We start from the raw sequence: 144,179 nt of genomic DNA, 5'->3' as shown, positions 1-144,179 counted from the left end.
GTTTGAAGGCAATAATGACCATTTTCTGTACGTTTAAAACATAAGAAAGTAAGAAATAACACATACTATCTAGGAACAAATTTGTGTCAGATAGTGTTTTTGTTTTCTCATACTCGCAAAATAAAAGTTCTGAGAGATTTTTAAATCACCACATGTTCTACCATAGTTACATGTTTACTTTCAAGCTACTATTCTGTTCATAACGTATCGTTGAGAAATATAATATGTTCTTTCTTTTTTTTCTGTTTTACGTTTTCTTACTTTTTAAAAACGTACAACTTGGCATATGTATAAAACAAGACTACACAATTTGTTGTACTTTTCATTATAACTTAGTTACGTGAATCAGTGCTCATAGCCAGCTTTCAACAGTATTCTTGGATAACATTAAAATAACTTTTTCTAATGGTTATTTCTCAAGAAATTTTTATTTGGATTTCTAATTATGAATATCAAAGCTTACTTATAAAAGAAGTTAATTAAAAATACGTTTCAAATAAGTAGAATATTTGATAAATTTCTTTTAGCATACATGTTTAGAAATCTAAACCGAATGCTTTTGAAACAAACTAACAACGTAAAAAATAATATACCACTGTACTGCCCATACTTAAATCATGAGAATATGGATAAAATACATACTTGTAAATTGTATCATGATTTCAAAACTCCTTAATAGTTTTTCTTTAATAATGTATACTATTGAAGCTTTTAATGTTCAAATTACAAATAACTTGTAGCCAAACCGTCCTACTGTAGAGATTACATTTTCATCTATATACGACTTCAATATTCTCAGTTTGTTTACAGTTGCTTTCAGCAAGAATGGTTTTCATTATGTGTTAATATTATATCTCTGCAAAAACAAAAGAAACAATAATATCCATTGTGTGTTGAATGGTGAATTTTGTCACTGAATGTCGTATTAGTTTTCACCGTTCATTCTTAAAGGTGGATTCACATACATGGATCTTTTTATTGTTTTGTTTTTATTCTCAAGAGAAGATAATAAACTCAGTGGCAGTGATGTAACCTGTACGGATTACCCGTCGTGAAGTAATTACTGTAGAAAATTTAACATGTGATGACGTAACCCTAAAATACCGGGTCACTACCGTTCGAATGACCTTTCTTGTACCAAGGGTTGTGAGCTTGCTGAGTTATCATCACGATGATAGTTTCCATCGAATCCTGAAGGTTAGGAATGAGGGTCCTTAGGGGTAGTTATATGCATGTACGAAGCACGTGGCTCAGCTAGATTATACACGACAGCTGTCCATTAGAAACTGCGCAAACACTATGGGTATATTGGATGTTGAAATTCGCCACTGACCTGTGTAGGTGAAAATTAATGTTGCTCACAAGTGGATAAAAGAAATTTGCGATTTGCAGACCTTCAGCATAACTCCAGAACTTAGCGAACTTATAATGTTTCTGTCCTCCACTAGTACAGTGGTAAGTCTACGGATTTACAATGCTAAAATCAGGGGTTCAATTCCCCTCGATGGACTCAGCAGATAGCCCGATGTAGCTAATCAATAAGAGAAACACACACACATAATGTTCCTATCACTTGATAAAAAATAGAAATACAAAATTAAAATCAAACAACTCCTGAAATTAGATCAGTAACCAACAAATTTTCAAAGATAAAAATAGTGTTTTCTCACAAAAATTCTGTTTTTAATTTATTTTTCAAAAATAATTTGATATTAATATTTAAAAAAGTGTTTTTTTTAATTTCGCCCAAAGCTACACCAGGGCTATCTGCGCCAGCTGTTCCTAATTTAGCAGTGAAAGATTAGAAGGAAGGCAGCTAGTCAACACCACTCACCGTGAACTATTGATCTACTCTTTTACTAATGAATAGTGCGATTGACAGTCACATTATTACGTCCCCACAGCTGAAAGGGCGAGCATGTTTGTTGTGACGGAGATTCGAACCCGCAACTCTCGGATTACGAGTCGAACGCACTAACCACCTGGCCATGCGGGGCTGTTTAAAAAAGTAGCAACAAATATGTAGATTTTTATTGGTATGATTTATGTTCTGGCCCGGCATGGCCAGTAGGTTAGGGCGATTGACTCATAATCCGAGAGTCGGGTATCGAATCTCAGTTACACTAACCATGGTCGCTCTTTCAGCCGTGGAGGCGTTATAATGTTTCGGTCATTCTGACTATTCGTTGGTAAAAGAGTAACTCAAGAGGTGGAGGTGGGTGGTGAGGAATAGCTGCCTTCCCTCTAGTCTTACACTGCTAAATTAGAGACGGCTAGCGTGGATAGACCTCGCGTAGCTTTGCGCAAAATTAAAAAAAAAAAAACAAGCCAAATTTTAATACGCGGAACGTAATGTGACAATTAGTACTTGAAAGAACAAATGCAGAAAAAATGTCACTCTAAATTACCAAGTTTTGTACCTCTATATCAAACTAGTTGTCGCAAAACCAGCCTAAAATAGGAAAATATCACAGATAAACTGGATTCTTATGAATGGAAGTAAGGATAACTGAGCACTTAATTCAAAGTAAAATCAAAATTAACACTCCAACATGGCCAGAGTTCAAAAAATAAAGACGCAAAGAAAAAGAAAATTCAAATTAAGAGAGCCATTTTGACGCTCTGCTGGTCATTGTAACTGAAAATTGGAGTTAGAAAAAAATTGATTGAAGAAGTGACGTCGAATCTAGAAGTTGAGTCAATCATAAGCAGGCAAATAGGTCTGCAGCAGCTTTATCTTTCAATAACTTTGGTGTTAATCAAGAATTAACTCACTAATGAGATAACTTACACCAATTACAGTCAGAAAAGCAAGAAGCGTTTGTAATCATATTTGTGGTTCATGAGACTGAAACTAACGAAAATCCAAAAATTTAGTACCACTTCCGTTGTTTTTTTTCTTTTAGCTTTCCCTTCAGTTATATCAAACCTTACTGCTAAGTAGATATTTAACCATGTGTTTACCAAAGTTTCAATGAATATGATCCCAGACAAAAATAAGAAGACAAAACTAAATATTATCAAAACCATTTATAAAAAACAAAAACAGAATAATTATAATAAAATGTAAAAATATAATGCAGTATAAGAATCTAACATTATGAAATAACTATTCAAAATAACTTTTAAGCAATAGATAAATGGTTGGCCTTACTTAACCTCGCCACGTACATAGATATCATAAAATACAATGACTTGTTTGGAGAAAATAATACAATAGAGTAAAATAAAACCATAGTTACATACCAAAGAAATAATAACAGAAAACAGAAATAAAAAAATCAAATACTTCAAATTGACTAAAAAAATGTCAAAATTCAAACGAGGACTCTGTCTCATTGAGGTCTGTGTCACTAAAATATGTACACAATAAACAATAGCTAAAAAAATCTTAAATTAGTAGAGACATTGTGTGTGCGTTATAAGAGTAATGGTAAAAACCTCACTATTAAGTCAGACAAAAGTAACCCAAGATCTGGTTGTGATGATGTTGGCAGACAACTGTTGATTACCTTTCCACAGTTATTAGAAACAAATAAACATTCTATTCATGATGACGGGAAAAACTCTTGAAGTAAAACTGTAAGACGGCTGATATGGGTATTAAAACTTTAATTAAAATTAACTACAGAACTTAGCAACTGCTTGGTAAGCGGCCTTCTGTTAGTTAGCAAATAGTTTCTCTTCTCTACACCCACTATTCATCTTGGCAAGTTGCTTCATTGTGTTTTTAGTACCAAAGCTCCACTGTAAGCGCACCCACATCTCTTTTTATCAGTATCTACACACATTTTGTTTTTAGGGTGATGATTGCGTGGTGTTCTAGTTCTTGGAAAATAAATACTTGAAGGAGAACTTTTGGTTGATTGGCTGGTTTATAACACTGTTTCAATTCAATTGTCACTTTTTCTATTTCTTGATGCCTCAATCATCTTAATTTCTAGACAAGTCAGAATGACTTCTAGCAATAACCAGTCCTCCAAGTAGTACTGATTCTATATACTTTCTTTGTTTCATTACAAACAGACAGGGAAGTTCTAGTTGGTAGGCTGTGTCAATCATCCGATGGTGTTCCCATTTTTTCAACTTTTTAATTGCTAACTCCTGGTTCAGCCAGTGTTCTAGTAACCCTTCTGACAAGAAAAGGGCTTTTAGTTATCCAAGTGCTCATCATGCATCTGTGAGAAAAGGATCCTTCAAAGGTATATTTGTGGTTCTTAGGGAACAGTATTTTTAGGAATAACATGCAAGTTTTGTATGTAAGATACCATGTATTTTGATTTTTCTTTTCATATACTACTTTCTTGGGGCAAAGTTCGGTGGAATAATCTGTAAGTAGTGTACCTTTCGGAGAATAACGTATAAAACATGAGTTTAACAAAAAAACAATTCTTTCCGGTACGTCTTGTTAGCACAAGGAATACGTTATAACAATTTATTTAAGTTTGTATGTTTCACATCATATGTAAAGTTTTGAAAAAATAAAGCAATTATACGAATGATTCACAGCTAGTTTAATTTGGAATTGCTGCTTTTAATTGCCTTTTGTGACAAGTTAATGAACTTCCCCGTAAAGTTATTTATATTGTTCTACGTCATACTTTTACTAAAGCCAACAATTTTTGAGAAAGCAATATACAAGAACAGTTGTTAAATAGCATATTAATTTCCTTTCAGTATATTTGATTGGAGACTAAGTTCGTTGTATCTTTTGTTGCTTTCTTGCAACAAATGTTTTTGTGTTTTTATCGAAGAAGACCCACACAAATAAAAATTTGTATTTTTATCTGTTCATAATAAATGAAAACTTGGATTTCAAATTTTATTCTTTTATTACTTTTATAATGTTCAAATTATGTTGATGAAGCGCATTTTGAAGTTAGGTTTTCACTTTGGAGCTATCTCGCCGAATTTGTTTCATCTTCTACATAATATCTAATTTTTATGAAGAGTGAAAAAAATTTTTCATAAGTAAATTGAGAAAAACAGTCTCATTCTTATCATAAATAATTAAATTAATTCTAGCAAAATAGATTATATGGGTCTAGTTTTTGATAATGAATATAAAACAACATAATCCATGTAAAAATTATGCGAAATATGACTTGTGGAAGATCTACCACTTTGTTTGAAGTCGCATTCCTTTCGTTGCTATATTTTTGTACGTGTTTCTCTTCCATTTCTGCATTAGTTTAGGGCACAATAATCCGGACCACGTAGTTTAGTTACTTTAATCTAAGACTATTCATCAAAGCATATACTTACATGTGAACAGAAGTATAACAAGTATTTATGTACCATAAAACAGTTTTTATCTGACGTCAACAGAAGAGGACAGACCAACACCTATCTACCTAAGGAATCTGTTTCTGCTTCAAACGTTTCTCTTTCATGTAACAATTGTATCTTAAGAACACCAACATCCGCGCCACATCTTTGTATGCTTGTTCATGAAATTAAAAACTTGATATTTATCAGACACAATACACCCTCGATCATTTCAGTTGGCGGCCACACCCAAGTTATACCATTTTGCACGTGCATTGTTCATACCAACTATTTACGAGTCCACCTCAAAGCCCTGAGGAGCTTTTATTATCATTATTAAAGCTTTCTGCAAATGTAAGTTGAATATAAAGTCAATAACGCATGAGTACCAGTATAAGACTGGGTGTGACATTTTTGAGTCGACATCCAACAGGCACTTGTTGAGGGACCATCGTATAATAAACGTTTCAATTACTAAAATCGTAAGTATAGAACAAAGAATGTTACAGAAGCTAAAGCAATATAAATTAATCCACAAACAAACTATGATAATGATATAATCACTGTTACTTCTTTCGATAAGACTAGAATAAGACAACGTTTGTTATTTGAAACATTATTTGTACCAAACAATCTGCAAGCACTTGTATTCCCAGATAATGTTAATAATGTTGGTATTTAATGAGGTGTTACACATACTACATTACAATAATGCGTAAAGTTAGAGTCCATTTGTGTTTCATAAATAAGAATAAAAATAACATAAGAGCAAATTGCAAAATACAGGAATCCAATATTAATATAAACATTAATTTGCTACTAGTTTAAGAATATTTTTACGAGTACACGGATATTGTTTGAAGTTAAACAAAAAGATACATGATGAGCTATCTGTGCTCTGCCCACCACGGATATCGAAACCCAGTTTCTAGCAGTATGAGTCCACAGACATACCGCTGTGCCATTGGTAGTTAGTACATCAAGAATCCAGATAATTTTTTACTTTAAACCAGTCCGGTTATTTTTCTATTTTACTTCCCCATTTTCCTATTTTACTGTTTTCTAAACATATACTAAGTATGAGTGTGTTTTTCTTATAGCAAAGTAACATCGAACTATTTGCTGTGTTCACCGATAAGAATCAAACCCTTGATTTTAGCGTTGTAGGTCTGTAGACTTACCGTTGTCATAGAGGAAGACTATATAAGTATGAAACCAAATTCTACTCACTAATCCATGTAGAAATGATTGGGTTACTAAAGTGTATAGTTTTCTTAACAGATATGATGATCTTGAGAAACAAATATTTTTAATATGCTCATAACTGAGATAACCCAGCTTAATTTCAGAAACTATTAAAATAGGCAACTTCCATTAACTACTGAAAGATAATTACTGCAACAGTCTCTTATCTTCATAATTTATAACCTTGGACTTGAAGTCCATGCAAAAACTTGACTCTAAAACCGCGTTAATTAACAGGTTATCCAAGTGATGGTTGGGTGCTTTGTAACCACTCTACTGTTTACAGTTTTTAAAACGACATAATCTGTAAATTTACAACGTTAGAAACTGGGCTTAGAAATTCGAGATTGGTAGAACATAGATAACTAGCTCATCGCGTAGCTTAACTTCAAACAAACAATTTTTTCACGATATTTCTTGACACTACACTGTGTATTTTCATTTATTTACATGTTACTTTTGTTTAGTTCTTACAGTACTTATGAAAAGAAAATGGATGTCAGAAAAAAATATTTCTGTAGAACTGGCATTATAAGAATAGAGTGCAGGAGATGAAAGTATTGTGTTGATCTATATTGAATTGAATGTAATTTGCTACATTGTTAACTTACAGAAATGCCACACTGTTTGGTTTGAGTCTTGGTGAGCTGATCGGTGTGATTCAGTGCCACGAAACTGCTCCCCATTACTTTTAGCTGCATCTTGGTGAGCAGTTTGATGTGCTTCTACATTTCAGATGTGTTCCTGGCTTCTTTTCACTGGATTTTACCGCGTAACTTGGTGAGCCAACCTATCTCTTTTTTTTTCTTTGTTTCTGGAGCTTCTATTTTGATCTTTCATTTTCTTTTATAAGCTTTATTGGGAACATCCCATTATGATACTGAACATTCGTGCGAAGTTTCATCCAAATTGGAATGAAACTGTGATGGGAAATTTTGCGATCAGACGGACATTAACCTCTTATATATATGTGTGTGTGTGTTTGCGTGTAGATCAAAAAGTGACAAGATTTCGGGTACAAGATTGCTGTAAAGTACAAAGTACAGTATAAATACAATGCAAATATGAAGTAGCACAAAACTATTACGTGCAGTATAACTGTTAACTTGAAATACCATAAACGCAGACAAATAGGCTAATAAAGTACAAGTACTGCTACAATAGGTTAAGTTCAAGGCTAATTGTAGCTCAGGGGGCCTTCTATAAACACCTTTCTATTGCCTGACATATTTTACACTTGTTGATGTCTTTCAAACAACTTCTAATTTTTTTTCGTTGTAAAATTGACAAGTCCCTAGAATAGTCAGTTATGTACTTTAAAGTCGCTTCCTCATAGGGAGTAACTTGGTTCATCTTCCTAATCATTCTGTATAAGATCATATATTTCAAAATCATACCTGCGTATCACAAACATTTCTAGAACCACTAAGAAGTGCGTGCTACGTGATATTTTGTGACATATAAAATTGATGTTTCATGTAGTTTCCTGCTGATTTTATTTCATGTCACATGAACAGTCTCTTATATGCAGCTGTTGAACAGTAGGATTGTTAGTACAACTAAGTGCAAGATGGCAAAACAGCATTCTGAGTAATTCCTAGACAATGTAGTTTCCTGCTGATTTTATTTCATGTCGCATGAACAGTCTCTTATATGCAGCTGTTGAACAGTAGGATTGTTAGTACAACTAAGTGCAAGATGGCAAAACAGCATTCTGAGTAATTCCTAGACAATGTAGTTTCCTGCTGATTTTATTTCATGTCGCATGAACAGTCTCTTATATGCAGCTGTTGAACAGTAGGATTGTTAGTACAACTAAGTGCAAGATGGCAAAACAGCATTCTGAGTAATTCCTAGACAATGTAGTTTCCTGCTGATTTTATTTCATGTCGCATGAACAGTCTCTTATATGCAGCTGTTGAACAGTAGGATTGTTAGTACAACTAAGTGCAAGATGGCAAAACAGCATTCTGAGTGATTGTAACTTAATTTATATGTCAAAAGATAGTTCAAGGATAGTGAAAATGTTTTACGTCAAATTTCATATGTTCTTTACCCAATGATTTCTATTAAATAGAAAATAAAATTTTCTGTTTCTATGAGAAAAGGCTGTCAACATGATTTACTGGATTATTGTGATTTTTAGCCAATATGCTTCCAGAATTGAATTAATCAAAAAGTCTGTCTCTCAGATGTTCTTACACATTTATTTGGGGTTCACGGTTAAGGAAGTTTTTATTACAAAATTATATTAGCTTCCACACTTAAACTTTAAGTCTGCTCTGCATAGTTAACTTCCATTTCTTGCTTCTTTCATTAAATGTACATTGATTGTGAATTATTTCCCAGGTGTAAGTCTTCTTATTTTATGTAATTTGTGCAAGTCAATAATGAACTGTCGTTAAATATATTCACTATGTTTAATTTTTAATTTTTTCATTTGCAAAAGTGCTTCAAACGAGACTTATCATTCACCATATGTCAAGTACGACAGACGTTTTACATTTTTCTTTGTTGGAGTGAGAAAACGAAATCTGCAAATGTTTTGCAATATATTAGAACAAAACTCTTTCAATTTATATCGTTACAAAAAAGGATCATAGCAGTTCTCTCAACGTCTCACAGTTTTTATAGGCATATTCTAACCAAGTTTGCTCTTTCTTATTATTTCATACCATTAATATACAAGTAGTCAACATACGCCCTTCAGTAAAAGAGTAGCCCAAGAGTTGGCGGTGGAACGTGATGACCAGCTGCCTTCCTTCTAATACACTGCTAATTTAGGGACAGCTAATAAAGATAGACTTTTTGTAGCTTTCCGCGAAATTCAAAAAACAAACAAACAATATTTAGAACAGTGTACTCATAATAATCATATAACTTTTGTAAATGCTCAGGAAAAAATACAGTGGGAAAAGCATTATTTTTAGACGAACATTTGCTCTATCAGAACGTCTTCAAAAATGTTTAGAACACAACCTACGGTCTGTTGCTTGATACCTCTTGTGTCTCCAAATATTTACAATTCATTTTTTAATATTTCGGATTGTCTCCATGGAAAGCAGTACGAAGTGCATTAAATCGATTAAGTTGACAACTGCCATATCACAATAAAAGCAAAAGAGAAATCCGAACTTGTAATGAAAGTTATATGTGCTTATGGACTATTGTTACAACTTCATGCTTCACACGTTGATATTTTTACATTAGATACAGGCTACAACCTGAAACGTCTAGACGACATTACGGCTTAGCAAATAAAAGTACTTTATAACTTCTGGTGACTTCACATGGAACTGTCAATGCTTATTCCAATTCAGTATAAATATTAGTGGTTATGAAAGAAGAATGAATATTATAAGACGACAGCGTCGTCTAGAATTATTAATATCACATGTTCCTACCACCTGACTCAAAAGAAACATTTATAACAACTTTGGTGATTTCACATGAAAGTGTTAATGCTCATTTCAATTCAGTATAAAGATTAGTGATTGATAAATATCATAAGAATGCAGCGCCGTTTGTAATTATTAATATCACTTGTTCATTATACCTGACTCAAAACAAACACTTTCTTGTTTGTTTGTAATTAAGCACAAAACTACACAAAGGACTATGTGTGCTCTGTCCACCATGGGTTTGAAACCATGTTTTCGGTATTTTAACTTTGCAGACATACCGCTAAGCCACTGTGGGGCAAATTCTTTTTTGGAGCTTATTAAGCATACACACCAATCCAGTTACGAACAAGTAAATTAGAATTAATAATGGTTGACTTTTTCTTTGCACTCCCAAAATTTCTTTAGGAAATTACATGATTTCTTTACATTTTTTATTTACGGGTTATTCTACAAGATAAGAATAGCTCATCTAAGTTTATTTCTTTACAGTTAAATACAAAGCTTTACAGTAGGCTATCTATGCTGTATTCACAGGAAGGATCGAACTCCGAATTTTAGCATTGTTATTTCTTAAGCTTGTTGGTCGGTTACCAGGAAATTTTTTTATGTAGTAGCAACATTTCTAATAAAAAAACATATACACTGAAATCAACATGTCTAATTCTTTTTTACCATATCACACGTACTTTAAACATTTGACATTTTATGCTCTAAGTCATAAAACAATAATTACTACTTCCAGTTTAAAGTTCTAGAACAAATTACAGTCTTCAGGTTTATACAAATTTCGTAAATTTGTCATTGAACAAATAAAAACAAATAAAATTGTGCTAGCAAATTTCATTTGTTTTAATGAATTCCACCTTCACCCCCCATTGTCCTCTGAAGCTTTAGCCCAGAGTGCACGTGTTCCTGTCACCAGAGCTTGTGCTCATTAATCTTGAAAGGTGTGAGGGCAGCCTGTCTTTGTTTTTATACGTTGAGACCACCTGGCAGACGACAAGTTCGGTTTGATGGAGTTCCGTATTTTTTTTATTTCTTATCGCTATTTATGAATTATAACAAAAACAAATCAGCAGGAACAACTAGATATAGGCAAAAATGATAAAATATTCTATTCTTCAGTTAAAGGTCAAATGTAAATTAAGTGTCTTTTCCATATATTCCTTTTTAACACTGCACTATAACAATCACAGTCATTTTTCAAACTTCGAACTTTTTATTATTACCAACATTTTATACGGTATGACATTGACCTCATGACATTCATCTTTAAGGCTGTAGCTAAGAGCGAAGCTTGCTACGGGTTTTTTTGTGAGCTTTATATTAATATTTTGTGAACGAAGTATGTTCTTTTTCAAATATACTTTGTCAAATACAGTAATGACAAACTTTTGTCAGACAAAATAGTTCAGTTAGTGAAAGTGTTAAAAATGCTTAATGGAAAAGTATAATGAAGCTCTTGTGTACATTAAAATGATAAATTTGACTAATGTGTGCAAAGCATTTATAACAAAATTAGGAAGCGTGAAATATTTATATCACTCAATACAACCAACTTTTTGGTATAACTCCATAACATGTTTATTAGCTTTCACGCTCTTTTAAGAAATATTTATCAGGGGAGAGGCATCGTTAGCTTGTTAACTAATAATTGTCACTAAAGCCTAAAACCTGTTGAAATTAGTTTCCACTACATGTCAGATAATTGTTTCCCTTTAAGTTCCCAGGTGGCTTTTACATGAATTTTTGCATTTTGCATCATTCATAAACTTTAACTTATAATTAATAAAATTATGTTTTGAAAACTATTTTGTCTTGTGTAGAAACCAACCTAATGTAATAAGTATTGATTATTGGTAATACATACTGTAAATTCTATGTAAACTCATTATTGATAGAAATATCAATCAAATATATTCTTCACGCTCAAGCTTCTAGGAATCAATGAGTAGAATAGTGTTTATTACCCAAATATGGGGCCTGGCATGGCCTAGCGCGTTAGGACGTGCGCTTCTTAATCTGAGGGTCGCGGGTTCGCGCCCGAGTCGCGCCAAACATGCTCGCCCTCCCAGCCGTGGGGGCGTTATAATGTGACGGTCAATCCCACTATTCGTTGGTAAAAGAGTAGCCCAAGAGTTGGCGGTGGGTGGTGATGACTAGCTGCCTTCCCTCTCGTCTTACACTGCTAAATTAGGGACGGCTAGCACAGATAGCCCTCGAGTAGCTTTGTGCGAAATTCCAAAAAAAAAACAAACAAACATACCCAAATATGGAAACCTTTCCGAGCGATTTACACTTCAAACCAACGATTTCAGCTAGAATTAACTTGGAATCCAGTAACTTCTAAATACGTACTCGAATTATCCGTCAATGAACACTTTTAAGTACTTTTGTGATGATCAGATATCAACCGCTGTCATTCTCAGAACATAAAAATAATAACAATAATAGTCCAATGCAGACGAGGCCTTTCGCACAATACCAGGGCCCACCAGATCGGTTGGGATACAACAGACACACTAGAACAGTTGTTATGATGTGATCAAGGTAAGTAGATAAAGCGTAATACTTATCAGTTTATTTCATAACACATAAAAATTAGAATAGAGCGAATAACACAATAGTGTTTGTTTATTTATTTTAACATAAATTATTTGTAATTATTATTTCTGTACAAATATAGTTTACTTATCTTTTTGAAGAAATGGTGGACAGGCACTATCGTTTTATTCCCTGAATAAGTCACCGCGTCAAATTTAATTACACTATGTAACAAAAATTTCACTTTTTCTTGTTCCTGGGCAGAGAGTGTTATTTTCCAATTGCTTATGCCAAAAGTAAATGGAAAAGACCTATTTTTCTCTTCAAACTTTGCTTTTGTGATCTAGGTAATGAAATTTTCAAATTTACCCATTTTCCAGAACATTCCAGGTAGATTCAGTGCTCAGTAGCTGATAGAGAATTTTTTGAACTTACAAGAGTTTTCTAGGATGTTGTAGAACTTACGAAAATTTTCTTCAACTTTCCATAGTAATATATATATACAGGGGCTCACCACTCACCACTTCAGTTTAGTTCTAGCTGCCTAAGCGAATACATAGGCCTATCTGGCTTTTCAGAGGTGGCATCAAGAAGCTGCAAGCATTCTCCAGACGCATTCTGCTATGTAACTGTACTCTATGACAGCACCTGCTAAAATGTATGAAGCCTACAAGGCATATTTCAGCATGCCTGTCGGGGATCAAGACAAACCCTGGGCAACTCATTTTATATGCGAGCACCGCAAAAAATCTCTAAAAGGTAAGACAGACAATTTTTGCTTACTTGAATAGTAAGACTTTATCTTATACAAATTTTAGACCTTTAAAAATTTAAATATCTTTTAATTTCCAATAGTATAGAAAAATATCACATATAAAATATTTTGCATGAACCTCTTACACATTAGTTGTGGATGAAATAAATTTATTCTTCATAATAACAATTTTATTTTGCTCTTTTACAGAATGGTACAGAGGGGAAGAAGAGGGCCATGAATGTTACTATTCCAAAAATTTGTCGTGAACCCACTTACCACTCAAGCAATTGCTACTTCTGCATGGTGTACCCTTACAAACGTCGAGCTGGCAAGAATGCATTTGTTATCATGTATTTTCCGTCATCCATCTCTCCAGTGCCACACTTCCCTGAGCTCCCTGTACCCACTCTGCCAGAGAGAAAGCAGCCATCCTAAGAGGGGAGTAGCAAATCAGACTAAGAGGTAGACATTGAAAATCCAGATTACAATTTCAGAGGTGCAGCTAGTGAGAGAAACCCATTCTACCCAAACCAAAGAGACCTCAATGACTTGATCAGGAATTTTGGTTTAACAATGTCGAATGCCGAGCTTTTGACATCTAGATTCAAAGAGTAAGATTTATTAGATGAAAGTGTGCAAGTCGCAAGTCAGAAGAAGCGTCACCTACATTTTTCAAGCTTCTTCACTCGTCAAGATTGGCTCTACTTCTGCCACAATGTATCGGATCTGTGCGAGGCAATTGAAATTGTCTGTAACCAGAACGATAACCAGGCGCCTCTTCATTGATAGCTCATCCAGAAGCCTCAAAGCTGTGCTGCTCCATAACAAGAATAAGTATCCGTCTCTTCCCCAGGCTCATTCGGTGCACCTCAAAGAGGAATACAACAACATGAAGACCTTGCTAGAAGCCTTGAAGTATGATGAATATGGCTGGGAGGTTATCGGAGACTTCAAATGGTAGCATTTCTGATGGGTCTCCAAGGAAGCTTGGCCAAGTGTTCCTATTATCTATGCCTTTGAGACAGCAGAGACACGGGAGCGCACTACAACAGGAAGCTTGTTTGTTTGTTTTTGAATTTCGCACAAAGCTACTCGAGGGATATCTGTGCTAGCAGTCCCTAATTTAGTAGTGTAAGACTAGAAGGAAGGCAGCTAGTCATCACCACCCACCGCCAACTCTTGGGCTACTCTTTTACCAACGAATAGTGGGATTGATCGTAACATTATAACGCCCCCACGGCTAAAAGGACGAGCATGTTTGGCGCGACGGGGATGCGAACCCGCGACCTTAACACGCTTGGCCATGCCGGGCCCTACAACAGAAAGCACTGGCCGCAACGAAACGAGTTCTCTGTAGGGAGGCACAAAGTCAAGTGTGAGCCACTAGTGGATCTTCAGAAGGTGTTGTTCACACCATTGCACATAAAATTGGATCTTATGAAACAGTTTGTCACAGCTCTTGATAAGGAGTCTGTAGCCTTCAAGTACTTTCGAGACTTTCTCTCTAAGCTGTCTGAGGCAAAGGTCAAAGCTGGTGTCTTCGTTGGATCACAAATAAAGATTCTGGAGTGCACAGAATTCCACAAAAAGCTCAGTAAGAAGGGAAAAAAAAGCTTGGAGCAGCTTTTTCGCAATGGATCGGGGCTTCTTGGGCAATTACAAGGCCGAAAATTATGTGGAACTGGTTGAGGCTCTGGTAAAGAACTAGGCAAAAGGAGCTGCAGGATGTCTCTGAAAGTCCATTTTCTTAACGCTCATCTTGATAAATTCAAGGAGCACATGGAAACCTACTCAGAGGAGCAAGGCGAGCGCTTTCACCAAGAGATACTGAACTTTGAACTCCACTACCAAGGAGCGTATAAAAAAAACATGATGGGAGACTATATTTTGGGGCTGGTACGTGAAAGTGATTTAAATTACAGTCACAATCTCGAAAAGCTACTCACTTCTAAACATTTTTGTTCATTTTTGTATAACTTTAGTATAAATACGTTTAAATCTTGATTCATATGTTGTTTTATTCAGACATTATGTAAATAAAAATATGCAAATTTGCCCGTATTTACATAGAAAATAGGTTACTTTCTAAATTTCATTATCCAGGTCACAAAAGCAAAGTTTGAAGGGAATAATGGCCATTTTCCGTACTTTTACAACATAAGCAATCAAGAAATAACACCTACTATCCAGGAACATAGTTACATAGTGTTATTAATCAGTTACTGCTTGAAGTTTTCTTTTATCACTAATTAGTGTCTGTCGTAATTTTGGTTGTTATCATAATGTCTTTTTCAGGAGTATTTAGTTGCAGGAGCCGATATTCGACCCTTCGTTTTCTTATTGGCAAAGCTGGTTCACTATCTACTCTTTGAAGTCTTCCTCGAACCAGTTAACTATCTGAATTATTTCGAATAGGGGATATCCAAATTTTGGTGTTTTCTATGTTAGTTTGGCAGCGCGTGTCATCAGTTAGCTGGACGTAAAAAGAGTCTTTTGTTGTTCATTATTTAAATATTATTGAGTTTTATTATATGGTCTTCTTCAATGATATGAAATATTTTTACAATATCCTAGCAAGCAATAAACTCTTCAGGAGTGGATATCTGTAACTCTGATGTTGCTTTCTATTACACGATTGCTCTGAGTAGGAAAATTCGAAAATAACTTTCTTCCTTATAGTGTTTCACATTAGTTTATTTTTCATATAAGTATGTCGGAATATTCTTAAGACATAATGATCAGACAAGTTAGAATCTTGAATCTCCATTATGCTCCTGGATTCTGACTTTTGTTGGCCAATTTGTCTCCCCAGTATATTGGATTACACGTTTACAATGGATGTTTGAAGTGGCATTTTTGCTCTTCATTGGTTCTTGCTTCTTAATACTGTTCCAACTTTAAGCTGTTTGCATGTATTCTGTATGCTTTCGACAATAAGATAATACGTCTCTGTGTCTGTAATTGTGTTATTGCTTTTTCTTGGGGTTTATTTTATACCTTTATTAAATATACAGGCTATTATTTGTTAAAGAAGTGTATAGTAATGCATGTTTCTTCCTTCCTTCTGCTTAGCATCTTCCTTATTAGAAATTCTGTTAATTCCGGAGACTAGGCAGTTTATGACATCCGTTTAAAAACTAGTGAGGTAATCTGAACTTCACAAAGTATTTACCACTATAAGTAGGTTTCTTAGAAAGTCCTGCGTCTACAATTATTTATGTTCCTTATTTATTTCTTTAATGAGTTATCTTATTGGATGTTGTTCGTTTAGGTGGTTCATGTATTCTGTAACCTTCTATGTTACGTACTTGAACTAAACCCTTGGTCTTAATGTATCTGTTTTGATAGTGTTATCTTCAAAATGCTCCACACAGAGGTTATAATGTATTGTTCTTAAGCCTACTGATTAGACACTTTTGTTGTCGATAATATTTATCTTCATATTGAAAATATGCTGAGTTGATACGGAAATTTCTTAATTCTATCGTTATAAAGATAATCAAATGGATCCGTTCCTTGAAAGTTTTATGAAGCTATTGTCAAGGTATATATATATATATATAGTAGAAATCGATATATAAATTGAATTTTACCAGTACAAAAATATTCAGCTTCATTTATAAAAGCTTACAGTGTTACCAGGCATATTCATCCTTCTAAACCTGTGTAAACCACAATTCTTAAATTCAGGATAAAATCCCACTACTGGTCCTAAACATTTTGCTCAGCTAGTCTGCTTGCCCTTTCTTTACAATGATATCTTCTCAAATAACACAATTACTCTTGTAAGGTAGAGCTGTTCAAGCTTTCCTATTTTGTAACATTAAATGTTGTTTATAATATTCTTAGTTACCTTTTGGCCACAAAGTTTTTTATGTATGCCAATTTGTTTGAAGTCTATGACTTTGTAAGGCCATTAAAGTCCAATGAAACAAGTCCACCGTCCCTCGGTAGGACAGAAGTAAGTCTACGGATTCAAAACCCTAAAAAAACCAGGGGTTCGATTTCCTTCGATTAACACATTCAACAGTCTAATGTGACTTTGTTACGAAAAACACAATCAAATAATACTTTTGTAATATCTTAGCAAGCAATAAACTCTTCGGGATTGGATATCTGTAACTCTGACGATCATTTCTGTTAAAAGATTGTTTTGAGCAGAAAAAATTAGAAAATAACATTTTCGTTATAATATCACACAACGGTTTGTTTTTCCTATAAGTATGTCGGAATATTCCTTAGAGGTAATTATCAGACTAAACACAATTCACAGCACGGTCACAAAATCAAATGAAAACATTAAAAACATAAAAAGTAAATGTTTGTTTCTATTAGATTATTATTAACATGCAAAGAAAATATTAACGTTTCGGTTTTCAACATAAAGAAACGAAATACTACAGTCTGTGTAATTGTATTATCATACATAATATTTTAATTATAATTATTATTTTTAATAATTACTCTTAAACTAGTGAGATAATTAGTGTGTAATAACTTTTATAAACAAAATAATGAGAAAACTTCATGAACAATTATATACATATTTAGTAGCCAAAAACTAATTGAAACGTCAAGCTTTGAGGACAGAGAAATGTTTATTTGTTGTTACGCAATAGGCTTTCTTCGTTGTGCTCACAACGGGAATCGAAACTTAGCTGTTAGTGTAATAAGTCAAGAGAAAAACGAATACAGGTATCTATCACTCATTATAATTGAGTTTTTTGTAAGTGAGCGAAGATATGTTTGCTCTGATTGTAAGACTGAATCACTGATTTTGATACTGATCTAAATAGCTTATTTCTGTTCATTTTAAAGTTGGTAATTACACATGAGTAAGTTAAGACACGGTATAACTTTATCTCAATAAAACATTTGTGTAATTTTAACAACTTACGACATTAGTCTAACATAGCTTTTTCACCTAGTTTTCTCTGAAAACATGTCTGATCAACTTATACAATTATGTAGAAATAAACGATTATCTATATGCGCGAATTTTCGTTCCTCTATAACATCAAAGGTTTTCCTATTAAAAAATTAACTAGTGGATTAAAAATATTTATTAGTATGCAATATTCTTTTTCTTCAACAAGTTTATGACAAGTTTACTATTTATGGTCTAGAAAGTTCAAATTATTTAAGTATTTGAAGACCGGGTATCAAACAAAAACTTAGTCTCATTTTAATAAAAAATAAAATAAAAGAAAATTAGCTATGACTAACAACTTCCCAAAAGTCCCAAAAACTCAGACTAAGAAATCAGTTCTTACGTATTCAAAGAGTTTAAGTAACAACGTTTATTTATTTTGTACAGCCATGCTTACAGAATTAATAAACATTTACTGCAATATATCTCTATGATACTTCAAAAACATGACACTGAAGTGTATGGCACTAGATCACGGATACTGTAGCCAAATTGAATATCTATTTATATATAAACTTAAATTAACCTTCTAGTGCTTATACACACTTCACTTAACGTTTTATAACAAGAAAGACACACGTGGCTACATTTTTCATCTTCAAGAAAAACAATAGTAATTTCTAAATGAAAATGTATTTTAAACTCAGACTGTAATGAATTAAATATTTTACCAAAGTTATCCCTTATTGTTTCAAATGTAAATTAACACACAAGTATATATATATATATGTATACATACATACAAAAAACAACAACATTACTTTCAAATAACATGGCTCTTGAGTTAGCCAATGAAATAATGATGTCCTTGGAACATACTCAGAATAAAACAGACAGACAGTACTTGATCACATTTAAAATGTTGACAGTGTCTCTTGTTGGTCTATAGTTTTTAAACGTCGTTCCGAAAGTTTGGTTGTGGTCAGGTGTAACAGCATAACAGAAATGTTACCTTTTACCAGCAGCGTTAAAAAAGAAATGTTTGGTGCATTGTGTAAATACGTTTATTTTGTTTGTTTGGAAATTTCGCACAAAGCTACTCGAGGGATATCTGTGCTAGCCGTCCCTAATTTAGCAGTGTAAGACCACCACCCACCCCACCGCCAACTCTTGGGCTACTCTTTTACCAACGAATAGTGGAATTGATCGTCACATTATACACCCCCACGGCTGGGAGGGTGAGCATGTTTAGCGCGACACGGGCGCGAACCCGCGACCCTCGGATTAGGAGTCGCACGCCTTACGCGCACGCCGTTTATTCTGAATGAACTAGCAAAGTTACACAAAGGGCTATCTGTACTCTGTCTACTACTAGCCTTAAGTTCTACTGAGGGGGGGGAGATTTGGTCATGATGTTAAGGAAACGTATAGGTTTAAAAACCAATTAAAGACAAAAATAAAAACCCTGAAACTCGAGCACTTTCGAAAAATGAACCTGATGAAGAAACGCCACTTTTTGAAAAGCGCTCGAATTATACAGGATTTCGAATAATTTGATGGTACCATTAAGTTCTGATCAAAGTAAATGACGAAATTTTACGCACATATTGTTTTGGATGAGCGAATTATTTATGTAGAAAAAGAAAAGAAAATTAGCCGTGACTAACAACTTCCCAAAACTAGTGATAACTGTGTTTTCCTGTAATGACAACATTGCCTTTAATTAAAATGGCTCTTGAGTTGGTTTGTAAAATAAAGATGTCTTTGAAACATACTCAGGATAAAAGTAATTGATGAAATTTAAAAATTTTGATTTCTTTGTCCAATTTCATTAGTTCTCCACACTATTATGACTCAAAGATGATGGATTATTTCCAGTGCACGATAAAGCATTTTTTAGTTATAGTTATTTTCTATATTCATATAGAATTGTGCAAAGGGATATACTCTATGTAAAAACGGCCTTGTAGTTGTTAAGGTACTGAATAGTCTTAATAATATTAGTTCGCTCGAGGAAAGGCTTACGTACGTATGCCGACCAGGCTGACTAGATATTACTTTCTTCAATAGCAATTTCGTTCACTACTTCATGCATCGCTATTGTATTTCCGCTAGCAGAGAATTGCTAGCACTGTTTTTTAACAAATGTTCTATAGTATTGTATATATTTGTGATATGCATCCAAGTAACCAATACTCGTTTTAGTAATTACGCTCCATTCACAATAAATATGTTTATCAATACTGCTACATGTATATGTTCTATGGAAAATATTTTTTTTTCTGTAAGATATACCTTCTTGCATTCTCTGTTTTGTTCTGTATTAAAATAATTATATATCATATATATTCCATGAAATTGCCCCCCTCAGTGGCACAGCGGAATATCTGTGGACTCACAACGCTAAGAATCGGGTTTCGATACTTATGATGGGCAGAGCACAGATAGCCCATTGTGTAGCTTTGTGCTTAATTCTAATCAAGCAATCCACAATATTAGCAATCTTCCTTGTATTTAGTATAGTTAGCGTATAGCCATGCTTGTCACATTTACTATTCCTTTTCTTTCTTAAGTTGGATTTCATGAATCTGACTATAGTTATGCATCCTAAACTATAATTTCCAAACATATCCATTCTTTTGACAGTAAGAGTAAGACTTAAAGTAATATTGTTTAAAATGTTTCTTCTAATAACATACTACTATCGACTTTGGTATTTTTAATGTAACATCGAAGACTGCTCTTAAAATTAATCTATGTTCGAAATAATACGCTAGCTTAGGTAATACGAGTTAATTTGTTAATTTATCCTCAAAGAGCTATAAATGCACTTTTACCTGCGCTAAACTAAAAACTAATATGAGTCTTGGCAACATTACACAGAACATTCCTTGTCCGTTTATAAAAAAAATCCCGAAATCAAACGAGTTATAGTTGTTAAATGTTAGTTTTCTGGTTTATTTTCCTTTTTGCTTAGAGACAAACCTCAACGTGACGTTTAGGTCAACCGGATACTAGGGCAAGACCGGTCCCAAGGCCCCGCCCGCAGCCTGGACAAAGCGGCCAAGGAGCGGCGATGCCTGCAGCGCAAATCCCTGCTATCTTCCTTAGCAATCGGGCCCGTGAGTACCCAGCAGCAACACTAAATGACTTACGCAACTCTTGTTTCGACAGGCCCGTATAATCTAGTCACCTTTACCCATGCATGTGTTGGTAAAGGTATCAGCATGCAAGGTTGTGCTTTCACCCTCTGATGACCCATTCCTTGCTGGCGCGTGATCCCTCCGTCAGAAATAGGGGATGGGTGGGGAAAGGGATAAAAACGTTCTATCTAAACATTGTTTTTGTAACAAGTTCTGCAGAACTCTCTGTCTATTAAAAGATGATGGATTATTTCCAATGCATGATGAAGCATTTCCATAGCAACTAGGATTTTCTAGCTCGCGAAAGCTGTTTATTAATGCATTCCGTTTCACAAAAGACAACTAGCAATGAAACTGTGAAGGATGCAATAGAATAGTTATTAATGTATACATAACACAAGAGATACATACAAATACAAATATTTGAATACATATATATAAACATAAAAATTAAACTACATCAGAAAACTGATGTACAAAACGTACAAAGAAAGAGCCCAAACAGCAGCACTTTTTTTGCATCTCTAATCAGATGCAATAGTCCTGTCTTATGTCAAACAAACTCTACCTGAAAACATTAAATAATGAAAATTCTGATCGCAATTAGTAAATCTCTAGGTTTAGATTGATTCCACAAATTGTTGTAAAAACTTACAGTATTCGTAAAATAGACTTGTTGTTGTTTATAGTAACTGACTGATTTAATTTGTATCTGTTACTTAAATGGAAATATTTGCGAGCAACGAAATGAAGATAATTAATAAACATACGTACGTACACTACGATAAGTTTGAATTCGTTTTTCCAAAAGGGTTGTGTTGTTTGTTTTCCTTATATTTACATGCGGTTAACTGGAAATACCGATTTATTTTTTACCGTTAGTACAGATATGTAGAATGTCAAACCATGTGCAAAACCTAACGATATTACCTCGTTGAAAGCGTACTGGCTGTTTTTTTTGTTTGTTTTTTTTAATTAAACACAAAGCTACACAATGGGCTATTGGTGCTCTGCCCACCACGGATATCGAAACCCGGATTTTAGCGTTGTAAGTCCGCAAACATACTGGCACTTGTAAACATGATTCCTGTTTGTTTGTTTTTTTAGTTTCGCGCAAAGCTGCACGAGGGATATCTGCGTTATCCGTCCCTAATTTAACAGTGTACGACTAAAGAGAGGGCAGCTAGTCATCACCACCCACCGCCAACTCTTGGGATACTTTTTTAACCAACGAATAGTGTGATTGCCTGAAACATTATAATGTCCCCACGGCTGAAAGGATGAACATGTTTGGGGTGATGGGGATTCGAACCCTTGACCCTCTGGTTACGAGTTGAGCGCCCTAACCACCTGGTCATGCAGGGTCATGATTTGTGTTTGACAGATGTTCTTCTTAACTACGATACCATGAATACCCGGATTAAATATCATAGGCAATGAATACCTAGATTAAATATCATAAGTTCTTCTTACACCCTATCATGATAAATGACAAATTATACAGATTTACTTTATATATTCTTTATTCATTAACAAGAAACTGTCTAAGAATTTTTTTTTTTCAAATGTGAAAATCTAAGAAAACCTGTTTGGATTAATCAATAAACCTAGAATGAGTGCACAGGTTTTATTACCTCACGAATGGCCTCATTTTAGATTTATTTGTATAAAACTTGAAATTTTCGGAAGTTCTTTTAGTGTTGTTGTCCAAGACAATGAATATACTTGAAGATCATAGAGTCCAGTCGGTTACATTCTACGATGAAATTACTTCATAGTTGAAATTATACAAAATGTTATAAAACAATATCAAACGAGCACTTTGATAAGTCAAAAGCCTTGGTATTCATTTAACAGCTCAGAGCCTAATATAAGTGAAGCCATTATTCTTTCATAATTACCAGTGAAATATTTCGACGTAATAGCTGATGCTACGAAAACAGAGTCAGAATGAGAAGGAAACTAAATTTTTAATAAAGTTCTAGTTTTATAATCTGTCAGTATTGAAGCAATAAAAGTAATATCTTGTGACGTCATTTACTAGTGTTGAGGACACAATTCTACAACACTGCCTAGGGTGTTTACATTTTAAATATAAACGGTTTTTTATTTGCTTTCTAATTGACGGATGAACTGAATATGCTTATTAAGCAGAAAGAAATTAAAGAAATCTTTACGGTACAATAAATAATAGGAACATTTATTAGCTCCAAACACTACCTTAATCAATTCCTGTAAATATTACAATATGTTACGAAAAACCTTCAGCTCGATCAGTTGTGACGACAATATAATTGCAAAAAGTTTATCCTGCTATTCGGTTAAGAGTAGCGGCATGTTAAATGGAAGGTTAGTGCCAACTAGCTGGTCATGCTCTGCAGTTCCAAGTTAAATATGGACATGTTTGAACACTAGGGATCTTTTTCATCGCCATTTAGTCCCTGTACCACGTAAGTTCCATTTCAGCTTGAAAATTCCACTACAACATTTAGCCATGCTAGAAGACGATGCAGAAAAGTGAAAAATCCAGAATATGGAGAAACTATTTCAAATGGAATTTAATTATTTGGGATAGTAAGGCCAAGTGACACTAAGCTTAAAATAAAGACATATCTAGCGTGGCAATGTTGCGTCAACTATCTGCACTATGACTTTTAATTAGAAATAAAACGTAAATGGTCGGATGCATCAACATTAAATATTATTTCACATCTATAGAGGGAGGTAATGTTTGTAGAACTGTAATTGACTTTAGAGGCTCTAATACACAGAATGTCTCATTTTATTCATACAGACTTTGACTTATGATCACATAGAAACACAGCATAACATTAAGATGAAGCAAGAGAATGTGTGCAAAGTGAACTCTTTACGTCACTAAAACATAACCCAGATAGTAAAAACAAATTATATCCCTCGAAGCTTAAGACTGAAAATTACAAAAATAAACAGAATTTAAGATATTACCAACAACATTAAAGAATTTAATAATACGTGAATTTTGTTAATAACTGGGTTAATTTATTGATAATTTTAACTTCGTCATGCATGGAATATACGCAGATAATACAAGATTCAAAACCTAAAATACCCTTTCTTTGTGGAAACAATTGAGTAATTTCAAAAAGAGTAGAATTAGTTGGGAAAAAGCTATTCGCTGTGATACATGAATAACCCAATAGATGATCTCACCATGTTTGTTTGTTGTTTTTTTAGACTGCACACATGAGAGTCATTAGATTTTATTTTATTTGGATCTAAAGAAAAAAGAATTTATTTACCTGTTTTCTGCTACATGTATGACAGGTAAGTAATTCAGTGTCACAGTTAATAAAACTTAATATTTGTCCAACTTGTATCGTTTGATTATACCTAAAACTTGTAAATATTAAAATCAAAACTTACATTACTTTAAAAATATTAGAAATGAAATTTGTTTGTTTGTTTGTTTTTAAATAATGTCATACAATCTATAAAACAAGTTTCATTCACGAGAAAATAAAAGGTGGTTTTGATATACAAAATTATTTTAAACTGATGATTTATCGCTATTTACGTCGTATTTTTATTATCTTATAAATGACAGTGTGCAAGATATTTTATTAATAAATTAATGGAAATAAAATTATATGGACAAAATTAAGTAAAATAATGTGTGTGTGTGTTTTTAGCTTTTAGTTTCAGAACAGCGAACACGCTGTTTATTTCAAATTTGTTCGACAATTGAAAATTCAGAGTTTCTGAGGAATTACGTTAATGAGTTATATAAACCGCTGATATACTAGTGGCGTGAGAACAAATGATTAAGGAGTCGGTGAATCGATGACACATGTTAATACCAGCTTCCCTTATAGCATCTTATGAGAACCTATTAAATTTTATAAACTTTATTTTTACTGGTTTATAGATCATAAGAGTCGAAGTAAAGAAACTATTTATATATGTAGTATAGTAAAAAAAAAAAAAAAAAAAAAAAGGCATTTATTTTCAACAACGGAATATAGAAACTAAGTGAAGGTTTAATAGGAGAAATAAAATTTTCACAATAAACACTAATATTATATGCTTTTTCAGTACCAGACTGATTTTATACATTTGACTTGAATTATTAGAACAAAAACATTTTACAACACAAAAGAGCACTAGGATCAGTAGTGTGAAGTGTTTTATGCGTTGTGTTCACTATTATACTAAACAGATACATTTTATAATATTTCTACCACAGAGACATAATAACAACAAATACCATAAACAGAAAAGGCCTACATTTCATAATAATCAAAAAACCGTAGCAAAAGACAAATTTTAACATATTTTACAAATACACCAGCTTATATCAGGCTATATCTTAGAATATGCAGCGATAAATAATATCTATGGCAAATAAAGAACTCTACCTTTCTAGAAGATTGTAATATATGTAATAACACGCATCCTACGTACTAAAAAGCCTTAACAACTTTGTAGAAATCCCAGTATGGCACAAACGAGATCACGTACAGCAACTAAAACTCGCTGAACTCTATCTTTTAATAATTTTATAGTAATGTTAGTATTATTTTGGCCTAATGTTTTGAACAATGTTTATAATGAAAAGGAGTTCGAATAAGTCCATCAAAAATACGACACTGCTCAGCATATAATACTCTATTTTCAATAATTCACATTAAACAACTTTTTATATTTTCAAAAAAAATTTAAATTTTATATTCACAAGTAAAACAATGCCTTGTTTCTAACAGTCCTTTTCAAAATATATTATTTGATTGTAAGTTCTACGGAAAAATTTGATCAGTATTTCACGCCAGGAAGAGAGCAACTGAGAAAAGGAAACTGAAACGTCAAATGGTTGGGAGTTAAGAGAAATAACACTTTGTGATTAGAGACAAATGATATTTTGTGATTAATAGATTAAGAATTCACATAAACATTGTAATTGTACCATTTTCTCTTTTTTTCGAAGTCAACGAAGAATTATTTACCAATACCGAACAACTCTGAAGAATATGGCTCGTTTGGTCAAGATTTTCGTAAAATAGAGACGTAGCTTGTTCTGACAACAGAAAGACATATACTCAGACAGGAACTATTTGTGAAGGTGAAAAATATCATTGAAGCTTACACACGTGTATAAATAGTTCCTATACTGGTTATCATGGTAAATGATCGAAATAAATCCTGAGTTAAGGACCTTTTAGATAGCACCATTGAAATCATCCACAGTACCGATGGTTAAAAACTCTACAGTTTGTTATCGTTGGAAACATGAGACCCAATTGGAATTTCAAAGTATTACATTCATATTTAATTCAAACTTCAAACACTTGTTAAACTTCAAAGAGGGTAACGTAAACTTCAAAGAGGATAATGTTTTCGGACGAATAGGTACTCGCTAAACTGCTGGCCTTCTACTCCGCCTCCATTGGATGCCATCATCTTAAAGCCATTATTCAACAGACGTGTAATCGTTTGCAGTGAATTTAATTTACAGTAGCCATTTAATGGAAATCTGATGACATGTTTAGAATCTGCATTCCAGGCTACTCCACTACGAGCGTCCATTAACGTCTGACTAATTTCGGGAAAGACTTCCTCCACTACTGACCTTTCCCCACTGATTGTTATTCGTTCTCCGAGATCGGGACTAACCTTAAGGGCCAAGCACTGAAAACCTGTGTCATTGTTTTTATCGTCATTATTAGGTGTTCCGCGGTTCTCGTAGTGGTTATCATTGGAATTGGAGTGACAGTTATGATCCTGCTTTTTACGATGACGATCTTTCTTGAGGTTCTCCAACATTTTTACCAGCGGAGGTATGTCATAGAATTTCGCTTCCTCCAGTAAGAGATCCTGCTCCTTGAAGTCTTCTGAAACAGAAAGTTTGTTGGTTCGAAGAAAGTTCAAAACATGACGGAACATCTTTCCATCTCGGTCTATAAAGTAATGTTGTTTCAACGTGTCTAAGACGATAGGAATGCTTCCGTTAAACATTCGTGCAAGGCGAGAATCTGGATGTCTGAAAGTATCGTCAATAAGAAAATAAGTACTTAGATAATCAAATGCAAAAACAATCACAGCAGCCGCCATTAGCTATAAAACACTGTGTTTTTTAAAAACACAAATGTTTTTAAAGATACTTTTAACCACAGTTTGTAGATTTATTCCTTTTTACATCTACATTACGTGCAATGGTTTTAACAATTTAATGTGAAATGGCTAAAACGCCAAAAGTTTTATAATGATTACTTTCAAAAATATAACTAAAAGTAACTCATGGATTTGCTTTTATTGCTTTTGTTTGGCTTGCGCAAAAAACAACAACAAAAAACAACCTCTTGCTTACTTTTAAGGAAAACAGCCATTTTTATGTGATATATTACTTACCGTAACACGGTAAACATGATATTATATAACTAGAGAGACATTATTCAGTATAATGTGAAAGTCTCAGGAGTAAAAAAAAAAATGAATTAGTTCAAAAATATCAACTAAATTAAACGGTAAAAAAATTCAAATCCAACAGCTTTTGTCATCTTAAGAGTTAAGGTACAGATTGAACTGTTGACCGACTCTAAATTAAATTATTTTCCCTTTAACCTTTTAGCGTCTTCACGTTTATCACGTGTATAACTCAAAATAAAGTGTTAAAAAGACATCTAACCCTGAGCAGGTAAGACATTGTCAAAGAAATACAGCAATTACGTTCCCTCTTCATGGCACCCCAGTGTGCCCAGAATTATTATAGTTTCCTGAAGGATTGCGATAATGACCTCCCCTACTGATATCAAAGATATATGGCCAAGTTCGCTATGCAAACAGTAAATATTGCTTCACATTGGTCTTGTTAAAGATACCTAAATGATCACAAAATAAACGTTCTTGCAAGAACGTTTTATTTAACATGTTTTCTTTTTTATTAGAATAGTTAGATTGACTCAATTTTCCTAGTGATGTCCTAGTTAAAGCCAAAGCGCTCCACTTTCAAAATTCGCAGACCTTTACCTTCGTAAGGTGACTATCTTTATTCATTGATACAGGAATTTAATAAATTGTTTTTTAGAAATAACAAGATTACTAAAAAAAGTGTTAAAAGCAATGACATAACTTAGTACAATATGTTTTCCTTGCTTTGGGGCAACCTCTGAATAGGTTTAAGAAAATGTTTAAAAAGCTGTATGCCTCGATTTCAAGACAAAATGATCATTCGGCGAAATATAATTCTGGTATTTATTTAAATTTCCTTGAAGGAGTATCGTATAAATACTGGCTTTTCGTCAAATATTCTCTTAACTTGATAAGAATACAGTTTATTCATAACAATTCAATGCATATTAGATGCAATGTCCTCTCACTAAATATTAATAGTTAATTACACTTTAGGAATTACACTCTTCCCTCGTCTGTGGTTCTTAATAAGATGGCTGTATTTTCGCTTTGCTGTTCAACAACATAATCTTCGTCGTAACATGCTTCTGGAAAGGAAGAAGATTGGTTGGACCATATAACCTTGTCAATGTTTGTACATCTCCACCACTGCTGGTTGTCCGTCAGCTTCCAAGATCACATTTGAAATACAGGCCAAATAAAGAAAAGTTCCATTGAAGCCGAATAGTTTATTTCTTTTGTTTTGTTTTGAAGTTGAACACAAACTACATAATGGGCTTTCTGTTCCTCTGCCTATCACAGGCATCGAAACCCGGTTTCTAATGTTGTACGTCCGCAAACATACCGCTGAGCCACTGGAAAGCGAATTGTTTGTTCGTTTGTTTTTTTCAATTTTGCGCATGTTACACCAGCAGTATAACACTAGAGGGAAGGCAGCTAGTCATTACTACCTACCGCCAACTCTTAGACTTCTCTTTTACCAACAAATAGTGGGATTGACCGTAACATTATACGTTATAATGTGACGGTCTATCCCACTATTCGTTGGTATAAGAGTAGCTCAAGAGTTGGTTGTAGGTGATGATGACTAGTTGCCCTCCCTCTTGTCTTACACTACAAAATTAGGAACAGCTAGGACAGATAGCCGTCGTGTGTCTTTGCGTAAAAATTCAAAACAAAACCTATTAAACGTAGCGTTATCATCTAAGCGACTGATACAAGAAGGAATTTAACGAACTTTAATTTTACACCCTTGTGTTTTCAGAAAATATCAATATTTTTTATTCGAATTATTTCTGTAAAATTCCAATTAAAGAAAGAAATCTGTTGTAACTCAAACTTTGAGAGATGCTTGAGCTAATTATCAGACCGTTTGACTTTTATACAGTTTCTCCTTCAAAAACGGCCCAGTATGGCTAGATGGTTAAGACACTCGAGGGTCACGGGTTCGAATCCTGTCATACCAAGCATGCCCGCCCTTTCAGCCGTGGGTTCGTTATAATGTACGATCTATCCCACTATTCGTTGGTAAAAGAGTAACCCAGAGTTGGCGGTGAGTGGTGATGACTAGCTGCCTTCTCTCTAGTCTTACATTGCTAAGTTAGGGATAGCTAGCACAGGTAGCCCTTGTGTAGCTCTGTGCGAAATTCAAAATAAAACAAATCAAGACGCAATTAACTCCCTATCTTTCTCTGTGCGTGTATATATGTATGTTTTCTGGAGGGTTATTGGTTTTTTGAAATGACTTTTTTCTGTTATTAATTGCTACATAGGTTAGAACTCAAAGTAACGATATCTAAAACACTAGATAAATTGATAGCAGTTCTTTTAATCATAAACTTGTTGTAGCTTTAATAGAAAAACAAGCACGTCCTGCTGTAGTTGGTAGAAAGTTTATAAGAGAGATCTAATGCTCTTCCTGCAAGTTTCCATTCGTCTTCCTTGGAATAAAATTATTCTGATAAACGTTGGCCATGGCAGGGGAGGGTTGACAGACTTGTATCAGAAGGACATAGCCGCAAGGCACAGCTAAACATTCACTAGGCAATTGGCTGTTAGATCGGTATGAAACGGTTATTGTGAGTTCCATACACGAATTCGTGATGTACATTCACCAGGCGTTTCCTGAAACAATACAAAAAGTAAGCCGTTATGCAAGTCGATCAGCTTGTCTTGGTTTAGAACAAAGTGTTTCGATGAGGTTACTGTCCCCAATAAAGACGTATCTGACCTATTGTTGCCACTTTAAACAATGAACCATCTTCTATTTGAAAGGAATGTCACATCCCACCTACAAAATTTAATCTACGTAACATCTTCTTGCGATTCTCCACCCATCTAAAACACTAATAGAAAGTGATAATTTTTCTCTCGTCGTTGTTGTTTGATTTTATTGAGTACTATAGGATAATCAGCATTCGTCTGCTCTAAAGATTAGTTACTTGGTTTATTTACCTAAAACAGACTCAATATTGCGCTGAAAAAAATGAACACGTTACTGAATCATTTTCACAAAACAACATGAATTTTGTTATACATAGTAAATAATAAGTTATACCCGATTACCGCACATTTTCACTTGCTGTTATAACAGTCTTTGTATAAAATTATAGGGCTGTCCCGCTGCTAATTGTTTGTTTGTTTTTTTTAATTTCGCGCAAAGCTACAAGAGGTCTATCTGCGCTAGCCGTCCATAGTTTGGCAATGATAAACTACAGAGAAAAAAGCTAATCAACATCAACCACCTCCAACACTTGGGATACTCTGTTATGAACGAATAGTGGAATTGACAGTCACATTATAATGCTTACATGACTGAATGGATGGGCATATTCAGTGATGGGAATTCGAACCCGCGATCATAAGATTGCGAGTATAACGCTTTAATCACTAGGCCTTCCCTGTTAACAATTATATTTTATTGTACTGAACACTTTAGAAATCGAAACCAGTTTTTTTGTCTAAGATAATAATTTGGCTACTTCTACAGTAAGTAGGTTTCGTTCAAGTATAATAGCTCTCTGTGAATCAGCGGTAAGTCTGTGTGTGGGCTTATAACTCTAAAAATCGGGCTTCAATACTGCAATAGTAAGAGCACAGAGAGCCAGCACTTTGTCTAGCTTTTTGTTTATGAACAATCAAACAAATAATTCAAGTGTAAAACGATTCTGAAATACTTTTACTCTACATAACCTATTCTTTACTGATATGCTTGTGACAATGTCAAATACCATAACAAATACCTTTATCATCTGTTACAATTATATCATCTAAACGTTTGTCATTCTTTTGTCAAATGATTAAAACTGACTTTAAAAATCTACTCTTATCTCTTTCTTTAGAAGCAGTGCAGAATAATCAACTGCTGTTTGCGACTTATACTGTCTTTCATTAATATAATCAACTGTACCATAGTTCAGTCTCTAGGAAACCTAGAGTTAAAAAATTAGTATGGCGCTTAGTTACAGATCACCACAAACACTTTAAACTTAGTTACATAAATGCCACAATATCGATTAGTTTAAAACAGTAAGTAAAGTGTTCAATTAAAGATTGATAGTGATTAAAAGAAATATAATATTTAGAGACAAATAAAAGCGATCGATTTCTTGTATGAATGAAGACTGGGGACAATGTATTCACGAACAAAAAGTAAATACAGTTGTTAGTCCACTAGTTTGTTTGGGTACGTTCAAATTCTAAACTTGTTACTTCATATATAATATTATTAAGATATTCTAATTGGTGGGTTACTATCTGTTCCAGTGATTGGAATGAGTTATATCTCGCTGCGATTGGTTTAAGAAGGTGTTAAGAATTGCTTATGCAGAAATGTATTGTAATAGTCTGCGTCATCTCTGACAAAGTATTCCATTTGTTGACTGGCTATCATGTCTTTATTTTTGTTAATGTTTAAAATTTAACTGTATATCAGGGGAAATACTCGAGCTTCGCGCACGAAACATTTTCAGCTACAGCGCGTAGAACGGCTTTAAGTTTCTTTTTTTTCTTTTCTTTTTTCAAGTAGAAATGTTTAGCTAATGGCTCTTTCATCCCTTGACCCTTTTGAGATCTAATTGCAGTTTTAGGCCCAGGAGGTCAAATTTTTTTCGATTAATACATCATTCATACTTGAAATTAATTTAATCCTGCCTGAAAGAATTTCAATTTTAGGGTAGGCCGACAGAGATCATGATGAGTAATAAAATCGAATCGTGTATACGCGCGCTTCACATTTCATTTTACTGGTGCACAAAAATACAGCTAATAAAAAATCAAACAAAGGTCTTATAGATTAGTTTACCTTAATCCTATCTAAAATAATTCCAAGTGCCACGCTATTGGGGATTGTCTCTTGTTTTATTGTTGTGCTCTGTATTTGAAGTACAAAATTTATTTTAAAAAATAAAAGGCAGTGCTATGTACTTAGAGCAATTAAAACAGTTAAGTGTTTTTAATTACCTCATGTATGAGGCAAGGTAGTTACAGTTCAAAAGGAATCTGACAGCCGTCTAGGGCATATCACTTACTGCAAATAGGATAAACTTATTCCACAACACGTGATACACACAAAACTCTAGTACAAAAGATACCTTGAGTCTAATGGTGTCATCTCGATCGAATTATCTAATAAGATACACCAACGGCTCTTTGAAAACATTGGTATCTGGATCAAACATTAAAACACAACAGAGGGACAGTACGGTTACTCTTTATAATCAAACACAGACTCACACACGAAACCTTAACACAAACACTGTTGTTTGAGATGGAGCTCTGAGAGAGCAAATCAATTCCCCTAAATTCCCTTCCTTTCGAAATGCTTAGTAGTATTTATAACTATTCCTCCCTTACATGTATGGTGACGTCATTCATACTTCCATACTCACAATTTCTTGTTGCATGGTTTGATGAAATTTTAAGAGTTTTCCACGCACGCACACACTTTACACTTTGGGTTATACAGATTCATTATCACAACTCACTGTAAACCTTACATAGAAAGCATTCGATTCAGTGAGAGTTATTTTATATCTCGTTTGTGAAGTACAAGATCGAGGTTTAGATTCAACCGAATCCAGTAAAATCTGCTGCTTAGGCTTTTAAAAGTATATTGAAAAACACATAAAGTCGTTGTTCTATTTCCTTGTTAATTTGGATTCGTATAAAATTATCTACACTATTCATCCCTAATTTTAAAATGATACACAAGAAAAACAATGTCTATTCAAAACCACCTTAGACAGGTGGGTTAAGGCATGCGACTCGTAATCTGATGGTCGCGGATTTGCATCCCCATCACACCAAGTATGCTCGCCTTTTCAGCCGTGGGGGCGTTATAATGTTACAGTCAATCCCACTGTTCGTTGGTAAAAGAATAGCCCAAGAGTTGGTGGTGGGTGGTGATGACTAGCTACCTTCCCTCTAGTCTTACACTACTATATTAGGGACGGCTATCGCAGATAACCCTCAAGTAGCTTTGCGCGAAATTGAAAGAAACAAAACCACCTCCCATCAATTTTCGGATTATTACCCTTCTGAGACCAAACAGTAAAGTTTTAACCATCAAACTTATAACGCATCCACGGTCCTAAAGAATAGAACGATTTTCTCTCTGGCACCGCCTCCATTTCCCTCTCTTTTTTCTTCAGATAAGAAATGTAAACTACGGAAGCTAGGTTCCATGGTCATGCTTGCTTACCATTTAGCAGAGCATACATTCGTTGTACAAGTCTTCTAAAAGATGGCGCTGTTTACTAATTTAGATATTATGTGTGTGTATATTTTCTTATAGCAAAGCCACATCGGACTATCTGCTGAGTCCACCGAGGGGAATCGAACTCATGATTTTAGCGTTGTAAATCAGTAGACTTACTGCTGTATCAGCGGAGGACTAGAGATTGTGATATAAATTAACCTGCACAACAGATAATAAAATTTCCCCATATATGAAATAAACTTAGTACAAAACAAGAAAACTACAAACAATGGAATGAATTAAAGAAACAAACTTATGAGTAAACCTAATATACACTAGATACAAAGAAATATTTCCGTACATGCTCGCCCTTTCAGCCGTGGGAACGTTATATTGTTACGATCAATCCCACTATTCGTTGGTAAAAGAGTAGCCCAAGAGTTGGCGGTGGGTGGTGATGACTAGCCGCCTTCCCTCTAGTCTTACACTGCAAAATTAGGGACGGCTAGCACAGATAGCCATCGAGTAGTTTTATGCGTAATTCAAAACCAAACAAATACAAAGAAATTTAAGTAAAATAAAATCCTCTGTACTTGTGAGAGCAAAGTATATGACGTTAAGAAATAAATAAATGCAATAGAAAGTGCGCTAAATATATAAAACCAAACATACCAGATTACTTTTTTATGTGATTTAGAATAAACTTTCTTATAAATGTATACTTACTTTTTCGTTTAGACTACTTGTAGTTAAAAATGATGTAGCAGCATTATCAGAACGCTACGTAAAGGTAAAGAATCTCACTTTTATCTTTACAAACATATTTTGCAGCAACATAATTACATATAGCTTTACCTAATACTAAATTTATTAACTATGTTAAATTAGTGGCTTAAAATCTACAAACAAAGAATTAAAACTAAAAACCAGTTAAGAGGATGACATTTTAAACTGAGTAAACCATAATGTTCGTATCGCCTAAACGGTCAGGTCAGAGACTCAAAAGATTTACATTTAGCTGTACTAATAATGAATTATTAACCAGAGAAAAGGCAACTATTAAGCAGCGCCCCCTGCCACAAAAGATTTTCCCAATTTTCGTAATTAAATAATGGGATTGGCTTCCAGTCTTATAACGCATTCAAAGCTGAAAGTGTTGGGCGGTATTACGTCTTATGTTATAGATGGTTTAGGAAATATTGGAGTTTGTATAACCAAGGGAAAGAAAGCTGCCTACAAACAGTGGTGTGTAGCAGCTAAGCTCATATTCATAATGGCTTCTGTCGTATTTTATTTGTTATTTATGTTTAATTCACAAACATATTCTTGGTCAAGCGTTCGTCATTGCTTATTTTTACATATTCGGCTTTAATTGTGTGAATTTAACTTAAGGAACATGACTTTAGATGTTATAACACAAAACTTATGAACTAAAAATAACTTCGAATTTGTTAATGCTACCTAATTATGATAAATAACACAGTAAACGTTTTTATTTATATATAGTGTCAAAAGTATCTGATTATTTTTTATGTTGGAGTACTGGTTATAAACACGAGAAACTAGGTCACCTAGATTTCGAAATTCATATTACCGTAGATGACTCATAAAAAATTTTGGCAAATTCTTGCTAAAATACATATCAACATTGCGTTCCGATGTTACTAGTTACCCCATCCTATTCAACTAATCAACGTTTTTCTTAATTCATGTTGGTTTGATGTGATGAGAAAAAAGATCATATTGGAGACAGGCTCTTATTTATTAATTCATTCCACCTCTTTCAAGAACTAGAGCGATAAGTCCAACGACGATTGCATAAGATCACTAAAGCCACGTAAAGATATCATTTGTCCCGGCAGGACATCCGTTTTGGTGCGCTTTTAGGCCGTTTTTCTTCCTTTCCCTTGAAATATTACTGACACAGAGAGGGCGCTGCAGACAGTAAGAGCAAGGAAGTCGGCAATCCTCTAGGCTAACTTGACACCTGTGTCCTGGCCTAGTAAATATGTGAGATGGGGTCATACATTCTGTCATCGTCATTCCTCTGACCTGAACTAAGGACGGTAAAGTTAGGTTTCGAGAATGGGTTGTTGTACTAGAATCTCATTTTATTATTGACTGCAAGTACCATATATATATATATTAGTAAGCAGGGCGTGTATTCGTTGTGTATTTATGACAAAATGTTTCCAGTGTTGTATTTTTGCCTAGTCCATTTACCACAACGACTCATGATGATCAATTTTTGCGAAACCGTCAAGCATTAAAGAAATTTATCCATTAGAAACAGGTGTTTCACACGAAATACGTATAACAAAATAAACGACATTAGATTTGAAGAACCTACCTTAGATTAAGTCAAACCACTAAAATACCTAATTATAAAAAATATATTAGAGGAGATCAAGTCGCATGCAGGCCCTACTAATAAAATTATAGTTTATTATTTTATGTAACGTGCCACGTAATACATACAAGTTAAGTATGCATACTGCCGCTTTTTTGAGGTAATAGAACTCATAGCTAAATGCCAAAGTCGTGCTCTTACATAACAAAATAATTTTAAACTCATATATCATTAACCTCAAAGTTCGTTAAGAAAGAACTTAACTCGCTATGAATACAAAAGTATCTAATTAATTTTATCTTTGCGTATTTTAATGGTAGTAGATTAATATATTTCGATTCAAGTCTAATATATTAATCGAAAGATGCTTTCGAAAGTAATAATGTCAGTATAGCTTACATAAAAAAAAAACATCTTATACGTTGATAGCAAAATAATTCTAAAAACTTAGGATATGTAGAAACAAAAAATGTATGACTGTTCGAGATCTGATGGATAAGTTTTGAAAATAATTTTCTAATTTAACACAGACGTAAAATTAGGTCCTACTAAGATTTGAAATTTTTTCGTGTAAGAAATGTTCATTAATGTTAAATGATGCAGTGAAAAACGAATGGCAGTAAACTATAGTTTTTAGATAAAAGGTTATGAACGTAAAAAAGTTATTTATTTATTTAAAGAAAAATAATTTTTTTGAGAAATGAATTTCTCTAATTTCTTCAATTTGTAACATTAGTTCTAGCCTAATTCACATAATATTTCATCTTTCTATATTTTCATATCTTTCATTTATCTTTATACCTTTCATATTTCTATCTACACACACACACACACATATATATATATATATACACACACACACACACGAGCCGTGCATCTGTGATTTATTGTTTGTTTGTGATAATTACGTAAGGAGTATCTGTGCTCTATCCACCAAGAATATCGCAACCCGGTTTATAACGTTTAAGTCCTCAGACATGCCGCTGTGCCACTGTGGATCTGAGTGTTTGTGTCTGTAGCGTTCTGCATCTCCTGAACGGTTAACCATAGAATATATATCAAAATTACCTTACAGTAAATGCATTCATTACTTCCAATACCTAAAATTTCATATCGATATAAAATAAATCTGCCATTCATTGTATATTTTAAACAGTTATTCTTCGAAACAAATTAAAATATATATATATTTCTTTTTTTGTAAGGGAATTTCACGAGAAAATGGGACTTCTTTCAACTGACTGAAAGAAATATTTTGAAGATAGGAGAAAAACATGCATGCATAGAGGAAGAATTTTGAGTATATATTTACTGTTGTTCCATTTGTATACACACACGTACACTTTTTTTATATTTATAGTCATATTACAAAAACACATGATTTTTATCGTACCATGTTTAATTGCAACTATAAAAAAGTGTTCAGGTCAGTAACGATCTTTTCTTGCTCTCAAATATATATCAAGGAACGGTGGCATCCAGCGAAACAAAATCCCCACAGCTACCTAGCGAACCTGAGCGCTCTCTTCTGCTGGATGCATCCATTGCATCAAAGTCCAAACATTTTTTGCAACAATGTATTGCCGTCAGTTTCTTTTGCTTAACAACGAAATCAATGCAATCTTTCTTATTGTCATAACATATGGAATGACAAAACACAGTTTTAAAGACCTACTGGACAATATTATTACATATATTATGTGATACAAGCAACTGGTTTGACTGCACATTTTATATTTATTCATTACTATCTTCAGGAAAGTTACTGTTGCATTGTTTCAGTAGGTACCTGTCTAAAATAGGTGTTGTTATAAGATGTATTCTGTGCCTTCCTTGTGTTTTATGACCTAAATTCGAAAGTAAAAATTCCTTATTCTCTGATGAATAAAAATGAGTGATTACCTACAGAGATATTCAATTGATTTTTACTCGGCATTTGACATATCAAAATTGTAAAATAAATAAAAAACATTGATGCTACCCGACATTTTACCAAGAAAGCGAATTATTATAACATGACAAATATATACAGTACTATGTAATTGCACTATGTAACAAAATTTTTACTTTTTCTTGTTCCTGAGCAGAAAGTGTTATTTTCCCAATTGCTTATGCCTAAAGTAAATGGAAAAGACCGATTTTTCTTTTTCAAACTTTTCTTTTAGTGACCTGAATAATAAAATTTTCAAATTTACCCATTTTCTAAAACATTTCAGGTAGATTCACTGCTGAGTAGCTGATAGAGAATTTTCTCGAACTTACAATAATTTTCAAGGACTTTCTAGAATGTCGTAGAACTTACGAGAATTTTCATGAACCTTTTAGAATTTTCTAGAACTTTCCACTATAATATATATACAGGGGCTCACCACTCATCACTTCAGTTTAGTTCTAGTTGCCTAAGTGAACACATAGACCTATCTGATTTTCTCAGAGATGGCATCAAGAAGTTGCAAGCATTCTCCAGATGCATTCTGCTATATATGTGGCCAATTTATCAAGACAAGAGCGAAAAGTACTCTTTGACACCATCTGTTAAAATGTGTGAAGCCTACAAGGCATATTTTGGCATGCCTGTCGGGGATCAAAATAAACCCTGGACACCTCGTTTTACCTACGAGCACTACAAAGAAACTCTATAAGGTAAGACGGACAATTTTTGCTTACTTGAATAGTAGTTATTGTTTTGAATTAAGCACAAAACTACACAATGGGCTATCTGTGCTATTCCCACCACGGGTATCGAAACCCGGTTTTTAGCGTTGTAAGTCTGTAGACATACCGCTGAGCCACTGGGGGGCTGCTTGAAGATTTTATATTATACAAAATTTAGACCTTTTCAAATTTAATTATCTTTTAATTTATTTTTTAAACTTCTAATAGTATAGAAAAACTGTCACATATTAAATATTTTGCATCAAACTCTTACACATTAGGCTTTACCAAGTTCCCCTGTTATCTTTACCTCTGGGAGAGCAGGGACACCATAGTACACTACAACAGGAAGCAGTGACCACAACAAACCGAGTTCTCTGTGGGGAGGCACATGTCAAGTGTGGTCTACTAGTAGACCTCCAGAAGGTGTTGTTCACACCATTGCACATAAAATTGGATCTTATGAAACAATTTGTCACAGCTCTTGATAAGGAGTCTGTAGCCTTCAAGTGTCTTCGAGACTTCTCACCTGAGCTGTCTGAGGCAAACGTCAAAGCTGGTGTCTTCGTTAGACCACAAATAAAGAAGATCTTGGAGTGCATAGAATTTTTCCAAAGAAGTTCAGTAGGAAAGGATAAAAAAGCTTGGGGTAGTTTTGTCGCAGTGGTTTGGGGCTTCTTGGGCAATCAAAAGGCCGAAAATTATGTGGAACTGGTTGAGGCTCTGATGAAGAACTTCGGCAAAGCGGGCGGCAGGATGTTCCTGAAAGTCCATATTCTTGACGCTCGTATTGATAAATTCAAGGAGAACATGGGAGCATACTCAGAGGAACAAGGCTGGTGCTTCCACCAATATATATATACTGGGCTTTGAACGCCACTACTAAGGAGCGTATAACAAAAACATGATAGGAGACTATATTTTGAGGCTGATACTTGAAAGTGATTTACATTACAGTCGCAATCTCGAAAAGCAACTCACTTCTAAACATTTTGTTCATTTTTGTATAACTTTAGTATAAATACATGTAAATCTTGATTCATATGTTGTTTTATTCAGACATTATGTAAATAAAAATATGCAAGTTTCCCCGTTTTTACAAAGAAAATATGTTAATTTCTAAAATTCATTATCCAGATCACAAAAGCAAAGTCTGAAGGGAATAATAACCATTTTGTGTACAATTACAACATAAGCAGTTAATAAATACATAAAACATACTATCCAGGAGCAAAATTTGTGTTACATAGTGTTATAAATTGCACTTTTGCCTTTGATACCTTAATTTGTTCAGACCTTGTTAAAACATTACTAAAAGCAGATGAATGCATTCAGACAATTATATTATGGAAAATAAACAGCCTACAGGTGACGTTGTTTTGGTCTGTAGATGATAATGTAGACTTTACAACCTTGACTATTCATTTCACTCAATAACACAATACCGGCACGCTGTATACAAGAGGGTCAACCATTTAACACTAAAAACAGATATCTACTAGTGTGGTTTCTCTCAGCCCTCGTTTCACCTGTTAAAACACGAATCTCATTAGAGAAATGCTAGTCAGTATTTACAGATTTAACACAAACTGTAGCCTAACACCATAAGTTTGTTATTTAGCAGTCTTATTGACATTCTGGGAGACAATTATTAGTCATACTTATGTTTAATTTGGTAAACAAAAATAAATTACACATGCACGGCTTCAAGTTGCACCCTACACTTTCTCCTATATGTGTTGTATAAAAAATATATAGCCGTCCGGTATCAGTTTCTTGAAAGTTTGGAAAACTAAATGTTTTCATTAGCGATAAACTACTAATACAGTGCTTAAACTAAAGAGCTTGAGCTAACAGATTTACTGTTATACATTTATTTTAATCCCTACGTTTATTTCACTTTGATCCATGTGACATACATTGTTGGATGTATATTTCGCAAGTCCCGCCTGTTATCTAAATTTGTAGAAAACTCTCTACAGAAAAAATCACAAATATATGGTTAACGAAAACATTAGCATGTCTTCGAATAATTTTGAACATTCGAGAATCTTGCCTTAAAGTATATAAACCGAGATGCCGAGAGACAGAACAGAATATTTTTGGTCGCTACAATCAGTATACTATAAATCTCGGAAGCTATAATTGTGATAATCGCTTAGTGATCAGAAACGATAGAATTTGACCAGAAACGCTTATAGATTTTGAACTTTACAAACAGGGCCTGGCATGGCCTAGCGCGTTAAGGCGTGCGCTTCGTAATCTGAGGGTCGCGGGTTCGCGCCAAACATGTTCGCCCTCCCATCCGTGGGGGCGTTATAATGTTACGGTCAATCCCACTATTCGTTGGTAAAAGAGTATCACAAGAGTTGGCGGTGGGTGGTGATGACTAGCTGCCTTCCCTCTAGTCTTACACTGCTAAATTAGGGACGGCTAGCACAGATAGCCCTCGAGTAGCTTTGTGCGAAATTCCAAAAAACAAACAAACGAACAAACTTTACAAACCGTTCAACTTCAGTGAATTAACTTCACACGTTAATATTTCTACGAGGACATTAAATATCTCTGTCTGTAAAAAGTCAGATTATAAGCAGCATGAGTCCAACCAAGCTACCCAGCTTAAGCGAGTTGCAACAATATCAACTCGTTTTCTCGTTGTGAACCTGGAGCGTCGATAAAATATTCAGTTCTAGACCAAATAAATACTCAATATAGTTTGTAAAAGTCATGTATATAAACCAATATTTGTAATAACTGTTATTATAAATTGTGTTGGTGTTTATATATTAAAATACAGGTTGTTCGGAAAGTCACTGTGCACTTATATATTTATTAACAGACAAAACTGCACAGTGACTTTCTGAACACCCTGTATGTTTGCGGTAATAAAGAAGATTGTTTGTATTAATTTTGTTGACAAATATCATAAATATGATACATATCGAAATTCAATTAACTTCTACATTAGAATTCCCTGCTATTTAAAATTATAATTCTTAACGTGCGTAACATAATCGGAGATTCACCCGAAATAAATCATAATACGTAACGCAATCAACATTAAACTCTCAATTTCTAGTCCCTTTTTAAATGTTATTAAAAGTGTGGGAGAAAACATAATTCTTATGAAAAATAACTGCATTTATTACGAGTTGTTATTTCGGTTTGTAATGAAAATTGTTATTCCACTTACACTAAATTTGTTGCTATTTATGTGTGTGTACGGTTGCATTTTAATAACCACAGTGAGCCTACATTTATATCACATTTAAAAGAAATGTGCCATGTTGATGCTACAAACTAACGAATGGTGAATCGAATAACAAATTGGATTTCATATTTAGTTCTATATATTTATTATGTTGATGGTGTTATGTATAATTGTATGGTTACAATTGTTATAGCGCATTTGTATGACATGCTATATTGTTGCACTTGCTTTAGTCATATGATTCACAGTTATATTGTTAACAGTTGTTATAGTCAGTCTAATGTGTTTGCATGATACGTGAGAGTTACAGTGGCTCTAGCAAAGTGTTTCTTTCACGTATGCTGTATTTTTCCTGTTGCTCTTGTGGCGTATGTAACACGTACCATCTTTGTTTTTTCGCTGTTTTAGTGACACATGTGCGAAATTTAAAGTTAGGGCTGCTTTTCGGATACCATGGCGTCTATATATTTATTGTTTCTATGAAAACAGACGACGATCGTTTTTCTTTTCTGCCTTCATACTATCACTTTCAAATTCAGGTTACTCGAAGCTAGCTTCGAAAAAGAAGGCACTACATTCACCTAACGCTTATGACTTTTTATTCAACGATCGAAAGATGGCTCTTGGAGGTGCGTTGTTTGTTGGTTTATAGCAAAACTACTAAAGCTATCTGCAGCCAACCACGAGGAATACAACCAAAATGATGAGTAGCGTCCACCGTTAAATCTTGGCTGTTCTTATCCAACTAGAATTGAGATTGAGCACACCATTATATAACCGTCATAGCTTCAGATACAGGGTTTTCATCCCACGACCCGCAAATTGCGAGTAAAACACATTACTAACTGGATAATGCTAGGCCCGTGCTAGTGTGTTTGGAAAACAAAATATTCACGTATCTTGACGCTTTTGTTTGAATAGTAGTAAAATATCTATGTTTTTTAAAACTATTTCGAAAAAAATTGTATTATACAAATAAGCTGGGTAAAAACACCCCTGAAAAAGTGACTTGTAGCTAATGTGAAGAACTGTTCGATGATTATTTTCTAAAGGGTGGTGAAACTGTAAGACAGACATGAACATGAAAATATAATTTACTAGATTTTCCTAAAGCACGAATAAAAAACAAGTATTTAGGTAGTGCTGTAGAAAATTGTAAACAGTGAGTGGCTCGCGTGTTGAATTATTATAAGCTTAAGGTGTTACAAATGGAATTATATTGTTGTAAGCTACACTTTTAATATTTAAATTAGATATTTTGTACTGTTTGCCAAGAGTTTTTGCATGAAACAGAGATAGCGCGTGATAAAGTGTGGTTTCCTTGTATAGATTTAACATGACGTCTCGAAAATCTGTGAGATTTGAATGGAGGCATGAATACTGAGATATATAAAAACATGAGTTACAGAGTTAATCAGTTAACAAGTCAGTGGGTGATTAATTATTTAGTAAATGTGTTAATCTGACAACTTTGGGTTGTATCGTAGACACGAGAAAAAATTTAACAACTAATTGAATGTTTAGTTTACCTTGTTAGTTAGGCATGCCAACGAATTATATTGAATTTGATAGGTTGAAGAAATAAATAACTTTCGTTATTGTCAACGAATTATATTGAATTTGTTTTTGAATTTCTCGCAAATTTAATAGCGTAAGAAGGCAGCTAGTAATCACCACCTACCGTAAATTTTTGAGCTACTCTTTTATCAACGAATAGTGGGATTGACCGTCACTTTATAACGCTCCCACAAGCGAACATGTTTAGTGCGACGGGGAATTGAAACCACGACTCTCGTATTACGAGTCAAGCGACTTAACTACCTGGCCATGCCAGCCCTATTGAATTTATATGCTAGTTTGAAGAAATAAATATATTTCGTTATTGTGAAATAGACCAGACTTTGCATTATTTTTGCCAAATAGTAAAAAAAGAGTTCACCAAAAAACATAAATCATTACAACAATACTTTTATATATTTCAACTTCATGTTCTATACAAATGTTATATTGCAGGGGTGGCCAAACCGCAGCTCGAAAGCGACATGTGGCTCTTTGACACATAAAGTGCGGCTCGTGGAAATATGTTGGCTGACCTCCTTTATGCATCACAATTAATATAAAAGGTAAAAAAAAATGTTCAAGCTTTATAATTATTTACTGAGTATAAACTGAGAGTCCACTGGATTAAAACATAAGTTTAATGTTCATTGTGAGTAAATATAGTTAAGAATTTAAATCCTAATTTTAATGCTAGATTTGAGTCAGGAATTAAACAAATTTCGGATCAGCAAGGATTACAGAGAAATTGTGCTGGAGAATCAGTAATCGTACAAGCCTGTGCTGACAGTGTTAGTTTTAGTGGGCGTGGCTTGCGATCGCGTGATTGTGGCGTGTGTGGCTGTGTTACAGGCAGTGAAGTTAACGGAGTGTTAGTGTGATACTAAACGCTGTAAAGTTTGGTTGCGTTGCGCGGGTTAGAGCTTATTGTTTCTTTTCACTTTAATTTTTTTAGAAGTGTCTGTGAAAATTTTATAAAGGAAGATGGCGTCATCAAATTGTAAAAAGTGTAAGTATGAAGATAAAAACAGAAATTGTAAGCCAGAGCGGGAGGAAGGTTTTGCATTCACCGTTAAAGGAGGTAAACCTTTCTGTCTTATCTGCAATATGTTACTCAGTCATTACAAAGCCAGTAACTTGAAACACCACTATGAAACAAATCACAAAAAACTTTTCATCTGATTATCCACCTAAATCAGAATTACGGAAAAACAAGTTAACTGTGTTAAAATCATCACTAAATAACCAGCAGTCACTGTTGACAACGTTCAGTAAGGAAGTTGATACAACGACTGAAGCTAGTTTTGTTATATCGTGGAATACTGTTCGTGCTAAACGCCCATATTCTGATGGTGAATTTGTTAAGAAGAATGTAGCTAAGTTGTTGCAGTGTTAGATCTAAATAACACAAAACTTCAGCTATTAATAGCACAAACACCAGCTTCACGCCACATTACAGACAGATGTTTCTCCCAGATCAGTGCTGATCTGGAAGAATACAGCGATTAATTACAAGGACTGCTTGATAATTTCCTAGACAGGTTTGAAGACTTGCAGAAGCAGAAGTCCTGCTTCGCCTTTCTTGTAAATCCATTCATGGTTGATGTGACCAATGATGATTGTCCAATTTTCGAACCTCTGGTTACAGAATCATCTACTGTGAAAATGGAGCTGATAGAACTACAGGAGGGCCTGTGTCTAAAGATGATCCATAAATTCCATTATACAATTGAGTTCTGGAAGCAAATTCCAGAAATAAAATATCCTGAACTGAAGAAAAGCGGTGTGCGACTCATCTCAGTTTTTAGCACAACAAACTGCATTGAATCACTGGACTTGTAATGAAGTTTGTGAAATCGAAGCATCGTGCAATGCTTACAAATCAACACCTGACGGAAGTAATTCGTACAGTCTTGACAACATATTAGGCGGACTTTCAACGACTCACAACCAAGATGAAAACTCACAAGAATTCTACTAGCAGTAAATAACCTGATAATTTTACCAATGTCTGTTTGTATCAGAAAAATATTACAATAAGACTAAAATTTTGTAAGATGGTATCTGATTAAAATATCTCTGATTTTATTGTTTTACATATTTTCCTCCATGTTTTGACTAGATATTTACTGAGACAAATAAATATCATTAAAAATATCTGTTCTAACCCCTTTTATTTTTTGCAGTCTCGTTTAACGTTAACGAAATGCAAATTTGCATATTTTTCTTCGATGCTTTCGTTGTTCATTACCGTATTAAATACACTCAATATAATTTAAATAATAATCAGCCAGTATTTTGAAAACATTTGGTGTATATATGTGTGTACCTAGTGATTATTGAAACTAATACAAATTAACATACATACATGAATAAATATTATTACATACATGTATTTACTAATATTTATATATAATTTATGTAACACAGTGTGCATGTTACAATAAAAACGTGTGTAATATCTGTTCATGTCTTGCGACATGTATATGATTCTTACAAGTTTGGCTATCCCTTTTATATTGGGTTGCATCTCGATCAAAAATGGATAACCACCGCTGATAAAATGTGGAAGTAGAAGAAGGCGCACTAAAAACATTACCTTCAATCTTCCAGGATAGCTACGTTGGTTAAAGACAATGTTACTATTGTTAAAACCATCCGCTGCCAACATTATATATTTAAAAACCAAAATATTTCGTAAATTCATATTATATTAATGTTATTCTGGTTTAAAAGTCATATTTATTTGCAACCGATTCACGTATATGCTTTTGTGTGTGTGTGTGTGTATCCCTTGATATGCTGCTTATTTCGAACGTTCTGTGTTTTGATGACTCTTTGTGGTATCAAATCTTTTCTTTCATCAAAGTTTAAAATCACCAGAGCAAACACATTCAAAAGCGAACTGTTGTGAACGTTAAAGATGTATGATTATTAGTTCCAATTCTTTGCGAAACATATTTTTTACTTTTTGATCTCAGATCAACAATTGCTGCCCTAAAGCCTCTTCTATGACTTGGTGATTCCAGAATTTACAACGATATTTTGTACCAAAATGACGCTATGATTTGATTAAAGATTATTACTTCATTTTCATAGTCGTGATCCTTCTTATAAGTTTCAGTGAACAGTTTTATTATTACGTTTTTGTTGATGTTCAAAGCTTTGATTTCTGTCAAATTTCCGCCCTCTTTTTCCTACAAAATAATTGTAAGATGAATTAATAAGATAGTAATGAAAAACAAAATCGGCTTTCATGTTTGCATGTAATATTAATGTGAAAAAATGTAACTTCAACAACAGCTACAAGTTTAAAGATTTATAACATTAAAATTCAGGGGTCAATTCCTTGCAGTGAACATTATGCAGAGAACCCATTGTGTAACGTTGTCCTAAAAAGAGAATAAATAGAAAAACTGCAAATGCCTGTATATAAATATTGCCACGTTAATGGTTGCAAAAACTGTAAACAATCATTATAAGTAGTTCGAATTCAAACTCATTTTCACCAGCTAAAACTTTTGACAAACTTTCTGCTGTTTCTGAGAAAAGGATAAACATCAACACCATCACGTAAACACAGCGATATCTGTTTTATGCATATACACACAACTTTTGTTGTTCGAATATATCTCAAAATGATGTGTATTTACTTGGTAAGAGTTTCCAAAGAAGAAGTGTATATAGTTCCTCCAACATCAATGTGTACAGGTGCTGTGTATCGGGAGGTAGCAGCTACACAGGGGATTCCTATTTTGTGGTTGAAGTTGGAATCAGTGGAGTTCATTACTAAAGAAGAATCCATCCAGGACCTGCAGAAAAAGGGAAAGTTACATTGACACTTCTTTTGAATCAATTCATTTTCATGATATGTAAACAATTTAAAATGTATGTTTTATGTATGTTTTAAGTTATACCTGTCTCAACTCTGAGTTCCTCATGTAATGTTATAGAGATTTTAACTTAGCCTAAGAGTTGACTGCACGACATGTTCCAATAAAAATCAACTGCGCTTCAGCAGCGAAATAAGCCTTTTATTTATTAATAATTGATATATCACTCACGTCAAGAGCTGTGCTTATAATAAATCTGGAGCCTTTTAGGTTAGAAACATAGACAAAAACATGTAGGAACGAATAACACATTATAAATATCATATCTACTTATTTATATCGTCAAAACGGAAGTTATAGAATGTTTGTTAAATCCAAACTATTGATATAGCACATTGGATAGAAAACAGTTGGAGGCCGTTTTCCACCTATGAACGTTCAATAATGAATTGCTCATGAGCTATTGACGATAGTAAACTCAAATTACAGAAACTCGTTTCGTGAAATCGTGGCAGGATTACAGATAACAATGTATTCCTCACTGATGCGTTCATACAATAATACTTGTATATACAATACAAGATATCTAACAAGAGTGTGTTACATAACAGAATATCTGATTTAAAATATGCAACTTTAACCTGGGAATATATTTTTGTATTATATATCTATTTCTGCTTAATATGGTATATTTCTCTGTAGGTTTTTTTAAATTGGTTATTACCTTGCTTATCATTCTATAACTTTACGTGGCTACAAGCAACAGTCGAAATTTTTTCATGTGGAAGGTGTTGCACCTGTAGAATAAATCATGTATGGTATATTTGTAGAAACGAACTTGTTTATTCTCACATCTTGTCTTTCTTTCCCCCTGCGTATTAAGCTTAAGTAGATTTAGATGTTCGGAGTCAGGGAAAAATTTCCATCTTATACTGACTTTTATTTTTTAAGCTGGAAAGGTGAATAGCCTCACTTTCTTTCGGAAAAGTGTGTAAAGATGTGTATCTAAAAACCACACCACCTTCTGATCTTAAAACAATACAAAGTTTAGTTGGATAACACTGGTGTTAATGGCTTAGTTGATATAAGATTCGAAATTGCATTTTGTGACTGCTATCATGCTATAGATTTTATGAGCTTATGTGCTTTCATAACAAATTCCTTCTTATACATAATAACTGAATAATATATTTTAAAATAAATATGAGAAAAATAATCTATGTACTGCTGCTCTTTACTTCAAAAAGTGGTTCCATAGATGTGGTGGATATTAGAATAAATATGTAGTAACATGAAAAAGACAATGAAAACTAAAGTCACAATTTATAATTTTTTCTTATAGAAATATAAAAAAATATGCATATTTCTATAGAACATTAATCAGAAATTACATAAACGCGTTTTGTTGCTAACCTTTACATAATAGAACAGTACCTAAATAGCAATGAGCATATGGAAAATACATAATTGCGTTCAGCAGTAAAAAATATAGCTGCTCACGCGTGAAAGAAAGGGCATATTATTATAAGGAGACTAAAGTTTTTCAGGAAACATTTTAAAGGAATACTTAAAAACGAAATAAAACATTTTAAAAATTTATATTAAAGAACGTAACATCCGAGTACCACATAAATTATTGCTAAAGGAAAACTTGCAGTCTCACGAGGCCAAACCTTAATGGAATTTATGATCAAACCATGTCTGGGTTTGCAGACCAAGTTTTTGTATTTAAGTGACGTGTGCAAACCTACTTGCTAGCTCTGCCCGTAAATATCACGCCTAATTTAAAAACACGGCTGTCAGTGATTATTAGTCCGAATGCGCCAACACTTGTAACAGTGATAAAATCGTTTTAATTTTCTGAGTATTCTCTAATAGAGTAAAGAAGACAACAACAACAACAAAACAAAAAACAAACATATCCCACTTTCAAAACGCATTTGGTGAAATACTCGTTTCCAAAATAAAACTACTTCAAAAACTTATAACTTTTCCAGAACAGTGTTTTCTTCGGTTAAGAGTAAAGGTGTGCACAATGAATTATATTTGTCATTCGTAACTCTAAGTTTAACGTCATAAACCTTTAATCGTACTGTTAAGTCAGTGGAATCTAGGATACTTTGTTTCGTATTGGAAGATAGGTGTGAAATTCATTATTTATTCAAGAGGTTTAACAATCAACTCAGAGTTAAAACATTAGTGAAGATATTAAACGCCGTTGAGTATCAAATCTAAAACCGCAAAATATTTTTCGTGCACATATTGAACTAAAGTAGTTTTCTTAACTAATTCAACATCTCGATACTGCCAAAACGTCGTTTTCTATGAATAAGTGACTGAATTTATGTCTCTCTTAAACAATAACGACTTACTGTACATATTTGATTTACAATACATTTTTATAGTAATATCTACAAGTACGGAAGTAACTCTGGCTAGTTTAGCAGGTAATGTAACACAGCCGCGACTTTTCCGTACAGGACCGAACTTTTTACCAAATCTTAGATGTTGCCACAACAGTTTCAAATACACGAATGCCACTATTCTTATATTTAGCGTAGAGACTAGCTCTCTACGCTAGTCGTCCCTAATTTAGCAGTGTAAAACTAGAGGAAAGGCAGTTAGTCATCAACACCCACAGCCAACTCGTGGGCTACTCTTTTACCAACGAATAGTGGGATTGACTGTAACATTATAACGCCCGCACGGCTGAAAGGGCAAACATGTTTGGTGCCACCGGAATTCGAACCCGCGACTCTCGGATTACGAGTCGAACGCCTTAACACACTTGGCCATGCTCGGCCTACAAATTTGTATATTCCTAACACATGTTGCGTAACAGAAGCAATATAACACATCAAGACAAAAAAATACTAAAAATATCTTCTTAACACGTGCTTTAAAATTTTTAGGAAAACAGTCAAGTTAGTGTGTTTTCTTATTTTAAAGCCACATTGAGCTATTTGCTGAGTACAAGTCAAGTTAGATTAAAGGGGGCAGCCACATAGACGTGATAAAAAAAAAACATTCAGATTAGAATAAAGGGGTCAGCCATATAGACGTGATAAAAAAAACATTCAGATTAGAATAAAGGGGTCAGCCATATAAAGTCGTGATAACAAAAAACAAAACAAAAACAGTCAAGTTATGTCAAAGGATAATTTTCTTTAACGAATTAATCTAAAAGAAAGAAAGTTTAAAAAGTAAAAATAGGAAAACACCCAATCCCGTTTTTATAAATTATAACTCGAGCAAGCAGCGACATGAATATAAGGGTTAAGTTATTTTATGTAAAACGTTGTGACACTTTTCTTTAAAAGCTTCAGTTAATCGTGACACTTCAGTGTCACACAAAGCTCTCCTGTATCAGTACAGATATTTTTTCCTCACTTGTACTTGTCTCTTTTGTGTATTATATTATATTGGATTCTATTTGATCATCCCACAGCAAACACGAAACATGTAGTTGAAGAATCATGGGTAATTTCTAGCCTTACAAAACCCAGTACATGAATGTAATGGATATCCTTATCAGAAAAGACACCTTCTCGCGCCGCCAAGAGGCACGATAGTTAGTGATCACGTGATAACATTCACTAGTCCGGCACCGCTACAAGCTCTGCCGTCGGAATTGATAGACTTTGTTACTACCCGCGGGCGTTAGTGGTCCTTGCGAATATTTAGACCTCGGGACCCAAAAAGGGTTAATGAGGATACTACAGGGCGAGCAGGTCTCACGTGGTCTCCACCAGGAGAGAACGCGCGAAGGACAAGCTGAAGGAGTTCCTACCCGGAACAGCCCCGAGCCACAGCGCCTAAGGAGTAATGTCATCTTGTAGGAGATTCCACCAGAAACTGTAAAGATTTTTCTGTCGCCCACACTACAACGTCTGTCTAAACCTGTAAATGTTTGTCAGTTTAGTTGGAAAGTATTGCATTATAAGACAGGTGAGAAATAATTACGAAGAAATTTGGAAGCTTCCCTTCAATATGAGACAAGTTCGTAGTGGGCGCTAGTGATACTTTTAAATATTTTAATATTGTATAAAGTACCACAACCGAATTAAATGTTTTGTTTCTCGTTTCTGCTTGTTTGTTTGTTTAAAATTAAGCACAAAGCTACACAATCTGTGCCGTGCCCACCACAACCATCAAAACCCGGTTTCTAGCGGTACGAGTCCGCAGACATGCCGCTGAGCCAGTGTGGGAGGCTTCGTTCTGCAACTGCATTTGAAAAAAATGTCAAAAAGCGGTAAACGAGAATAACATCATACAAAAACAACAAAATAAAGTGCACAGCTATCGACAGAGGAAAAACTGAATCAAAATGTGAGTAAGGAAAGAGATTTTAAAAAATATATGTGTCATTCCTTCATTAAAAAGGATCTTATAAATCGACAGCAGTCCTTCGTAAACGAAAACATCTCCTAGGGTGAACGTGTTCTCATGTGACTCGATAAATACCTTGAGTGAACTAAAACTCACACGTTTTCAAAAACTAAGACTCTTGATAAAATATTACCGCTTCAACCAAACCGAAGGTTATGTACATTGCATTTGATATTCCTTAATTATCTTCAAAGTACATAAGTAATTAAAAAGGTTTTTTTACACACCCATTAAAGTAACATTATATAAGTAAAATTCTCGAACACTTCTCATAACAACAAAAAACGTTTTTTGCACTATATACTCGAATATGAACTCATTTACTTCTTCAGAGTCCTGTGCAGCAATTTTGAAATATCCGTTAATTTTGATATCCGAAAATGATCTTGCATTGTAACTATCTTAGTTTAAATATATATCGTATAGAGTTTGAATAATAAAACCAGTTTTTTCTGAAAGTTATGGCATTGCTTCAGTATCCTGTATTTGTTTGAGTGCATCAATATGTAGATAGCGCATACAAAATAAAATGAATGTTAATTCGCGAAAAGGAACATTTTTAACGTTCAAGTATTAGGGAAAATGTAATTTGAGTATACGTTCCAAACGGTTCATATAATAGACCATATTTACCATATTTATTTTTTGTCGCTACAGTGTAGCATACATTATACTTTAGGGCTTTATCATATTTAGATATTCCGAGAGTTCCGTTTTTTTGGTAATATAACTTTCAGTAAAGTGTCCTTATTTCAGTTACCACTATTTTCTCATCACAACTATAGATAATTTTTATAAATATTTTATGAAATGTTGACAGTAATACAAGTCGACAATGGATAAAAAAAATATTTCTAAACATTTGGTTGCAAACAAATAACAACTTGAAAACTATTACAGACTACGCGTAAAGGTTTTAGAGAATAAAAGTTAAATAAGGACATTTGGGAACACCATTACAGACTATTTGTTAGGGTTTTAAACACAGAGAAAGGAAGTGAATTAAAGGCTTGTAAATTCCACGAAGACTCTAGAAAGTAATTAAAAGCTAGGTGGCAGTAACCATGACACAGAAGTAAAGTACTTCTAAACCAAATAACTTAACAATAAAAGGAACAGTGTCTACGGGCACCGATAACACTTTTATATAAATTATTTTAATGTTAATAAATATCCAGTGAATGAACAACCAACAATAGATGGATGCACTCTTGGCCGTTCATTTTATAACTGAAGTATGCCATATTTTTCCAATCCTGATTTGGGATGTTGCATGTAATTTTAAAATGTCATATTACTCCGTTATTAATATATTTATTGTTTACAGAAACTTTCGAAATTAAATAATAACACTTATAATTCAAAACTTGAAGAAGAAAAAATAAAATGTAAAACAAAACAGATACTTTCGTTTAAATGTAAAACAAAACAGATATTTTCGTTATAATTTAGAACAAAACAGATACTTACGTTTAAATGTAGAACAAAAGAGATACCTAATGTTTTTTTTTCCCAATCAGGAAAATAAGTCACCAGAACTATATATAACAACGATAATATGCTCGATATATGAATATTACCGTGTTTATTTGTTTGTTTGTTTTGAATTTCGTGCAGAGCTACACTAGGACTATCTGCGCTAGCTGCGCCTAATTTAGAAGTGTAAAGCTAGAAGGAAAGCAGCTAGTCATCATCACCCACCACCAACTCTTGGACCACTCTTTTAACAACGAATAGTAGGATTGAGCGACACATTATAATGCTCCCACGGCTAAATGGACGAGCATGTTTTTCATCTAGTCTTCACCAATCACCGCCAACTTTTGGGATACTCTTGTACCGACGAATAGTGGGACTGGCCGTAAAATTATAACCCCTCTACCACGGCTAAGAGGGCGTACATGTTTGGTGTGATGGGGATTCGAAGCAGCGACCCTCAGATTACGTGTCGAGTGCCTTTACCACCTGGTCATGCTGGGTCTATTACTGTGTTTTCAGAGGAAAGGGATTCCTCTTTCGCTCACACTCTGATGGAGATATATTTTAAGTTTTGTTCAGCACAGTTAAGCAAGATCCACTAATGCAAAAGCTAAATATACGAATATTGTAGCCAATAAGCTAGTCCACAGAAGCTATCTCTGTAAAATCATCAGTAATGAAGGATACTTCATCCTTCAGAATTTAAAAAGTTTTTATCAGATGAAATTGTTAAACATTCGCCAAACTACTGTGCTGTCTCAAAGTTTACGCCTTACTTTGATATTAAATAAGTTGCCCACCTATTGTTATTACCAGTGCGTATTGTTTTACATGTTAATCCAGTATTCATACTTCTGATTGTGTCAGTATCTTCAATGTTACCTCTTTAAATCAATGGTCCGGCATGGCCAAGCGCGTTAAGGCGTGCAACTCATAATCTGAGGGTCGCGGGTTCGCATCTCCATCGCGCCAAACATGCTCGCCCTTTCAGCCGTGGGAGCATTATAAAGTTACGGTCAATCCCACTATTCGTTGGTAAAAGAGTAACCCAAGAGTTGGCGGTGGGTGGTGATGACTAGCTGCCTTCCCTCTAGCCTTACGCTGCTAAATTAGGGACGGCTAGCACAGATAGCCCTCGTGTAGCTTTGTGCGAAATTAAAAAAAAAAACAATCTTTAAATCATTTTACAAATTTCAGTTTTAACAACAATTAGTTCATGATATTTGTCAGTTAGACAAACAAACCAACGTGTTGCTTGTTTAAGAACCAATTTAATTTAATCGCTTTTTAATGCAAGCTAAACCTATAAACACTTTTAATAATAGGCGAACATTAATTTCTCATTATTAAAAATGTTTTTCATATATATTGCGATTTGCTTTATACGCACAAAGAGATTTTACTAAATTACAAGATAAATGTTTTAATTAAGAATGTTTTAAACGATGGTTTCAGTCCCGTGTATACATGTCCATAAAACACCTAAATACAGTTAGGTTTCTCAACATTAATATTCACTAGTTTGTACATATTACAAAACTAAGGAAAATATCCCAGATTATGTCTGGTTGCCGTTTAAATGAAAAGGTTTATTGACATATTTACAAGGGCTGGTAAAAAAGAACTATACATTTCACTGAAAGCAGTATGTGATATGACTGAGCATCTCCTGCCAACCTTTAGTAAACATAAGTGTAAAAATAGTTTATGAAAAGTTGTTAGATTCGCAATCATAAATAAGAAATTTTCAAATTTACTGTTCACGTAAACTGAGAAACTACAAAACCTGAAATTCCATTTCTAATGACAAGATTTACATGTGGAAATTTCGCGGTCCTAGAAAATTCCTTGCTTCAGGCACATCGGTTACCACGGAAACAACGCCTTAAGTCATATACGTCATCGGCAGGAACGCAATTCCCTGTGGATTTGAGACTGAAGCACGATTATAGTGGTATCTTGATAGGTCAACATTTACCACACAATAAATTAATCCCTATATTTCTCCTGATGAAAGCCAACGGGATTCTTTTTTTTCTTTTTTCCATAAGTTGGATGAATAACCAAAGCCAATATTCTCGTTTTGTATATTATTATTATTGATTTCATATCCACACTTTTTGACTCAGACAGGCAACAGAAGCATCTATCAAGAAAAAGGAAAAAAATCGATTGACAGATGTAAGTATCTGTTCCTTCTACTACAGGTTTTGTCTTTCAAGAGAGACCTCCTGGTGGACCACTCCTAAGTTCGGAGCAGCCGTAGGCAAGATCAGGGTGGAGGCTACATGGATCCCGCAAGAACCAACTAACATATTGAGGTTATGCCTTCAGGCTAGGCGCGAGGGTGGACAAGCCTACAAAACAAAAGTTTATAGTCTGTACAACAGTTTGCTAATCAGTAATACTTTCAGTAATCCAACATTATTAAATATATTATGACAACTATAGGAGAGTCCAAGTTCAAGTCTCTTGTTGCGTTTATAAACCACGTAAAAATGTTACTACTTCTCATTATATTACGCTTAAAACCAAATTTACAAAACGAAACGTTATTTTTAATTATCAATAATAACTCGTAAGTGATATTTTAATTTTTCACTTAAAGATTAGTTTATATTTTAATGAAAGCAATATGCATGTAATCAGGTTAAAAAGTTTCTTAGCGCCATCAATGTGTTTTCCGAATATGTCATTTACGTAATGAACGAGCAGCCTAAATAAGCAAATTAGGATAAAACACAAAATAAGCTTCAAAGAAATTCAACATTACAACCTTCATAAATTAAGTTAAGATTTCAAAAAATGGAGAGATTAAGTCATTAGACATGGGTAGTAGCATTCTCTTCATAGATCTCCTTTAGGAAGTGTTGACGCCCTAAAATTCTTCACAGATTACGTCAAGTTGCTTGCTATTCGTTTAAGTTTATTTATTAACCTGGTTCGTTCTGTGTGCGATTTTTTTTTATAATTAGAAAGGCGCATTAATACATAAGGATAATGTTTATTTGACACACATGTGAGTTGTTCCTTTATTTGGTTTATGTAAACTTACTTAAAAATAGCATCAGCAAAAAACAGCACCGATAATTATGGAAATTAAGAGAAATGCATTTTTTTCCACCTCTGTTTTAGTATTAGTGAAATTTGTTTTCACTGCTGTTTTTAGTATGACATTTTATAAGTTTGGCCATTACTATCAGAGGTTAAATCATATTATCAAATTATACAGTAAGCTTGTAACTAACCCAGAAATTAGCAGTTACAATCTACAAGTCTTTAATTTACGGAAACAGGTTACATTATAGGTCTGTACTGTAACGAATATCGTCTATAATTATTGTACGATAGTAAGTTTTTTTTTTACATCTTAAATAACCTTTTAAGTTTTGAGATACCCTGCAGCTGATGCTTATATTCCATCTAAACGTTAAACTTCTATTTGTGAACAGAATTGAAGTATCTAATCGATATTTTTACTCCTTCTAAACGAGAAACATGTTATCAAAAATTATTCTATGACATTTCACCAAATTATGTTTCCATTTTAATAAATATTCAGACGCACATGGATCTCTGATGCTCCAATGTTAATTTCCATCACCGCTATCAATACTTTAACGTAATTTGAATAAATATCATTTGAGTCTTTGTTAAGTACTCCTCTCCTTAACACATACCATATCCAAACAAAAGTATATTTAACTGTGCTTACAAGAGACTAATATTATTCACTATTATCGAGCTCCTCTTTATATCATTATCTGAATGAAAATAACAGAATTTAGCGAAAATATTTTGATCAAGTCGTTCACTTTCATTACGTCTAAATCCTACGTTTTTTGTAGCACTTTCTACAATGTATATGACACGCCACCGAATAAAATTTGCACTTATATATGCTGTACAAAATTTCCCTGAACACAATACCAAACCAAAATGCTTTAAAAAAATAAATTTCCAGCTTTTTATATAAATCATACAGATTGACACACTCCAAATATAACTTGTTCATTCACTAATAAAATGAAGAAAACTCAACTGAATCACCTATGTACTTGACACCGACCTCGTAACTGAGCAGCCTATAAATATAATAAACAGCAAACGGATAATTTCTGTGGACGCCTTTGTTACTAACTGCAATTCAATGGCTTCAAAGTCAATGCACTCCACAACAGCGTTCACTAAACTTTATCTGTTCTGTCTACCGGAAATATTACAAAATTATTTTCAATCATACAAAGTTTTTGCGAGATTTTATGCTATACACACGAAACTGTCCACAATCTTAACGTTCCATTTAGTCAATGTTTAATCAACACCAAGGCTAATACTTTCTGAGTGTTATATACCGTACAATAATGTTTTATTGATGGCCGATATAATTAACGCTTCAACCCAATAATCCAATCGGTCGATGAATTTCGGCACTAGCACGTTACAAAATGTAATATTAAGAGATCTACACCTTCATAGAAGAATCTGGTTTGGTACATTTGTTTCAAATCAAATATTTCCACAGATATATGTTTCTGTAGATTTATATCATATTTATATTCATCGTTTTTTAATAATAAAGATTTTAATCTCTTCTGAAAATTATGTTTTTTAATTGGGCATAAAGGTTTGAAGGATTGTTTGTTTTAGAATTTCACCCAAAGCTACACGAGGGCTATCTGCGCTAGCCGTCCCTAATTTAGCAGCGTAAGACTAGAGAGAAGCCATCTATTCATCACCACTCACCGCAAACTACTGGGCAACTTTTTTTACAAACGAATAGTGGGATAGATCGTCAAATTATAACGTCTCCACGGCTGAGAGGGCGAGTATGTTTGGTGTGACGGGGATTTGAACCTTCGACCCTCAGATTACGAGTCGAGTGCTTTAAGCACTTGGCCATACCGGGCCGTTTTTTCAGGAGAAACTATATAAGAGTCAAACGGTCTGATAGTTAGCTCAAGCATCTTTAAAAGTTCAAGTTATAACGTATTTCTTTCATTAGAATTTTACTAAAATAATTCGAATAAAATATTGGTATTTTCTAAAAGCACAGGGGTGTAAAATTAGAGTTCGTTAAATTCCTTCTTGTATCAGTCGCTTAGATGATAACGCTACGTTTCATAGGTTTTGTTTTGAATTTTGCGCAAATCTACACGACAGCTATCTGCTTTAGCCATCCATAATTTAACAGTGAAAGATTAGAGGGAAGGCAGCTAGTCATCACCACCCACCACCAACTCATGGGCTACTCTTTTACCAACTAATAGTGAGATTGACTCTCACAGTGTAAGTTCTCATGGTTGATAGGGCAAATATGTTTGGTGGGACGGGAATTCGAACCCGCGATCAGATTGCGAGTCAAGAACCCTAACCATCTAGCCAGGCCGGGTCTATTTAATAATTAATAGTGAAACGGGACATTGAACTTACTTATTTATTTTAAATAAAGCATAATCATTTGAACAATTAGTGTTCATCTATACCTAGAAATGTTATTTTTTTTAAATTGAGATAGTTTTACTTGATTTCAAATTCTTATTGTAACTACAACCCTTAAACCTGTACGGTTTTACGAATTAAAATATTATTTACATAAGCTAATATTTTTACTTGTTATATTACCTAATACTTCATTTAAATGGAAGCATAAAATCAACTTTGTATGTTTATATATTGTATATTTATTTTAATATTTACGCGTGTTTCAGTTTGTTGTATGTGACAAATTGTTGGATGTGTGTTGCACAAGTCCCGCTTGTTGTCAAAATTTGTAGTCCCTCGCTAGTACAGCGGTAAGTCTACGAATTTACAGCGCTAAAATCATGGGTTCGATTCCCCTCGGTGAACTCATCAGGTAGCCCAAAGTGGCTTTGCCATAAGGAAACACAAACACATATTAAATTTGTAGAAGTTTCTCGAGAGCAAGAATCAACAATATGTGGTTTACATGTTTTCGATCAGTGTTGAACGTTCGAGAATCTCGTTTAAAAGCAGCTAACGGGGAGACAGATTATTATTGGTCAGCTACAGTTAGTGTACTATAAACCTCGGAAGTTAAAATTTGTGATTAACGATTATTAATCAGAAAACTACAGAATTTGACTAGAAACGTCTATTGGTTTCAAACATAATGAGCCTTTCAACTTCATAAAATTAACTTTGCACTTCACTATTTCTATAAAAACATTAGATATCTATCTTCTTGTCTCAAAAATAAGCTAGCTAGCATTACCGTCGAGTGAATTATATCTGTATATCAGTATAAATTTAATTCGCTCGTTCTAGACCTGGACCGTATAAAAATATTTAGTTTCAAACAAGATAGAAGACTGAATATTGTTTGAGTTTACAAAATGTTTTATACAAGTAATTATTTGCGTTACAGTATTTTATAAAATTTTTACTTTTTTTTGTTCCTGGGCAGACAGAAAGTGTTATTTCCAAATTGCTTATACCAAAGGTAAATGGAAAAGACCTATTTTCCTCTTCAAACTTTGCTTTTGTGACCTGGATAACGAAATTGGCAAATTTACACATTTTCCAGAACATTCCAGGTAGATTCAGTGTTGAGTAACTGATAGAGAATTTTCTCGAAATTACAAGAATTTTCTAGGATGTTGTAGAACATACGATAATTTTCATAAACCTTTTAGAATTTTCTAGAATTTTACATAGTAATATATATCCAGGGGCTCACCACTCACCACTTCAGTTTAGTTCTAGCTACCTACACATAGACTTAACTGATTTTAAAAGATTAAAAGAAAGATACTTTAATTTATTTTTTAATTTATAAAAGTATAGAAAAATATCACATATAAAATATTTTAGATGAAATAAAATTTATTTTTCATAATAACAACTTTATTTTGCTCTTTTGCAGGATGGTACAGAGGGGAAAAGAGAGCCATGAAGTTTGCTATTCCAATAATTTGGCGTGAGCCCACTGACCACTCAAGCAATTGCTAGTTCTGCATGGTGGACCCTTCCAAACGTCGGACGTACCCACTATGCCAGAGAGAATGCAGCCATCCTCAAAAGAGAGTAGCAAATCAGAAGAGGAGGTAGACATTGAAGATCCAGATTACAATTTCAGAGGTTCAGCTGGTGATAGAAACCTACACTACCCCAACCAAAGAGACCTCAATGACTTGATCAGATATCTTGGCCCAAGTTGAATGCCGAGACTATATTTAGTGGTTGATACGTGAAAGTGATTTACATTACAGTTGCAAATCTCGATAAACTACTCACTTCCAAACATTTTTGTATAACTTTAGTATAAATACATGTAAATCTTGATTAATACGTTATTTTATTCAGACCTTATGTAAATGAAAATGTTCAAATTTGCTCGTTTTCACATAGAAAATAGGTTAATTTCTAATTTTCATTATCCAGATCACAAAAGCAAAGTTTGAAAATAATAATGGCCATTTTATGTACTTTTACAACATAAGCAATTAAAAAATAACACATACTTTGCAGGAACAAAATTTGTGTTACATAGTGTTATCTCTTTGTAATACTCGTTACTATAAATTGTATTGTTGTTTGTATATTAAAATGTATTTGTGTATCAATCTTGTTGGTAAATATCACAACATTGGTACATACATATCGAAATTTAATTACTTCTAAATTAAAATTAAATTAGAAAGAGGATCTCGACACGTACTGCATACGGTTAGAGTGTATGTAAACTATACGCCCAGTGAAAGTTAGACCACTCGCAACAAGATATAAAACAGCTCACCCGCAATAATGCCAAAAACACGTCCAGTGGACCAATAACATGTGGAACAGTCTTCTCTTCGCGGAGAAGTTGGACTCATGGATGGCAGACGTATATGCATATGGAGAGTATCTGAAACCAACTCTAACGCCATTGTTATGCAAGGACCTAACAAAGGCATATGGCGATTGTGGAAATATGGGGAATGTGGATTACTTGTTGGCGTCAATTTTACGGAACAGTACCATTATTACCACATATTGACCGAAATGAATTATCTGGGGTGTAATGATCTGGCATATGCCGAATATCATGGGAAACTCGTCAAGTACCTGCAGATATTAAACATATCCTAAAAATAGCTCTTTCAGAAAAATGGAAGGGATATCTTATTATAATAACATTGTTTTTAAACATGCAACGCTGATGCCGGACTGTTAACTATACTTTTTATTGCATTACAATATCATTAACTGTAAAGAGTTAATACAACTTCTACCAAAATTTTATTTACGATAAGTTGAACAACAAATTATTTCCATCAGATGATCGATTCGCACGAGAAGGGTGTGGGGGTTAATTGTCATTATTTTACAAGTTATTTTGTGTTGTAATAAGCTTAAGATCATAAATTCCAATTTCTCCTTTATTCGTTTTGGGCAATGTATTTTATATATATTTCAGAAAGGTTATGATGAATTCCAGTTCTACGTTTTGCATTAATATGTATGCAAGTTTAAACGAACAACCAGCAAATCTGTAACAATCTACGTGCTGAAAAGGAACTAAATGTGTAAACAATAATACTATGTAACAATGTGTGAAACTATTAGTGACTGAGTTATTTTATATGGAACTGCAATGTTAGAGGTATAATTATAATTTAAACAAATCCACGTATAACAGTTACTGCTGTGTAAATTATAAAATCTTACCAGTGAAAGTAAAGAAGTCAACCACGCTATATCTTTTATATTTAGTGTCGTTGAAGCCTTTCGCTTAGCATCAAGATTTATGCTGCCTTGGATACGACAAATATAATATTTATTTTTTGTTGACTTAACGCAAACCTTCTTGACGGCTACTTCTACCAGCCGTCCCTACCTGTGAAGTAACAGACAAGAGCAGGACTTTTCAACATATGACACGCCAAAAGAAACGTAAACAAAAATTATAAAATTTAAAGTAAGCCAAATTTGAGCTTCTAGATTTACCCTTCGCCTGCATAAACTCGCCAGTGTTTTCTTCCATTCAAATTAAGAAAGCTTGCATCACATAATATACAACTATGCCAACAAAAACAATCATATCGTTCCCACAGAGGTAAGCCCGGCGTGGCCAGGTAGTTAAAACACTCGACTCATAATCTGACGGTCGCAGGTTCGAATCCTTGTCACACCATACATTGTTGCTCTTTCAGCCATGGGGGTGTTATAATGTGACGGTCAATCCCATTATTCGTTGGTAAAAGAGTAGCCCCAGAGTTGGCGGTGGGTGGTAATGACTAACTGTTTTCCCTCTAGTCTAACACTGCTAAATTAGAAACGGTTAGTGCAGATAGTCCTCGTGTAGCTTTGCGCGAAATTCAAAACAAACCAAATATATTGAAGTATGCAAGTGTTAAAAATATTAGCTTTTTCTACTAGGGTTTTCATTCGATTTTTTTTTAATTAGGCTTGGATTAGTTCTTCAGAAAAAAAGTTTGAAGAAAATAAACAAAAAGTATAATGCGAGCCTGGAAAGTTTGAAAACCAGTGGATATGCAGGGAAGGTAGACAGTAAACACTCCCATCCTTCAAGTTGTGTGCTATTGTAACCAAAGAGTGGAGCTTGACTCTCACTCTTATGACGCCCTCACGGCCCCTAAACTGAGTAATGAACATGTACAAACATAGATGTAATTAATACGCTATTTATTTCATCAGTTACGTGAACCACAACTATTTTGGCATGAATTAAATTAAGCTGATGAACTATAATTTTTATTAATTTTACTTAAGTCATTACAAATCAGAATTAGGTTTATGATTGTTGTTAACAGCGTATAATTTATTATAATACCAAATTGATTATTATTTAATAATAATACTAACTAAACCTAAACTAGTAAACAAGATTTTTTTTTTATCCTGGAGCAGCATCAACGAGAGGAGATTACGTAAGGTATTAAAGAGCGTATGAGTGAAAGTAAATAAGAGTTTGATAATACGTCATTCACACTATAGGATTCAGCATGGACGAAAGCCTTTAGCCTAATTCAGCTGGAATACAACAAATGCAGCAGTGATTGAAACTCTATTTATATTGTCAGTTACTTAAATCACCATTGTTTTGTCGTGAAATAGATCAAGACAGTGGGTCACAATTAACACGAATGTGTTTTTTGAGAATAAAATTATTAATGTGTTCCACGTTTACTATTTGTACTTTTTATTAGAAAATATACTTGTAATAAGACAAAAAGTAAAAAGTCAGGCTCTCAAACGCAATCAATGATTCAAACATATTCTCACAACCGTGTAATTGATATTACAAATGTGTCAGACCGTCAGATGTCTTTTGGGTAATAAAATAGATATTACATAGAAAGCTACGAGTAAAAAAATAATAGAAATTTTAAACAAAAACAAGATTAGAAACCAGTGTAACGTCATTTTATAAATGTTTTTCTTTACATAAAGTAATAATTTATAAAACACGTTAGTTCCATATTATATATATTTGTGATTATCAACTTTCAGAAAAAATACTGTGCAGTACTGGTTAATAAAGGAAATCCTAAAAAAATATATAGATCGCTCGACATTTTCTAATTAAAGTGCTAACTTTGAAGATGATTTACTAAATATTACAAAATGTTGCAGCTCAATCACTTAAACACAACACAAGTATGAAATCAGCACAGCATGCTGCAAGGTATGATTCAATGTCTGGTGCTTCTTCCAACGAGTTCTCTTGACGAGATCAACTATCTTCGGTTTGTGTATTGGAGTGTTAAAATTCATTCTTCAAATAATACGAAAAACCAACATGCGCCAACATAAATTAAGAATTTAACTAAACCTAAAGTAGCTTGAGACTTGTGTTAGTTTTGAATGACTGCGCATGTTTTTTAGACAGTTGGTGTAGTCTGCTGTATTGTCGTTGGATTAGTAGTGTCATACACTCTACATGTTTTACACGTGGTGTCCCGGTGAGATTTTATCAACCAGCACTCTACACTATCCAATTTCTTTAAAAGCCGTCACATTCAAAAACAGTATAAGAACAAAACCTGAAATAATTATGAAAGCGGCATCCTCGTTACCCGAGGGCTGCATTTCTATTTTTTCTATGAAGAAACACGACTTTAGCGAAATATCTAATGTCAGGTGAAATATCTTATCTTACGAACGGTTTTCCACGAAGGCACTTGTTCAGTGGAGGCGGAAGGGGCTATAGCAAATAAAGTACGAATAAATTAATGCGTTAAGGAATATACTGGATGTTATACGTTTATGAATTACGAGTAACTTAACCAGAAGTATTAAATGTTAAATTACAGATTTTTGTATTCATTATTTTGAATAATACAGCGAGTGTTTTATTTACAAAACAACTAATATTCGTATTGGTAATATTTTTGATTTGGGTAACGATGTTTTCACGTTTGTTTTTAACATATAGTCATCAATACACTGATATTTCACTACCTATTATTTATTTTCTATAAATGATTCATTTGAGAATTTCTAAGAAGGATTTGTGTTTTATATTACGTGTTAAAGATCTTGATTTTCACTGCCGACCAATTGCCAAATTCTTTTTATTGTACTTTTCAAAATATACTCGAACGTACTGATGTGCAAAAACACTGAAATTCTGGTAGACGCAACAGCATTGTGACACTATTTTGTAGTGATCAAAATATAAATCCTAAACCTGTTACTATACTTATTCTAACAATCATGTTTTGTATTTAGTCTGCGAGACAAATTTCTCCTTTAGAAGTAGCCGTTAACTTGAATTCTAGCAATTACTCTTGAGTCGAAAATTCCCTCAGGAAGAAACTTAAGTGTCATGTTCCTGATCAGCTTGCCCAACAAAGCCATTAAAGCAAGAAAACTCAACATTCTAGAATCCACGTCAAAACTGTCCTGATAATAACAATTCCGGTAAAAATGGCATTGGTTGAAAGAGAGATAAATAAAACAAGCACAGTCTCTTCCAAAATTAAAAAAAAAAGGAATCTTTATGATTGTTTTTTAAAATAAATTTCTTTTGTCAATTTTTCTTATTATTAGTGTTAGTTTTATTGGTATCAATGTTACCAAGACCATCATTCCCTAATTTGCATCACTACTGGTGTCATTTTCATTGGGCATCGACAACTGCAGCGATCTGACTCGACATCCAAACCAAATGCTTAATTTCTACAATACTAACACCCATACCTAATTGTTTTGTTGTTGTAGTTGTAGTTTGTTGTCACCCTGAAATTGTCTGGTAGTCAACATCTCTCAAGAAATACAAAGTACGAATTGAGATTTTATTTTCAAAAAGCTATATTCATTTCCATTTATCTAACTGCTTCACTACATGTATTCCTATAAATACAAATGTTTGACTCATTTAGAATTTCTATTTCCTGTACCCTACTGCCTAGAAATAGACGTTCTGATGCCTTTTGTCGTCAGTAACCTTCATTGTAAACTTCTCGTCTTAGAGCTGTATCCTTCTCCCACTGTCCCATTGTGTCTTTTAGTACTTTCTATCCATATTTACTTTCCCAGAGCCATGAGTCTTCACTTCCTCTACTTTGAGTTTTCATCTTGTTTCGTTACCTGTTTGCCTTTTTAACCTCTTATTCACTCCGTTTATTTGGAGGTTTAAAGAGACGTGTGATGCACTACTATCCTTTTTTAAATTAAAATACGATCGTCTTATACATTTCATCAACGGCCAGCTAGCTTATCAGGAACAAAAATCGATTAATTAACATCTAATTTACTCATAAAGCAGATATAAATATATTGCAAATTCTTTTCTCACCTTAATTTGTTTTCCTTTTTTACACTATGGAAAACTATACATAATAAGATGATCATAAAGCGTTAAAAAAATATTGAACTTCACAATATTATTGCAAAGCTGCCCAAGAGCCACCTGCAGTAGTCATTGATAATTGTGAATTGATAGGCCACAAAGAATAACGCTAGTCAACAGCACTCATCAGCAGCTCTTGGGTTAATCTTTTTAAATGAATAAGTGGTTCACCACCAACGTTATTATGTACCCATTAAATGTGTTGTTGTTTTTTTTAATGTGGTGAGGGGACGTGAGCATTGGATTTGCAAAGTCATATTCTGGAATGCTAATTACTCGTTTCGCTAAATTTGTTCATACTGAGCATACTAATGTTTTTAATGTGTACTTTAGGGAACTGAGCTTTTACTGACAGCGGTAAATCTACAGATTTACAATACTGAAATTAGGGGTTCGATGCTACTTGGTGGACGCAGTAGATACCCCGATGTGGATTTACTATGTGCACACTCAAACACATTTTCGCTTCTAATAGTGAAAAACAAACAAACTGCTTTTGTATATGAGGTGTCTTCATCATTTATCTTAGCTACAGTGTTACTTAGTGTTATAGAAACAAAAGTAAATTTATTTGTATCAAATAACTAATTTTCCAACGCTATTTTATTACCCCAACACCCTAAGAACCTGACAGCAAAAGTTAGTTAAAAGGCTTTGACAGAACTACTATTTAACAATCCTCATAACTTCTTGTTAGGCCTACTATAATATATATAAAACCAGTAACAATAGCGGCATTTATAAAGAAGAGTCCCTAGGCCTAAGGTAAGAAACGCTAATTGACGGTAATGTAACAAGGTCTAGCTTGGAACTGTGAACATGCTGTTCTAAGGTAAATTACCAACCAGTCACGCTGTGCCTCATTCAGATTCATTACAGTGTGTTTAACGAAGGAAGATGGAAGAGTTTAAGCAGCATCATATTTTGAATCTGTCACGAGACCTTCCTTACCCTTCGTGTTTCATGATCTATATATCAACAGCTTCTTTCTCACGGTCTGCCTGCTCCTGAAACCCTTCCTTCACCCATATTTACGGTAAAAGGGTGAGAAATCCGATTCACAACGCGGAAAATAATATAACCTCCACTAATACAAATAACTTGAGGTCATGTATCACACATCATTCATCTTGAATAAGATCAAGAAAAACAGATTTTGGAAATCTTCACAACTACACAGACCGATGTGCCGCCCCTAAAACATCTGTAGTCATAAAAACTTTAAAAAATTGGCACGTTCAAGGTTCTTGGTTTGTTTTGAATTTCGCGCAAAGCTATACGAGGGCTATCTGCGCTAGCTGTCCATAATTTTGCAGTGTAAGACTAGAGGGATGGCAGTTAGTCATCATTACCCACCGCCAACTCTTGGGCTACTTTTTTGCCAACGAATAATGGAAGTGAACGTAACATTATAACGCCCCATGACTGAAAGGGCGAGTACGTTTGGTGTGATGGGGATTCGAACTCGTAGCCCTCTGATTGTGACTTTAGCGCCCTAACTACCGGACCAATAAGGCTCTTGGTGCTACTCAGAAATTCCATTAAATTTCAGCCATAATAACCAATGATGTGAGACTGAGACTTACGACCTCTGCTGCACAGACTCGCGAATTTGTAGCGCACCCAGTTTTTGTTTCTTTATTTCTTCAGAAACGCTTGGAAACTTATAAAACCATGCTGCATAAATTATTTCTTATATCTTGATGCCCAATTATATAATGAAACTGACCATGCGGGAAAGGCTTGAACCTGACTAAAATATCTTACTAATTATGTCTCCCGGTATGACAGCGATAAGTTTTCGGATTTACAATGCCAAAATCAGGGGTTTGATTCCATCGGTGGAAGCAGCCGATAGCCAGATGTGGCTTTGCTATAATAAAACACAAACACTTTCTAGATGTTACCAAAATATGGGATATCGTTATATCCTTATATATGGGATTTTTGAGCCTTAAAAATTCATATTGTTAAGCATTTAGGCTCATTAAACTGCAATATTGGTGACTATAATATCACTTTTCCAAAATAAAGACAATCACTTCCATCAGGTAATTTTCAGTCACGTGATCCATCTGATGATCCATGATATATTAAATGCAAATTACTATCATCTAGCCTGCTCATAAATTATGTTTGGTAGAGACGGCTTGACGTCTTAGCAGCTCATGACATTTCTCTTCAATATACGTTATGGTTACTATGAAGCAGATTCGCGTCACATTCCATCCTTGGAATCAATGCTGGTGAGATTTCGAGATGTTTTTGACCGCTCATCTTAAAGATCGTTTTCATGGGAATTTGACTGTCCTACATCACTTGACGAGATGTGGTCCTCTCCTTTAAAGTAATTCACTTCTGCTTGGTGAAGGTTAGCATTAGAAATATTTTGTTTCGTCAATACCTCCTTCTTCAGATAACTTAAGGATAAGTGTAAAATGATATAAGCGAGTGTTAACATTAATAAAGTTAAACTTACTCCAGTATCAACCGTTACCTGAGGGTCGTGGGTTTGAATTTCTGTCACACCAAACATGCTCGTCCTTTCAGCCGTGGGGACGTTATAATATTACCGTCAATCCCACTATTCGTTGGTAAAAGAGTAGCCCAAGGGCAAACGGTGATGACTAGCTGTCTTCCATTTAGTCTAACATTGCTAAATTAGGGACGGCTAGCGCAGGTAGCCCTCGTGTATCTTTACGCGAAATTCAAAAACAAACAATCTACCTTCACCTGGTTTCACAAACGCAATTGCACAATAAATTATACATAATTCCACATTACTGGTCCAATGGAATGTGCTATTGGCAACACTGTACGTCAGCTGTTTTGTAACTTACTAAGCGTAGAATTCTTCTCACTGTATATTTGACGAATAGGCTGACCTTTTAACAAATGTTTCTAGCCCTGTGTATACCAATTTAATAAACCGTTTCGGCTGCGAATATCCGATTTTGCATTTCAACAGGTATCCTACAACTGTGTTCAGTTAACACTTATATTCTTGAGCACTGGATGGCAGGTGTACGAAAAATTGTACGGTTTAAGTGGTAATGGCTCTATATTTTATTAATGACACTTTAATAAGACACTCACGACCAATTTAATTGTCCATGTGAATGAAACATTCGAACGTTTAAGTGGTTCCCAAATAGCTTGGAGTATTTAAAAGTGATAAATGAGCGAATACTTCGTTAGGCCTTTCCATAAAATAATTACTGAATGACCAGTCATTTGCATGTCGAATCACGTGACTGATCATTAGATCTCTTAACTCAATAGCTGTGAATTGAGGGGCAGATGGGTGGCTGACAGTTTTATAACAGTAGCTTTGCAACGTCATTGCTATAATATTAGAAATTATAATGATTTTAAAATGTATTTGGCTCTTGGAATAATTGTTTCAGATCACCAGAAACTTTTATAATTAAAACAATATTTCCTATCCTGAATGACCATAAATTAACCACAAACACAAATACATGCAGTGTGATTTGTGCAACTGCTTAAATCTTAATGCATTTCTTGGTCCGCATCACGCTTAAATAGATTATCTATATTTACTTTGGACAATGTGTACAGACCCGTTCAGACTATAGCATTCTCATTCAACTGACATAAAATGAAAGACCTGTGTACAAATGCTCACAGTTTTGGTTACTTTCCAATAATACCTGTACGTTACACATTTTCCTATCACGTTGTTGAAGGTGTGAATATGAAAGCATTATTTCTTACCAATTACCACTTTTTACAGATATCAAATGCTTACTAATTTAAAAGTCGTTTAATGATATAGTGGATACACGATACGAATTATTTATTCTTGAATACGACACAGAATTAAGTATGTCAGAAAGTAAATTTTAAAACCGAACGTACACACTATAAAGTCGTAACTTGAACATATTAAAAAGAATAAAAACAATTAAATATTACAATAAGCTGAGTCAGTCAGTAGCATACAAGACACATGAATAATCAAAAACAGGAAATATTCGATACTGATTTTGATATTTTTTAAACTTCCGAAGTCTGCTTCTATTTGAAAGTATTTTACAAAATGACTAAACCTGTGTAGTTACGTATTTGCGTAAACCGAGAAAATCAATGGAAAAGATAAAATACACAAATAAAGCGTTCCGTGGTCCTTAAATTACACAAAATGTCCTCAACAAAATTATTGTACATATGTCACTAGAATCTATTCTTCTTTCACTACTAATAAGTTTAGATATCACAGTGCCCACAAAAAGATTTTATACTCTATTCATCTCAAAGTCCTGAATCAACCACTCCTGTTTAACTCTGTTAATTACAATAATAATAATAATATAATGCGTGTTTGTTAAGGCTCACTTTACTTGTAAACTGTTTAAAATCAAAAATCACTTCAATAAAATTTTTGCAAAGTTACCAATATTTGAATATTCATCTAAAACTAATCCATACTTTGATTATCATACGATAAACTAAACTATAATATATAATCTTCATATGAATAAATAATTTAATGCACAAATATATGGCATTTCAAACAACTGTTTAGCGATACAACAGTAAGCAACCACCAACCTGAGCAGTTAACATTATTCGATAATAGATGAATTGCTACTAAAGTAGTCGCGCAAAATTACTTGTTACAACTGATAAACGTAATAATAACATATATCTCAACAAGAAAATTTCACGTAGAAATATTTATATACGAAATTTATCACAGCAGTTAGTATGGCTACCACAATATATTCCGTGCACCAAGATTTTAAACGGAATTTTAGTGTGATTTGATTTTAATAAAAATTTACAACTAATTTTCTTCATTTCTTTTGTGATAATTTTTCGTTTTCAAAAGATTTAGCTCAAGAGGGAGCGAGTCCTATTTCTTACCTACAATTTGAAATAAATAGGTTTTCGTATATGTATAACTGAATTTACATATTACAAAATTTAAATTATGAATTATTCTGATATAAACCTGAAGCATAAGAACCAGCAATATTACAAAGTTTAAATTATAAGCTATTCTGACATAAACCTGAAACATAAGAACTAATATCTAACAGAGATCAATAATTTTATAGTTATCGGTAATCAATGATATTTTACTAACCTTTTCTCATCTAAAAATAAAACGTCAAGAGAATTTGCTTGAAAAAAACAACAACAACAACAAAAAGACTTTCCAGATTATTCCTCTTTTATCTGGTCTAAGTTGTCAAACAAAATAAACTATAAATAATTTATAAACAAAATGTAGCACCTATAAGGCTGTATCAGATCCATCAATAACTTATGTTTGATGTTTTGTCAAAATCTGGTTTCGTTTGATGATGGTACTTGGTATTTGTTCTGGTGAAGGAAGTGAATGAGCTTTAATAACAATGTCTAGTCGATTCATGAACATGACTGGATTCTGTTAACAGATTGGTTGCAATGAATAGTTAGTTACACACTGATTCGACAGCTCTAAGGTATGCCTAACAATTTTTTATGTAAATAACACGTCACGTGACCACGAATGGAGTACAGTTATTTGAAAACATACTAATAATTGACTTCTTACCCTATATTTGCTTTAATATTTGAGCTGATAAAATTAAAATAGTACAGAAAATCTTCGAGATTTAACATTCTTTTGAATAAATTATTTTAGACGCTATTACGTGGGCTTAACGACTATGGCAATTTCTCTTACTGTATCAAACGTAGGATCATGTAATAACTTCAATAAAAATCTTACCGAGCTAAGGTTAGTCTGTCGGCATAAGCAGCAGCAGATTCGAGGACTGCCGCGGCGGAAGGACTCAAACTAGGTCTCGGTGGGGCCGGAGAAACCTTGGCGGTTAGTGGGCGCGTTTCTACACCGCGGGCTGCCATGAATAGTTGTCGGCGCACAATCGAAGAACTAGGCAACACTGACACCACTGAGTCCGATACAGCTCTCCTCACTCGAGGAACCCTTGCAGTCTGCTAGGGTTAATCATAACCAGCGGCGGTCTGCGTCATGGAGGGCAGAGCTGACAGGCTGGTTGGCCGCCAGCTATTTAAGCTCTATTTTTTTTTCCTTCCCTCTTTGTTGACGACGGCAAGCACCAGCGGCGGTCCTGCAACAAACCAAGGCCGAGCCCTCTTAAAGTCTGCAGTTGGTTAAGACAGCCTGGGGCAACTGGACCGGGATCGATGGGTGCGCGGCAAGCGGTCCTACGAGTCCACAGTTGCACGCACTCAATATCGCACCTGGATCACCGCATGTTCATAAAAGGTATTCGCCTAAATCTTTTCTTGATACCCTCTTTTACAGATTAATTTTTTTATATAATACTCAGACTGTACCTTTATCAGTTTTGATCCTGTCGACTTTACTTCTACATCCTCTCCGCCACAACAGCCAACACCACCGATTTATTCCAGTCAAAACATGCGCATTTCCCTAAAATTGTGTATCTCGTAAACTCGTGCATAACACCTACCTTTTTTTTTTCTTTTTACATCTTAACAAACTTTATTAATGTGCTGGAGGTTAAATACTAGCTTAACCAAACCCAGTTTCTCTGGTAAGACGGAGGACGCCCGAGGCAAGTCGGGACTAGCTCCATCCGCTATTGCTCCTGGTGACACTACAGACGACACAAATATACATACACATGCACATTCGATTGTGAAACCATGAGGACGCTAAGCACAGAGGATTGTAAATTCACACAAAGCTACGACCTACAGCAAAATTTTTCCTTTCAAAATTTCTTTTTTCCCAGTTGCATCTCATTACCAAAGAAGCTGATGAAATCAAAACAGCTGCGTTCCCTGAGGCCTTGAATTGTCGATATAACACACTGCAGCTCGTATGAAAATTTGAGAAAGAACTAACCACTAGTATAAATTTTACAAGAAAATATAAGTTTATGAAATTGTTTACTTTGTGCCTTTTTTTGTAGATTTCACGACTCAAGATATTGAGACAAAATAATTTTGTTAAGTCTCTTTTGTCTTTTAAAATCTAAAGTAATAAAATTTTGTCCAACTAAATTGGTTTTTTTACGTACAAACAGAAGTATAGCATTTGATTGATGCAAATGGTTGATTCGTTTAATAATTATTCAATCAAATCTTAAAAAAGAATAGTTAATAACTAAACTTAATGTTTGTTTGTTTTTGAATTTCGCGCAACGCTACACGAGGGCTATCTGCGGTAACCGTTCCTAATTTACAAGTGTAAGACTGGAGAGAAGGCAGATAGCCATCATTACCCACCGCCAATTCTTTGGCTACTCTTTTATCAACTAATTGGGATTAACCGTAACATTCTAACTCTCCCACAGCTGAAAGGGCGAGCATGTTTGATGTGGCTGGAATTTGAACCCGCGACCCTCAGATTACGAGTCGAGCGCCCCTAATCATCTGGCCATGTCAGGCGTCCAAACTAATGTTACTTGGGACTGCATGATAAATGACGATATGTAAGGAGGCAAATGCGGGGAGTTGAACAGATAAACATCACTAGCGAGGTAATGTTATTGCCCAGTGTAAATATTAAGCAAAGTCTGTCAGCAGTGAAAGTAATTAACTTAATGGTGTAGGAAGGCGTTAGAAAGTGGGGCGCTTGGCAAGACATACAGATTTTAGAATGTGAGACTGGAATATTAGGAGCTGTTATTAGCAGCTAAATTTTTGGGTGGAAAGGGGGGTCTGGAAGCATGTTCCAGAAAATTAATAAAATAATATAATTGCAATTATTATGTAAGTTATATATGTAAAACTGGGGGCGCTACAGCACTCCCAGTTCCGAAGAATTGATAGCTTCGAATAGGTAAATGGAACCTACTCTTCACTCAAAGTGAAGAATCAACGAGAATTATGCTGATATTTTCATATGATACACTTAACAATGTTCACAGCAAACAACTGAAACTTTTTTTCTTACCATATTTCATGTTATTTACTGTGAAAACGCTGAATCATTATGAACATTAAGTATATTTTGTTACTTGTAATTTAAGTTAATCATTACCAAAATACTTACGCTTGGATTCTCGGCTGTGACACGGATTGTTGACCTAACACTGACAATAAAGTAACTTTTGAGAAGACAGATATTCTCAATTTCCTTTATTTTTTAATTCCTTATCTGGCGACAATTTAAAAAGAAACAAAAATCAAATTCTAACAAAAAGTATCTTCGTATTATATTCAATTTTTGATTTTTTACTTACTATTTTCAGCATCAACATTAGCCCTTTTGTGACTAGTCACAAATGACATTTTGCATTCCCAGAAAGCAAAGAAAATTGGAAAATTTCATACTTTATTGATTTATTGTACATCTACTTAAAAAAAGACCTACAAACAATATGTCGTTGCAATCAGTGTAAACAACTTCCATATTGCAAAGTAGGCCCATATAGTTCCTGGAAATAAAAATAGGGAAGTCTCAAGTAGGGTTCACTTTTAAGCAATGGGGTTAAGGGTAATAGTAATTTTAACCCAATCATATAGAAAGTATTGAATTATTTACTTCACCTAATTTCAAATGAATCAAATCTAAAGTAATAAAATCAGTTATCTCTAACCTTTTTAAATAACCTTATAATTATGAACATAAACATGCTGTAATTCGAAATAACCAGCATGAAGGAAACTAAATCTAAACCTATACATGGTATATCTTAAAGTGATCATGGTAATAGTCTTTTACCTAATCATCAAAGGGTTTCTTGATATTGCCAAACACAAGGGCTATCCCCAGTTAAAATCGTCGTTTCAGAAATTACCTGAAGTTAGTTATCAACATCGTTGAGGAAATACTTCAGTTCCAAGTTTTCAATAAAACATGCACTCTTAATTTTGAAATTATAAATCTCCACTACCTAATACAAATATTCAAATTAATTTATGTTATGATGTTTACTACTTGCACCGGCCCATCTGAGGGTCGCAGGTTCGATTCCCCGTCGCACCAAACATGATTTCCCTTTCAGCCGTGAGAGCTTTATAATGTGACGGACAATTCTACTATTCGTAGTCCGAGCGTAGCTTTGCGCGAAATTAAAAAACAAACAAACTACTCGCACTTTATTAGATACAATAGAATGTATTCATGGTTAGATGATTTCGTTGACAGAATTCCTAAACTTATTCTCATTTTTCATAGACGAGTTATTTTCCTATTACAGATTCATTAATTTTTGTGTGAAATTTAACATCCTTCTTGCTACCTAGTACGTGCTAATAAATTCACGGAGTACCATGACCGTTTCAAAACTTTCACGTATACACTTTAATTTCATTTTAAAGTAATGTTAAGGTATGAAACACTGTAATGTGGCGGTCAGCATTAGTTTTAAATGCCATTAGATTAAGTTCTTTTACTTAATGCAAGCCGTGTACACAACAATTCCTTGCATCGTGTAACATTTCATCGTTAGAGAAGTTCCATTAGTTCTTGAGAATTACTTTAGTTAATTCTAAGTTTTTCTGTTTTTTACTAAAATGTTGAACTTCAGCGAAGGAAAGCAAGAAACCATGAAGAGCGTAAAGTGCTAAGCTATTCTTCGTTAAAAAGCCTTACAGCTATTAATTCAAAGCAAATTTGACAATAAAAGTTTTGAAGCTAAATATTGAACATAACAATCATTTTAATTGCTACATTTATCATTATTGTTACTTCTTTTTCTCATCTTTCTGGAATCTTACAGTCTATACTTTTCATCTACTAGTTAAAGTTTAACCTGTCTTTTTTGGCTGCTTGCTCATGTGTTAAAGTTGGATTAGTTGCATCAGATACACCGTGCAAACGTTTAGTTTTGTTTGTTTTTTCGTTTTTACCACCCTTACTTTGGTCCTGTTTTAATTAGAGTACCAATATCCAAATTATTTGGCACACGATTCTGTTATTTATTTTATCTTATATATTGATAAACATTCATTTCAGTTACATCTTCGGCTTTCATTGGTTTTTTTTTTCAATGTTAAACACAAAGTTACACAATGGCCTATCAGTTTTGTTCAAACCAAGGTATCGAAACTCGATTTTTAGCGTTATAAGTCCACAGATTTATCGCTGAGGAACTGGGTCTGTTTGAAGGCAAGGGGATTTTTCATTAGTCACAAAACTTTGTTACAGGGTACAAAGTTTTAATGCCTTGTTTTTCCGACATTAGATGTACGATAGTTCATGAAGGAAACCACTGGTTTTTTTACGTGATTTTATTGTTATAGTATAATCTGACTTCAATGTTACTTTCATTCATTCTTCTGATTAGAATTTATAATAAATTTGCTTTTTTAAGATTTTTGATGTTTTTCATTATATAGGTAGCTCGCTTTTATCAGGAATTATCATTATTATTACAAAGTAGTTAAGCAAATGAACATAACTATTTTATCTCTCAAAATTAATTAAGTAGATTAAATCCGAACATGCTATATTTGAAAAAAATTAAGTAGATTAAACTGAATGATGGCGGAATCCAAAGTAAACAAGCAAAGTAAGTATGAACGTAAACTGGCTATGTCTTAAATTAATTAATAAGTCTGAACCTAAAGATGATATATCCCAAAGTAAACAAGCAAACTAAGCATAAACGTAAACAGGCTATGTCTTAAATTAATTAATAAGTCTGAACCTACAGATGCTAGATCTCAAAGTAAACAAGCAAACTAAGTATAAACGTAAACAGGCTATGTCTTCAATTAATTATCAAGTCTCAACCTAAAGATGCTATATTAAAAAAAAAACAAGCAAACTAAGTATAAACGTAAACAGGCTATGATTAATTATTAAGTCTCAATCTAAAGATGGTAGACTCCAAAGTAAACAAGCAAACTTAGTGAGAACGTAAATATACTATTTCTTAAATTAATTAAGTAGGTTAAATCTACCGAAGCTAAAGAAAATGAATGCAGATTAAAACCAATAACTTTAACTGTATTATTCGTTGTTGATTATAACTGTAATCATGTTTTATTTGTAGATAAATATTATTATCATTCAAACCGAAAGTTATCACCAATAACGACGATTCGTGGTTTAAAATACGTCTTCTCTGCCAAAAACAGTTGTCTTGTCAGATACTAAATTAAGATTAGTTTGACTCTGAATTTCAATCCTCTGTATAGGATGTAAGTTCACCCTAGTCAGATATCTAAATTTTCTAGTATGGTTAGTCAACATAGATGGCGCTGTTATTGAAAACTTGAAGGACAGTTTAAAATTATTGTAGGAAATATTTTCTTAAAGTTATTATAGATCATGGTGTGTTTTCTTAATTTTGATTTAAATAATATAATGAAAGAAAATGGGTGTTTGTATTTCATTAACATATATTATATAAACTATTCACCACTTGTGTATCTGGTGAAGATGTAGCACAATTAAACGTTTTATTTCTATGCTTCAGTTCTGATATTACTTATATGTGCAATCATTACACTCATGCTTTACAACCCAAACGTTTGATTTTATGATTTATTATAAACACCTTTGATTGAACATTCTATAAATATTATTAAATACAAACTTGATTAAAATAACGAATAAAAAGTTTAATAACGGGTTTCTAGATTTCTTGTGCGTTTGATGTGATTGTACTTACATATATTGTAGAGAATTGTCATGAACGAACGTGATAAAATTCCGCTGGTGTTGTACATAAAGTTAAAGATGGATGTTCAAGTGCTCATTTTACTCGAAGCTGATAATTATATCGTTATGAAAAAGTACTTAAACTTTATCTTAAATTTAACAAACTCAACGAAGCAAGTGAAATACAAAGTTGTGTATAACTCTAAAATAGCAAAAACGAATCATCCTCTGAGTGTTGTTGGGGTTTTTTTCTGTGGAGCTGTCAAGCTTTGCTAAAAGCCAAGACGCAAGAAGCGTAAATTGAGAATATTCGTGCGTCTTAAAGACAAACGGAATCCTTCTCTTAACTTTAACAGTTGTACTTCTTAATTTTATTAGTTATTACCAATTAATTCAATAATTATCTAAGCATCTTGTTATTTATTCGCTTCAACAGAGTCAACTTCACATTTAAGTACTTAATTATATCTATCCAGTATTGTTCAAACCACAAAAGAATACAGTACAATGTGGATTTGTTATAATAATTTTCAGCCATTTTGAGCATATATTTGTTTTAAACATTCTAAGAAAAAAATATAAAAAAGAACTAAAAAATCTGCAAAATTGACTATATATATAAGAGATAATTAATCTTTGTTTGTTTTTTAAATTTCGCGCAAAGCTACTCGAGGGCTATCCGCATTAGCCGTCCATAATTTAGTATTGTAAAACTAGAGGGAAGGTAACTAGTCGTCACCACCCACCGCCAACTCTTGGGCTACTCTTTTACCAACGAATAGTGGGATTGACCGTCACATTATAATGGCCCCACGGCTAAAAGGGCAAGCATATTTGGTGCGACTGGGATTCGAACCCGAGACCCTCAGATTATGAGTCGAACGCCTTAACCCACCTGGCCATGCCAAGAAAATTAATAGTAATAGAGTTAAGTAAACAAAATCAAAAGGAAGGACTGCGTTAAAAACAGCAAATCCAAACATCTGACTAATTATATTAGTTTGTTATAACCAAAAACAAACCGAAAGAAAAATAAATTAAAAAAAAAACGCTGCACTAACTGAAAATATCCCAGGGTACAAGCTATAATGTGGGATACAAAATGTGCCCTAGGTTTTGGAGGTGAGTGCGGAATAGGAACCACATTGCAGTGGAGATACGCCGTCTATCAGTCTTAGCCTCCATTCGCCAGTCTCACACAAAAAAATAAAATAAAGCAAAGGAGTAGCAATAGAAATAATAAATATAGAAATAGACATTAGGAGAGCGAGATGTAGGTGCTTAAGCCCACAACGTTCCATATCTGTATCACCTTTAACTGCCTGCAGACAGTTGTGGGAAAGTGATTGCTCTCCAAAGTAAAGAAGAAAAAATTAAAATAAGGAACTACCATTTAGGTAAAAACTTACATCTTGAAGTTAGCATTCCAGCTCCTAAGGGTAGAAAGACACTAACTGGTAGCCCAGTAAACAAATTATACTTATATGAAGAGTCCCATCCAGTTATCTAAATTAACTATTATAGCTCCCAACCACCATCCATTTATTAAGCCTACTGTGACAAGCCTATATATACGGCTCTTCTACTAATTTTTATTTCTTTATTTTTTATTTCTATTGCTACTCCTTTGCTTTATTTTATTTCTTTATGGTAGACTGGGGAATGGAGGTTAAAACTAATAGATGGTGTATACCCACCGCAATGTGGGTTCTATTTTCAGCTACCTCCAAAACTTAGGGTACATTTTATATTCCACATTATAGCTTGTACCCTGGGATCTTTTAAATTACTGCAGCGTTTTTTGTTTTTATTTTTCAACTTAGTTTTGTTTTGCGTTATTTTTTTGTTATATAAATCTAATATATATATATGTACATATATATCTTATTCTATTTGTAAAGTGTAAGCGAAATTATTTTTTAGTAATTATACTTGAATGCTATTTTTTATTCATTTTTGGTTTTATTTTTCTCATTTACTATTTCGGTTTTCATTACATTATAGTATTTTAAACTTTAATATTTTAGTCTACTATTACGCTAACTTTATCACTTCGAAATAAAAAAAAATTAATTATTCTTTCACTTTTGGATCATGAAATAACGCCAAACTTCTGCATAGGATTTGTGTTTTGAATTTCTTTTTTCATTATCTTTGCTTACGAATCTAGATTACTTTAAACCTAAATTTCTTTCAAGCAATACATTTATTAACCATTAAACTATTTCGGTTTCTAATGTCTTATAAAATGTAACAATATTTTTCTTCAAGTATGGTCCTCCAGTGGCACAGCAGTCTGTCTGCGGACTTACAATGCTAGAAACCGGCTTTCGATACATATGGTGGGCAGAGCACAGATAGCCCATTGTGTAGCTTTGTGCTTAATTACAAACAAAAACAAAACCTCAATTAATGAAACCCCTTCATGATTCACCGCTCATATACATAATTCATTTTCAAGCGTTAATTGAGTTTTGTAATTGTCTTACTTCATAACTTACGTACCGGTTGTAAAATTCCTATACCATATAAATAAATGGGGTTAGCATTTTTCTCTTACATACATATAAAGGTTTTGTAGTGACAGCATTTTAGTGGTAGGTATCAGCTTTTTAATATAACAACACGTGGTTTTGGCTTTTTGTCAGACCAATCTACTTTTTTCTTTTGCAAAATGAGCATTTATTATTATTTACTTTTACAGAAAGAAGGAAATGTCGCAAAGTTTCAACGAATGTGTTTTATATGACAGGCAAAATAAACACAATACTTGAGATAGAAATAAAGGCTGAAAACCACGAAAAATCATTTGTTTAAAATAACACATATCAGAAATGAAGGGTTTATTCTAGATTTTATTCTAAAGTCATATAAAGGATAATCACACATCAAATTAGCCTCAATGTTTAAATATATTAAATATATTTATTCAATATATTTAAATACATTTGTTTAAAGTGTTAAACAAGTTGGAAAATTCCCCAATTTAAAATTTTTGAGGAAAAAAGTGAGGACAAAATATCAGCCACAATATCATAGCAGTATTTAATTGTTGAGAAACCTTTCAATAAGTACAAACAGTGAATGATTTCTTTCTAGACATCCAGTTGAAATCATGTACACTCCTGACGGACTTAATCTTCACAATTCAGATTCAAGTGTTTATTGATTTAAGTTAAATAATACTAAAGATCTCATAAAGCACTTACCAAAACATACTCGGGAAGAAATGTGAAATTCTGCATCCAAGTCTGACTTCTTTTTAAATTTTACATCGTGATGTTTAGGTAACGTAGTTTTAACTTTCATCAGTTGATGGTATAAATGATGAAAACCTTATGGAAGATATACTAACGTTTTGTACATTGTTTTATAATCTTTTGCCTATCTTTTTCTATACTAATTGGAATACTTAGGATTACCTATCACCCATCTGTACAAACTATGTAGTCTTTTTAAACGCATTATACAGTATTAGAACAACTAAGAAAAGCAGAAAAGTTATTCATGTACTTTTGTATTTAGTAGAGATTAACATGAATAATTACCAAATGCAAAGGTTTGATGACATTTCAAAAAAAAAAACGTATTCCAAAATAATAATACCGTAAGGTGTCACTGCAGATACCAACCGACGCACTACAAGCAATGTATAAAGAAAATATGTGCAACATTATTTTTTTGTTTTCACAGGAAGCTACACGAAGACAATCTGTTCTAACCTTTCCGAGTTGTGATGTGATAAATTAAACATAATCAATTCACCCACCAACAATATCTGGACTCTTTCTGTCAAACAGGATAGTGTGTTGTGAACGTCACACAACCACGGTCACAACGTGAGGAGCGAGATTTTTATTTTGGTGGCAACGGGACAAGAACCACAAAACCTCAGCTCCACAGCTCAGCACATTAACCGATGCCTACAATAACGAAAATATTTATGGAAACACGTAAACCTTACATATATAGGATTCACAAACAATGGACAATGGCAATTAGATGGTGAAATTATTAATGGTATAAAACATTATTATAGAAAATGCAAAAGGACAGTAAAAAAAAAATTATCATAAGCTACAAGTCAAATCAATCTGCCTATATAAATCAGAACTAAAGGTTAACCCAGTGGGGACAAGGCTAATTTAATATACCGTTTACACACATAGTAATAAAAATGCGTTATTGATTCATCTATTGGGTACCTTCACTGTTAAAGATATTTTCGACAATAAGCAGTTAGATTAAAATATTTAATAAAGTCCTAAGCTCACATACTTAGCTAAAAATAAATAATAATTTCCATACTATAAAAACACCTATTAAATATGAAAAAAAAACTAAAGAAATATATTAATTGGACAATTTAGCTTACACCCTTAAAGAAATTAACACACTAAAAGCTAATTGTTTGTTTTATACAATGTCATTAATTTCTTGTTCCTTGAAAATCCTTGTAAATATCTTGTGCAATGCACCCGTTATTTCGAATATTATAACATTGATTTATACCTAGCATTTTTACTTGTCTTATTTTCATCTTCCATACAGTTTGTCACGAAACATTGTGGAATACTACTCTCATCTACCATACAGTTTGTCATGAAACATTGTGGAATACTACTCTCATCTACCATACAGTTTGTCATGAAACATTGTGGAATATTACTTTCATCTAGTACCATACAGTTTGTCATGAAACATTGTGGAATAGAACTCTAAATATCTTATATTACTACTGATAATTCAGCTAGTTATTGATCGCCTTTTGACATTCTTAGTTTTTACGTAAACCTACAGATTTAAGAATTTTTATATTGGGATTTTGCACAGGCGAAATAATGGCTGTACATGTTTTATTGACTTCTTTATCATCAAAATTTCGTAACATTACATTTGTTATATCCCTGAAATATGAAGCTTCATTTGATGAAACATGTTCCTGTGGTAACAACATGATGAACCAAGATTTGCAAGTACACGTCAGCAGCCAGAAGAAGTCTCCTTGACGGAAATATTAAATATTCTCTTGATTAGCCAAACTTTGGTACGCCACTATCATGTTTTCAATTTCTTCTTTTTTCCAATTTGATTCAATTCAAATTAAGAAGGCAAAAGTACAAAAGACACTACATAAAATAAACTCTAGAGAATAATATTATAAATATTACATAATCTTTTAAAGAGGAGAGAAGATCCACAAGATTACTTGAGTGTGGATAATAAACTATAAACATATTAATTAATATTTTTATTACACTTTATACTAGTTAAAACTAGTTTAAAATGTTATGGTATTTTAATATATATTTTTCAACTCATACAACTGTTTATATTTTTATCTTATATATTTATTATAGCTAGATTTTTTTTCCTTTGTTAATTTTTTTAAATATTGACTTAACCTTTACATTTATTACTAAACAGTATTCTTATTTTATTTGGAATATTATTATAAAATTTTAGTGGTTGATAGGAATAACATGTTTTAAACATTTTCTTTCTTAACCTTAAGAAGTTTCAAATTTCCATGTTTTTTATCTCTCACTTAATATATTGATTCTATTTTTATCAGCTTTAAATATGTCTAATGAATCTACTTAACCATTTGCAAATATATAATTTATACAGTAGTGATATATTTAACTTATGAAAATTTAATTTACTGCGGTCGTATTGTAATAATAATAATAATAACATACATGATAAAATAAGTTTTGCATTTGTTTAAAAACTCTTACGTTTTTCAGAAAATGGTGCTCATTATAGCACTTAATGAAACGAAACGTAGTAAATATTTTTCATTTCATTCTCAGAGAAATTATTTTTAGATAGTAAAATCTTACTGCTGATATCTTTCATTTTTATATTAATTTAACTTACTTTTCCGGGCCAGACATGGCCACGTGGGTTAAAACGTTCGATTCGTAATTTGAGGGTCGGGGGTTCGAATCCCCTTCGCACCAAACATGCTCGCCCTTTCAGGCGTGTGGGCGTTATAATGTGACGGTGAACCCCACTATTCGTTGGTCAAAGAGTAACCAAAGAGTTGGCGACGGATGGTGATGACTAGCTGCCTTCCCTCTAGTCTTACACTATTAATTTAGGGACGGCTAGTGGAGATAACCCTCGTGTAGCTGTGCGCGAAATTCTAAACAAACAGAACAATGCAAGTCTTCCTGTACGCTCATTTATCGTGTTCCATTGTTTGTCTTTAATATTAGTTTCACTGTGATTTTTTCTTATAATAATTAATTTTGTTTGTTTCATGAGTTTTCTTGGATAACTTTTAAATTCAATAATTTCAGTATAGATTGATAATCACTTTTTTATATTTCTATACTTCTATTTCTCAGTTGTAATAATCCATTTTTATGGTTTGTTTTGAATTTCGAGGCACCTGCTTTAGCCCTTCCTAATTTAATGATGATAAGCCAAACAGAAGAAAGCTAGTCACATTGTAACTAACCCCATGGATAAAAGAATAAATTTTAGTGACGGGGATTCGACTCGCTACCCGCTGATTGTGAATTGAGTGCCTTAAACTAATCATTAGGTTATGCCGGGCCTAATCCATTTGTCATCCATGAATTTTAACTTTTTTTTTCTCTTTATTTTTACATATTCCATAGATGATGTAATTATAATCTAATTCTTTAATAAAATGCTTACATGCATCCAATGTATGATTAACTTTGGATGGGCATGTAAATCTTTTTATTATTATTATTGTATCAATGTTTTTTATAAGTTACTTTTAATACATCATTATTATGTACCTTATCATCACTTTAACACAGTTTTATATTTAAAATCAAATTTAGAGCTATAGTAAAATGGCATGTAATCATAGATTTTATGACTTCTAGTTTGTATAGAAACTATTTTTTCTTTTATTATATAAATATGTTGAAGGCACGCATTATACTGTCCTCAAGATGTCGATTGTAAACAAAAATAAAACCAAAAGCAGCTAAAATATTTTATACTCTTCTGTATTAGCCTTCTCTTCAGATTTCATCTCCTTTACACCAAACATGCTCATCCTTTCAGCCGTAGGGGCGTTATAAGTAACGGGCAATCCCACTATTCGTTGGTAAAAGAATAGCCCAAGAGGTAGAGGTGGATAGTAATAACTAGCTGCCTTCCCTCTAGTCTTACATTGCTAAATTAGGGACGGCTAACGCAGGTAGACCTCGTGTAGCTTTGCGCAACATAAAAAATACAAAAAAACAAGCGTATTTATAATTCATATTTATGTCTGTTACAATATCTACTTTTAAATTTTATTTTCAGTTGAAAAACATTTCAGTCATTTCTTGATTACGAGAAATCCACTTGAAATAAAAATGTATCTCAGAACGGCTGGTGTAGGTATTAATATTTTTAATACTATTAATACCTATATCAGCCGTTCTTAGATACATTTCAGTCATTTAATATGGGTTCTAATGCTATACTGATGATAGTTGTAAATTGCTACAATATTGAGATTGATATTTGTATACGTGTAATATGAGCTCATTGCTTCAGCTGTCATAGATTTAGTTGTTACATCTTGTACACCTATTTTATTATTTACAAATACTATAACACCTTCAGAGTTATGACAATATTTGACTTTATAATATTTTTATATCCCTCTATATCATATAGATTGAATTCTACATGTCTGACCACAAATTCATACAAATACTATAATATGTATTATCTAGAGAATGAACTTCAGATAACCCCACGGTTGAAAGGGCGAGCATTTTGGTGTGACGGGGATTCGAACACACGACCCTCGGATAACGAGTCGAGTGTCTTAACCACCAGGCCATGCCTGGCCATTTCTACAAGGACATTAGATATTTTTGTTGGTGAAAAACTTGCGTGTGCTCAGTAAAGCAGCTAACTAGCCAGTCGTTCAGCGAATTGCCGTGATACCAACTCGAAAATAATTCGCTCATCATGAACAGTCGATAAAATATTCAGTTCCAGATTTGACATAAGACTTAATATTATTTGTAAGTTTGTAAAACTTTTATATACAAATTATTATTTGTTATGACTATTTGCAACAACTGTTATTATGAATTGTATTATTCTTTGTATGTTAAAATATATTTGTTTTAAGGAAGAAAACTGTGTATATCGATCTTCTTGGTAATATATCGACATTCAATTAGCTTCTAAATTAAAATTAAAATTTCCGGCCATTTAAAATCGTAATATGTAACATAATAAATCGGAAATACATTTGAGATAAATTGTAATACGTAACAATACACTCACACGTATTTATATACATATCTATGCTGTGTAATCATTTAACAACACATTTGTATTTAATCAGTAAATCATTTTGGTATCAGCACTACCAATAATCTATAACTAGAAATTATCCACGATGATTCACGTAAATAGAAAAATAGTCAAACAATTTTGAAAACTTCCTTTTAAACGATAATTTATATGTTATTGTCAAGTTTCCAGTAGCTATACGTAACCAATCTTGAAATTCTTTAATATTCCCTTTATTCCTTATGAAATGGTCAGACATAAAAATTCCAAAAATCTAAAGTAAATTACCTATTTAAACTAAACATTTCAGACAAATCCAGAGATATAGATCTAAAACGTCATAAAATTTTATTTTAGATTGCTGTTTTGATTGACTCTACATATTAATGCCAGTTTTTTAAGTAATTAAATTCATATGAATCTGTAAGTCAAAAAACCCTCTCGACTTCTTATTTTTGGGACACTTCACGACTTTTCGAAGGTATTTTTCTCTCTAAATGCAATGATGGATAAAATTCTACAGGTAGAATTTAAAATCATTTAGTCAAATTGTGAAATTTAAAAATAAAGTAACAAAGAGAAACAGACGCACACATATATATATGTAAAATTGAGCACGAGTTTAGAGACGTAGGAAACATGTCGTTTCTACTACTAAACTAAACTAAACTAAACTAACGTGGCAGGGGTTCAGTTTAGAGAGAGAGAAATCAGAAGAGTTCTCTCTCCAACTGGGGTGTTCAGGAACTTTGTAGTTCCTCTTCGTCCCCTTTCGTGGATTGTTATTAAAATTAAGTGGTGGTTTTTTTTTATTATTATTTTAATAAATTAATTATCGTTATTATTCTTGACTTTTTGGGTGGAGAATGTCTCACTAAATGTTCTTTTGGGTGGAGGCAAAGGCAGCAGTGGAAAGAAAGGCCGGGACCTGTCCCGAAGTGAAAAAGTTGGAGAGATGTGAACATGAATGTAATTCATTCAAATTCAGATCAAACCAAACAGCCCGATTCTGGGTCTGGCAAAAAGGTTGCCCAGGCTGGGATCTAGAAATCCGATGCCTGAAGAATTTGATGTGGGGGGAAACGGGAGTGCCCCGAGAAAACCCACTTTCACACGACAGGCGCCGAAAGTTTTGCCTGTCGTGTGCCCTGTACCTGAAAAAAAAGGAATTCATGTTAATAACATATATTTTATTTATTTAGATTCTTTGTTGAGTAGATTGTGATTCTTGAAATATGTTGTAAGGTGATATGTATTTCGTTGGTGCACTTGATAATTTGTGTAGTGATGCCGTTAGTTTGTTTCTATTTTCTGCTTTTAGATAATATTTAAGAGAAAGTTCTGTTATTCTGTCTCTTATAGTTGGTAAATTACTAATTTGGTGTAGATAATTTGTTGGCGTAAAAGATGGTAAACTGAATGCGGATTTTAATATTTTGTTTTGTTGCACTTGGATTTTTTGGAGTGTGTTGTTTGACATGTTGTATGTTACTTGACATCCGTACTCTATTAGTGGACGGATGTAAGCCTTGTATATTTGTATAATGGTGTTCGGTGCGCATTTTGATTGTTTACCAGTTATAGTCTTTAGATATGAAATCCTTTTTCTTATTGATGAGTGTATATTGTTTATGTGTTTTTCCATGTTAGTTTTGTGTCGAAAGTGACGCCAAGGAATGTGATGTTTTTGCTCATGTTAATGGTTGTGTTTCCAAGTGATAGTTTTATTTTTTCTAGATTTTTTCTTTGCTTCTTTAGTTTTCTATAGATTGCTTGTGTTTTTGTCGGATTTAACACGACTCTCCACTTGTTGCTCCATGTTGAGACGTTGTTTAGTGATTCTTGTACGCGAGACATGGCCATTACTGGGTTTCTGGAGGTGCTCCAGATTGCGATGTCATCTGCGTATTGTGAATTGTGTGTGTATGTTAGATTTGGAAAAGGTATGTCACTGACGAAAATTATGTAAAGAAGTGGAGAGAGGACTGATCCTTGGGGCACTCCTGCCGTTATATTGAATAATTTGGATATGGTTTTATTGACTTTTACTTGTGCTGTTCTATTGGTTAAAAAATTTGAAATCCATTTGACTATCGTAGGATTTATTTTTAGGTTTTCTACTACTGATAAAGTGATGGAGTCTTATAGTTTTCAATGCTATTTCCAGTATTTGTGTGTGTATGCGTTTTTCGCAGTAATTAATAGTCTTTTCTAATGCCGTTTATACTGACAAATTTTGCTCTTTCCTACATGTGAAAGAAATTGTTTCTTTTCTTCCAAATTGTTGTTAAGATAGTATGTTAGGCTACTTGGTTTTTTCACGTGTGATGGCAGCCAGATACGACTAAAGCTTAAAAAAATATTAGTTATTTATGTATACTTGTGACTATTAAGATAGTTTGCTTTTCGATTGTTGTTACACCTCTCTCCTCCAAAACTTCTGCTATACTGTTATTTGCATGGTGTAGCCCCCCTCCCAAAAAAAATATGTAACATCGCAAAAATATTCCACCAAATTACAGAACTCGTTGTAATTATCTTGTAAGTAAAATGATTACCTTTTCAACAGTCTACAGTATATTTAATATAAATATTGTCTTCAGAATGGCAGGTTTTGTTTGTTGTTGGTTTTTCTCCATACACTCTTTATAGATTAAAACTCACTAAATGTATAATTTTATTGAGATTGCTAAGGCAGTGTGTTATTTATCATTAATCTTTTTAAACTCTAATATTTAATAAAATATTTTTCTCCCATAATTTCCCAATTCCTCTGCTTAATATTTTATGTGAATTCAAACAGGTTAATAGCCGATATTCGTAATGTTACATTACTTCATGTACATAAATTGTTATGCAGATAAACAGATACTGTTGAATCACAGAGAAACCTCTGTTTATGGTTCATATAAAGTAAAATTCCCGTCTAGACTTCAGGATACATGAGATCTCCTAGTGTTCCTTGATGTGCTAGAAAAATAAATGACAATACATTAAAACTTCTTCTCTACTCTCCACGAACTCCGGGTTTTACTGCCGTAAAATTGACCATACTTCATTTTGAAATAGCCATTTGCGACCTCTTTATATATTCTGAGCTAGTAAATCAAACTCAGCTGTGCCAACTCAAATGCACGGACCTGGCACGAGTAAGATCGTCATTGATTACGGTATCAACCTGCACAGCACAAAGCCCTAGACAGTTCACGATTTTTTAGTTCAACGTCAGAGGGAAACATTTCATAGCTTGTTTTGTGGGAGAGACTTTTTTTTTCTTCAGTTTCTTCCTCCGTGAAATAATGATTGCATCGTCTGATTTAAACCGCCACTGGTGTCTCCAAATCGTTAAAGCTTCATAGGATTTAATATCTATTAAACGCTTTCAAATATATTACCACCAGGAGTGCAGAATATACTAACAGAGAAAGTTGTCTTCTATATACCATTACAGTGCAAGAAAAAAAGTACTATAACGCCCTCTCAAGTGTTTCTAATAATTCTTATGATGACAATTCAGGTAAGAAAGTAAAGTTGAAATGCATAAGATATATTTCTGGCTGTAAACAACAAAAAAGATATGTATTCCTCTCAGTAACTGATAAGGGTTACAAACTATATACATAAATTAAATGAATTAAACTAAAATTTACATATATATAATAAATTCTTAGACAAAAATAGAAGAAAACAAAATAAATGTAACGTACGTGCAAGTTAGTGTCTACAAAGGAAATACAGTTTATCAATCCATATCAAAATTATGGATGGCTTGCATACATAACCCTTGAAATAGATGATAGGGAAAGCAGCCAGTCAACACCACCCATTGCTAATTCTTGGGCTACTCTACATCGACAAAAAGAGGAACTGATCCTCACATTATAACGATTCCATGACTAGAATGGCAAGCATGATGGATACAACATTCGACCTTGCCACCCACAGATCACGAGTTGAATGCCCTAAGTTCAACCACCAGGCTAGAGAAGGTCTAGTTTATTAATGATATACAAGTAGTTAACTAATAACAAGTCAGTAAAACACTTAATGAAATTATTTTGTTAATAACGTTACTTATCTTAAACAATCACAATTTCAGCTACACATTATTCACTGTCTCATTCGGCTACTTAATTAACTTATAGAAAAGTAACACTTTTCTATTAGAGTGGAAGTGTTTACTTTAATTATTAGAGAAAATAGCATGGGAAAGTACTAATCACTTATATTGAATACTTAAATTCCGAAGCACTAGGACTCTTTTGATCGTTGAATCACCTTAATAATACTCTAAAACATACTCATATGCTCTAATAATTATTCATGAATTTTTTGCGTCATTCTCAGTTAGAGTAGCGTTTGTTTGTTTTTAGTAAATCTTGTCTTTATGAATAATTAAGACAGTTATAAACACCAAACGTTTGAGGCTTATTGCTTAAGTTTTTCGACCAAATATCCACGTAATAATAGTGAAATTATTTATGCTATTAAAGGACAAAATATGTCTCTTGATTTTTGGCAATAAATAATAAAGGAAACAGCAATACGCTAGAACACACACCACAATAGTTTAAGTTGAATAGCTCGAAATTTGGAAAAAAAATACATATTTTATCATTATATTTGTATTAATAGAGGTTATTAGCGTCAGCACAGGTAGAATATAACTGTGCTCAGGTCACAGATCCAGCATGGCCAGGTGGTTAAATCGTTCAACTCGTAATCTGAAGGTGATGGGCTCGAATCCCCGTCCTACCAAACATGCTCAGCCGTGGGGGCGTTATAATTTACGATCAATCCCACTATTCATTGATAAAAGAGTAGCCCAACACTTGGCGGTGAGTAGTGATGACTAGCTACCTTCCCTCTAGTCTTACACTGCTAAATTATGAACGGCCAGCGCAGGTAACCCTCAGAAAGCTTCGCGCAAAATTCAAAACAAAAATAAAATTTCTTAATGGTCCCTAATTTTCAATTAATAGACTAAATAGAGAGCATTTGGTCAATAACAGCACTCATCTCCAGCTCTTGTGGTACTTTAAGCCTAAAAAAGTACATCGTGGGATATTATCATCACTCTTACAATACACCCAAAGCCCCGAAGTATAAAACTCTACTTTGTAGAAACTGAATGTGAACCATGGACATTAAAATTCACAGTCTGGAACGCTAAACATTAACCCATATCATGCCTAGAAAAAGAAGATTATAACTACTAACATTTCTAATAAAATCTAGTTAATCGATTTGTGGTTAAAATCTATTCCTCCAAGTGTGTTTTTTTATCAAAACATGAAAATCCAGATAAAACAGTGATTTGTCTATGAGGGATATTCTATTAAAGTATTATTTCTTACAAGAAACATAAGTTCTGTTACCAACAGGAAGATTGAAGTTAAAAACAACAAGTGTGGATGTGATAGATGTTTATTTAACCGGAAGAGACTAAAGAACAAATGACAAGCACAACTAACAAATTGAACATTGATGACTTAAACGCAAAATATGGTTATTAGATAAAATAGAAGACGTCAAATTCAAAAACAGGATAACAGTAATTAATCTCAGCTAAGTTAAACGAAACAAATCTAATTTAAGTTGAAAACAGCAACAATAACATGAAAGTTCGTTTGTTGTTAGACAAGAGAAAATAAATAAGTTTACAATATTCCTCGAAAAATCTTTAATAACTTCTGATTAAATCAAACTAACTTAATAGAACAGAAATAAAAAAGATTAGTCCATTGAGTAGTTTAGTCAATATAATGTATCAGTCTGAGTAAGATATGAAATGTAAACCAATTAATCTTTGTGATAATTACACTGCATCTTGTTCGTCAGCTTATTAGATTTGGTTAAGTCTTAATCCAATATGCTAAGCTAGCGTATGTTATATGTATAATAAATAACTAAATATATTAAGCATATTAACAATTACCATTGGTGGAACCAATATTTAATAAATATGTTAACATAACCTTCTTATAAAACACGTGTGTGTGTTTTTCTTATAGCAAGACCACATCGGACTATTTGCTGAGTCCACCGAGGGGAATAGAACACCTGATATTAGCGTTGTAAATCCGTAGACTTACAGCTGTACCAGCATGGGACAGTAAAACACCTAAAACTAACTATTTTATGTACTGTCTTCTTTGATTCCCAGTCCATAAAATCCTTTAGAAGTCCTGTTGGAGAAGTCCCAGTCAGAGGGTTATTAGCATTTTCTTAGTATTCTCTTACCCTATCTCCAAACGCAAAATCAAGTAACAACTAAACGATCTTATAGAAGGTACAGAAGAACGTGCGTTTTCTTATAAAAAAGCCACATCGGGCTATCTGCTGTGTTCAACAAAGGGAATCGAACCCCAGATTTTAGCGTTATAACTCAGTAGATTTACCGCTCTCCCAGCAAGGGACGTATAGAAGAGAGAGAACCTTGTCCGGCACCCGCTATAGGAGCTTTCTTTCAGAGCAGCGTTGCACGCTGTCATAAATTATTTCTAGGCTCAAATGTATACGCAAATGAATAGATTTTGTATTCTCTTAATTTATTAATTCTTCTAGAAAGGTATAAATCTACAACTATTTTTTCAAGCTGAATCAACAGTGTGTCTAAGTCTCTAATTACATTTTACTGGATGTGTATTCAAGAGTATGTAACACTGCTGATTGACAAAGCGAAAATAAAACAAGTGTGAAAGAATATAATTTGCCAATACGAGATAACGTCATACAAAAACGACTACTAAAATATTGTACCCACTGCTATAATGTTTCTTTGTTTTGTTTTAGTGCACAAATACACAATTGGTTATATGCGCTCTGTCCACTGCGAAAAATCGAACAACAGATTTGGCATATGTTAAGTTACCACTGACTCACCAAAAACAAAGAAATGCAATGAATAGCCACTTGTAATATAAAATTAAATACAAAAGTTGTGGAAAAGATATTAAACTAATGCACATAAACTAATCAATAAAAGTAATCAGTAGGGTTATTTCAGTTGTTTTTTTTTTTTAATTATTAATTTCAGAGTGGTTCTGTTCCCTGTTCCGCATTTAAACGCAAACCATGCTGACTGAACTTGTAAAATTTCCCCATAATTCGAGGGGTATGTTATTGTGATTGCGAAACATGAGACTGAGGGTGAAATATGTAGCACTTATATTGTTGGTTTCTGAGAAATTTCCGCTCATTTGATATTGCATGTTGCCACAGATAGACGTATGACTGGTGAGATATTTATCACAGTGCTTTTTATAGGAGGACTATTTCTATAGCAAGATTGTTAAATGATGTACAGCCATAGGACACAACAATGTTTCTAAGAAGAGATTCTTCAATGATTTTCCTGGAATATATTAAAATTCACATAGCATTACTTAGTATAGCAGTGGCACGAACATTACATCCCAAGGCAACGGAGATCAGTGCCCTCATCTATGAAGTAAAGGATGTAGTGGTAAGAGAGAATGACACAAACCAGACTGCTGTAATGAAGTTGGGCATATTTACTTGTGTTTTTAACAAGAATATGAATGTTCACAAGCTTCCAGCTTCACTTGAAATTCAGTAGCTGCTTTTCATAAGAAAGATAATCAATGAAATTCAAATAACTACAACAACATTTGAAATCTCAATTCATCCGAAGCAGCTCCATTGAACCCTTGTGCCTTTCGTTCCTTTGAACTGAAAGTTGAGCATTTATAAACAGGGTGTTAATCATAATAATCAACATAGTCGTTATCTATGATGGGATAAGTAATTTGAAAAAGACAAATAGTATTATTCTCATAAAGTGCATTTCACCCTCTTTACAACTATAACAAATTCTCTCTTTGTAATGCCGTGTGCACAGTATGCTGTTAGTGTGCATAATAATACACATTGCACTTATGGTAAGCACTATCACTATGTCCAAAGTAAACGGATAATTTAAACGAAGAACTAGGACAACTAGAACATACTTTAGTGATTGAAAACTTTATACATAATTTCCTTTTATATAAGCTGTATGTAAATCGGCTTCAATGAAAGGAGGAAGTAATGTCAACGCTTTGCAAATATGTCCAACATAATGTTGATAGTATTTCGTAAAGCCAAGAAAATTATTGGATACTTCCTTAGTTTTAGTGTGAGATCAGTCCATGAATGTTGCAATTTTCGCTTAACCTCTAAAACCATCTGTTCCTTTTATATCTCCACTGTTCTTATATGTAAGTTTGCTATATCATTTGCCCTGTAAGTTATGTTAGTAGGTAATTTTTACAGGCCCATCTATAAAATATTTGATTCAAGAATGGATATGGCTATTTTTGTTCTGAGAAAGATACCACTGATAACAACGGTGGTTGGACATCTCCAAGCATTTTAAAATAATCTTTACTGGCTAAGATGAGGTCATTATTAATTAGTAGTGTTGGTGACTTAGCAAAATTAAAGATCTTTAGTCACTCTATCTATCAGAAAAGCTACTTTGAATACATACAATTAACTGACAGAATGATCAGTATTGCTGGTATTATAGGCCTTAAGTAACCATCACTCCTCAGCTGAGACAAGCATTACCTAACTGTGATAGCAGCATTTGCAGGGAAGAGCTTCTATAAAAGTTCAACTTGATTAATGTTTTACAGCTAGTGTCATATATTATACCCTTTATGCTTAAGTAATGTTTCATTAGTTTGTTATATTAAATTTTCTCATTACTTAATAATCGTGGGATCAGTTTTTATTCATAACTGATGCTAATTTATAATTGGCTTGGTGATTCTCTCGTACTAGAAGATACCAAAACAGTACAGGTACACTTCCATGATAATTGTTTACTACTTAGCATCTACAAAATAAGATGTGTACATTCACATTCCAATGGCTTACTCTATTGCTCTCTGATTTTTATCAACCCATAACATTAGTCGCTTGCTTCTTCAATAAAAAAAAAGATGATACCAAGCCCCAGTTTGATAATTTCCTGATAGAACATCATCTGCTTTACTCTATCTGACAGTGAAAAGCTCCATCTGATAGAACTCATTCGCTGACTGCATTTCCTAAATATTCTTCTTGGATCTATTCATACAATAATGAAAATTAAATGACTTGGATGTCAATAGCCTAGAGGACATCGTTTTCAGTTTTTCATAAAGACCAGGTTGTAGACGGAAGCCAGGTGGTGGTCCGTTTTAATGTATTTGATAGAGTATTAAAGAATATTCCACATCCAAAAGAAAATTCTTTTAAGTTCAATATTGACCCTGTGAAATTGATCTGAAACGGACACTTGCCTCATCTGTCTGTTTTTTAGTTTTCCTATTGCATATTTCACAAGCATCTTAAAAAAAAGAGAAATTAGATAAACTTAAAACAGAATAGAAAATGTTAGACACAAACATCTTGGTTACACCATCAAAATAGAATTTTTAACTTATAGTAAGGTGTATTAGGTAAAGAACTGTTGCTCACAGATAAAACATCCCACTCAAAGAATAAGAAACTTCAAAAATTGTATGATGTAACTTTACTAAACTAAATGCTTGTCATAGTTTTGGTGTAGTCTATTTTATAAAATTTAAATCATAGCCACTAAAAAAACAACTGAAATTTGATAATTATTTGCAAAGATACTTATGTTTCATAGATAGCAAATCACTTCATTTTATGTTGAAAATTGTCGTGTATTGATAGTACAAAAAGGTTAAATGATTTACATCCGTCGTTAATTCCTTGTTGTTCCTGTTAGGTTCTGATATATTACCTACTGCCTGTTATGTAACATCTTTCCAGTGCAGTTATTTGACACAGAATGTCTTAAGTTTCAAGTTTTTTTTATCATGGTTGTTTATTAAACAAAAAGCGCCCCAGTGGTTTAGCGGTATGTCTGCGGACTTACAACGCTAAAAACCGGGTTTCAATACCCGTGGTGGGCAGAGCACAGATAGCCCATTGTGTAGCTTTGTGTTTAATTCAAAAATATAACAATTAAGTAAAAAATTAGACGTGAAAGACGTTTTCACTGAAGAGTAGTAGTTCCTTTTACTTTGTGATTCGTCGGTATATTATACATGAAAATTCAAACAGAAATAAAATAGCTTAATTTTCTGTCATTTAAACGAAGCTCAAACTTAGTACGTTATTATTTGTGAGCCACAAGTTGTACCTCTCTATTCTTTTAGAACGGATGATTTACTTCATTTAATGTATTTTCTGTACTTTTCATTAAAAACAGAAAGTATGTTATTGGTTGATTGCAAAAGGATCCTCAGGCTTGCTGTCTGTCTAGTACTTATTAGTCTGAATTGCTTATATATCCTTGTTGGTTAATCTGAGAGGTTAGTAGTCTGTTAGTGTGTGTGTGTGTGTGTGTGTGTGTGTTTTCTTATAGCAAAACCATACCAGGCTATCTGCTGAGTCCACCTACGGGAATCGAACTCCTGCATTTAGCATTGTAAATCCGTAGACTTACCTCGCTGTACCAGCGAAGGATGATATGATAGTCATATTAGTTGTTGCAAACCAGGTTTCCTCACATGTGATTATTTCAACCAATAAAGACAATGATTCTCAAGTTAATGTTGATTTTGAAAATAGTTTTCACCTAAACATTTACTGACCGTGTGACCAGAGAGAGCCTTTTCAAAATAGTAAATATCTTTGTCTTCTCAATGTTTCTTTTACATAGTAAGTTCAACCTTGAGGAACACGTAAGTCCAGATTTTTCAAGTTGAAGTTCAACATTTATTAATTCAGTTCTCTGCCTTGCTTTATTTAAAGTTACCAAACTTAAAATAATGGTTTTCTGCTTGAAACAAAATCTAAAAAAAAAAATACAAAAAAACGAATAAACATCACTACTCTATTCAATGTAACAACTATCTTGCTTTTTTTATTTCGCTAGTTAGGTGTTACTTTAAGTTCTGCTTGTTATATTTTTATTTTACAGTGGCAGAATCAATTGTGAATTAATATTTCTTAGTCAGAAACATACTATTTTGTTTATATATTATGTTATAATTTGTTTTCATGAGGCTTACGTTTTCTAAGTACATGTCACTGGCAGATTGTACCAGGAAAAACTATGACCTTGGTATTTTAAATACATTTGATGTTTTGAAGTCATAAACCAAACGGTTTAAATATACAAGTTTTAACAAAAGGTACAAATATGACAATTATACAGAAGTTTTAAAAGTTTAAAGTTTGTACTTTTATCATAAGAGTAGTAAAAAGAATTACCAAACGTAAGTCAAACTTGTCAATGTTATAATTAATTACAGAACAAACAGTTTGCAGTTGAAACGAAAGAAACAAAAAGAAATAACCAAGATATCTGAAATTTTTCTTGCAACATTAATATCTAAGCGTATGTGTTTCGACCTCAAACGTGAGTAATGTAATCTGAAAAGTTTGATATATATTTTTTCTGAGATAGTTTACTATCAAATTCGCCACTCCCCGTCCACGCTGTAAAAATATATATGAACTACCAAAAAATTCACTGAAGATCATCTTATTATTGCTATTTCTTTAACACTGAAACTTATTGTTACAAATAAACTATTCTTAATTTCTTCTCAAATATTTTATGAAAGATACGTTGTATAGGGCAGCTTTAAATTTGGAGAAATTCTGATGTCGGCTCGGCATGGCCAGGTGGTTAAGACAGTCTACTCGTAATCTAAGGGTGCGTGGGTTCAAATCTTCATCGTACCAGCCGTGGGGTCGTTGTAATGTTACGGTCAATCCACTATTTGTTGGTAAGGGAGTAGCCCAAGAGTTGGCGGTGGGTGGCGATGACTAGCTGTCTTTCCTCTAGTCTTAAACACTGTTAATTTAGGAACGGCTAGCGCAGATATTCCTCGCGTAGCTTCGAGCGAAATTCAAAACAAACCAATTCTGATGATGAATAACTTTACACTAATTTTCTATTGAACGAGATCTTTTCTTTATGAGATAATTTAGGTTTATAGAAGTGGAATATTTTAATGTATTAATTATTTCTGTGGTTGTTAAATTTCTTGTCTCTGCCATTAATTGATTGTAAGTTAAAATATTTCTCAATTCAGTAACTATTTTTTACAATTATCCAAATAGTATATTTGGTTGTTTGTTTATTTCGAATTAAGCATAAAGCTACAATATTGACTATTTCTGCTCTGTCCACCATGAGTGGGAGACTGCAGACATAGCGCTTTGCTATTGGGGAGCAGTCAATATCCTATTATAAACCTTAAACAACAAAATGAATATTTTTTGTACATTTCTGTGTAGTACAGTAGAAACGATGTAAGTTTGTTTGTTTGTTTGTTTTAGAATTTCGCGCAAAGCTACTCGAAGGCTATCTGCGCTAGCCGTCTCTAATTTATCAGTATAAGACGGGAGGAAATACAGCTAGTCTTCACCACCCACTCTTGGACTACATTTTACCAACGAATAGAGGAATTGACTGTAACGTTATAACGTCCCAGCGGCTGAAAGGGCGAGCATGTTTGATAGGATGGAGATTCGAACACACGATCCTCGAATTATGAGTCGAGCATCCTGACCACCTGGTCGTACCAGGTCTACGAATAATATTTGCAACCGAGATTCGAACCCGAAATCCTCGGATTACGAGTCCAACGCCTTGACCACCTGGCCATATCGGGCCCAACGATGTAAGTAAATTATGTCTTTATATTCCTCACCAAAAGTTAATTCTTACCGATTAAATTTTACTCAGATGTTTAGTGGTTTTAAATATTCGGCTCACGTAAAAAAATAAATAAAAGAAAATGTGTACCTCATTTATAGTCTGGGCAATAATTTTCATTGATTTAATCAAATTATATTTTTAATACAAGTGACTTTTCTATTTTAGTGCTTGGTATCTCTAAAGGTGATTTTTTTTAGTGTTACATCTTATAAATATTGCTCTTTGATGTTCCACCTTTCTTTCTTCATCTTGATTTATTTATTTACAACTTTAAAGTTGTAAAAATTAAACAAAATATGAAACTGGGTTTCTTGCAAGTGTATTTAAATTTTGTGTTAAAAACTAAAGCCCGTTTGAACGTTATTTTGTAATTTCTATACTTCAGATGATATGTTTGTCACTGTATTATCCTCCAATATTTATCTCAATCTGTTTATGTCACAGGTTTCTGAGATTTCTTTTTTTAGTGTCTTATTTTTATTATTTCTACTTAATAGACAAAGTTATGATTCTAATTTATGATCAGCTTTCTTTATTTAACCAAATGTCTAACTTTAGTGTTTTCTTAATTATTTACTTAAGCTAAGAAAACTTTTAACTACAAATCATGTTAGAGTTAATAGCATAAGAAAATATTGGTAACGGAACTTTATTATTAGGTTGTTTTTATTAGTTGTACTATTAATAATATACTAGAAGGTTTTTAATCTTCTCTGACATACGAATACTTTGAAAGATATATGTTAGATAAGAACATCTCATCCTAGCACAATCCTAGATAGGACTATAAGTAGAACTTCGAAGATAAGCTCGTTCGCTTCACGTGCAATACCTGGCCGCGAGTGACCTGTTCAAGATAACTTGCCTGAATTGCATCGTTATCAGGACACCAAACCAAGATCACTGCATGCAAATCCAGTTTTCTAACCCCGCAGCCCTGACAACAACTAGCTTACTATAGATCTGATAACATCTTAGCACAGTTTGCTGGACTTTTATTCCCTGTAACTGCTCTGGAAAAGTTCGGTTCTTTATCTATAATCAGCCCTTAAACAGCCTCCAATATGCTTGGCATGAAATGTAGTCAACTGTTGAGAGCAATGGAAAACAGCAGAGTTAATAAACGTAGCTACCCTTTAAAACGCATATGTTAATGTCTCAGGGTTCTTGAGGTAGGGTTAACGAAGGATTTTTGCTTATCATGGTCCCATTTCTCTGATTTGCATACTCTTGACCCATCGCTACCCATTGAACTGTAATGCGCTTTGTTTTATTTACATCATATTTAACATACGAAATATATATGAAAGCTATTGACGGACGGTTAAAAGCAGCTTTCTTCTTCGTTGAATGACTTCTGCGAAGCAGAGAGCAAATTAGTTTCAAGTAGTCATCGGTTGTGTGTGTGTGTTTTATATCAAAGCCACATTTGGTTATCTGTTGAGTTTACCGAGGGGAATCGAGTCCCTGATTTTAGCATTGTAAATATGTAGACTTACCGCTGTTCCAGTGGAGTATGGGGACAGTAATTATCTGTTTCGGTTTATGAGAACCACTTCCCCATAACAAATGAAGCGTTTGTTGGTTTGAAGTTAAGCATAAAACTAGTGATGTAAGTCCAAAGACATACCGCTTTGCCACTAGGGGCCAAATGAAACGAACTGCACTAAGAGTATTTTATTATTAATTTCAACTTGCTGTATTGCGGTTGATGTGAAAATTGGCAGGCATTGAAATAACATTTTCGTATAATGTGAAATTGTGTATATTTTCGTAAGTCACAGCTTGAGAAAGTATGTTCTGAAATTATTGGGAAGATTATCTTGTTTTCGAACTGTTGCGTAGGCAATAGCACATTTCTGTACTATGCAAATTGTCACTCATGACATTACAATATTTACATGATAAATTGTAGTCAGCTGATGAACTTAAAGTATTCTCTTTTACATAGAAAAAGCATTAGCATATTGGCATCGTAAAACATGATAGTCTCTGAAAAGGTTTTAATATTAATAGTCCAGAAAACTTATCCTGATTTTATTTCAAAGTTAAATTTTTATCGTTTATGATCTAACAGTTACTCCAGTTTTCAGTTACTTAAAGTAACCTCAATTTTACTTTTGAAATATCATTACTTTTGATTAAATAGTTAGTATGTTTGTTTAGCAAAGCAACACCAGGCTCTCTCCTGAGGTCACCGAAGAGAATCGAACCCTGATTTCAGCATTGTAAATCCGTAGACTAACCACTGTACCAGCATGAGACCGTTAGTACAAAGCTAACAAAATCGTTTTTTAAAAAAATAGTCAAATAGTTAAGTGCAAAAATGTTTTACTTTAGTTTAGGCTTAAAACCAGTAATTAACGATTTTTTTATATAGTTAATCATGATTAATTCGAGATCTCGTAAAAAATTATCTGACGAAAAAAATTTAACGTGCTTTCTTGTTACTGTGCGAAAGACCGATTATTATTAATATATATGTCTCTTGTTATACTTTTCATTTGTGGTTCTGATGAATATATACATATATAACTACTTTTTAGTAATTTATAATATCAGTAAAAAGGGTATGATTTCTATTTTGCACCAGTAGGATAAAGGGTAGCTGATATGAAACAAAATCAATTCATCCAAATGTGCTTGTATTTACCAAATGTGCACCTATATAAAAATAATATTTTCGATCAAACACAGCTATATACTTTGAGTAAAGTATAATTAAGTGATATATATTTAATTTTGTACCTTTGTATAAAGTATATATATATGTATATACACAAACATGTACAAATATATATTGTTGTGTATATTTCCAACAGTAAGATGATAATGGATATTTCCGTGACAAAAGTAAAATGTCGTTCTTCTAGCTGGTGTTGAAGAGACACATTCGACGTCTCATGTGAAGACGAAGTAACATGCGAGCAGACAGTCAAGTTCTTTATTGGTAGATTCCTGTTTGATCTTAGTGGAAACTAGAACGGAAGGTTAACTGGTCAGACAGTTACCCAGATGGCGATGCAAAACTTCAAAAATACATGCGTATTTTTTATAACTAGGTTTAAAATCATTTAGACAAAAAGCCAAAAAATAAAATGAGAAACAACAGAAAAGGGCATATTAAACTGCATAGAAATGTTATTAATTCGGTGTTTTGTTTTAAACACGTGTACAGTTTGGTAAAGAGTGGTTATAAAACCCCGCATTTATTATTATACATTAAAAACTACTTTTTCATGGAAATTTCGAGCGTCATAATTTTTATTTAAGAAAGTTTAGACATGGTACAGACAACTAATATAATGTCATACTAAATAGTTAACTCGTTTTTCTTGCAAACTAAGATTTGAAAACATCATCTTCGAACATAACTTACTAACTATTCATATTTGTCAAGAATACAAACCTTCAATAAAAAGTAGCTATTTCTAACATACACTATACGGCCAAACGTATGTGGACACCTGATCATCATACCAATATGTGCTTAAACATCTCATTCCATTAATACTGAGTTGGTCCCCCCTTTACTGCTATAACAGCCTCCACTCTTCTGGGAAGATTTTTCACTAGATTTTGTAACATGGCTGCAGGGATTCTTTCCTATTCAGCTTTAAGAGCATTAGTGAGGTCGGGCACTGATATCGGTCAAAAAGGCTTAGCTCGCAGTCGGCGTTCCAATTCATCCCAAAGGTGTTCAATGGGGTTGAAATCAGGGCTCTCTGTAGACCAGTCAAGTTCTTCCATACCAGTCTCAGGAAACCATGTCTTCATGGACCACGCTTTGTGCACGGGGACATTGTCATACTGAAACTAAAAGGGCCTTCCCCAAACTGTTGCCATAAAGTTGGAAGCATACAATTCTTTAGAATGTCATTGTATGCGTAGCATTAAGATTTCCCTTCACTAGAACTAAAGAGCCTAGCCCAAACCCCATGAAAACAGCCCAAGACCATTGATCCTCCTCCAAAAAATTTTACAGTTGGCACTATGCATTCAGGCAGATAGCGTTCTCCTGGCATCCACCAAACTCAGATTTGTCTGTCAGACTGCAAGATAGTGAAGCGTGATTCATTACTCCAGAGAAAGTGTTTCCACTGCTCCAGAGTCCGATAGCGGTATGCTTTACACCACTCCAGCCAACGCTTGGCATTGCGCATGGTGATCTTAGGCTTGTGTGTGGCTGCTCGGCCATGGAAACCCATTTCATATAGCTTCCAACGAATAGTTCTTGTGCTGACGTTGCTTTCAGAGGCGGTTTGGAAGTCGGTAGTGAATGTTGCAACTGTGGACAGACGATTTTTACGCGCTTCAGCATCCGGCGGTCCCGTTCTGTGAGATTGTGTGGCCTACCGCTTCATGGCTGAGCTGTTGTTGCTCCTAGACATTTCCACTTCACAGTAACAGCATTTACAGTTGACAGGGACAGCTCTAGCAGGACATAAATTTGACGAACTGACTTGTTGAGAAGATAGCATCCTATGACAGTGCCACGTTGAATGTCACTTAGCTCTTCAGTACGACCCATTCTACTACCAATGTTTATCTATGGAGATTGCATGGCTGTATGCTTGATTTTGTGCATCTGTTAGCAATGGGTGTGGCTGAAATAGCCGAACCAGCCAATTAGAAGGGGTGTCCACATACTTTGGGCCATGTAGTGTATACTATCCTGTTAAAATGTTTGTAACACTGTAATTGAAGACATAAATGTTTGGCGTGACTCCAGGAAGTTCCATCAGCGGGTTTTGGGTTGTGAGCTTTCCTCGAGAAAATGTCAACCGAAATAGCTCCCAAAATTTGGTGAAGTTCCAGCCTTTTATTAGAAATGAGATTGCAAAAATTAACGAACGCTCTTCAGAACAAATTACGCCTTCAATAACTTCATTTAGAGACAGATTTGATATGCTTTATATTAGTAAATAACAAGCCTAAACTAAGGGACTTTTTTATAATCACCAAGCAAATACGATTAGTAACTGAGAAAAGAAAATGGTAGATTCCTTCGACTCATCTAGTTAAAACGAATTACTTAAACATCCTATTGTAGTATAAGAACATTATTCAAATATAAAGTCATATACTGACTGAAAAGTTTTACAAATAAATCACGTTTTGTGCAAAATAAACAATAAAATAAAATATAAATTTACAATTGCAAACAAAAGAATATGCATTAAAGTTGAGAAGGAAACTATCTTCAGTTTGAATTTCCTGACACGAGGGTTATCTGCGCTAGCTGCCTCTAATTAAGCAGTGAAAAACTAGAGAGATAGCTGCTAGCTAATCATTAATACTCACTGCCAGCTCATAAACTACTCTTTTACCAAACAATAGTGGGATTGACTGTAACATTATAACGTCTCCCATGGGTAAAATGGTGGGCATGTTTGTTAGGACGGAGATTTGAATCCTAGAACCGCAGATTGTGAGTTGATCATATTATCATGCCATACTTGTAATTCAGTAATTGATAAAGTGTGATACAATATAATATGATAGAATGTATTGTGGTATTATATATTGCTCTATTGTAGGATGCAGTACAAAATCTGCTGAAAAAAGCTATATTATTATCATATCGTTAATATATTTTCACTTTTAAATTCTGTTAAAGAAATTTTATTTCTCTTATTTAAATTATCATTTAGAAACTGTCCCTTAAACTACAAAGTTTATCTATTCAGTTATTTAAAAAAATCATCACAAACTCCAGGCCGTTCTAGTTATTATAATATACATTTCATAATGCTGGATAGCATCAACCTGACGTACATACCTACACCTCATGGGTCCAAGTAGTATGACATTGGATTTGTCATCTCAAAATTTGATTAAGTATTAACTTATGGCCAGACGAGGGAAAATTCGATAACTATAAATACAACAATCCGTAGCATCACTACAGCTGACACATAATTCCTAGAATGTTAATAAATCGGAGTCTCCATAATTGGAAATTTGATATCTTATTTTGTCTTCGTACGTTACAACGAACTATAGAATATTACTTAGTACTCGCATTCGAAAATTAGCTTTATGTATGCAACATAAAAATCGAATAATGAAAATTCTTTTCATGTTACACTTAAGAAATCTCTTAACAGTATATCAGGTATAAGCAGATTCGAAATAAAGATATGTGCTTCGGTACACGGTACACGAGATTGGGAAATCCACTTGTGCTGAGTGCTATTCACACGTGCTCTTGACATCTTACACCAGACATTCAATTATCCTACTAAGCTTCTCGAAAACTCACTCATCGGGTAACTCCTTCCTGCAACTAGTTACAAAAAAAAATTGTGTAAATATAAAGCATAAAAAATAAATGTGTAGCCCGCCCCTGAAAAGTAGGATTAAATCCACATCGTTCATACACGATAGTATAATGTCCAAAGCTACTGTTATTATTGTTTATCTGTGTAACAAGGACATATTGTCACTAGTCATTTAATCATTTCATTACTATGTCTATCCAATTAGTAAGTATTTTCTATACCTTTAACATAGTCTTACCTTATTTTTGTTATGAGGTGTGCTCTTCTGTTTATTTGGAAAAAGACAATTATATTGCCTTCAGCTATAAATCACTGACATTTTACAATTTCCTCATTTATAAAATATTCTCTCGCTTTGTGTATAAACAAATAACATGATTGGTTCGTCAACAACAAAAATGTTTTCTTCGTTCCTTACAAGCTCATTATTACATATTTATGTTCAATTTTACATTTTATATCCGATAAACAAAAATTATTTATTAAGGAAATTAGAATGTTCCTTAGTAATATCTATACTTTAGTGAGTAACTTACATTAAACTTAGGACATCATAGAAGAGTAATGAAGGGTCTGTATTATTTTTGTCAAGTAACAAGATGTCAGTGCTTCCATATTTTATGCAAAATACAAGTCATTTATATTTCGCTTTTATTATACAGAAACTGATAAGACCAGTTTCTCACACTATGATTACTAACCATTCTCCGACAGAAGAACCTCAAGTAAGTGAACCACATTCTTTAAAAAAAAAATTAGTACTGTATGTGTATGTATCTTAATAGCATATCATTTGATTTAAAATCTGTATTAATTCCAGTTTACTTTTGTGATTGCTTCACAAATTATGGAATTTTAAGTAAAATTAATTAATTTCAGATTGTGTTTTAAAGTAACAGATTAAATTTTACAACTTCTGTAACATTGTCTTTTTTCTCAATTATATTAATTTAATATTTATTATGATGTGAAATTGTTTAAAAACTCTCAATCGTGATTCATGTACTGCGTCCAGATGTTTTTATTTTGCAGTCTTTATTGTTCTAGGTTCTTAAACGTATACATTTTATTCTGTGTATATAAATTTTTTATATAGTTAAGTTGTCACTATTTTATGATGTTAATAGTTAATTAACTCTTTCACTACGAAATATGTCAGTGTAGCATACTTGGCATACTTTTAGTAAGACGTGGCATATTCTGATGATTAGGGTACTCAATTTCGAACCTGCAGGTCGAGGGTTTGAATTCTGTCACTCAATATACTTATCTGATATTGCTTTTTGATGTTATATAAAAACTATATAAAGTATAAAGACTAAACATAAATAAAATACAGACAGACAACAAAGATAAAGTGGCATGGATACTCACGTTGAACTCACGTGTTGAACATTCTCTTCAATGCTTTGCTACTGACTGCTACTTCGCTGAAGATTAGATGAACTAAATGAAAGCTCGAAAAACCCTGGGTGAAAACAGAAACAGTTAAGATATAACAAAATAATGATGCTTTTCTAGTTTTAACCAATTTTATCACTTAATATTACAAACTCATTTCTCTGTGATATATATATATATGTATATATATTATTTCTGTATACATGGATAACTTTTTTTAAAATCCATAGTTTTGTTTCCTACAAATTAACATCTCTTGTACAACAGTTTGGATGACGTCAAATAATATAGGCCAATGTTTATTGTCTTACATGTTGGCAGCTCATTTACATAGGAGTAGGGACTTTTTACCTTGATGTAGCCAAGCAGAATGACATTAAAAGCCTAACTGTCGTTTTCACTGATTTCTCTTTTTCACTCACTTTTGAAATATTCATTTTCTTTGTTTTGAGATTGAACTGTTTCAAATGGTTGGTTGTTTCAAAGTGTGCACCTTTATCTGCACTATTAGCTAATCACTGTGTATTCTATCTTCTTTTATTTAACCTAAATATAATTAATTTTCAACTAGTCATTTTCATTATCTTCAGTTTCAAATAACTTTTACTGGCTGTCATATTATATTAGTTGCTGTTTCCTAGTAGTTACGATATGAACTGTCATCTTTTGCTATTAATTTTTTTAAACTTTTGTACTTGCTAATAAAGTGTATTTTTGATTTGTATAAAAATGTCTTATTTTCACAAACTGGCCTGGATATCAAATGATTTGCTCTGACAAGTGTTGCAAGTCATCTAATGATCGTTGTAATGATTTAAAATACACGGGATACTGAAAACAGGACTGTGCGTGCACATCGTTCACAAACTAATAATGTGAGTAGATTGTAAATTTCATAATGGATTCCAATAGAAAATGAAATATGAGAGGCAAATGATAATAGTTGTCAGATCAACAAAATGGGAGCGAGCTGAAGACATGCTAGTTTGAAAAAGGTATCGATTAGTTAATTAAGTTCATACTGGTTTGAATAGAGGGAGATATATGCAAATAAAGGTGCATGAAAGTAAGGTATAGTTTTAGGTGACCACAGCATTTAGTTAATCTGAAAAGCACCTAAGAAGCTCGAAACGTTGTTCTCTGCTTTATTAATAAAAGTGTTAATTAGTTTGCTTTGAATTTCGCGCAAAGCTGCACGAGGGTTATCTGCGCTAGCCGTCTCTAATTTATCAGTGTGAGACTAGAGGAAATACAGCTAGTCATTACCATCCACCACCAACTCTTGGACTACTCTTTTACCAACGAATAGTGCGATTGACCGTCACATTTAACGTCCATACGGCTAAAAGGGCGAGCATGTTTGGTGTGACGGGGATTCGAACCAGCGACCCTCAGATTACGAGTCGAGTGCCTTAACCACCTGGCCATGTCGGGCCAAACGTCTTGATACCTATACCAGCTGTTCTGAGATACCTTTTTATTCCAAGTGGGTTTCTCGTTACCAAGAATCTCTAGGTTTCTGCTTGATCTCGGGTTCCCAATCAACCCATTATTCTGGCCAGTACATACCAACGTTATTCTTATAAATGAATAATAATTAATGGTAAGGAAATAGTTTAGTCTGCTACATAACAGAGTGAACAGGAAATTATTAAGAGTACAATTAGAAAAACGAGTGAAGTATTCCTCAAATTATACAAATTATATTTTGGTTGAAACTATAAATGTATTCTGTGTGTCAACATAAGCAAACCCGATGATGGAGACAACATGTGAAACATACAATGACATGTCCGAATACCAAATCTTACGTGGTTGAGCAATATATATGAAAGCAATTGCCTGTAATTGTGGACAGACATTTATAAAGCTACTTTATGGTTTAGTCAGAAGCAAATTGTGTGAAGAATAAATAAGCAAAGATGTAAGCAAAAGCTCTATACGTAGCATTACTTCAATCATGACATATCCAAAAATGAAAACGTGATGTGACATCAAGAACATTTGAGATCACTGAAAGAATACTGTACTAACAGTCTTGACGAAAGTCAGTTGAAAGATCTCAGTGAATTGCTGGCAGTGTACGTTAATGTTTTTGTAAGACTAGATAGCTTCCTGGGTAAACATTGTAGATATATATCTGATAAAACAACTGTCGTGTAGGCTGTCTTAAAGTGATAGGGATAGTGCGTGCTGAAATTAGCAGATGTTGAAGTACCAGATTATACAACCATCAGAAAGCACGTGATAATAACCAGAAGTTATTGTATAAAACAAAGAAGGGCTAACAAAGTTCGTGTACTTAAGGTTAGTGAACTTGGTGAACATCAATGAGGTCTTGCACCTTTGCATAGAAGAACATTTATAAGGGTCCCATTAATTAAGTATCCCATACTCATGGTATAGCATTTGACAAGAAAAGCAGATCTAATAGCATCTTCAGCACTTACAGAAGAGAATATGAGATCTTAATAATGTCATTCAGCTCTTATAATAATTTGCTAGCTAATTTCAAACATTTGAAGGAGCTCGCATTAACTGTCCTATAATGTAAATAATGTTTTATTCACATTGAGACAGCTGAAAATCTTAAGCATGTCATTTATAGAACTTAGAAGACACGTTTGTACTTACAACTAGGGAAGTGTGTAATAACGTGCACAGGAGTAATGTGTTTTGAACATGTAGTTAATACAAATGGTGTAATAAGTTATTTAGTCAAGTTAAAGAGAGTGAAACATTGCAAAAACCTAAAATTACTATTTTGGGTGCAAACTGGAGACTAAGAAAAACCTTGGGCTCTACATGTGTGTTGTACAGTTTGCACAACTGGCTTGACACAGTGGCTGAATAAGAAAAGAGAAAGCATATCATTTGCAGTTCCAACCATATGGCGTGAGCACAAAGTTTGTCTAACTTACTATTATTTTGACATAACTTGTTTCTGGATGTTCAGACAAAAACTAAACAATACATTAAATATCTATATATTGCATCTACAATGAAACCAATACCTCATAACGATGGTCTTCCAGTGCTACATCCATAAGGTAATTGGGAAACAGAAGAGTTTCCCTGCGAAGAAGACAATTAATTATCTTCAGCTAGTAACATGAACTGCCTAATGTGATTACAGAAGAAAAACTAAATAATCTGATTCATGAGTTGTCTCTATCAAAACAGAATGAGGAACTTCTTGGCTCTCATTTACAGCAAAAGAATTTATTAGCTCCAAGAACAAAAGTGTCATTTTACCAAAGTCGTCATCATAGTCTTGCTTCTCACTATAACATAAAAAATACTTTGTGTTTCTCTACAAATATTGATGCACTGATGGAAGGATTGGGTACTGAACATCATACTCAAGCATAGAGACATTTTTATCGACTCACCCAAAGTAATTTTAAAAGCTGTAGTTTTGCACAATGATAATATTAAGTCATAGATTCCTGTTGCTCATGCTGTGAGCATGAAAGAAACTTATTAAAGCATGCAGGTTATACTTGAGGCCATTAAATATGATCAGCATAGGTGGAACATATACGGTGATCTAAAAGTTACTGTATTGCTGCTGGACCTGCATAGTGAGTATACCAAATATTGCTGCTTTTTGTGTCTCTGGGACATCCCAGATCCTAAAAAAACATTTCAAGAACGAATGACCAGTGAGAGATAATTACATACCAGGAAAACACAATATCGAGTATCAACTTTTAATGAAGAGTGTTTCTATATCCACTTCACATTAAACTGGGGTTCGTGAAGAATTTTATAAAAGAAATGAACACATGTAGTAATGGTTTCAGTTACTGTCTTACAATTTTCCAAAAATAAGTGAATCAAAAATGAGAGGCGGTACCATTGTTGTACCACAGATTCGTGAAGAGCTGGTTGATGATGATTTTCAAACAATCCGGAAAATCATTAAAACTGGTTTATAAACATTTCTTAAGGAAATGAAAACTATGCTGTGAAGAATGGTGTTATACTCTAGAATTACATAAAATGGGGTTTAGGATATCATTAAAGTTGCATTTCTTACACTCCCATTAAAACTGATTTCCAAATGAGATAGATACAGTGAGAGATGAGCATGATGAGCATATTTCTATAGTGGAAGAGCGATGTGAAGGACGATGATGATAGGAGATTATTGTTGGTTTTTACATCGAAAAACTGAGAACATTCACTAAAGGTGCAACGAGTCAAGCAGGTATTTTATGACAAAAAACTAATTCCATGACAAAAGTTTTGAACGTGGACTGAATATATTTTCAGTATGTAATTTTAGTGTAGTTTTTAAACTAGTATTGCTATTATGTAATTTTCAATGAATAAATTAAGTTATTAAAGAAAAACTTGTTATTTTCATGATACATATATATAAGAACATTTTGAGGTGATCAGTTCTTTTCAACATTACTTTTAATCAGCATCGTCAAATTATTCTGAAGCAGTTGCATTTTTTCTAGTAGCAGAGAAAATATTTTGTTGTTGCCCGATTTTAATAGCTTACACGATCACTAAAGTTAATTACCAATTAACAACTACTTTTTATTTTCTTTACTAATTTTTATATATTTTATTTTTTATTATATATATTTAATTAGTTTTGCAACTACATAGTACTCATTATTCATTTTTATCCTACATTGTGGTTGCCAACCTGTAGATATTTACACTATTTTGAGAAGCACTTTTTTCTTGTAATTAGAAGTCAAACTTCGATTCTGGATGTTCTTCACAGAAAGTCTGGTGCAGCATCCTTCGAGTCTGTTATTAGTTATATGGATGTAAAAAGGCATGTTTTATATTTTTTGTGTACATAAATGTCCTGTTATTTTAATATTATTTTCATTTTATCGCATGACCTTCTCTGACATGATGGACAACTGTAGACAGGTCGGTATTATCGAGTCTTATATATCTACAACATGCTGCTGGGCCCTAATCACTCTTTTTGTTTCTCCAGTTTATTTGCATCCACATTCACAAGAGATATTATAAATGACGTTTTCCTGTCTATTGGGTCTTTAGCTTATTTGGTGTACATTAACAATGTATTGTATTGTGGCTTCTTAATACTTTTGTGAAGTTATGTTCTTTACATATCTTCTGCATACCTTCAGCGAGACTCTCAATATGGATGTATGTCCATAATTTCATTCTCATTTATTATGGGCGTTTATCTCTCTTACTTTCTTCTTTATCTAGTGTTCTGGATATCGGTTACCAATAAGTATTATAGACATTTACTGTTGACTACTTCAAATCTTGTTAATGCTGGAAACTATACTGTCTATACTACTTATATTTACATTGTTAAGTAGTTTGATCTCTTGCTGAGGTATTTTCCGTGTATTTGGCTTTTCTGTGAAAGATATAATATGTAAGCTATGTGTCTTGGTAACCATCACAACAGAGAATAGGAGGTTATCTTTTTTTTCATTTCCTTTGTGAATTATATTGTTTAACATTGACCATTCAAGTAGTTTATGAGTTATTAAATCTTATCTGTAGTGCGTTACCAAATTCTGAAGTATAATATGATTGTATATTCTATAATGATTGTATTCTATATTTCATACAGAAGCTATCTAATATTGATCATAGGTGTAGTCGCATGGCCACGCATTCTTTTTGGTTAGTGGTATTTATTTTCAGCTTGGAAATAACTTGTATGGGAACAAAACTCTGTGAGTTTTATTATTGCGAAGATTGTCAACTCTGTGTGTTCATTAAGAGTTTTACCATTTCCAAACTGTTGACGAAGTACTTGTAGTATGTTAAAGAATGGTATGCTATCGAAGGAGTTAAATATGTCGAAACTCGTCATTTTCTCTAGGTTATTATAGTGGCTTTATAATCTCTCCAAAGTTAGTTGAGTTCTGTTCCAAGTTTTTTTTCTAATATTTCTTGAAACGTTAGTTGATTTTCTTCTCTGTATAGCAATTGGTTGGATTTGATTTTTGTGTATAACAGCCTTCAATTAGAATTTAGAGTTTGATCAAGCATTCTTCTTTTATTATAATTACAATCTGATTACCTTTGGTTGCTGGTAGAATTTTTTTGATGTTGTCTTTCTTCAAGATGATCATAAAGGTTACTGAATCTCACAACAATGTTTCTGATGCTTTTTAGCAAACTTACAGGTTTAATACATCACTTTGTACTATAACTAAAGTTAATTTACACCTTAGTTGAGTCGAGAACTATGAGAAATCATTTAATCACTAAAGTAAGATTTTGTAAATGCATTACGACATAGGTTTGGTTTGGTTTTGGTTTAGGAAGGCAACTAGTCATCACCACCCTCCGCCAACTCTTGAGCTACTCTTTTACCAATTAATAGTGGATAGACCGTCACATTATAACGCCCCCACGGCTGAAAGAGCGAGAATATTTGGTGTGATGAGGATTCGAACCCGCAACCCTCAGGTTATGAGTCGAGTGCCCCTACCACCTAGCCATGCCGGGCCTACGACATACGACAGATTGTCAATTTCTCTTGGGCATGAACATCAATGGTATTGCAAATGAAGCTATGCTAACACAGATACAAAGTAGGATTGAGTAAGTAATCACACTCATGGTTGTATGATAACGTGCTAGATGTAAATACTGAATAATGAAAAAGTATTTGCTTGAATATGTAGTATTTCTTAAGCACTTTCAATTTCATATATTTGGACTGGAGTTTATTATAAGAGAAAAATATGCATCACTGAAATGGCTGATAACTTTGATAGAAGAAGAAAGCATGATTGATTGTGCGTTTGAATATGGCAACATAACAATGTAATTATATTTTTCAATACTAACCACGAAAGTTGAAGGAAAGGTAATTTTTATTCTTTCTTGACAGACATTGAAAGAATGTCCATTTGAAGTGTTCTGGAACATAAACTTGTTCTACTGACAAACACATCTTTCAGCAGAAAAAATATCACAAATGCCTAATTGCCTAATTGAACTAATACATTACTACTGAACTGTTAAATTTTCAAATTTAGTTCGTGTATTAATGGTCATAGAACAGACACAGAGGACAACATAACATAGAATACATAACGTCAGTCAGTTTTATGAACATTAGAAGTAAAAGGAGACACAATATTTAAATATATTGCATCATACTAGAGTGCGCCCAAGAGATTCACTTACACTATAGCCAAGTTAAAAGATGGTCACACTGACAACGTCCGTGTACTTTTATTGAGCGATAATATAAATTCTGTACTGAGTACACTACACAGTGAAAGAATCAACCACATGAAGTCCCAGTTAATGATAAACTTTTTACAGTAATACATTATTACTGATATAACTAAATGTCTCTCAAAAACTCAAATAAACTCTAATTACGCTACAAAATGTATTAAAACATATTACTTGCTGACACTTTGGCACTGATCGTAATTGTCAAGTTATTTGAAAAATAGACGTAATGAAACAAGAAGCAAAATTAGTAGTTTACTGTTTACTAATTATGCCACATATTATGAGTAGTGAAGACCCAGAATTTACCATAACACCCTCACTCTAATAGCCTGGTTGAAACTTAGAGTGTAGACTGATAAGCAAATGGTTGTAAATTTTATAATCTTTGAATGGATTATTTGTAACGATAGTCCATTTTATATTGTAATAGAATATATGGCATTAGAGAGTAGCATTTTACTGTCGCTTCAAACTTACTGATATTTAGCAATGAAACTGTGCTACCAGTAGATGTACAAGTCATATCAACTGCTAAAGTCCCTGAATAATCACATATATACATATATATAGAAATTTGTGGAGGTGCTAATGGTTGGAACTATCAATTCATATGAGTGTGCTCAGATAAAAAATAATAAGAAAAGCTGCTGCATAATAGAAAATAGTTCGTGATAAGCTATACAAGGAAGATCACTTTCAAAGCAAAACATCAATTTATTAATTATTTGGCTAAAGTAAGACTTTCAAATCTGGTTGTACTGGAACAATTGACGGCACACTCTATCAAATCATGAGCTTTAGCGTTCATATAAGGCAAGAGCACATGTTAAACACATCAATAACCTGGGGATATAACTTTCTGATGAGACTTCACGAATTCTCTGGACCGAAACAGGAAGGAGACATAGAGGAGGAACTGGACAGTCACGAGAAAACTAAACTAACCCAGCTGATATGTAAAACGCGATTGAAACCATATACCCGGTTCTATATGAAAAATCTGATTATCTAAGCTGTTAAATTTAATAACCGTAGTGTTGCAAAAGACCTTCTGCGTGTTACTGTTGGGAAATAATTCTGGAATGAAAGCTAGAACAGCGTTTTAGATTATAATTAAAATTAAGTAAACATCCACCTGAAAAACGACTTGGTATTCTTTTCTTCCTAAATAAAAACAATGGACACATTATTCTAGTGAGAAATGCTCCATTATTAAGAACGTAGGTGGAACTTTTATCGTTCGGTTTAGCTGTATGTGTAAAATTAGTTCAAATGGTTTGCAACCACAAGTAGAAATCAGTTCTTAAGTTTATTTTAACGCCCAAAAATCAAAATGACAATTATCAAATGTTATTTTATAGGCTATAGAATGGAATTTTAAAATAGGATTGAAGATATATCGCCTGAGAAAACACGTTAGATAGTGGAATTTCACAGTAAAAATATGTTGCTGATATTTTCTAAGAACCGCTCGATCAAACATACGAGGGCTGTTCAAAAAATACGCGGACTGTTTGAATTGCGCGGCTCCAGTTGGTTCCAGTGGAATCCGCTTGGTGTCGCTAGGTTCGCACAGAACAGCTGATTACGACGCTATTTCCCGATTGCAGATATCTTCATTTGTGTATTAGCTACGCGGTTTTAAGTGAAGTGCGATTTTTTCGTTTGGCGGATTTCACAATGAATGACCTGAAGGACCAACTACTTGCTGTGAAATTTTGTGTTAAACTTGGAAAATCTGCGACTGAAACTTTTGCTATGCTTAACACGGCTTACGGTGATGTTACTATGAATCGTACGGCATGCTTCAAGTGGCATGAACGTTTTAAGGATGGTCGACAGTCCATTGAAGATGATGAGCGTCCTGGACGTCCTTCCACGTCAACTGACGACCCACACGTCGACAAAATCAACACCCTGGTGCGTGCAAATCGACGTCTGACTGTTAGGGAGCTTGCTGAAGAGTGTGGGATATCAGTTGGATCTTGTTACGAGATTTTGACCGAAATATTGAAGATGCACCGCGTTGCTGCGAAATTCAGCCCTCAGAACTCGTGAGGATGGTCGACAGTCCATTGAAGATGATGAGCGTCCTGGATGTCCTTCCACGTCAACTGACGACCCACACGTCGACAAAATCAACACCCTGGTGCGTGCAAATCGACGTCTGACTGTTAGGGAGCTTGCTGAAGAGTGTGGGATATCAGTTGGATCTTGTTACGAGATTTTGACCGAAATATTGAAGATGCACCGCGTTGCTGCGAAATTCAGCCCTCAGAACTCGTGAGTTTTTGGCCAAACACTCGATCACTGTTCTTCCCCACACCCCTACTCACCTGACCTTGCTCCTTGCGATTTTTCTTGTTCCCCAAACTCAAAAGACCCTTGAAAGGAAGAAGATTTGAGACGATTCCCGAGATTAAGGCAAATGCAACGAAGGAGCTGGAGGACATTACAAAAGAAGCGTACCAGGACTGTTTCAACAAGTGGAAACACCGTTGGGATAAGTGTGTGCGTTGGGGAGGAGAGTACTTTGAAGGGGTCCCAGACCTGTAACTTCTAAATAATGTACATTTTGTTTTATGACGTATGTCCGCGTATTTTTTGAACAGACCTCGTATCTGTGGAAGTTCATACTTCAAGTCATTGTCACTTCATTCGTATAAGATTCATGTATTTTGTTGATGAAGAGCAAAAATGGAAAACAAGTAATAAATAAGATATGCGACTGAGAAGACTAGATAAAAAAGATCTAGAGATCTAGATACCTGTTTTTATACGTTGATATTAATTTATAACAGAAGTAGTGTCGTGTGTTTTAAATTATTCAAACTCATGGGTGCTAACAATAGTCACTTAATCATTGTTTTAACAAAAGATGCTATGATTAGTATCATGTTAATAATGTTGTAGTTTTATAAATACAAGTGCATTAGAACATGTGAAATAAGATAGATCATAGCTGATTGGCTGTACGATATTGCTGATATCACACTTATGATACATACAGTGCCTAATACTGTAAAAAATTATTAGAGAAAATATGTATTAAGTGTTTTACCTACTGGTAATTACGTAGTGTGTTTTTTTGTGTGTGCATACAGAGTTATAGGTATAATGACAATGCACTGTACATAGTAATTAAGGAAATAAAACCTTCTGTTAAGAGTACAAACATCACAGGACAGATTGAAGAGAGATAAAAGAAAATATAATTGCACATTGCATGTACGTAATATTCAAATTATTCATTGTATGCATCAGTGTAGATTCATTTTTAACACATTTCTCTGTGAAAATATTTTGAAATATTTGAACTAATTATTTACATTTACCAAAAATTTTCTTCCTACTTCTAATGAAGAGGACCTCTAGTTCTATCTTTTGTTTTAATTTATTTTTTGAATACAATATATCTGTCAACATTCCAAGAAGGTGTATATAACTGTACGTGGTATAATAGTTTACTCTGTATTGAAAAACATGCTCCAAGCCTCATTCAGCCAAAAGTTATTGGTGGTATTCATTCAGTTCCGTAAACAGAAGATTGCAGTTGATTTGGAAAACTTAGTTTATCTTAAAATTGTTACTGAAGGTGAATATTTTGCAGGTGAATACCTGTCTTTTCACATATGTTTTTGAAAACATGTACTTGCAGATCTAAATTTAAAGACACTCTAGAGAAAGACAAAAAAGCTTAATACCGTCTTCGTCATATTTATCCACCAACAGTGTTTCCATTAAACAGAAAGCAAATAGATAACACTTCTCAACTCAGAACTGTCAGTCCTCTAATTCACATCTTTGGAGAAAAAGCTGTTTACGACTTCTAACTCCATATCCCTACTTATCTTCAAACTATGAAACTAAGTAAGTATATGGGTGTTGACATTAACTAAAAATTCATTGCAAACTAAAACTGTGATAATATTTTCTAAACTTGCAGTAGTGAAGCAGGGAAGAAGTATTATATTTGTTCAACTGGATGGTACATAAGGCGAAAACATTAATCAAGTATCTGGAAACATGTTGGATCCAAAAGCCATGTTGAGCGCACATGAAAAAACTCATGGGATCATGACAAGTAAATTCTATACCAAGTTAGTAGCAAAGGTGAAGTTATTGAGGCTGTCGATGTCTCCATCAGCCAGTATTCCCTGTGGTCCCATGGAGAAACCCCCAGTCAGAAACATACTGTTGGCATAAAGAATAACACTCCAGTGATTTCGTACCAGTGAAAGAGACCCGGAAATTTATGAGAAGTAGGTAAAACCCCAAAAAGTCTCATGCAAGCTATGGATCAAGTAAGCATTAGGGAGATCCAATTATGAGTATTAGTGTTTATTTTATATATATATAAGATAATAAATAGCTCTAATACCATTAACTACAATAATTTTTAATTAAAAGCAGCACTATTAAACAATAATGAACTGTGAGTTTTCTTCTTGTAGCAAAGCCACATCGGGCTATCTGCTATATCCACCGAGGAGAATCGTACCTCTGACTTTAGCGTTGTAAATCGAAAGACTTTCCGCTGTACCACCCAGAGACAGTAATGAACGTGATGTAAAATAAGCATTAAAAAGATTCCGCAAAATCCATTGTAAGTCCCAATCGTCACGTTATTCCTTTAAGGTGAAGATGGGGATTTACAGTATACTTTGCGAAAACTTATTTATTCTTATTTTATATATATTTTTCTTACATTTTCATTTGAGTGAATTCACACATGTGGTATAAGTTGGAATTATACCTCTGTATATATATATATATACTGGCAATCGATACGTTTTGACTGGGTTTGACATTTTTGTTTGTAAAAGGAGAAAACTGATACGATTACAAATTGATTTGGAAGAATGTTTAAACTATTCAGTAATCAGTAACGACTAAAAAATTAAAATTACATTGTTATGTGTCTATATCGTAGTTTATTTGTTTTTAGAATTAAGTACGAAGTTACATCGCGTGCTATCCCCACCACAAGTATCGAAACCCAGTTTCTATCAGACATACAGCTGTGCCACTGGGAAGCATATCGTATAGAGCTCCCAGTATAAACTGATTGTTTTAATAACAGATTATGAACAAATTGTTAGTTAGCAAAAAGTTTGTACGCTTGCGTTGAACAGCTCTTGTAAATAATTGTTACGAGATTGTGTACAAAATGGATCTGAAATCAGAAACATTTACAATTTTTAAACTCTGATCATTATAAACAAAAATTGCTTTTGATTAAAAACAGAATATGAATAAACTTGTTAAGATTATCAAGAACGAAACCAACACGAGCACCAGACTCTTGGAATATATTTGACAAGGAAAAGCAAATGGACCTGGTCATATTACAAGTAACCAATGAAATTGAAAACATTTTCAAATACCCCAAACAAACTTACAGACCATGTTACATTTCAATGTGTGGAAGTTTATCAAAATTTAAGACTTATAACTATTTCATGTTACGTTTTGTATATAATACCTAATATCTCAGCTCGTATCTCATATCATGAAAGCGAGTGTTTCACAAATTGAGAAAATTAGCCCTAGTAATGAGGCTCGTAAGCATTTTTAGATAATGATAGAAACGAGTGTAACTTACTGTTGAGTATGAATGTTGGATTTATCCTACTGGATGTCTCTAAATATTACTCATCAAACTTCTTACATATATAATACTTCAAGTTAGTATTCTTAACTTATATAAAAAGCATAAAGTGATACAACCAAATTTCTTTTAAGTAGTCACTTAACGAATGCCACAGTTGTAAACGTAAAGTAGGTAGCGTCTCAGTATTATTAAAGCAGTGTTCGATAAACGGCAGGATAATTTTTAAATTATGCTGAGAAAATAATTTAATGTCCAGTCCATCTAACGATTAAAAATTAATTTGTTTTCTCCTTCACGTCTTACAAGCTTAAATTTTGTGGTAACTTGTATATACAAATGACGCTAAATCTAATACACTCACGTTAAAAATGAACTTAATTTAACCATTTCAAGGCTAAAATTGACACGTTGACCAATTCGCTTTACTTGGTAGAAACGACTGTATCCAACTGTTTCCCATTTACGGCTTACTCTAAAACGTACTAAAAACCTGACTTCAAATTTTCTAGAGCGTTCTAAGCCTAGTTGATCTTGACTTCATTGTTACAACCCGCAACTCCTTTTACCTAACAAATGAATTATAACACTAAGAATATCTTTAAAACATCGAGCTATCGTAAAGTTTAAATGAAATCAATTGTAAATGTTGGAATGGTTTTGATTTTTTTTTTTACTTTATGAACATTGAAAATAATCTCATTATTTAAGAAACAGACCAATAGTGATTTTACCTTTTATACTGGTACTGAATGAAACCCAGCACTTTTATGGTTTTTTGTTTTGTAATAAAAACATACTCAAATGATTAAGGCTTGATTAAATACGGTTGAGCGAGAAGTATTTCCAGCGACCACTTACTATTTTTAAAACAATGCCGACACTTAATAAATGAGTCAGTGCATTAAGATCTTTCTAGCATGGCCCGGCATGGCCGGCCAAGCGTGTTAAGGCGTGCGACTCGTAATCTGAGGGTCGCGAGTTCGCATCCCCGTCGCGCCAAACATGCTCGCCCTTTCAGCCGTGGGGGCGTTATAATGTGACGGTCAATCCCACTATTCGTTGGTAAAAGAGTAGCTCAAGAGTTGGCGGTGGGTGGTGATGACTAGCTGCCTTCTCTCTAATCTTACACTGCTAAATTAGGGACGGGTAGCACAGATAGCTCTCGAGTAGTTTTGTGCGAAATTCAAAACAAACAAACAAACAAACAAAAACTTTCTAACATTATGATCTTGATAGACCTCTATACAAAGAAAGCCCTATTTCTTTCTCTCTTAGCCTGCTTACTTATAATGTCTATATTAACACAGCTTCGGCCCTCTATATAAAATAAAATCAAGGTATAAAAAATAAATAAAATACTTTAAAACACTAAATCAGTCATTGTACTGCAAGTTATCAAAATATTGAAAGTAATTTTTCTGCCTACGGCCACTGCGCATTCATTTGTGCATAACAGCTTGACGTCAGATGAATAAGTTATTAATTAATTTAAATAATTTATTTATAAAAGAAATATTAGCTGTTAATTGAAATCACTTTGAAAATTACGAGCAAGAACGATACGAGATACACGTTGTAACGCAGCTAGTATTAGAGTAAAATGAACAGTCATATGCAAATTTGTTACGACTTTTTTTAAGGCAACCCTTCGTTAGTACACAAATATTTTCAGTCAAATTATTCACGAGCACTTCCCATCATTAAGCAGTCTCACTTAGTGTGTAAACTACAATAATTAAGATTTCAAGGTCGTAGTCCTAACAGGAAGATACTAACATAACTATGGACGAGTGCAACAACAAACACCTCCTGCTGTTCGGTTTCTTGTGCTTTACGTTATCATGGCGCCACTACAGAAATTATTTGCTCCCTGCAGTTTGTGTAGGAAAATCTGGGCGACATTAGCAGTTGAACTATTAAAAAGGCATCTTTAAACTGAAGTTTTAGTTTTCTAATATTAAAATGAGATCGTGAGGAGGAATACATCAGGATTGCAGGAGGTATCCCCAACTAATGAGTTAAGACATCAGTTTAAATCTGATTATTGCGCCCCTTGGTGGGGAACACTAACTTTAGCTCATATGTTATCCGTACCAGTGATTACTTCTGGTTGTATTAGGCCGCTAATAAAAGGATATTTGCATCCCACCTATCGCGAGGAAGCTTCATTGCTGTCTCCCTTCTAACGATTCTTTACAAACAAGAATTAGGTGACTGAAAATTTATCACGAACGAAAGGTCATTCTTCACACCATAAAATCGTAAAGATGATACTAACTAATTCATTATCACACCAACGACTTACCCTTCTAACTAAACTTGGTTTTTATTGACGAACTGTTTACGGATACAAACTACATGTTATATAGTTTTATGTTTTACGGCTTTCGTGGTACAATATTGAACTGTTCTTGAGTTTAAGTGTTATTTACACGCACATAAACGATGACGGAATTAATTTGCACGACAACTTGTTTCTTGTTTTTGTGAATAAAATTTAATTTGTGACTTACGAAATCAATTATCCGCAAGTAAAGCCATTATACACGTACAATCTTATATATCAGGACAGACTGAGAACATCGGTCTTCAAGGTGCAATATGCTACTAAGAGAAATGCATCTCATCAAATCTGTTCTATGGAAGATTCTTTATTGCAATTTATAAGAGACAACCTCAGTAGGTGTACATTATTTATTATTGGACTCTGCTTTTTATCATTGAATTTGTGCTACCTTATCACACACCTTTAACTTCAAATATAATATTATATTTATCATTTATACTCATATGAAAAGCTAAATTTGTATTTTTATAGGTGATACAAGTTTATTTGCTATCTTTTCTGTTGTTGTATTTAACTTCAATGGCCAGTAACTAATTCGTTACTTAATAACCACACTTCTTAATAACATAACAAACATCCAATGAATGAAAAAATATGTTAGTAAATTCGACACCTTCTCCTACGATTCACTGAGAAAAATACAAATTGTACAAGTACATGTATTGTCTTCAGCATGTTCTTTCGTTTTTATTGTTTTTACGTTTCACGACGTTTCCTGCCTCAAACTGAACCGTTTCATGTCAAATCGAAAATACCGTCTTGTAATAAAATAATTTACAAAAACTGTAAAGGCCAGGAAAATACTGTGAACATGTTTAATATGTCGCCCGTTTTCTTCTTCTAATAAAATAACCTTGGAAATAAGCATACTCGGTATGAATCAACTCGTCCAAACTGAGCTTAGAACATCTTTATTGACTTAATCGCTTAATAGTTTTATTTCTTAAAATTAGATACGGATATACCTGAAAAATATTGTTCTCTCAATGGGCTTTTAACTCACTAGCGTAAAACGTGTGGTTCAGGTTGAAAATTTGAATTCAGAATCCATGCAAATTCCATCAAAATACTCGATGTAGTTTGATTTACTATGTAACACTTTTTTACTGAACAAAATAAATAAAACTTTCACTAAATATTAAAAGTTAACAAAAACTTCCTTCTGAAAAAATGTACAAGCGATTATTCAGAAAGTTATATTATGTCAATCAAAGAAAAAATGCTTTAATGACTGTATATCTTTGTAGAAAATATAAAAAAATAGTACACTTGTATTTTACAATTGCCTGAAAATCCCACACTGAAAAATACATAAAATAACCATTGATCTGTGGTACGTTGCGAAATATCCCGGCATGGCCAATTGGCTAGGACGGTCGACTCGCAAGCTAAGAGTCCCGGGCTCGAATCCTCCCTCTATCAAACATACTCATCTGTGGGGATGTTATAACGTTACGGTCAATCCCACTATTCTTTCGTAAAAGAGTAGCCCCAGAGTTGTGGGTGGGTGATGATGGCTAGTTGCCTTCCCTCTAGTCTTTTACGGCTAAATTAAGGACGGCTAGAGCAGAGAGTCCTCGTGTAGCTTTGCGCGAAATTCCAAACAAACCAACACTGCAAAATATGTTATCATACAAGTACAACATGAGACGTAGAATTGAGTGGAAACAAATAATGTATTGGTTTGTTTTTTATTTAGAAGGTCCATTTTTTCATTAATATAACAGTACAATGATTCTAAAAATATCGTTAAGCCTTTTAAAGCGACGTAATTAGTGTTATAAAAGTTCAAAACGGTACAGAAGAAAACATTTTATTCTATTCTACTCACATAAAATGTATATTAAGATGTTCAACGAATTAACAGGAACAACTCTAGAGTTTATTCTATTTTATCTTGCAGTAAAGTACTAATAAAACAACGATATTGTACTATATTGTTTCAGCAGATAGTCATTTCGTAGCTTTGCACTTAACAGACAAATAGAGCAGTACAATCTAAATGTAAATACGGCGTATTAAAAAATCAACAGTAAAAGAGTGGCAAAAATCGCTGTAAAAGGAAATAAAATGGTCAACATTTCAACCAATTGATTTCATACAAACTATATGAAGGTTGTCTGATCAAAATTATCACGGAAGGGAAATATTAACCTATTGTTTCTTTTCTGGACAATTTTAACCACTTTTGTTTTGATTTTGTTTGTTTTTTGTCGAAAAAAGTCGTATAAACTGTTTTATAACGTTTGTCAATTCACTTACGTTAAGAGAACGTGTGAAATGTATGTTTGGATGTTTAAATAATAGTGGGGAAAACTTTCACAGGTAAGAAATTCTTTGTAATTTCTTTTTCTGCCTTTAGAGTATTCACCTATTATTCATACATCACCTGAGATAATAAATCCACAACTTCTTTGGAGACATGAGAATTGTACTCTACAGTAATAAGCGCTTTGTCTTCTTGGGACAGGTCCTGTAGTATGTCTCAGTATAGTGTCAGACAATGACGAGGCCAGTCATAGACCCGAAACTCCAGACAATCATTAAGCAGAATGCCTATTGAGTTAGTTTTATGCAACACTACAAATAACGTTTTCTTACGCGGTTTAAACAGCTATGAAAGCACGAGCGCCCTAGGATACGGGCAAGGCTGTGCCTTACTAGAGGCAGGATATCGTCACGATGCGCAAGCTTACAGAGGACGTGGACTTTCACGCCACAACCTAGCCTAGTGCGGTCGCAAAACAATTATTTTTTTGATAAATATTCATGCCTGGAGCATCTGGATCGAGGGTGCTTGTTCTGTCCTCTAGAGACCCGCCTACAATCTCTGGCATTCAAAAGTAGGGCTCTGACCTTTGTGAACGCAACACTAAGCTGCTAGTTGTTTGGTGCAGTCTCACACTATCAAAAGCAACTTACATATGATACTTCATACCTCCACAAATAGAGTAACATCACATTTTTCCCAAAACATTTTCTCTTTCGACTTACCATGCCCATTTATAACAGTTCAGATGAACACCCCTCTTCTAAAGTAGAACTATGCTATCTTCCCATAAAGTTCCCACGCACCATGTGAAAGAACTTTTTATCTTTACAAAACTGTTAATGAATCACCATTCAAACATGTGTACATAAAAACATGTGTACATAAAAACATGTGTACGTAACACACTATTCAGCAAAGGAAGGCAAGAATGTTTATTCCGTAATAAATAAAATTAGTATCGTTTAGGATTTTCTCTTTTTTTTTCCTGACATTTCAAGCTAATTTACATGCAATAGCTTTCCAGTAATTCAACGATAAGTCTGAAATTTATCACGCTAAAAACCATGTCCGATACTTGTGGCTGGCACAGCACAGATAGTCCAAACAAATAAATCATGATACAGGGTGAGGCAATAAAGTACGAACATTTCTTATCTTATTATAAATCAATGTTTCCCTTACCAAACAGGAAGTTTTAATTTCAGATTTCGGATTAACTTTTGTGCAACAATATGATATACTTGTAATTTTGCTCACTCATATTTGTTAAGATTGGTATATTTAGAACACTTACTATTTCTTTGGTTTTACCTCACAGCTGATTCCTAGCAGAAGAAGAAAAAATGTTCTAAGTCCCTACTTATAACAATCCCGTATTTGTAAAATTAAACTATTTCTAAGTTTTGATATTTTTATCAACAGAATGAAGTATATGACGTGGTACCCAATGATACCGAGTATCTACACTGAGGTAAGTTACCTCAACAATACAGAAGGCCTGATTGTTTGTTTGTTTGGTTTGAATTTCGCACAAAACTACTCGAGGGCTATCTGTGCTAGCCGTCCCTAATTTAGCAGTGTAAGACTAGAGGGAAGGCAGCTAGTCATCACCACCCACCGCCAACTCTTGGGCTACTCTTTTACCAACGAATAGTGGGATTGACCGTAATATTATAACGCCCCCACGGCTGAAAGGGCGAGCATGTTTGGCGCGACTGGGATGCGAACCCGCGACCCTCAGATTACGAGTCGCACGCCTTAACACGCTTGGCCATGCCGGGCCCAGAAGGCCTGAAGAATTAGTTGACGGTTGAGTAACAGAACATACTAGAAAGACGTGTAATTTAAGAGTGCTAAAAGGAAGGGCAAAACGAATAAGGTAATCTCACATTAAACACAGATAGTTCACGCTCGCATGTTATAGAACTGAACATTTATAAGCAATTCGTGATAAGCAAACCCACTTATAGAGAAAAATATATATGTAAAAAACGACTGGTATGGGTTGTAAACCTAACGATGACACCGAAGAAGGTCGAAACGTTGTTCGCTCCTCAACATTAAAAAAAAATTTCAACATATACCAGCCGTGTTTACATATATATTTATAAGCAATGTTATTGCTTGACTTGGTTTTGATGTGTTTCTTAAAAAAGCTGTTCCAAGAATTGTTCTGACCTGATTTTATATTTCTGTTAGTACATATTTAGGTTCTTTACTTCATTTTTCGTTCTTGGTTTCGATCACTAAATCGGACTTCTGGCCTTAACAATCTACTAGACTGCTAAAGATTGGAGCTAAACTGTTCACTATACTGAATTCAATACCCTGTTGGACACTACTGAACTATATTCATTAAACATTTAGAGTGAAGTGTCATTGAATTAAACTCAATACTTAAAAACCACTGCACTGAATTCAACAAACACTGAAATCGAACTAGGCCTGACATGGCCAAGTAGTTAAGACACTCGACTCGTAATCTGAGGGTCGCAGGTTCGAATCCCCGTCACACAAAACATGCTCGCCCTTTTTGCTGTGGGAACTTTATAATGTGACGAACAATTCCAATATTCGTTGATAAAAAGGTAGCCCAAGAGTTGGCCGGTGGCTGGTGCTGACTAGCTGCCTTCCCTCTAGTCTTACATTGCTAAATCAGGGACGGCTAGCGCAGATAGCCCTCGTGTAGCTATGCGTGAAAGTCAAAAGCAAACAAACCGAACTGTTCATTAGGCTTGTCTCAACACTTATGGACCACTAGTGAACTTAGTTCACTTAAACTTCAAACTGAACTGTTTACTTATCTGAATCGACTGAATGCACTAAACATTTCTTTCAAAATATCCTAAAGTTTACATAAGTCAAAAAAAGCTAGGCGGAAATATTAAATATCGTCTGCTTTGTGTACATTACACTTGTTTTGGTCTCTTTTACACTAGTCCTTCATTATAAATTTTCATTCAGGTTTGATATTCGTATATTTTATATAAATCTATATAGACTTTAAATCAACTTTTGCTTCTTACCGGATTAGGGTTAACTAATACCTCTCTCCACCTCTCACTTTTTTTTTTTTTTCTATTATACATATGATTTCGCAATTCTTAACATTGTACAAGATAACCTGTGAGAGTCACCTTGCTTGTCATCAAACCTCAGTAAACCAATTTGATGTCAAAGAAATAAATACTCAGTTACATGTGACGTTTTTATAATACACATTAATGCGGGTGAAGAATGAATCTGTATTGACATCCAATATAAGCTGGGAGGTAAAATTGATAATGAGCACTGATTGCATCGAGAAACGTTTAAAAATTAATATTAATAATATTAACACATTAAATTCTAATCACAATAAGATGTATTAATGCACTCGTATTAAAAAAAACTAACACAATCACACATCTTTGTACTGGTTCAAACATACAAATGACTTCATTTTGATATATTATTTCGAATGACAAAACTTTACAGTTTTTTTTTTTCTCTTTCTGCATCATTAATGTTTCGTACGTTATGTCAACATTTGAAATATTGTAAATACTTAAACATTTAGGGCTAGAAGTTTCAGTGAGTAGGTGTGTTGATGGTGATCTGTTTTCGAATGTCATATCTGACACCTCGATATAAAGTAAGTGTATCGATTACTTAGTTAATGTTTATCAGCAGGATATAAAATCAACTGAGATGGTTGGACTACATAGCACAGCGGTTTGAAACCAGTACTACAAACTCAGTTGATAACACTTTCGTAATTTGAGTTTTGAAAACAAACGAAGAGAACATTTTCTAAAATAACTCATTGAAAGATGTATAACTTGTATAAAGATGTTACGAAACAGAGATTATACATAGATGTATAGGATGTATAACTATACGTAGTTACAAAATAGGGATTGTATATCGACGTATAGGATGTATAACTAACTATACGTATTTACAAAGAGATTGTAAATAAATGGATTGGATGTAATATGTAGGTACAAAATAGGGATTGTGCATAGAAATATAGGTGACATTTTGTCGTCCATTATCGTACAATGAAGCTCGTTAAAATGTATATATTTCCAAAAACCGATGTTATGCATGGTAACGATCAAATGATTTTAGGGTTATGAGCAAATCACACCAGATAAACGAGCTTACATCTTTCTAAAATGTAACATAGCTGAGTTGTTGAGTAATCACTATGTAGAAACTACTAGAACTGTTCCGAAAGAAAACACCTAAAAATTATATTTAAACAGGGCTGTAAATGTTGAAGCAAAGATGCCGACGTGATTCACATGTAACAGAAATTGATATAAAATTACACTAGGAAATCATAAAGTCACTTTGACTCCAGTTACATAGAGTCGAAAAGCAAGCAACGATTTTTTAAAGTTGAGTGTAGAAAGCCATGAGACTGAAGAGGTTTTATAATCAGCATAATGTTGTGATGTATTCGAACTTAGAACTTTATATACTATATATCTTGTTCTACGTGTGATGCTACAAACTTAATAACTGAACCAGCGTAGTTCATGAGTTACGTGAAAAATGTTTCCCAACCAGTGAGTTGTGAAGCTGGCGTACGGTTTTAAATAAGTCATGAGATAAAATCATCTATGACTCCTGAGTTAAAGCAGTTTTAGTATGGTTAAAAGCCCACCACATTTTAAGATTAAACATTTAACTGCATTCATGTCAGTGATAAGTATCGTTCAGTTAATATATGTGGGAGCGTGTACAAGCACTCTCTAGCTAACGATGGCACAAATAGCCGTATTAATAAAGTAATACAAATGTCTTCATGACTTTCTTCTTTACAGGTCATCAGAAGCGAAATATAAATCTAATTATGAATCTTGTTTCAACAATTATTTACCCCTTGAAGTTAGCGTTCTTACAGAAAAATAGTGTTCCTTTTAAAAACATAAGTCATAAGTACATAGTGAAACAAGAATTACCAATAGATAACACACGTCTGGAATAGTTTCATTGTCTTGAAATTTCTACATGTTCTATAGTAATTCTTGTACGCTGAATCCGAACATTTTATCAGTTAATTTTTATCACGTATACATTTTTTCACAAAACGTTATAACCACTTTTAGATTACGTAACTGAATCAATATTATTGAAATCGGGTCACGTTTTGTTGTGCTTAAAATGGTGTCAACCACTGGCTGTAGATTTATCTAGACCAATTACGACGTGAAAGTCTTATCGTTCATTCTAGAAACTAAACATAATAATAAAAAATGTTCTTTGTTGTAAATGAAATAATAATTTGATTTAAGTAAGATTTTCTTCCCGATTTGTAAAAAAAAACAAAACTGTATGCAATAGAGAAAAAAAAATGAATATTGTTTACGACATCTACGTAGATAATCCATTATTAACATCAAAACAACTTTTATAAAGTTTAAAATCGCAGGCCTGTGTAATACATAAACATTTGGTGATTTTAACATGTAGAATACTCAATGGTTTGTAGTTTATACACTCAGCGCCTTTAGGGAGCCAACCATTATATTATGTATGAAGTGAAGGAATAAAATAATTAATACTTGTACATGTCATCAGATAGATACCTGGCGTAGTTGCTTTATTACCGGTGTATATGCCGCTTTTTAGCTATCCAAAGCACCTCAAAGTCGAAAGCTAGTGAACAGCCAAAACAGTAATTTCTTACTTTCGTTTATCATCATATTTCTTTAATGGGCTTAGCACATACCTGACGTCCTCACTGATGAAATAAAGAGAACCAGAATTTCCAATCGTGAAATGCTGCTTTATTGTAAAATAACCATAAAAGCAGCATTCTAAACTTATATATGAAAGGTATAATAATGAAAGGTAGTAACGTAGGGATGGATTTCTTTCTTTATGTAAAGTCTAGATGGCTTAGTCTGCTAGATGATCATTAGCTGGATCAAATGACATGTTCACTTACATCTATATGGTGTTTGGTTCTTTTCTCTCAAGTTCAGCAGCCAGCCTTATATAGTTTGTTTTTTTATTTAGCGGTAACGTTTTTCCTTATACTTATAATTAGCTATCATTACTTTGATTATAAAGTATTTGTCTTGCTGTTTGTTTGTTTTTTCAAATTAAACGTAGTGATTATTCTGCGAAAGATGCTGTTTCACGAGTATTTATAAAATGTGTACATAGTATAGACTCCGGTTAAGTTTCTGGAGTGATAAGACGTTTCGAGTTCTATACCGAGACCTTCTTCAGGTAAAAAAAAACCAAACGGACGCAGCCTATTTAAGCCAAGTAATTATTCTGTCAAATATATAAACGAAGTTTTAATATTTCAGAAAACAAACTTTGGAAGTTATAGGATAAAGCAAAATGCTAAACAATATATATTATCATAATTGTCAGTTCAAGCCATTAGTAATCATTCAATATTTTGTCAGTAAATCATATAACGTAAATTCTATTTCTATATTAAACGAAATTATAAATGATGACAATGTGCTAGTAACTTATGTAATTGAGCACAATGTATTATTTATAAGATATGCATGCAAAGGACAAATGTATTATTGTATGTTCTTTTTCCCATAGCTACCGCATGACCTTCGTTGCTTCCATGTGACTGTTGAAATCATCACAGATTTTATATCTCTTTACAGTCACACAAATTATCTAATGTAAAATTATATATGTGTAAATTGTATTCACTAATTATATTCGTTTATGTGTTTGTGTGCGTGCCAATTCCGCTTGATGAAACTTACCATTTATTGGCACCAACACTAATGAAGATAGAAGAATTAGTGATGGTTGTGACGGGTTTAAAATCTGGCCACCATTGATGCTGTAAATCAGTTATATTTAGCCGAAGGCAAGTCTATTTCACATACGCTGAGAAAGTCTGAACTCCTACTAGGTTAGGAAAAGAATGTCCAGAATTCTTTATTGGCAAATATTACTACCCTGAAGGTATGCAAATATCTCGCTTCTTACACTAGGGAATCGGCGGGAAATTGGAGTTTAGGGCTAACCGTACGTGATAATTAAGAGATATCTAAATTGCTCGTACAGTAAGCATATTAGGAACATTATACTGAGGTACACAATTCATAGTCGATCGGAGAAAACTTTGAGGAGTTTTAAGAAATAAATTACTTCAAGCGATGAAAGTGTCAATAAGTTTATGTGTTAAATGTAAATATCATATTATACGAAACTATAAGATACAATTGGTAATAATTTAAAGTAGAAAGAAATGTATGCTTGTCATTCGTTTTTACAGTAAGTACAAAGGTATAGTAATAATATTATGTAATAATACAAAAGTATAGAATAACAAAATTCCTTATTTGTCGACAAAGTCAAATAACCTGCAGAAGAAAATTGTAGAGTTTGTTTGTTTGTTTTGGAATTTCGCACAAAGCAACTCGAGGGCTATCTGTGCTAGCCGTCCCTAATTTAGCAGTGTAAGACTAGAGGGAAGGCAACTAGTCATCACCACCCACCGCCAACTCTTGGGCTACTATTTTACCAACGAATAGTGGGATTGACCGTCACATTATAACGCCCCAACGGTTTGGAAGGCGAGCATGTTTGGCGCGACGCGGGCGCTAACCCGTGACCCTCGGATTACGAGTCGCACACCTTACGCGCTAGGCCATGCCAGGCCTCCAAATTGTAGAGAAGATTATGCAATGATTTGCTTATACTAGTTACATTGATGTTATGTGTTACTTAATGAATAGTAATTGAAGCCAAAAGCTAGGAATTGTGTGTTCCGTAAGGTAATACTGTATTGTTATATTCATTGTTTAAAATAATACATTTAATTTTATGTTTTATTATTATTCTTTTATTGCATAAATTGTTTTAGCAGTGTTAGCTTAAGGTACGTTTTAAGGTCTAACCTAAATTTTCTAAGATGGCAAACCTCATTAAATGTTGCCGAAAATGCATTGTAATCTTTATTAACAAAAACGTAAAAAAGTAAATTTACTGAGCTATAGTCATTACAGGATTACTTTTTCGCGATAAGTAGATAGTAAACTCGATTTTTCTTTGTTTGGAATTAAACACAAAACTATACAATGGGCTATTTATATTCTGACCACCAGGACTATTGAATTGATGGAAAGTGAATTTTAATTATCAATTCATTTTAGTACAAGATCATGTACGCTTTATAGACCTTAAATAAACATGCGAATAGCATTAGCCAATTTTATAACACACTCCATTTAAGTATGTATAAATACATTTTATTAAAATCAACCCAGACTAGTTGTATTACAAAAGTAAAAAAGTTACAAAAATGTATACTACAGTCAATATAAAAATACCTCTTGTAAGCAAAATGTTTACATCTGAAATAAATTATATGCACAAAAAATATATATACTGCGTGGTACAGCTTTTCCTTTCTTTTTTTTCTTCAGCTTATCTTGGGTTATTTTTTTTAACTTCAAGTAATAGCATACAGTTAAAGAAGGAAAATGTAAACACATCTGTTACCATAGTCCTCTGCTTGTTCAAAGTGCCCTTGGGTAGTTGTATTTTGTTTTTATATCTCTATGGCCAGCCCTCCCGAGGCAACATCTTTATATCTGTATGGCCAGCTCTCCCGAGACAACATCCTTCGTCAGCGTCGCTTCATTATTGAAAATATTTAATTGTGTGGCTAGTGTGAAAGGTTGAGAAGCGGCGCGTACCGTCAAGCCTCAAGGATTTGACTCTATATATATCTACATTTTGTTTGCTGGAAGCATGTTCAAAGATCCCCATCTAAGTAAACTACGCTTTGCGTCACCAAGCAACGGGCGCGACTGCCTTAAGCAGAGGCCGGTAACTCTAGCAACAGCAGAATTCTACACATCCAATAATTACTGGCCCGCCAGCGGTTCTTCCTCCCCATGACAACGAAGCTCGAGCCATGCACGTGCTATCAACACACTCCCGCGCGGTAAAAGCTGCAGCGCAGATGCTGCAAAGCCCTTCAGGTGAAAGACGGCAAAGTTTTGGAAAGAGTGATTATAAAACGACTAGAATATTAAATTGCCAGCGGTATAATATATAACTGGAGGACTTGTATTATATTTTTTCACGATCAAAACCCTTGTTTCTCAAATGACACGTGCATCTAGAACGCACAAATCATGCTTAAAGTAAGCTTAGGGGGAAAGGTTTATGACGTAAATATATCTAAAAGCATAAAGTGGATGATTAAAAATATAACGCACATTATGAACAAATTCACGAAAACAAAAGTTTTATATATAGTATAGCGATATACAAATATATATGTGTATATAAATTATTATATTATTGAGTATTTGAAATACGTATGTTAAGTCAAAGTTTACTGTAAGCTATAGATTATTTTTCTTCATATCTACTGATCCTCCAAAACTTTTCTCAATAAAGTGCTTTAAGATACTTGTATTTTTACACCTCACAAAACTTTAGTTTCTCATAAAGTTCTAGGTGTATCATAAGAGTTATGATCAATCCATTAACGGGGTACTACTCATGGCTGCCTTTTCTCTGGTTGGTATTTCAAACTTTGGGACGAGTGCAGATAGCCTCAGAAAATAGTTTTCTGAAAGTAAACGATATATATATATATTCTGACGCGTAGATTTAAGTGAACAATGTTCTAATTATCAAAACGCTTTCAGAAATATACGAAATTTAAAAAAAAATTGTTTTGAATTTCACCCAAAGTTACACGAGGGCTACCTGCGCTAGCAGTCCCTAATTTGGCACTGTAAGACTAGAGGGAATACAGCTAGTTATTACCACCCACCGCTAACTCTTGGTTTACTCTTTTACCAACGAATTGTGAGATTGACCTTAACGCCTCCACGGCTGAAAGGGCAGACATGTTTTGCGTGACGGGGATTCGAACCCACGACCCTATCTCAGATATTCAGAGAGGCCCGATCCACGTCTGTCTTTTGAGGCCCCTTGCTATGCTAAAAAAAGTAACACATGAAAACGTAATAATACTATTATTAACCTATAAGAAAAGTTAAACGTAATTTGAATATTTCTACTTTAACATATAATTATTAACATTATTTAACATTCAATAAACACATTTTTAGCTCTTTTCCGTACATAGAAATATGTCGCAAACTTAACAAATGCAGACACAGCAACAAGTGTATGTCTATTTTGAAATTCTTTCTGAGCTTGAGGCCCAAGTTAAATGGCCCTCCTGTTACTTACTCTCTAACTGGCCCTAATGAAGTGCCTAATTAACACTGTTTTCTAAAATTGTTGTTGTTCATAGCTTTTATTACAGACTTATACTTTGTTTTTCATAAAATATTCTGTGGGTATTTTCTAATAAACATTACTAACAGTTTTTATTCTTGATTTGTTACTTCACAATGTAATTCAGTTCTCTAAGATACTGCTTTAAAATACAGAATAATTGTTTTGTAAAAATGTCCATAAGATATACCCTAAATAAAATTACGTATAATCCAATGAGATATAACAATAACGAATGAAGCTGGGAAATAACAAAGTTATCTTCTCATAAAAACTACAAATTACTACGTAAAGTCAGAATATATTTACTGATTAATCTAGGATATTCACTTTTTGAAAGTACGGACAAGCAATAACAATAATGAGACGAAATAAAAAATATAAACAATGTACACCTTTATAGATGCATGCAATTGATATTCTGTTTATAAATGTTTATATGAACGCTTGCTGATACGTAATGGTTTTGGTTTTCTTTTTTTTTTTTAAAGAATATTAATGACCTACTGAAAAATACCTTCTTGACTTTTATTAACATAAGTGTTCCAAAACATGTTAAAAATATACTTGATTTTTTCAGTGTTCATGCCTTTCTCTTGGGTAAATTGCAATTAACAATAACTTGTGGGGAAAATAACTTAATAAAACAAATGCATTAAAATATTTAATTTCTGTTGTGAATACTAGTGTATAGAAGACATATTAATACTGGAAATAAACGATCTTATGACACTAAGTGTTGTTATTGTTTAATTATACACTCAACTTTTCGTTTTATAGCTTCTTAGGAGCGTTCACTGAAACACAAACCGATTCGGTATTATTATTAAACCTTAAAATATTGGTTGAAACCAGTTCATATGCAATACCATTTAATATCTGTTGAAGTTGGTATAACTGTAATTTCCTTTAAATATTGTTTGAGCATTATACGCTGAAAGAATATTGTAATTATTAGATGCTTGCGGTAAGTAATTAGTACAAAATAATTTAAAGTCCACACTAAAACTAATTATTGTAAGTACCTTAGCTAAAAGTACCAGGTCACACATACCTTACTTAAAAGATCGTGGCTATATGTTTATAAAATGACTAAATATCATTATGATGTTAAACAATTTTAGTATTAAATAATATCTAAATCTATAACAATAAAAGGATGTGTATGTTTGTCTCTGTGAGTGACCGCTATAGCTCTAAAAGAAAAGAACCTAGAAATGTAAAATTTTGCATAGATACTAAGTGGGTTCTAAGGGTGTGCATCTGGGTATTATCACTTATTTAAGCGCGTGTACGCATAAGCATATCTTTACTGAGCAAGCTAGCAAAAAAACCACAAAAAATAAATCACAGATAGACACGCACGTGTGCGTTGAAGTGACCGCCACATCTCCAAGAGGAAAGAGTCTAGAAACCTGACGTATTGTACCCATACTAAGTGTACCCTGAGGGTGTGTACCTGGGTATTACTTGTTTTATCCACGTGCGTGCGCATTTTTTTAATAAGGCAAGCTAGCAAAAACCACATAGAAAAGAAGTGGTTTCTAATGTAACAACTTCTATTATATAGAAAAGCCACTGCGTTTTGGTAACAGTGCGTACCAGCAATGGCTTCTATGTCATGTTGCCCAACAACAAAAGTATATAGGTTATATTTTTATGGTAAAAATGGTTAAGAATACACACACTATAAATCTAAAAACCAGAGCGAAACTGAGAACTTTCCTTTGTTAGTTATAATACAAGCATAATCTAGATTATTTATTTGTCTAAAGTGTCTACCTAGAACTTACTTAAGTATAACAAGTGTCTTAAGTAGGTTTCAAATATAACAAAAGTAATTTTATTAGTTGTTTGAAAGATTTTGAATTTCAACTTTAAATATAACAATAATATTAGGTTGTCTAGAAAGAAATGTCGTTTTTGAACTGCAAAGTTTGGAAACGTATAAACAAGTGTTGTAAAGCATGCTTTAGTGAAATTAAGCACCATTTGCTTCAACACACATTTGCCAACGTGTAACAATGCTGTTTACGCCTCTTCTCTAAAAATCAGAGTTTCTATGGTCAATGAACTCCCTGAAAGCTTCTTCTGCAGCTGCCTGGTTTTGATAGCGTTTATTGTTCAAAAAGTTGTCAAAGTCCTTGAAAAATGAAAATATGTGTGAAAAAGGTCTGGGGAATAAGGTGGATGAGGCAGAACCTCGATTCCCAATTCGTTCGATTTTTGGATCGTCATCCTTGACAGGTCTCATAACACCGATTTTGTTGATCTTCAATCAATTCATGCGGAACCCACTTATCCAACTTTTCGTCTTTCCAATAGCACTCAGGTAGTTGACAATGCTTGGTTTGATTGTGCCTAGCTTTTCTGCGAGCTCACGTACTGTTGTGGGAGGGTCTGTCTCATCTGTTTCTCTTAATGTGTTTTCATCTAAGGATGGTTTTCTTCCACGACCTTTGTGGTCTTCAAAACATTCAGCCATGGTTGATGTTCCGTGTAGTTTTGGTAGTTCTTCGTTCAAGTTTGAAGCCCTAGAGGAAAATCAGACGAAAGTCCTTTTTATCCATGCTGCTTTAGGAGCTGCAAAACTTACTCTGAGTAGAGTTGAAACAGTAAACAATTAACACACCTTGTAAGCGATAAACGTTGGATTAAACCAACCAACCGACAAAAAGTTACTCAATATTCAGCTTCTAAATGTCATCGCAAGAATTCCGACATTTATTTCTGGACAACCTAATAGCAAGAAGTATCTTTATTATAAGATTTAAATATAACGATGGTTGTTAGAAGGACCTTGCTTATTTGCTTTAAATATAACTTTAATAACTAGAAAGACTATCATATGTGCATTTCTTTCGTTGTATCTTTTCACAAAGATTGTAAATTGGTCATGATGAAGTAAATGTTACATTCGCTAAGCTACGTATACCTATACCCAATTTGTTACTGTATATCAGATTTATATGTTCTTTTATGGTTTTTTTCTGATCGCCTAATGGTTAATTTAAAACTGCATCTAGGTCACGTAAAATTCATACAGAACAAAATTGCAGATTTATTATTAAAACTTAAATGAAATACTTTAGTATAAGGTAATTAGGTTGTAATGGAAGTATTATATATAAAAATATGGTACATATTCTAAATGTCATTCTGTTAGACCTACAGTTTCGAATAGAGTTACCAGTAATTATGAATTAGCTGTTTTTGGTTAACTTCCTAATTAATATATAAATAGAGATTACCTTGATTTTTCTAATGAAACGTAACACTTCCGTGTTGACAAAAATGTTATTGTGTAAGTTTTGATGTAGAAGTGCAGAATGTTTGTGTATTCCTATTTCTTTAGAAGAGACATTACAACTAGCATTGTCCCTTTTCTGTCAGATGACGATATTATAGGAAGGTTTCGTGGGTACGTTTTTCAGAAGTTATTAAGATTTACCCCAAAGGAATCCATTTTTTATTTAACAACATTTTATATGACAAACTTGCAATGAGATCAAGTTTAACCCCTCACTTATCAACATGTTCTTTTATTACATACTGTGGAAAACACTCCCTCAAACTTTAAGCCTATGTTATTATCTTGAATGATCCAAAAGAAGTCGATCAGTTATTGAAATGTCTTAATGAACTTAATAATATACGGTTCACAGTAGAATATGATTAGGTCTACCAATTTGCTTTTCTTGTCACATTAGTACTCAAAAATAATAGAAAGTGTGAATTTGAAGAGTACCACAAAACGTTACTGGTTTTTACTTTAATTTTGACAGTTTATTCCAGAATAGTTCAAAAGAAGTCTAATTACACTGATTTTCCGTAGAGCTCACAAATGCATTAAAAAAGTAGAATTATTTTCATAAAGAGCTCGAACACATTAAGACTTTTGAAACAAAGTGACTTCCCAAATTAAATATTTGATAATATTATACTTAATTACATTAGTAAAGTAAAACTTCCTAAATAGCTTGAATGGAACGTTTCTAAACAATCTTTGCAAATAACATTACTACAATACTGGCAAACATTTATAAAGTGTGGAAAAATCAGTTGTGTAAACCTTTTCCTAAATTCCGTAGATCCAATTAAGAACTACCTTTGGAACTTGAAGGTAGATTTCGGCATTTGGTCTGATTCAAGGATAAAACATATTTGAACACAACTAATGTAGTATGCGAATTTAAGTTTTTTGTAGGCATTTCTAGGTATATCGGATCAGCAAGAAGGCGGTTAGAAACACTGGAAAGAACACGCAAATTTGATGACTAATAGTGAATCGAATCTACATAACTTCGTGCTCGGCGAATGTTACGTAATGATACTTCACAGTTATTTTTTTTTAAAAACTGCGACAGGAAGCGATGAAAGAAAACTGCTAACATAAACGACTCTAATTAATAGACTGAGACCGTAGCTCAGTGAAGTACGTTAAACAGTCAGTTAACTGTTCCCAATAATAGTTAAAAGTACCTTGAAAACAATATTTAGGTGTAACAACAATAGCTAAAAGTATCTCGATGATCATGCATGACGGCCAGAGATGAACAATAACTTGGAGGTGTTTTATCTCCCCCATCACCTCAATAGACTGAAAAAAAAAGGGGTTAATATAATCTATGCAATCTTATAAGTAAATATTACTGTTCATAATTCAATTAGTCGACAGTGGATGTCGCTAGTTTTTCAGCGCAAAACTGCACAATGGGCTAATCTGCACTCTGCCCACTCCAGAAAACTGAGCCCCGGATTTTAGCATTTGTAATTAGACACCAGTGAGCACGAGCAAAAAAGAACTCCAAAGTTTCGTATAACAAGTCTATAGCTGGACGCTCCCAAAGAGGATAGAATAACTTACTATTTTTAAAAACAACAGCAGAGAACCTTGTCCATAGTTCTGATAGAAGATTAATGTATTGATTCCAAGCTTTAAATATGCAAAATAGAACTTAACTGTCTTGATTCCTCGTATAGTCCTAAAAATAGTATTGCTATTTATTTATCCTATAACCTATTTTTCTTATAAAGATCGCAACGAGACCGGAGTAACTTTAAGAAAACAAAAACAACTACGATTACACTCAAATGATATGTGAATTTATTAAGTTGAAGCTACTGACAAAGTTGGTAGGAGAGTTATTTTTGTTTTAAGTTAAGCACATAGGTACACAATAGACTCTCGGGTATCGAAACCCGTTTCCTAGCGTCTTAATTCCAGGCATACTACTGTTACACTGGGAGGCAACAAAAACAGTCACGTATATTTTATTTTTATTTTTATTCGGGTTATATTACACGTATACACCCAGTGGCTCAGAGGAAAGTTTGTGAGCTTACGACTCTAAATATCTAATTTCGATACCCGTGGCGGCACAGCAGAGTACATATAAGCAAGATTAAGTTGCATTTACGATAAACTTCGTGATAAGAGAAAATCTCTGCACACACTAGAGCAAGAAAACACAACCTCTTCACAAAAACGAAGTTTGATTTACCTATGACCAAGTATACATTATTTTCACGCATCATAAGATACCATTATTGTCATGGTAGATATCACTTTACGACGCACAGGGCGTTCACTGTCACTGTTGAATTTATTTAGCGCTCGGCTCGTGTGCAGCGTACGTGAATTGAAAGGCTGTCTGTTTAATCATATAGTTTTTCATCTTCTTCAAAAGAATTTAATTGAATAACGAGCAGTAAACATACGTGCAGTCAAGCATGATATTCTTTGTTGAGAGAATAAAACATTGTTTCTCGTTCTGATCGAAAAAAACACACATTGCGATTAAGCGTTTTTGTTTTGTTTTTCTAATAAAGGAAAGTTTAATCATCAACAAATGGAAGACTATTAAAGATTGCGGTGCAAATTTATTCAGGGCACACGCGAAGAAGAATGATTCCCCTGAGATATATGGATGTGTGTGTGTGTATGTGTAGAGGAGCTCTTGCCTTCTACGGATCCTCCTTATATATCCCTGGGGAAGAAACTAAAAAGTAGAGAGTTCGTCGGAATAAACTGCACAAATTTGGAATTATTCAAATATCTTGCTGTGCGTAACTAAAACCTCTATTCACTGATAGCTAGCCCCCTGAGGTCCTGTATAGCATGTAAAGTAGGTTTTAACAATTGAAAATTCACCAAGACATTGGCGTCTTATTCTGGGCTTCTTAAGCACATCAATTCAGCTATTGATTTAGATTTTCTTTTTCGAGAAAACATCTGTTTACACAAAATGAGATAAAATTAAAAACAAATTATATCTCAGATAATTTACTTATATTACTGTAAAGTTTAATAATATTTAAAGAAATTCATAAGGATAAACAAAAATGTTAATTTGGATTGTTTTCAACATTATCTTTTCCTTATAAATATAAATAAATAGTATGCTTACTTCTTTTACTGTTTTCCTTTTATATACTTCTATGGTATGTATCTATATACATACACATATATTCATAATATAGGCAAAAATCTCATGTTATATCAATGTTTTTGCTAGCGAAATTGTGAATGTGATTTGTTCTATAAATTCATTTGCTGCAATGATTGATTGGACACACCCCCACTAGGGGTTAAGGGGGCGGAGCTGTCTGTCGTTAGAAAAGGTGGTTGGCTTGTAGGGTGTGACCAGGCGTTGAATAATTCTCTATTATTATCTAATTCTGATGTTAACTCGGACTCAAATGACCAGACAGACAAGGTAGTTTACGTCATTCGCGATTCTACTATTTTAAAATAATGTGGGATCATGAAACTGCACATATGTTGTGTCATAAAGTATGTTTAATTACAAATGTGTCGATAAAAAGAACAAAAAGTTGTTTTTTTGTATGTGTGTGTTCGGTTACAAGTTTACTTGCAGGAAATAATTTTCTTTAAAATATTTCCTTTCGTATCTACTTTACTTGGTTTAATTTCTAACTAGTTAGTGTTTTATTTAGTCTTCAGAACACGGATAACTTATTGTGCAACTTTGTGCTTTAAAGAGATAAACCATGGTGGTGACGAGTTATCACATCTGGATCTTCAAGGAATACCTCTATTCTGGCTCTCTCTCTTACTCACACTCACTCTCATAAACACTTTATCTATTTTTCTTCCTCTCTCTCTCTGTATATATATATAATTGTGGAATTTATTGGTTAGTACAAAGCATCATGCAAATAGAATGCTACCAAACTGTGTTAGACAAAATCAGTAAACATACGTTGTTATGAGATGTCGAGTGTTTAAAATGGAAAAAGTTTGGTTGCCTGACTCTCCTGAAATCAGAGGAAAATTTTATGTCTGGTATTTGTATCTCTAGAGTGTTTTTAAAACTGTTTATGTTAAACATGAATTCTGGTAGGAATTAATTTCATGAATCCGAATACTTTTTCATGAATATATAACTGAGAATAGTAAATAGTCTTAGTGTTTATGGAAGAAGAAAATAGCATTCAGAAAGAAGTCATTTTTAGGACATGTGTGTTAAATTATTTCCGTTATGTACACATTAAATATTTCAAGAAATAAAAACATCCAAAACTAAAACACACAAGTAAACTGTTAGAATTACACAATCTATTTTCGTTGGTCAGTAATTATTACTGTTTCTGTAAATTACACCATATAATAAATAGTTTAGTTTTAAATAAAACTATTTCGCAGTTGTTTGAACTTAAGAAAATGAGACGTGTGAAGCAAGTTTGCATCCTAATTCTTATTATAAGTAATTCTATGAACCTACGAGTATAATAAAAAAAAAAGCAACAATATAAACAACTACGTTTGCAAATGTTCAGACTTAGTGGATATTATGGACACTTGTTGTGGGCAAAAGTTAAACCTAGTTCAGTAGCGACTGTAGAGTTAAGCACTGTTATTAGCTGGTTCATTTGTATGAAATGTATATATTCACCACACCCTTCTTTGACGGTGGCCCTCATACAGTTATTACAAGCCAGTAGAGGGACAGAACAATGACCAGATCGTTTAAGCTCATTGGTTAAGCTGCAGTTTTGTTAATTGATTCTATGTTTTTCAGTCAGTCTCGTTATGGTAATCAATAAGCAAGGTATGCGACGTGAACTTGTTTTATTATGTTTTGTTACAATAGTTCTAAAGCTCAGTTATGGGTTTTCGTAAGTTCGCTCACTTTTTTCATCTAACTTACGTTGGCTTTCAGTTTATCTGTATACTTGATTCCAGAGTTAAATAAAGATTTTTTTTTTTTTTTTTTATACATGCGCAGTTCTTCATTTCGTCATACATACCTTTCATCCAATCGTGGTATTGTCGGTATTGACAACCTACTATTCATCTTGAATCAAGTTGCCAAACGTGTCCACATACATTTATGATATACCGGGAAATGCCCATAATTCTCATTCGTTTAAACAGATGTATCTTTAGACTAAGTATTTGATATTTTCGAAATTTATCATGCTGTAAAAATTCGTGTGAAATACTCGTACCTCCATCACTGAACTAAACATAACTGCTCTAAATTAGAACGTTTTTATTTTTTAAATGTTGAAAACCTAATGCCTAAGAGCAGAGAAATACTATTTCTGAATGTTTGAATATATTAAAACATGTTTAGAGATAACATAGTTTAGTTTTGTACTGCACATATATAATGTTCAACACAAACTGGATTTGAGATAGTTATGCATGTACAAACGTTTCCACATTTCTTGATCGAACAATACCAAACTAGACACAGTGATATAGGATGACACGAGGAAAATCATGAGAGTGATTGGATTCCAAGTATTATTTCAGTTGATAGAATTCTTGAAAACAGTTTGTTTTCCTTTTCAGTAATGGTGCTTTTAGACGTTTTATTGCACTTTTAATGTTAATCATGTTAAAAAAATAGAAGCACAATTTCCTATCCGTTGTTACAAACGAGTTCCTGTTTCACCTGTCCAACGAACGTGTGTTCCATGTATCTGAATAAATAAACTTCACTACATGTGTCTGTTCCTTATACGTTTCTTCATTTCTTGATCAACCAACACTAAACGTAACAATGATATAAAATGACATCAGAAAAATCATGAGAGTGTTTGGACCCCAATTAATTTCATGTTGATATGATTCTTGAAAACACTATCTTTTTCTTTCAGTATTGATACTTTTATTTCACTTTTAATGTTAATTATGTTAAGACAAATATTAGAAGCACAACTTCCTATCCGTTGTTACAAACGATTTTATATTTCACTTGTTCAACGGACGTGTGTTACAGCTTGTAGTGTTATAAACTTATATAATACAAGAGTTCGTCACTACAAATGCAAACATGTGCCTGACATCCTGCTTATATTAGGATCTGTGCTCATAATTATAGAGACTTGATATATTTTAAATTTAAATTTTATTCCTCTTGTTAAAACATTTATATTGGTAAAATTTATTTCATAATGATTTTTTATTCTTGTATTAATTTACAAATGACTTTTTTTTCTCCTAAAACTCTTGTTTTTACTTTTCTACCTATCTTTTGTACATAGTAACTATAATAATATCTTCAGATAATTTGGAAAACTATACCATCTATATGTTATTGATTACAAAATTATTTTCTTTGAAATGCCTCTATACTGACAGGTGACTTTTGAGTAATTTTCTATTGTATTTTTTAAACCATGTTGGGTACATACTTTCTTTCACTGACTGCATATGCATATGGTATTAAACAATAAATACAATGATTATTAGCACATGCATCACAAACTTTTGATTTTTCTTCCGTTATTTCACGACCAAAACTTTTAATTTTTGATTTAATCTCTTTTATTTTATTTCTCTCAGTTATTTTAGGATAAATATGTTTTTTTTTTATGCATGATTATTGTCACCAGTATATTTCATTATCTACATTTTTTTCCGAATAAGTTTGTGAACCGAAATTAAACAGCTTTATCAAACACATTTTAATTTTTTATCAGACTCAAACCAGTTTAATAATATTTCATTGTGCTTTGATGTTCTGTATATTTTTGAATAAAATTAACACTTTTTATAATAGTTAGATTTGAAAATTTTTCTTGCCACATTATTTGTGCACCTTAAAATTTACGTTTTATGTTGTTTATTTAA

At 33.5% G+C, this 144,179-nt stretch overlaps 1 protein-coding gene and 2 long non-coding RNA genes across 3 annotated transcripts; 1 reads left to right on the top strand and 2 right to left on the bottom strand.

Moving 5' to 3' along the window:
- Positions 1-25,382: 25,382 nt before the first annotated feature.
- On the bottom strand, positions 25,383-72,166 carry LOC143232162 (BTB/POZ domain-containing protein kctd15-like). The gene is made up of 3 exons (XM_076467266.1): positions 71,855-72,166; positions 47,241-47,399; positions 25,383-27,247 (listed from the first exon to the last, which is right to left on the bottom strand). The coding sequence occupies exons 1-3, from the start codon at positions 71,989-71,991 to the stop codon at positions 26,587-26,589; spliced, it is 957 nt and encodes a 318-aa protein (XP_076323381.1). The 5' UTR covers positions 71,992-72,166; the 3' UTR covers positions 25,383-26,586.
- Positions 72,167-72,252: 86 nt separating this feature from the next.
- On the top strand, positions 72,253-112,972 carry LOC143232163 (uncharacterized). The gene is made up of 4 exons (XR_013017403.1): positions 72,253-72,376; positions 98,303-98,646; positions 105,631-105,693; positions 112,660-112,972. It is a non-coding gene; the product is annotated as an uncharacterized LOC143232163 (long non-coding RNA).
- LOC143232164 (uncharacterized) lies at positions 101,937-124,271 on the bottom strand. The gene is made up of 3 exons (XR_013017404.1): positions 123,941-124,271; positions 106,343-106,436; positions 101,937-104,973 (listed from the first exon to the last, which is right to left on the bottom strand). It is a non-coding gene; the product is annotated as an uncharacterized LOC143232164 (long non-coding RNA).
- Between the last annotated feature and the right edge of the window lie 19,908 nt (positions 124,272-144,179).

This window comes from Tachypleus tridentatus, chromosome 11 (assembly GCF_004210375.1).
Source record: "Tachypleus tridentatus isolate NWPU-2018 chromosome 11, ASM421037v1, whole genome shotgun sequence".
Classification (NCBI taxonomy): domain Eukaryota; kingdom Metazoa; phylum Arthropoda; class Merostomata; order Xiphosura; family Limulidae; genus Tachypleus; species Tachypleus tridentatus.
Note: the sequence above shows the minus strand (reverse complement) of the source record. Positions and strands in the feature narration are given on the sequence as shown.

Bases quoted from the DNA above. Each gene is read 5' to 3' on its own strand.
- LOC143232162 (XM_076467266.1), bottom strand. From the start codon at position 71,991: ATGGCAGCCCGCGGTGTAGAAACGCGCCCACTAACCGCCAAGGTTTCT. The intron at 47,400-71,854 runs GTAAGATTTTTA...CTTTTTCTGCAG, and splicing joins GACAGACTAACCTTAGCTCG to GTCCTGGATGGATTCTTCTT. The intron at 27,248-47,240 runs GTAAATACACAT...CGATACTTTCAG, and splicing joins TCTTTGGAAACTCTTACCAA to ACATCCAGATTCTCGCCTTG.